At 36.4% G+C, this 144,179-nt stretch overlaps 1 protein-coding gene across 1 annotated transcript; it reads right to left on the reverse strand.

Annotated features, from left to right (window-relative positions):
• Positions 1–21,601: 21,601 nt before the first annotated feature.
• Positions 21,602–100,321, reverse strand: LOC120768755 (lachesin). Its single transcript, XM_040095527.1, has 9 exons — positions 100,207–100,321; positions 95,692–95,810; positions 81,308–81,493; positions 75,091–75,286; positions 65,597–65,728; positions 46,121–46,240; positions 45,704–45,877; positions 33,634–33,990; positions 21,602–21,864 (listed from the first exon to the last, which is right to left on the reverse strand). The coding sequence occupies exons 1-9, from the start codon at positions 100,319–100,321 to the stop codon at positions 21,602–21,604; spliced, it is 1,662 nt and encodes a 553-aa protein (XP_039951461.1).
• Between the last annotated feature and the right edge of the window lie 43,858 nt (positions 100,322–144,179).

Here is a 144,179-nt window from a genome sequence, read left to right on the forward strand (position 1 = left end):
CATAAAATAATTTTTTTTGTTATTTATTTGTTAAATAAAATGCATCTTAAAAAAATTGCACAAAAAATTGGTTTTATCTGACTGAAGTGTATATAGCCAATTAAAAATTAAATGGCTACAAAAATACTATTATTCAATAATTTAATTCAATATGTATTAACGATATGTCATATATGGAAAACATTAAATTATGTATTAAGAGTTTTAAAAACGAAAACATTTTGTCGCATTAGTCTCAATTGAATAGTGAATATAGTGATGCCACTTCTAAGGTTCACCACCTTATGAGAAAAATCATTTGAAATTCTTAAAAGTTCTCTAATGTTCTTATATACAGTTACAAGTTAACAAATAGAACCCAAAAGATTATGCAAACATCTGTTAATACGGCTTTATACTGGGTTATACCCAGTTAGCAAGACAACTGAAGCCAATTTGCATGCATACGCAAGCACACCTAAACATAAGCATACACACATAGTTATACATATATATATATATATATATATATATATATATATATATATAAATGCATATAAGAATATATACAGATACTCGTACATGTAGCACTTAGTCCTTAGTGCTGTTCTTGCCAGCTACACCTACGCACACGCACGCACTTAACAACGCATATCCGGTTAGCGCTCAATGCTCGTATAAGTATGCCCAAATGTGTGCGTATCTGAGAGCACCGCCTAGATGCTGCCGGTTATACGCAGAACATCGGCTGCTGTTATTATTGTCCATTGGCAAAATTTGCATGTGTAATTTGCGGCTGTTGTTTTGTTAATAATGCTCAAGTATAAAACAAAAAGCAGAAAAATATGAATAACGCCTGCTGCTTTGCACATACTACGTTTATGTGTGTGTATATATGTAAGTATGCGTATGTATACATGTATATATGTTCATGTACTTGAATACAATACATTGAATTGAATGCGTGCGGCACAGTGGTCGAATGGCGGCGAGGCATCAGGGCGTATACGCAATTTTGTTGCCAATTTGCTGTCGATTGTTTGCGGTTTTGTGTGCGTTTAATTGGCAATTACATGCATATTGCTGGCCGAAAATTCGAAATCAGATTTTCATACACCGTTTCGACTAGGCCGAAGTGGATGCGTAGGGCCAAAGCTTGGCATTTAATATTTACTTGGCAACTATTTACATACATTTGATGTGTACTTGTATATTTGTAACTACTGCCTGTGTATTTGTGTATGCGAAAAGCATCTTATTATTCGCATATAAATTATAAGTACAAGAGCACTATATTGCTTGAAGGCAGATTACAAATTATAACATAGTTGGCTGCCAAAAGAGTTGTATTATTGATAACTTAATAGCTATTGGGAAATATTTGAGCTTTTGGAAATATTTGTGGTAATTGAAAATTATGAAATTCTAATTTAAATAAATAGTAAATACCGTGATTTGATATAAATATATGTGGTTTGTTGTGCTTTGAAAAGAATTTTAAAATATCTCATCTGCGATATTTAAATGAGATATAAAGTGTATTTATGGGTGGAACACTTATTAACGGAAGAAACCTCATCATATTTCTATGTGGGAATCCCTGTTCAATCTCAATCCATTTCTGAAGCTGATAGTTATTGGAAAATGGGTAACTTATAACTAAATGAAGGAAAATCGATTGTAGATTTGGTGGGATTATCCGGGAGTCATTTACTATTAGCTGCTCAAATCATATGAATTCGGATCTATACTGTTAACAATTGGATTGCTTGAAGAAAGCAATTATCTGAAGTGGCCAGCGTTGGCCAATAAGAGCGAAATTGTATTCCATCATCGAAACGGCGGACCAGGGACATTGATAGTGACTCGCCGGAAGTTATGGGGTTCTCCGGCGACCTGATACCAAGTGATTACTATCTGTTCCTTTATATAGTGAATTATTTTGCTGGTTAAGACAAGCTTGTGAAAAATGACTGTTCCAATTTTGCCAATAAAAACGACATTGTTATGAGAGTAGTATTTTCTAATTATAATATTATATACAAAGCCCTCAATCTAACGTGAAAATAATAAGCGCTTTTTTACTAAGCCTATTATAATTTTTGGCAGTTATTTTATAAGAAATATATCTTAGAGAATAGTAATGAATTTAGTAGAATAGAGTAGGAGTGAAAGACAATAAAAAGATAGTATGCTGTCATCTTCTCCAGTAGAAAGTTGGGAAAGGCTACACTCTATAATAATGGAGCAAGTGTGAGTCCACAGATCCAATAAACTTTCTCTAAACAAATGCGTGCTTGGCATTCGAACATTTAGTTCTCCACGTGACATGCGACTACCTACAATGTATGTATATTATTTACAAAAAATTAATTTTGTCTTTGAATCTAAATGGGTCCATCTGTAGATATTTCTAAACATAGGTTCCCAGGTACTTATAGTCATAAAAAGTTATCAATACTTTTTGTCACATTTTAAAACAAAAACAGTAAACAAACGAATATTTAGACTGTGTTCGGACAAGGCAATTCTTGTTGTGGCAATTTGAAGTTTTTAGAGGAAGTACCGATTGATAAATGGTAGAGTACCGATGTACCTGCTCGACTGAACACTTTCTTCTCGTGTTTTTTTAATTTGAAATGCTTTTAATGGCAGGAATTCTGTTAAATATCAAATGGTTGCGTATAACTCGAATAATTCAAGATTATGGTAGTAACTGCTATTGAAGTTGCTGTGTGTGAACAAGGGTTGATCATAATGGGTCAAAGATTTAGAATAGAAACGGGTTAATAAATATATCGGGTGAATACAGAATAACCTTTCTTGGTCTTGTTTGCATTTCTCTTTATCTCTGTTTTGCTTTTTACTTCTTTTTAATTGATTTCGTTTAAGTTGTTGTTGTCAACTGAGCAATGCAGTTGAACAATTCTAAACAAAATTTCAATGCAGTGGAGTCCCTTAACTAGTCAGTACACCGTGAGTAAGTACAACAAAGCCGATGATCACTACGCTGCAATGGTAATATATGTAATATGATAGTTATGTGAAAAGTAATGTGAGCTGAACCGAATCCTTGGAATAATGGAAGTTACCATGGAATACGATGAGTCTACCTTGTCATGATTAAGTATTTGAGTGGCACAAATTATTCAGCAATCGTCGTGAAATCTTGGAAAACTTGCCTCTTGCGAGTTCGAAACCGAAAAAGCTTAAATTCCCGAAATCACTGAAGGCCATCCCAGCCGAGGTTAATAAGAAGTGCAAATATTGAATATTAAAAAATATAGAAAATAAACATATTTCGAATGAATTCATAAGAAAAAAGTGAAAACGTTGTCTGTGGGTCAGTAAAGGTGAAATTTGAACAGATAATGAAATTAATCATATTTGAACACAGCCTTACCTTAGGAGTGCTCGGAGGAAGCGTTCAGCAGCATTAGTTTTCACATTGACTAATGTTGTTGAATTGCTTCCGATTATCGAATTCTCCATGGAAAACTTTTAGTTTTGAATAAAATTCAAAACGATTTAAAAAAAATCGTTAAAGGAGTGTTGTTTTCAATGAGACAGTACATTTTTTAGAGTTGGTCTTTACGATAGTTGTTCTATGATTTATACCCAGTTTGGTTTTCCATTTCATAATACATACTCTGGAGCAACGTTTGCAAACCGTGCCCAAATCGGCCACCGCAGAGTGAATATTTGGTCATTATTTCTTCAAATCGGCCTCATTGATCATAATGTTTCAATCAATGAGGGACGCTGTGGAAACATCACTCATGACTCTTTTGTGCCAGAATTGGAAGATGTTGATGTAGGTGACCTTTGGTTTCAATAAGACGGCGCTACATGCCATGCAGACAATGAAACAATCTGTTTCGTTTTGAATAAAACTTTTTTTGAGCGCAAAGTCTGGCATCGTGGGTTTGTAGCGTAGTCTCCAAGATCGTGCGATTTAACACGCGCTGTACTATATGTTGGTGAGATTATGTGGAGGATATATTTCACGCAGATAAGCCCATCGTTGACGTCCTGAAAGAGAATATTTGACGCTGCTGACATTCGGTTGTAATTGCTGCAATAAGTGGTGGAAAATTTGAACTAACGACTACAGTTTATTCGACGGCGGCTACTTTTGGTCAAAATGCAAATCGAAATTTTAATTCTTTTTCCATAACTTTAGATTACATGCGTTTTAATCTTCATGAAAACCACATGTCTAAAAAATAGCCTTTCCTTTGCTGTACTGTTTGGCAGGTTTTTAGTATAATTTTGAAGAAAAAAATAATACGAGTGAAGTCGAAAATTTAGGAAAAACGAATCCAGTTTGTTTCATTACATTTTCATTCTAATAATCGACTTCAATATTTCTTTAATTTTTTTTTTAAATTCTCAAATAGTTATAAATACACCCACAGTATGTATAAAACCTGTTGGCATTGCTTGCATATAACGATTTTTAAGTACCGTTAACTTTATTTATTTATCTCTTTATTTCTTTTTTATTTGTTTTGTCATCTCTTTATATTATATTTATTATCTGTTATATAAAAAGTTTCAATAAATTTGAAGCGAATTATATTCAAATAAATACCACACGCAGCTAAAGCGATTACAAATTGATTAAAAAGAAATTGTAATCAAATGAATAACTATTAAGGGAGAGAATTGAAATTGCAGCCGGAGATTTAAGCCAAAATAAAATGTTTTGCTAGTGCAGATTAAGGCTGAAAAAATAATTTCAAAAACTGACACTAAAAATAAGCGTTTGCACTGTTATATGTTTTTGTTTGTGTTGTGTTTATTTTAGAATATGAATGGAAATTGTTTATAGCTTGTAGTATGTGTGTATATTTGCTTACCAATATACATACATATATGTATATGCTTATGTAGGTATGTACTATGTTTAATTTTCTTGCTGCTTAAATGCTGTTCTTACTTAAGTGCTATGTAAATGTTTGTGTATGTGTATGTACATATGTATCGGAAGACTTTATTTAATATAATGATTATAACACACATATGCATTTGATGATATTGCGTTACTTATATGAGTGTTTGTATGTATCTATATATGTATGCGATTTCAACTTAAATCTTAACATTAAATATTAACTTATGTTTATTTCGTATTGTACTTACATATGTGTATGTGTGTGTATATGTTTGCTCTTAACTGCTAATACGTATAATTCTTGTTATTTATGTAATTCCGTGATATTGTTTTTGTTGTTGTTTTTTCAAGTCAGTTCACCTGCAATTGAAACAATCATTATTTATCATCAATATTAATTATGCTTTAGTTATTAGCTTGAGTATTTCTCGATTGTATTGTTGGCTCCACAAAAACATATAAAAGCGCTGGTTAATTTAATTCAATTATATAACGCTCTAGATTTATATACATATATAGATGCATAATGAATTAGCTATTGTTTATATATCATTGCAAGCATTTTTTTTTCAATTTTGTTTCTTTTTCGATATTTATTTTTTTCCAAATCTGCGCTTATCAGCCACCACACTGCGGTCTAGCACATGGTGAGCGCTCACACACAAACACATGTTTGATTTATGCTTTTTTTCAGCAATTTTTTCTCGCTTTGTGCTCAGCGATCCATCTAAATGTGCGTGCATATGACATTGTCAGCTAATTAAAATCAGTTAATTAATTTAATTATATTTAATAATTTATATTATTCGCATGCGAAGTGCATCATTATATGCTTGGTTAATTTTTTTAGTGCCGATGTAATAATGCTTGGAATGTTTGTGGAAATTAAGCGAAATATGCTGGCTTAAACGCAGCAAACGTACGTATGGAATATATATCTACACACAAGCATTTCAAGTTGTTCGTCTGGAAAAAGAGCATTCGAGCTTTGCTGTGTTAATTATTAATATTTTTCAGAGAAATCTAGATTACATTGTGTAAATTCAAATGAGGGTGGTCCTTAAAAAGCAAAAAAACAACTAGTTTATTTTGTACCTATTTCTTTTCTATTGGTGATAAGAACTCGTACTAATCTCCCCAGTATCACCAATCGCAGCAATCCGGCCTAAGAAATGGCATTAAAGGAAAATTGTAACTAAGCCATAAATGTAGTCGTAAAAGTGACATTTCAAACAAAGAATCCTAGTGGGAACTGGGCAAGTGTCGCTACAAAACATTCTAGAACATGGGTACGGTACCCTTACTAAATGGGTTTTATTAATTTTTCACCTACAAAGTAATCCCTACCAGACGTAATACACCAACGATTTTTCCAGTTCTCGAAACACTGTTCATAAGCATTTTTTGGTATGGCCTTCAGCTCCTACAGCGAATTTTGTTTTATCTGATCTGATATCGACTGAAAACGGGTACCATTCCGATGATTGTTGACTTCTTTGCATGTCAAACTCATAAGCCCATGTCTCATCGGCAGTTATAATGCTCCTCATGAATGTGGGTACGGTGTTCTTTTTGAAACAAATTCAGCATTTTTGGGACGAGTGGAGTAAGAATTCGTTTCGTACTCAAAATATCCCTTGCCATATTTCTAACACCTGCTTGACGATTTTCATGCACCATATCCTTTGTTTTTTTAATATTTTCGTCAGTTGAAGAGGTCGAAGGTCGTCCAGAACGTAGCATGTCTTTAATGATCTGCAAAACAAACTGGTTTATATATCGCGCTCATATCTGGCATATCAATTAAGAACAGTATTACCAACTCAGCAAATTACATTTGAAATATAAATTTTCTGGGGAATTTAAGTACAATTTTCTCTCCGGATGTTTTTTCCGTCACAATGTACATATAACTTAGGTAAGAAGGCTGATCTAAAGATCCTGTAATTCAAACTTACTAATTAATAACGAGTCTTCTGTTAAATAAAAATTTTCCTAGTCGTTTAATTTCTATTCCCACCCGTTCGGTGGGACATCAGAAATTATGAGCTCCCAAATATGCGGTGCTTGATCTCGTAAACGTGGGATAATCAAGAAGAAAGTGCTGAGATTATTTCACTTCGCCTTATTCCATACAACCTCTGCAAGAGGCGACGGGCAAGGTTCTCAATCTTACAGCACGGATAGTCGATAGGACAATGACCTGTTAGAAGCTAGCCTTACTGACGGCAAAGAGCTAACTGAACCGCTAATGATCTATCCTGGGAAAAAAGGATCTTGCGACAGCACATGAGCTATTAACAGCTATCCATTTTTAAAACACAGGAGGAGAAGGGAGCTAGGGTAACCTTCCTTGCCAGCTTTTGAGCTTTAAAGTTGTCTGCGACTCCGCTGTGGCCTGGCATTCATAGCAATCTTATCTCAAAGTGACAACCAGGTTAAGCATTCCTTAACCAGCCTTGAATGCACGGTTAATGAGCCCAAAGCTAGTGTCGCCGCCCTGCTATCAGAGTGGATAATCACTTTTTTGAAGGAGGCTGCATATAGTTTGCTTTGACGACTCCATGATGCAAAATATCCGGTATAAAGTCAAAGCGTTAGGATTTCTGAATGTTCAAATATGTGTTAATTTATAAATCCTGATTCTCTAAGTCTGTTAGCAATTTTCGAAGCCATGCATCTTTCGGCGATATCTATGGGCACTATATGAAAAATAGGAATATGTGTCATGATTGGAATGGATTTTAGGGCACCGCACAAGCTGATGAGCGCCGCCCTATAAACAAAGGCTCTATATTACATAATGGATTTACTTTCGGTGAGGAACTTCACCTTTTCCCAATAGTTTCTTTGCAGTAGTAGAAGGCAATCGATGCTTTCTTCGCTCTGTCTTCGATATTATGAAGAAAGCTTCCTAGTTCCAGTTTTTCAATATTAATGCGAAGCAACTTCCGGCCGCCCAATTAGTTAATCCGCTGACATACATATCCTTGCGTCAATGAGTCCTACATCACCTGAATAGCCAATCTTCCGCCTAGCATTTTCCGCAAGTTTTTTCAACACTTAGTTGACGGACATGATCCAAAGAAAAGGAGAAAGAACTCCTCCTTGGAGGGTGCCTCTTTTTAAATTTTACCGAGCACAGTCGCTACCCCAATTCGTCACGATAACTCTATCGCGCGGAAAACTGAAAATAAAATTTTTGAGGTTTGATTCAAACCCACAACCGTCCAGAGCTGTTACAATTGCCTTCGGTAAGACGTTATTGAAAGCTTTTTCAAAACCTAGGAAGATCCCTACAGCGAAATACATATAAATTGGTATACAAAATGATAATGCTACGCGCAAATATTCCTTAACCCATTTCCCCGATTTTGGCCATACCATTACAAGTCTCAATATGAAAATGCACGAAATCGGATAACAAAAATAAATACTAAATTCTACCTCTTAATTTAAAAAATACAGCATCAATGAAGTTATCAAAAAACATTTCTAACAAGTAAGGAAGGGCTTAGTTCGGGTGCTATTGAAAATTTTATACTTTTGTAATTTGCGAGAATCAAAGCCACTTTGTAGACTTGTACTTTAAGGTGTAAAAGTGATCATGTACAGTAAAGTCAGCCGTATGTTCGAAAATCCTGATATTAGTTGTATAGGGGTTAGGTCATGTTTTCGCTTAAATTGATCTCTTTTAGACACAAAAGTAACAAAAAGTAGACAAAAACATGTTCTCTTATTTTCATTGGGATAACTCACATATTGGCCGATATTAGCGGTACAAAGTATATGGGGGCTAAGAGAAGTATTTGTCAGATTCAACCCATTTTTGACATACAGACATACTATTATAAGAGAAGGATTATCCCTTAATTTCAGTTATATATATCACACAGACATTTTCGATCAAACGTTAACAATAGGTACCGTTGTCTAAATATTCGGTACCTAAGGGCTTGAACAGTTTTTATTGGACTTAAACATTTTTTGGGATTACAACAAAAAGATGGGCGGTGCTACGCCCTTTCAATCCATTTTCATACTGTCGGTAGAGGTTCCAATTACATTAAAACAAGGTGCCCCTTGCTACTCCGATCCTCTCTACCAAATTAGAACTTTACATCTTCAAGGGAAAAAATATTATGCGAAGTTTTTGGTACCTAGAAGTAAAATTAACATTTTGCTTATGGTCGCTTTTGAAAGTAATAATCATATTTTCTTAGATAGTGTTTGAACGTCATAATAAAGATAATTTTTATGACTATCTGCATAATGAAATTTTAATCTACAGTACATCTCGGTTCCTACATGATCCTTACGTCATTTAAAGGAAAGAGCAAAGCAGATTGAAATAAGATTCAATTAGAGATACTTTTTTCAAAAGACTTGTTATGAGAGATCACGCATGTGTCGTGTCTAGTTGTATTTTATTTTTGTTCGTTATTTTTTTGCATTTCATCTTTTAAAGACTTATGCCTGAACAACGTTTACATCCTTCAACTTTATCACGAAAATTAACGAGATCTTAAATTGAAAGTGTACAAAATACAGCTTGTGCAAGAACTGAAGCCGCTCGACCTTTTCAACTGACATCGCTTCGCTCTACAGGCTCGTGAAAAGTTTCAAGAAGATCCGACGTTTTCGAACCAAATTTTGTTTAGCGATGAGGCCCATTTCTGGCCCAATGAGTATGTAATCAAACAAAATTTCGATGCAAATACATGAAAATATAATGGGTGGTCATAGCATATTGTTAAAAAAAAAAATAATTCGTGAGATCAAAAGAATTTCTATATAATCGAGTCTGGCACAAACATTGTAATAAAATTAATTTCAATTTAAATTAATAACCAGCAATTGTTTCAAGTTAATACCCAAATCCTTTAAAAGCCACAGTGATTAAAGTGTGCTGATACCGAAATAAATGAATAAATATATAAATATATAGTTGAATGAATGAGTGAATGAATGGAGCTTAATCAATTTTTGTGGATTTGCTGAAATTTTATTTTACGATGTACATTTAGTAAATTCGCGTACCACATATCCTTTCACAGGCCACACACATACACATGTCTTTATGTATATATCACTTTGTATAAATACATTTTGTGAGCGCGCACAAACAAGCAGATTAAGTTTCGCAGCTAGATATAAAAACCAACAACGCCAGCAACACTACTAGAGTGGCAACTGATGCGCACAAAAAGCCACTAAAGGATATCGAAGGACATGCGTGTATGCGCGTGAACAAATGCGACGCTTCAAAGCTATACAGATGTATACGCTGACAAACGGATTGCAGATTACCGCAGACACACTAAAAACAGATGCAAGCTTGCTTGTATGTATGTGTGTGTGTGTGTGTGTGAGCGCTTAAATGATTGTACAAATACAAATGTAAGAGGCGGGGGTGGGGGAGCTTGAGTATGTGTTGTGATTTCAAGCATATTTGCATGTTTGTTGTACGCTGAGGATGTTCGAGATAAGGACACAGCTGAACGGCGAAAGATAGTGTGGCGAAAGCTATTGGAATAGTTTATTACAGGAAATTTTTCAAGCTCATTTTTCAATTACCCGAAAAATAGTAAACAAACAGAAGATCGAGTACAAATGCGGGTAAGTGAAAACAGCAGGGAGAAAGCGGGAAACAAAGATTTGCTGTGAGCAAAGTGAGCAGCAGGAAGTGTGGAAGCTGCGCAATTCCAAGGCGAAAGCGAATGCGAATACGAACGCATACACGAGTATGAAATGCAATAATTTTTGGTTGACAAAAATAACAAACGAAAGAAATGGCAAAAATATAGAAAAAACATGAAAGAGAAATAACAAATATTTAAGGTATAAGCGTGAAATAAGGAAAATGAAAATTTGTATTTGAATAACAAGCTGGCCCTTACTGCAGTGGGGCAATATTTCAAATTAATTTATTATCCTCACTTCAATACTTTAATTGATTTTTATGAACCCTTCACAGGTATATTTCTCATAATATCCATACGTAATACAAATTTAAAACGCAACCAATTAACCGTTTGCATCTAAGGAAAGACGTTGTACAAGTCGAATTAAAGGTTACATAATAATTTTGATTCGCCAGTTTAATTTTTACTATATAGTAAATATGATGGAATCATGTGTAGAAGTTCACGCCAGTGAGGAAAGTTCTCTGATCGTCATTGACTTTGGAGTGGCCAGAAACGATATTTTACATCTGGCTCAAGCAGCTCACGACTTCCGATCTTTGACCAATTATCCTCTGGATAGCCTAAGAACATCCGTTTGAAGGTAAAAGGCTAAAGTTAGAAGGCGAAACATCTCCTCTGCAGGGTTGTGCGCTGGGTTAGGGACCCGCCACGTAAAAAAACGCACCCAATGAAAAAGAACAACAAGCCTCGGATGAGTGACCCCCCTTTTGATGACGACCATGACAAACGAATTAAGGACTGTGATTTGAGGGCATGCACCTGGAATGTCCAATCCCTTAATTGGGAAGGTGCCGCCGTCCTCATTAGAGTGAAGGCTGACATCACCGCCGTCCGGGAAATGCGATGGACGGGACAAGGGCTAAGACGAGTAGGTCCTTGTGGCATTTTCTATAGTGGCCATATAAAGGAGCGCAAGTTTGGTGTGGAAATCGTGGTGGGAGAGAGACTTCGTCGCCGCGTACTGTCATTCACCCCGGTGGATGAACGTCTAGCCACATTCCGCATAATAGCGAAGTCCTTCAACACACCGCTGATCTGCTCCCACGCCCCGACGGAAGAGAAGGATGATGTGACCAAAGATGCCTTCTATGATCGCTTGGGTGCACCTATGAGAGCTGACACCGCCACGATTTCAAAATCGTGCTTAGCGATTTTAACGCCAGGGTGGGCAAAGAAAGTATATATGGCACAACAGTCGGTAAATTCAGCCTCCACGAGGAAACATCCCCAAATGAGTTGAGGCTGATCGACTACGCTGAGGCCCGAAATATGGTTATCTGTAGTACTACATTCCAGCATAAGAAAATTCATCAAGCCATCTGACAGTATCCGGATCGAAAAACTACCAACTACCACTATCTTGTTGCAGCCGAGATTTGCACCCGCCTCTGTGTAGCAAAGAACGCAAGCCAACAAACACAAGGAAAGTTCGACGTCGAGAAGCTGCAATCACAACAGACAGCCGAACGATTTTCTTTTCAACTCGTCAACAACTCGGTATAAGGGAACTGTGGGACTCCTTACGTACAGCTGCAACCGAAGCCATTGGTTTTCGGAAAGTGCAAAAGAACAGCTGGTACGACGAGGAGTGCCGTGTCGCAGCGGAGAGAAAACAGACTGCCTACCTCGCAACGTTACGATCGACCACAACACGTGCGGGATGGGATAGATACCGAGAGTTGAAGAGGGAAGCGAGACACATTTGCAGACAGAAAACAAAAGAGGCCGAAATGCGTGAGTACGAAGAGCTTTACAAGCTGGCCGGCACGGGGTAATGCTCGAAAACTCTATGCATAGTATACTTATAGTATATAAGTTCTATCGAGCGTATTGTGTGAAAGATTAAAACCCACCGTCAGCGGTCTGATTGAACCTTATCAGTGTAGCTTTAGACCTGGAAAATCAACCACCGACCAGATATTCAACATGCGCCAAATTTTGGAAAATACCGGTGAAATGAGAATCGACACACACCACCTCTTCGTCGATTTCAAAGCTGCTTTCGTCAGCACGAAAAAGAGCTGCCTTTAAGCCGCGATGTCTGAATTTGGTATCCCCGTAAAACTAATAAGGCCATGTAAATTGACGTTGAGCAACACGAAAAGCTCCGTCAGGATCGGGAAGGACCTCCGGGAGCCGTTGGCCACCAAACGAGGTTTCAGACAAGGCGACTCCCTATCGTGCGACTTCTTCAACCTGCTCCTGGAGAAAATAATTCGAGCTGCAGAACTTAATCGAGCAGGTACAATCTTTTATAAGAGTGATCAGCTACTGGCGTATGACGATGATATTGATATTATCGGCCTCAAGACCCGCGCTCTTAGTTCTGCTTTCTCTAGACTGGACAAGGAAGCAAAATAAATGGGTCTGGTACTGAACAAGAGGATGACGAAATATCTCCTGTCATCTAACAAACAGTCGTCGCACTCCCGACTTGGCTCTCACGTTACTGTTGACAGCCATAACTTTGAAGTCGTAGATAATTTCGTCTATCTTGAAACCAGTGTAAACACCACCAACAACTTGGAAATCCAACGCAGGATTGCTCTTGCCAACAGGTGCTACTTCGGACTGAGTAGGCAATTGAGAAGAAAAGTCCTCTCTCGACAAACAAAAACCAAACTCTATAAGTCACTCATAATTCCCGTCCTGCTATATGCAGAGGCTTGGACGATGACAAGAATCGATAAGTCGAGGTTTCGAGTTTTCGAGAGAAAGGTTCTGCGAAATACATATTTATTCTTTGCGCGTTGGCCACGGCGAATATCGCATTCGATGGAACGATGAGCTGTATGGGATATATATGACGACATTGACATATAGTAGTTCTGCGAATTAAAAGACAGCGGCTAAGCTGGCTAGGTTATGTTGTCTGGAGGGACGAAAACACTCTAGCTCTGAAAGTATTCGACGCAGTACCCGCCGGGCGAAGCAAAGGAAGAGGAAGACCTCCACTCCGTTGGAAGGACCAGGTGAAGAAGGACCTGGCTTCGCTTGGAATATCCAATTGGCGCCACGTAGCGAAGAGAAGAAACGACTGGCGCGCTGTTGTTAACTCGGCTATAATCGCGTAAGCGGTGTCTACGCCAGTAAAGAAGAAGATATACTAAGTACTGGTGTGATATGAACAATGTGATCTGCCAAATTTTTTTAAGTAATCTATCAAATAACAAGTAAGGAAGCACAAAAGCCGAGTGCAGGCGAACATATTGTATTGTACAAAAATAATGTCCCTTAAATTCAATAGTGACTTCGCAGATTAAACTGTATATTCGGTAAAAATCAGCCAAATGCACTGAAGTCCACTTATTAGGTACCTGGGGGCTTGAAAAGTTATAGTTCGATGTCTACAACTTATGAACATAAAATTAAATATTTTGAGACCATTATTTTATTGTAAACCCTTCATTGATGTTTGATTTGAATGTGTAAAGGGAAAGAATCAGATAGAATGTTACAGTGTGTTATATGTATAAAGTAGGCGTGGCTGTCATCCGATTTTGAAGTCCTTGGGTTAACTTGCACACCAAAGTTCCTGTGGTATGGGATTCTATCAAAGGGTGGACGGCGTCACGCGCCATGTCCAGTTGTAATACCTGCTCCTCGTAGCCTATCTCTACCACTTTTCTTGTAAAATTTAATACTGCAGCGCTTATATTCAGTAAGCTTACGCACTTTAAATGTATGTTTATATTCTTATATATATCTTGACTAGTTTAAGGTGATACATACAACCGTTACGTGAAAAATATTATTATAACCTGTAGCAACTTATTACAAGAGTATAAAAATAGTTTTTCAAGAAAGAACTAGATTTTGATCGATCAGTTTATATGACTGTTATAATGTTGGCTTTTTGTTCGAAGCTCATTTTCGTACCGATAACTCAAACATACTGACACCTAAAACACAATAACTTCACTTCAAATCCTTTAAATGTCATGAAATTCTCACTGGACAATCGATAAAGACAGCATATTCTAGCGCACCATTCGACGCTAGATTCAAAAAGTTTTGTTTACTGTGGAACGCACCTTGTATACAAACAGGCAGCAACAGCATTTTATATATATGGGTCATTCCATCAATTGGCGACATGGTTTTGTACCCGTGGTTCTCCGATTTTGACGAAACTTTAGAATATCATAACATAGACCAAAATAAGAATATCTGTAAACTTCTTAGTGGTCAAAGTTGCTCCATTGTTTTTTGGCGCGCAATTCAAATTGAGATCAAACAAAAAAATTACTATTTCTTTTATTTTTTAACGACCTCAAAATTGAGTGAAAAAAATTTTGCAGTTATCCAATTTTATGTAAAAAAAATCTCAGCTTTCTGATAAAAATATTTTCAAAATCCAAAAAAATTTTAATAATCCAAAAAAAATGGAACTTTTTTCCAAAAATCTTGTTTTGTGCTTTTTCCCCTAATTTTTTTCTAAAATTGGACTTTTTCTTATTCGATTCCTTGTTCAATTTTACATAAGAGTCAGTGTTCAAAAATATGGGACTCTGTTCCCATGAACAGCAAAAAAAATTCAAAGTTGTCCGCAAAAAAAAAAAAAGTTCAGTTCTTCCATTTTTGGCAACAAAAAAGTTTATTAGCATTAGCATCTTGGTTGACATGTGGTTTCAACAAGATGGCGGCAAGATATACACTCTCTATGATAGGTCCAATTGGTTCGTTGAGGAACTGTATGTTAACGATCACTCATTGTGTATGCAGTAAAAAGATGCGATGCCAACTGATGTAGCGTGTTGTCAAAGGGTGCGTGTTTCTCTGCTGCCTGCTACAATTTAAATCAGTAAAATAAATAAATTTCTATGTAAATTGTCGCTATTTTAGTGTGAATTTAATAATTGTAGAATTACTGAATCTAAAAGTAAGAATTATTTAGAGGCGCCTGTTTATAGTTTTTTGTTTTGATTCTTTGACGGAAGAAGTGAATTTAGAAACGAATAACCATTTCGAATTGGGCCGTTCTTTTACTGATTCTATCGTAAAAGTAGTTTGATACTAAAAACTCATTCATATCGGGCATATCATAAGGACCACCATATGATAAGAATATTAAGGAAAAAAAAAAACAAATTTTTAAGCTTAATAATTACCTTCTGTTCATACTTTAGTCAAATTCGAGTTTCACATATATATCTTGAGACAATAGTATGTAGATGTAGCTACTTATATTTAAAAAAAATTGTATACGAGGTGTGTTCAAAAAGTATCGCGAATTTTGAATTTTCGCGGGTTACGTATATTCGATTTTCGAATTTTTTGTGCCGTTATGTTGGTACTCATGTCTCTCACTTATGCCGACAAGCTCGGCCATTTTGAATGTTCATTTAATTATTGACAGCTGCTTTGCTTGCACGTGTTTTGGATCGTCTTCGATTTTTACCTATTCAAAAAAACGGATCAAAGAACCTGTATCAAATTTTGAATTAAGTGCGCGGATGCATTCCGAATGTTGACTGGGGCATACGGAGAAGCTACCATGGACCGAAGCAACGTTTATCTGTGGTACGAAATGTTCTCAGAAGGCCGAGAAGATGTGAACGACGAAGAGCGTGCCGGACGCCCGAGCACTTCAACAACAGACGAAAAAATTAATGAAGTGGAGAAAATGGTATTCATATATACCCTTTAGAGAAGTTGCTGAGGACCTTAACATATCGACCTGCAAGTTATGCGCAATTTGCGCGAAGTAATCCGCTAGAAACGCCCGGATTTGTGGAACAACAAAAATTGGCTTTTGCACCACGATAATGCCCTTGCTCACAAATCGTTGCTTGTGCCCGACTTTTTGGCCAAAAACAACATACTAATGATGCCACAGCCACCGTATTTCCCAGATCTGGTCCCCTGTGACTTTTTCTTCTTCCCTAAACTGAAGAGGCCCATGAAAGGACGACGTTACGCTTCTCTTGACGAGATAAAGACGGCATCGAAGGAGGAGCTGAAGAAGATAAAAAAAAATTATTTTTTGAAGTGGTTCGAAGATTGGAAAAACCGTTGGCACAAGTGTATAATATCTCATGGGGATTACTTTGAAGGGGACAAAATAGATATTCATGAATAAATAAATAATTTTTGAAAAAACACAAAATTCGCGATACTTTTTGAACACACCTCGTATTATTTCTTTTAAATCTGCATGCAGATCTTTGACAAAGGTTTGCTTTCATACTAGAAATAGAAGTGTGGATATATGAATCATAATATTTTTGGAAATATGATCCTAGATCTTCTTCTTCTTGTTATTGTTGTATTTGCAAAAAACATTTCTAAAATTATTTGGAAGAATGTAGCTGAGTTGACAGTCCTTGGCTAGATAAAACCCGTCTGTCTTGAGAACGGTTAAATAATATCTGGTGATTATTATACATGGAAAATTCTCCTCAAGTTATGGTAGTAACCACAGAAATATATCTATGTCTAGTAAAAAAATCGCATGCTTTAACATAATTATACAAAATTCTCAAAACCATAAAATTTGACATTCGTATAAATGAAAAAGGTAATCTTCTTAATTCACATATTAATAGTACAATTTTGAGGCAACCCCAAAAAATGGTGAAAGATTTTTACACTCCTGTGGAGTTAAAGAAGAATATCTTTCTGTTTCAGAATTGCTTTGAGAAGTCTACTTCATCAAAAATATAAGTATTTGTAAACCAAAATTTCCTGAATGCATCGGAGGCCATCCCGACCGAGCCTTATAAGAAAGGAAAATTGCATTAATTAATGAAATACATTATTTGTATTGGCTCAGAAGCCAATCATCAAGGCGGTAATAAGTTATTATATTAAAATCATGAAAATCCGAATTTTGATCAGATCAGTATTGAAGATCTTATCGTGGGATCGTAGGTGATGGAGAAATATGCAATTACATATAATCAGAATTTTAAACACATATAACTAGTAGTTGCCGGAACTAAATCTGTGAAACCCCCAAAATATAAGAATCGGACGTACTATTGGAAAATGTATCACCAGGATAATAGTTTAGTACAGTTCACTTTAGAGCTCAACAGAGTTTTATTTACGTTTGAACTCCACGAAATAATTCTGTGAGGCTATCACTTGGTTTCACTAGTGTTTGTGTTTCATCTTCTAACATTTATATAGTTTTATAAACTTTTTTGATTATTCTTAAAAGAATTAAGCAAGCATAAACTGCAGCTATTGGCTCTAAACCTTTACGGCGCTCAATTCAATTTTTTCTATTTTTGTAAGATTTTTGAAAATCCTTCGCTTTAAAATGCCGATCATTTCTAAAAAAATACTTTAGTTCCCATTATACTCGGTAGTGGTCTATCAACAGATGATAGTTCTCGGCAGCAAGATCGTTAATATACTCAAACTGAAAATGCCCTTCTTATTTATATATAATGTAAGCTTAAATCTATGTATATGTATGCACTCTACTGTAAACGAAGATAATCAAACAGACATATAGACACGACGGACAAATGGAAGAATTTAAGCACGTCTGCTAAGATGCTCCATGCATTTTTATTTTATTCAAATATTTGCAAGTGCATGAGAAGAAGCGCTCTATTTACATTATGTATGTGAGGGGTTGTGTATGTTTATAGTAGATGCAGATATGGCGACAATATCTGTTGCCGTAAAATCGTGCAGCATCGTAATCGAGCGCTGATGTCTGCAAGGGCTTCTTGGAGCGCATTTGTTTTGACTTGGTGTGTTTTTTGCGATCTCGTATGTAAAATTGTGTACATTTTTGCTTAGTAAAATATTTGATTGCTGCGCGTAATTTTATTGCCATTTTTTTTTAGAAGGACTGAACTTTTTATACCCTGGAAAAGGGTATATTAAATTTGTCACGAAATTTGTAACACCCAGAAGCAAGCGTCGGAGACCATGTAAAGTATATATATAAATGATCAGTATGTTGAGTTGAGTCGATTTGGCCATCTCCATCTGTCTGTCTGTCCGTCTGTCCGTCCGTCTGTCTCTATATATACGAACTAGCCCCTCAGTTTTTAAGATATTGTTTTGAAATTTTGCGTCATTTTCTCTTCAGGAAGCTGCTCATTTGTCGGAACGGCCGATATCGGACCACTATAACAAGTTCTTATATGGAAACCGAAAGCTTTCCAGTGTTTGACAATAAATATTCACAAAAGGATTGGCAAAGTGTTGTTGCCGCAAATAATTACATTATTGAGGGCATATTTGGAGGGAAAAGTTTTCAGAAAAGTGGGCGATGGCATATAGCTTCCATACAAACTGGACACATAGTTACTAAAAGAAATACACCTGTGAAGGGTATATTAGCTTCGGTGCATCCGAAGTTAACGTTTTTTCTTGTTTTACGCAATTTTTGAAAATAAATCTAATATGTAATTGGGTAGTCGAAAAATTCTTTTCGTATTATGTCAATAGATGTCGTAGCAGTTTAATATATCCAGTGCTACCACCCACATTGTGTCATATTATATAGAGTTGAAAAGGTGAGATTTTAAGTTTCATTAAAATTAAAAGGAGAAGTTGAAAAAGGTTACAGCTGTTCAAAAACGAGTGAAAGTAATGAAGATATTCGCTATAGTTTGAAATTTTTGTATAAAAATCGAACCATTTCTGAGACGAATGGTAACAGCAGACGAAAAATGATCAAAAGCTCAACAACTGGACGCAAAGCTAGGATTGACGCCTCGAAAGTTATGCTGAGTGTTTGGTGGGAATGGAAAGGAAAGGGCTTCGTCTTCAATCAGAACAACGCTAGACCAGACACATCTTTGATGACTGGGCAAAAACTGGGAGGGCTTGTGTGGTAAGTTTTGATGCATCCACAATATAGTATAATATAGCCCTGACCTTGCACCATCGGACAACCATTTGTTTCGGTCAACGCAGAACTCCCTTAATGGAGTAAAGTTGGCTTCAAGAGAGGCCTGTGAAAATTACTTGTCGCAGTTTTTCGCAGAGAAACCAGAAAAGTTCTACATTGATGGAATAATGCCACTAATGAAAAAATTCCAAAAGTGATCGAACAAAATGAAACATATTTGGTTAATAAAAGTTCATTATAAATATAAAAAATAAGTTGAAGTTTGATTAGAAATATGAAAAGACTACCCAATATATACTTAGAGCTTCTTCTTCTTATTTACTGGCGTAGACACCGCTGACGCGGTTATAGCCGAGTTAACAACAGCGCGCCAGCCTTTTCTTCTTTTCGCTATTGGTGCCGGTTCGAGATACCAGTGCAGCTAGGTTCTTCTTCTGATCTTTCCATCTACGTGGATTCTTCCTTTTCCTGTACTTCTTTGGGGTATACTCCTACTAAGAGGTTAGCATTAGCTATTTGAAGAAAGATTATAAGAAGAGAGATGAGAATGAAGAAAAGCATGCCGTACGCCCCAGCACGTCAAGAAAAGATAAGAACTTGAATGAATTGAAGAAAATAGTATTGGCCAATCACTAAATTAGAAAAAGCCAATGGCTCATACGTTTAATAAATAATATTATCTGCAAGCTATGTGCAGTTTGTGCGAAGCAACCTTATAAAAGACCCGGATTTGTGGAAATCAAAACTGACTTTTGCACCATGATAACGCCCCTGCTTGTGCATCGATGTTTGTGCGCGAATATTTGGCAAAAAACGACACATTAATGGTGCACCAGCCACCGTATTCTCCTCACTTGACCCTCTGTGAAATTTTTGTTCCCAAAATTGAAGAGAATCATGAAAAGACAAAATTATTATTTTTAATTTCTTTAAGTATTAGAAAAAACGCTGATAGAACTTCAATATATGTATCTGTGGGTGAATGCTTTGAAGGAGACAGAATAGCTATTTATGAATTAATAAACAATTTCTTAAGACATTCAAAACTCGCGTTATTTTTTGAATAAGCCTCGAATATATAAGTGATTTGCATTACAAGCTGAGTCAATATTGGCAAGTTCGTCTATTTGTACAGGGATCGGATTTTGAGATATCGATCTGAAATTTTGCACATGTCCGTTTTTACTCAAGAAACAGCTGATTTGCCATAATCGTCGACTCGGGTACACTATAGCATATGTGTAGCTGCAATACAAATTGATGGATCAAAATCAAGATAAAGATCTGTATCGAGAAAAACAGGAGTAAAAGCAATTGCAGAGAGTCACTACCATACTAGACGTTTCGTGTCAGATTCAGTCTTCCATAGGTTTTTTCCATTATTCGATCTTATACACAGAAGATATCTGATATATTTATATGGGCTTGCGAATTCAAAAAACCCCCACCAAATAGGTTGACATACATTGACTTGGAATGGCAGTGCCGACCCACTTCAAAAAACATTATTTTTTTTTGAAATTGGAGTTCAGTATCCTTATACAAATTATTTTAATTGAAATAGGAAATCTATTGAACTTAATTATTTTTTGATTTGTATTACTATATGTGAATAAATTGATTAATTTGGACTAATCTGAATAAGAAGTATTTCCTTCAAAGAGAAAGAAGAGAAATTCAGGTACAAAGGACCACACCATCGCCCAATTGAAAATAGAATATGTATAATTATGCAATTTCTAAATGTATTAAGTTTCAATGTAGTAACTAGTAATTGGAAAGGGAAGTTGCTTGTTTGTTTCCCAAGGTGCTTTTGAGATTCACTTTGCAAAATACAAGTATCACTCATGCGCACTGTCGTCCATTCAAACGTACCATACAAATTAGCATGAAGAAGTAAACAAATAAATTAAATTTTAATACACATATACTTACATACATTTCGCTAATATAAGTCTGAATGTATGTATGTCTATTTATATACATTTGTTTGTATTAGATATGCCGCATACCGCACCTTCGGTACGAAGTAGCACTCGCGACGATGAATTCCCAACTCCAGCTTGCCACGAGCAACAACCGAATACCACACACTTTGAGCATGCGTTGTTGTTGTTGTCGCCACCGTTTTATTGTTCTTATTGTTATGCTCTTATTATCGTCGCTTGCTTGTTGCCGTCGTCGCTGTGCTTCGCTTCAGATATTCGCTCGCCATAGTGTCGTGGCTGTGAGCGTGGCGACGGACAACTCATTCGATATGAATTTGAACAAGGATAATGCGACGTAGAGGAGTGTAATCGTATTTGCCGCGTGCAGTAGTCGCTGTGCGTTAAAATGCATTTGTGGCGCTGCAGCATTCGCGAAGACCCACGGAGAGCGCGGTGAGGGTACGACGCCGGTCGACGATTTTTGCGTTTTCTCGTAGACACCAGCATTACGTGTCGGTAGTTGTGTGTGTACTGTAAGAAAAAAGGAAACAACAAATTGTAAGAAGAAGAAGTTATAGAAAAGTGATATTGGAGTGTTAGGAAGTTATGGTGCGTGTTTGTATATACTAGACCTTAGCTTGTATGTTTTTATGCATTGATATAAATTTTTTAAGTAAATAAAAGTCGCATCTGCCATTAGATGTTTTTAGGGGCACACAGTGTAAGCGAACGCCATTCTGGATAGTTGTATAACGAGATTAGAAAAAATAATTCTTAGACCAAAAAAATGAGAGCGTATGAGAAATATCTTCCATTAAAATTAGTAAATACTATGGCCGAAAATAAAGGACTTCTTTGGTCACTTCATTTTGTGGATCAGAGTTTATAGGTATGTTTTCAGCTCAACTAACATCTGGCTGAAATGCTGCCGAGTCGGCAGTCCTTGGCCGGATGAAAATTTGAGTGCGTTTCGTTTATATAGACCGGACTGTGTGAGAGTGTCAAGGATATTTTGTGTACTACATCGTTGTCTCTGTTTGGTTGTGGAGCTAGCTACATATATTTTATTTGTAGAGTTGACTTTCACGTTTTGTCTTGTCTTCTTGTCTAAATCTCATACTATTCATTATTTTTACGTTTATTTCAAAGCTTCATTGCTTCTTTTTGTACTGATTGGAATCAATGCATCAGGTTCCGCCAACCTGGAAAATCGCGGTTGCTCCAATGGAAGATACCAAGCAGACCCCAACCAAATTCGTGAATTCGTGATAAAATATCTTCATTATACTCAAATTTCTGTTCTGCGAGCGACTTTAAAAAATTTATTCAACAAAAAAAAAAAAACAGCTGGGAACCAATTCTAACGAATAATGCGGCTGGGCAGCAGCTTATAGATAAAATTCGACCGATTGGACCATGACAATGGCGGAGTTATAAATCGATGTGTTGTCTCCTTGAAAAACCACTTATTTTTTTGAAAAATTAACAATTTTCCTAGCAATCAGTCGTCGATTCATCCTAATAATTCGATCTCTACTATATCCCTATGTCTGTTTTGTTTTTCTCCAGGTTATATCTTGTGAATTTCAGAAAACGGCACTCATCATCTTTTCGGACAATAGGAAAGTTTTCATTTACTTAAAAAAAGTTCGCCCAGACTTCAATGATTGTTAGTTGAGTGAAAGTTTCGATTCTTAATTGGTTTTAGAACTAGTTCAGTTTACCAGTGGAGTCATGTTTCGTCGGTAATCACGAAACGACGCAGATCCTTTTTCAATTACACTTAAACAGCATCAAATACTGTTGCAAAGTAGTCCCACGGTTGCGGTTTATTATACGGATAGAGCAAAGATGGCGCTATTGATCAAACAGCTTTCTCATGCCCAATATTTAATACAGCATTTGATCCATTTAAGATGTCTAGAGTCTTAGCTATGAGCCTTTATACGTATGGATCGAAGTTAAGAGAGAAAGTAGATGGCGGAGTCTTTTGTCGGGAGCTCACCACCAAATCTAGTTCCAGATTACCAAACCATTGCACCGCCTTTCAAGTGGAGGTGGCTGCTATCAAGGTAGCGGTAGATGCACTGCTCTGAAGTGCGGCTTCGTTTAGAAAGGTATGCATTCACTATCGGAGCACAGCTCGCTGGCTCAAAACTAACTAAAGACTCCATGACTTCATAAAAAATAGCATCAAGCTTCTGCCATATTATAGTTACTTGTATGGGTGTGCGATAACGATCGGAAACTGTAAAGCTGTTCAGCTTGCACACTTTTCTCAATTCCATCTGATTGGAAGCGAGCCGGTTTTCCGCTGTCTTTTTGACATCGGACCTTGGACCTGCAGTGAGTTTAGCAAGCACTGGTCATCAACCGGAACTTGTTCGACTGCGAGATTCTTATTGCGCAGTATAAATAGCAAGAAGGCCTCTGAGTTACTGGCTCGCGGCTGTTATATGTAGGTGTTTTAACTGGAGATTTTCCAATAGGTTTACACGCGATGCGGCTAACTATTCTGTCTTATTGCCAAAGTTGTAATGAGGAAAGCGTGGTGGAATCTCCTCGTCACTTCCTCCTCTACTGCCCGCTCTTGCCATACTGAGATTGAAATATCTCGGTAGACGTACCTTTGGCGAACTCAACGAAGTGGAATGACATTAATCGTCTTAATAATCGATTGCGGATCAACCCCAACATAACCTAATCAGCTCAGTGCAAGTGCAATTTTCGATTTGACAATACGAGATCGGGGATTTCAGTCACTTTTTCGCTTTGGTGGCCATTTTCATGGAAACCAATTTTTGGTAACCACCATGGAAGGATCCTTTCCACAGCAAAAGTAGTGTGAGCATCCTACAAAATATTCATAAATAAGTTTTGTTACTATTTTTAATCGGCACACTGTATTCTACATAGTGTCACAATGCGCTTTTCAACCACCAAAAACAAAAAAGTCGAAGTAAGAAAGAATGGTGAGCGCAGTAAAAAAGTGAAATACGATTTTATCACATTATGTTGCGAAAATGTAGTTTTTGTGTAAATTTCTGCAAAAATATTTTGTATTGCAAAGCTTTCGCTGTTTATTGCACTTGCTTATTATTAATGTTCCGTTGTGTTGTTGTTGTGTTGTCGTTAGCCTTGTTTTTGGGCTTACGCTTTTACTAAATTCACTTAAAATTGTTGTTTTTGCGCATTCAGTGCTTTTTGTTCAGCATCCGCAGAGCGGAAAGTGTAGCCGTTTGAAGCAGTCAATTAAGGCGAAAGCGAAATCCGCCAAATGCTCGCTTGTAAGGTTACTACTGCAAGTGCAGCGTGCGTGTTTGTATGTTTGTTTATATGTCGCATGCGATTTTCTGCGAACAACTGCTGTTGCTGCAACATTGTTACACTTCTTTATTGTGCGCAGCAGCTGGGCGCCTCACTGCACGACTTTTTTACGATTTTGCTTTGACTTCGCGCTGCGAAGAGCTACAATTTCTTTTAAGTCGCTGGTCTTTCTCTGTTTTTCCGCTTGTGCTCTTTTGACAAATTCGCTTAACCAATACGGGTGCTACAATGTAATTAATTAAAACGATGAGCAACACTAAATCTCTGTTAAACCCGATTACTTCGCCGGTATGGCAGTCAAGTCTGCACACACACGCACACATTGAAGAAGTTACATATAATTAAGTGGTGTTTTTCAAGTATAATCGTAATTATAAAAGCACAAATACACTCATACTGTTGTCTACTGATTTTTCTTTAATTACTTTTACTCGAAGTGATTTCGCGTAATCAATACCATGAGATTCACCTTAGCACCTTACTGTCTTTGTGTGGGCTCTCAGCGAAAAAGCGAATTGTTTGTTCGATTCTTTTCCGTAAAAAAGCTTTTAGCGGCTCAAAAGCTTGCGTTTTAATAGAAAACGGAGAAAAAATTGTTGAAAAGAAACAAAATGAAAGAAAAAAATGTAAGAAGTAGGCGCAGATTAAGAGAAACATTTCTTTAAGAGAAAAGTATCAAGAGTATTACGGTGAGTAAATAGATATATAAGTGAAATATAAAGGTAAGCAAAGGATTAGAAAATAATTAAAGTCTTTCTTAGTAAAACAGATAATTGCAGCATTCTTGTAATTACTATATTACGGGACTAAACCTCAAAAGAAAAAAAAATAAATCAACTATTTTAAGTAATATCTGCAGTGCAATATACAACTGTGATCAAATTGAAAGGTGAATTTTTAATTTATAATTCGTGTGTTTTTCGAATCGGTAAATTTTTTTTCTGTAAGTTGGTAGTACTGTAAGTGATATCTATGCTAAATTTCACGTCATTCTCAAATATTCATTAGTATTTGAAATACGCGTCGTTAGAGCCTCACAACTAAAAGTGAATTCTTCGATTTTTCCTATGTCTGAATTTTTTGAACAAAGAATTGCGACAATGCACCATCTCATACTTCATTGGTTATTCGTGATCATTTCCCCACATTTTCAATTAATATCGTGCCGCAACCACCGCATTCGCCTGATTCACCTTCATGTAACTTCTGGCTATTCAGCAAATTCACATGACCATTCCGAGGACATCGTTTTGACTCAATTGAGGATATAAAAGCTGAATCACAGAAGGCTCTGATGGCCATCACGACAGAAGTTTTATCCAAGTGCTGTGATGACTGGAAAATTCGTTGGCGTAAGTGTATTGCACGGGAGGGGATTACTTTGAAGGAGATGAAATGAACAAAATTCACCTTTCAATTTGATCACAGTAGTATACCATGTGAATTCCACAAATAATTTAAGTTTGTTCATATAGTATTGGTTGGGCATCCAAATTAGACATGATGTATGAGAGATAGTAAGGCGAACATATGATCTCTACCATTCAATTTTCAACTTCACCTACATACGTACGGTACCTGCTGTTGGTTAGCGAACGAGTCTTTGGCGACCGAGTAAAAGTAGCATATCCTTATAAACTGCGTCGAGTAAATACGGTTGCGAAAACAAGGTAATTATTTGGCGAAGAGGCTTCGTGAGCTCGAAAAAGCAGTAAAAAAAAATAAATAAATATGACCAAATTCTTAAAAATTATGCTATGGAACACAAATGGCCTAGCTAAATACCAAAATGAGCTAGAAACAATACTCGTTTCCAAATAAATTGACGTTTGCTTAATATCTGAGACCCATTTTAGCAAGCAAACATGCCTTAAGTTCAGAAACTTTGAAATGTATCATGCAGTACATCCGAATAATTGTGCACGCGGAGGTGTCGCCATTATAACAAGAATCAACATAAAACACCAAGAAGAAAACCGCATATCTACAGAAGAATTTCAAGAAATAACGATAACGATAGATAGTGACAACTACATATCCCTTACAAGAGTTTACAGCCCCCCAAGACATCAAATAAAATGCGATTTGTATATAGAACTGATCAATAACCAGAAAAACCGTTTTATAATGGGTGGGGTTTATAATGCGAAACATACCCACTGGGGCTCGAGGCTTATAAACACAAAGGGCAGAGATTTATTAAAAGCTCTTCAAATGACTGGGTGCAGTATAATGTTTACTGTATCACCTACTTACTGGCCAACAGATCCACTTAAAACACCAGATCTTATTGACTTTTTCATTACCAAACATATCTTTTCTAATTATATGTGCATCGAAAGCGGTTTGGATATGACTTCTGGCCATTCACCAATATATTTAACACTACATGAAAATGTTGTTATTAAGGTATCACCACTTACGTTAACAAATAAAAGCACTGACTGGGAATACTTTAAGGAAATGCTATCCAATGCGTGCTGTTAATAATCACGCAAATATAAATTGTAATTCCGAGCTAGATAACGAAATCATGAATTTGACAAACACAATTCAACATGCAGCTTGGAGTAGTACACCAATAAAAGAAATATTATAAGTCATAAGTATACCATTTGGTCATAAGTATACCAAAAAAAATTAAGAAATGGAAGCAGAAAAAGGTTCTCGACCCGCAACTCAGCATAATCCCATAAGAAAAGTAGACCAGACATGGGTCAAAAGCGATATAGAGAAATCAAATGTTTTTCCGGAATACCTTGAAGGTATCTTTAAACCATATGACACATCCAATGCAGCAGAACTGGAACCTAATTTTTACGAGAATTACACCGAAATTTTGGTAATTACTAACGATTAGTTACGTGCAGAAATAAAAAAAACTGAAGTCTAAAAAATCACCTGGGTTTGACCTTATTACCAGCGAAATACTAAAACGGCTTCCTCAAAAAACGTTATAAATAAAATTACTGCTACAATGAACGCTACTATTAATATACAATGCGTATCTATTAATTGGAAAACTGCAGAGGTGATTATGTTCAATAAACCTGTTAAGCCAGCGCATTACATTACTTCGTATCGGTCCATATCTCTCCTGCCAATACCTTCAAAGGTTTTGGAAAAACTGCTTGCTGTGCGTCTTGACAACATAATTGAACAGCGGCATCTGATAACGGTGCATCAGTTTAGCCTTCGCAAAAATCACTCCAGTATTGACCAAGTACATAGAATAACTCGAGTCATTGAAAATGCCTTTGAAGAAAAAAAAGTTTGCTCGGCCGTTTTCCTCGACTTTTTTAAAGCATTTGATAAAGTTTGCCATGGTGGGCTCCTAAACAAAATTAAGATGCTTTACCAAAAAAATATTAGAATATTCCAAAATCATAGCTTTCGGACTACTTTTTCGAATTAAACATGGAGTTATCCACTCTGATTTAAAGGAGATAAAAACTGGTGTTCTTCAGGGTAGTGTGTTAGGAGCCATCCTTTACCTACTCTTTACATGCGGTTTTTCAAACGACGACAATTGTATTACAGCAACATTTGCGGATGATACTGCGCTTTTATCTATCGCAAAACACAAACTGCATCAATTGCAAGATTGCAAGAGCATTTTAATAAAATATTTGAATGGACAGCTAAAAGGCGAATAAAATTAAACGAAACTAAATCACTAAATATTGATGAATAATAACACTAGATATATGCATCTGTACTTAAACGGTGTGCAAATGCCATATCACAATATTGCGAAATACCTAGGCATGACCCTGGACACAAAACTTAGATGAACTGCACATGTTAAAAAGAAAAAAGAAGAATTAGAAATAAAATTCAGAAACATGTATTGGCCATTGGGTAGAAACTCTGCCCTATCCATATACTTGTATAATAAAATTCTTGTTTTCAAGCAGGTGTTCGGACCATTTTGGACTTATGGGATACAACTTTGGGGTTGCTCAAGCCCTAGCGCTGTTGTACAAATCCAGCGATTTCAAAACAAAGTTTTAAGATGCGCCGTCAATGCGCCTTGATATGTTCGCAGTCACGATCTTGAACGCGATCTCGGAATTGACTCTGTTGCCTCATCAATCTGCAAATATGCAAAGTCTTGTATGGAAAGACTTTCTGACCACGTAAACACTGAAGCGAGGGCTCGAAGTAAATGGGAAGAAAGGCTTAAGCAAAAAACCGTATCACCTTATACAGTAGCCAGACTCTGCAATTTGTACGTAGAACACTATTAATTATTTTGTTTTATACAAAGCAAAACAAATTGTTCGTTACTTTATTTTATGTTAACTAGTTACAATGGCAATAAAATAAAAGAAAAATGTTTGCTTTTGAATCCCAAAGCTTATGGGTTTTATCATCTCTAGAATTGAGACAAATTGATAAAACCTTTAAAAATGCGTATGGTCTAACGATAGAAGTTTTAAATTATCTAGTTTCTTCAGAAAACCTTATTTGACTTTTGCATCGATTGGAGAGAGTTTAAAGAAACTTTTTTTATTAACGGGTCAATAGATAATGTGTTTAGAATACAAATTAGAGATAAAACTCTGTTTAATGCCATTTAGAGACAAAAGTTTGTGCTTGGAGTTCTGCTAGTCAGAACAGCTCAACTGCAAGTGTCCTTTTCGTCGTTAGATAAGTTAAAAGGTTTAGCAATACTTGAGTAAAGAGCATAAAGCATTTGCAACAGATAGAGAACTAATTAAGAATAATTATTCCTACCGCCTTCAAAAGTTACTGAACGCTTTCTAACATAGCTTTCCTGAAGCTCAAAATTTCTTACAAAAATAATCAAAGTGCATACTTTGCTATTGTTTGTTGGAGCTCGATAGAACTTGGTAAATGCCTTGAGCAAGTTTTCAAGTATGGATATTCATCTTTTACATTATGACATACCATATCATGACCAGGAAACTATGCTCTCTGAGTATCTTTAAAGTACCTCACATATTGACGAATATACAATAAGGGTTATATGATTTCTTTTTAAAACAAAAAAAAAAAACACTGATTGCTTATTTAGTGTGAAGTATAATCGATACAATTAAGTTCTGAATATAACATCATTTAAATGGTGTCCATGACTTCTTATGGTGAAGTTTCGATGAACTCCATTTTCGAGTATTTTTAAACTAATTCTACTCGTGTCATTAGTACGTTCAATATTGACTTCTAATGCTTGAAGAAAGTCTGGTTTATTGCTAAAGACTAATGACTTCAAATAACCCTTCAAGAAATTGTTTAAGGAGTCAGTAGGGTAATCTTTTTTCAAAAATCAATTTCTTAATTTGCATTTTCTGTTCCCTTATACCCTTAGAATTAATGTAGAAACCCACTTTATCATTGGAAGGTTTCGAAAAAGGTCCAAAAGTAATAACTAGGGGTATGTCAATTTTTCAACGTTTATGTCCATTTTTGTATGCTTTTTCAGTACCTTTCAGACCGGACATGATGCCGGTCGAACTACTCAACCGATTGGCTTAATTTTTTTTTTTAAATCTTCACAAAACGCCTGGCTATTGTCCCTATATTTTTTTGAAATTTATTGACAATGTTTTGACAAAATTTATGTAAAAAAACATGGGAAAAAATTAAAAAAAAAAAGCGTTAATTACTTTTTTATTTAACATTTTTTCATGATTCTAGTAGGGACGATAACAATTCACGTACTTTTTAAGAATAAATTGAGTTTTTGTATTTCAGATGATCCAAACATGAGAAATCGTGTCCGCAGTAAAAAAAGAGCATCTCATTCAACCAGCCATTTCTCCGACAGATGTCATCAAAAAATTCCGAGAAAATTTGTTTATATAGTCCACGATATACCTCATGATATGCGAACAAAGTTCTATTGTAAATTAAAAATTTCTATGAAATGTCAAAAAAAACAGGTCAGATTACCCTACTGACTCGTTGTTAAATCAAAAATTCTTGGAGGCCACTAAATGTTATAATTTCTAGAAATAAAATGCATGTGCAGTGTGGCACGTAGCCTCGTCTTGTTGGAACTAGATGTTGTCAAGAACAACTTCTACCAATTGCGGTCATAAAATTTTTGTTATCATTGGTTTGAGACATTCTTGAGAACGTCTTGGAATCGACAAATTGCGTTCTTCAGTAACTCTTGCCTGAACGGCAGTAAAATTTTCTTTACTTCCACGTTGCATTGTCGTACTTGAATATTATGTAAAGGCTAGCGAGCAAAAGTTTGCAAGTTGGAGAACGATTATTAATCTAAATAATAATTAAAATGATGACGTCATTGAATTTCAATTTATTTACAGTAGAATTAAAGAATCAGTTTGAATCTAGTATTGCTATATATGGAAATATGTAGTTAGTCGATCTCCCCCATTTACACATTGTAAAATACGAACGTTTTCAAACTTCTGGAGACGGTGCTGAATGTATTTGTGCCGACCAAATTTGATTAATATAGGCAAATTCTATAAAATCTGATGAATCGGTTGTAAAGGAGATATATGATCTAGTTGACTGATCTGGCCGTTTCAGACAATGATCAATAGAATATTAGTGTATGCCTACTTATAAAATTTTATTCGGATATCTCAAAAACGTACAAACAAATTTTTATAATCACTATAAAACTTCGCCTTAAAATCGCAGGCTCGGAACTGGTTTTAGACCCATAGTCTCTTGGGCAAAGTATTTCAAAATGATCCATAAAATATTTTCCAAATACGCGTGTTTTTCGTTTTTTGGCTTCCTGTAAATCGATCCACTTTAATGTACAGTAGCGGACAGTGAAATCCGGACAACCTGTGGGTTTGTATTTAAAACACGATTGTAACCGAGAAATGTAATTTTCTGCCGAAAGGATTCTTTCACATAAATTTGTTCTTTGTACACGTTTTATAACAACTTTTAGTTTTTTTCAATAGTTTCAAAGTTTATTTCGTGCTCGTGCTTCGTCAAAGCTTAAATATGCCAAGATTAAACAAAAAATTTCCGAATTGCAAAAAAGTAATATTTTGATTTTGCGAAAAGAAAATCCTACTATGGCCTAGGGCAACTAACCCTAACAGAAGGAACCGTCAATGGGACTAAGTATCAGGAGATACCTGAGACAATACCTTTAATACCTTCAATGGAAAACCATTTTTCACGAGCGGATGTCCTTATTTTTCAGGATGACTCCGCGCTTTGCCATACTGCCAAAATAGTAAGTATCGATTTTTTTGTACAACTAGAGTTTATTACTACAATTTCAATTACAAATTTTATACTTGTCCTTTTTTCTTTTTTTAAGATGAAGAATTACATATGTATCAAAAATCGGGGTTGCGACTTTGGAGTGGCCAGGTAACAGTCCGGATCTCAATCCCATTGAGAACCTTTGGTATATAATGAAGGCTCAGGTATCACAGAAGACATACAATAATTTAGCATCATTGGATGAAATTCTCCAAGAAGCGTGGTATAACGATATTGGAGAAGGAACAATAAAAAACATGATAAATTCAATGCCCTAGCGAATAAAAGCCGTTATAAAAAGCAAAGGAGGTTTGACAAAATACTAAACAGAGTGTTTTTGTATATATTAATGTTTTCTTTAACTAAAACTATAGAATCATTTCTTTAATGGTACAATATCTAAAATATCTAAAAATAATAAAAAAAATAAAATTTTTATAAGTGCAATCCACAACATTGCCTTTTTTACGCTTAATACTAATGTACTAAATATATATTATTGTTTTAAAATAAAAAATTTAAACATTCCCTTAAAATAATAAGGAAAAACTATGATTTTTTAGTCGGACGGATTTCACTGTCCGCTGGTGTACATACAACTTGTTAGGGTCCTTCCTAATGTCATTCGTTGCAGCAAAGTTGTGGCATATTATAGGGTTTCGATTAAGAGCACCGTATAGGCATGTCAGTGATCCGATTTCGCTCATCTACAAACTTGTACTACCGGAGGACAACGCATCTTGTCAACCCGATCATCTGATCACATATATTTGTATAAATATATATCTTCTTCTTACAAAGGGACAAGATCTTTAATCATATTCTTAAGGTCCTTGGTGACATTTGGCAGCACAGCTTTACTTAATGTCATCGTTCATGCGCGTTCTGCGTCGAAACAGTTATTCACACAACTAACTGGTTTTTGAGTTGAGCACTCGAACACATTTGAAAATTGAAACTGACTGTTGGAAAATTAACTTCATGTGGGCGCTGAAGTGCATAAGAGGCAAAGATGCCGCACTCTTGCCACACTAATGTCACTTGACTGCTGTTGCCGCTGCTGTTGCTGCAATACCATGGGGATGTCAGACAACATCGTTGCGTTACTCGCATTGTGGTACATCACGACAAACAATAACTGTACTTGGTGAGCTTAGGTAGGGTTGCACCGGTGCCGTGTGTGCGTTACGTCAAAATGCCGAATGGACCGTATGAATGCAGCGCGCATTCAGTTAGAAAGTCAGTCACCAAAGCAATGGCGCGCGGCAGTGCAATACTGCAACGGTGCAACGAAGCATTCAGCCACCAAATTACGTCAATGACGTTGTCGAGTGGTGCATGCAACATCATACGCTTGCATACACCTACCATTCACTACACGAACTAAGAAGATTTACAGGCATCTTCGAGATTTCAAGTATGGAATGTTAAGCTTCACAACAGTGCGCCGAGTTCAAATACCCAAGCTGTTGTTAAAATGTGTGTAGTGTAGTTTCATAAAAGTCACACACACACACTCACCCAAAGCGCTACAAACCGATTGGTGTGCATTTTAGCAGTTCAACGCTTGACTTGACGCTCACTTCCCAGCTACGCTCTTGTTCACCGGGCCACTTACGAACGGCATGTGCCCGAGCGTCGGCACAATTCACCTCACCAAACACCGTAAGTACCTAATATATGTCTGTCTGTAAGATGGTATCCCGCAGTACAACAAATTTTCCTATTTTTTGAACTTACCTTCCGCTCCGTTTGTCAGGCCGCTATTCAAGCTGATGATGTTGCCGTTGCCATTACCATGGTTGTTGTTGTTGCTATTCGCATTACCGTTACCTAGGGCAACGATTGCAGCATCGCCCAGCGCTCCGTTGCTGCTGAGCGTGTTGGCACTGCCAAAGAAGGCACCGCCAGTGCCACTCAGACCGGTGTAGATGTCATTTTCCTGCATTTGATTTGTGACGTGATGGGTCTCCTTGGCGCGCACCACTTCGTTGAGTCCTTTGTTCTGATGGTTCGTTGGCGGTTTGCGGCGCGGCTTCGGCGTGGTGTAAACGTAAGGTGTTGGCGTTGTTGTCGGTTTGGGCGGTAAACGCAGTTCTGCAACAAATAGTGTAAATTAAAATTATTTCTTATTTTCCTTCTGCGGGCTACTTTGGTAATAATTTATTATATTTTTTACAGTTGTAAGCACAGTGAGTTAATTGCAGTCGAAATCATGTAGAAATTTGAAAATTTTAAAGCTAAAACGAGAAGAAATGTTAACTTCGGTGGCACCGAAGCTACAATACCCGGCAAAGGCCTCTCAGTGGTTTATATCCAATGAAAAATGTTTTGCTTCTTCTTTCTTGTCACGTTGTTTGATGTAAACAACCTTCGAGTCAATATTAAATAAGGAAAAATTATGTGTTCGAAATATCTTTATCTTGATTTTGACTGGTAGTTTGTACTGCAGCTATATGCTATAGTGGCCCAATGGTAACAATTGGTGTGAACGTTGTAGCGTTGCCTTTTACAAAAGGCTTTGCCAATTATTATCATCATTTTGGTCGGTCAGTTTGTATATCTGTGTTATAGTGATCAGTTATCGGCGCTTCCGACAAATGAACAGATTCTTAGGAAAAAAGGATGTGTGTGAAATTTCAGATCAATATCTCAATCTAAGAAAAACCAATATAACTCGTCATCCAAGTAGAGGTACCTTTTTCAATAGCGTTTTTTTGGGCAGATAACTTGTGAGTCGTGTCAAGCTGTCATGTTAATTTTGTTCAATGTTGTTTGGCATTTCATAGGATAAGTACTTAAACAACACTTACAAATCGCAGAAATTTATTACGAAAATTGTCGTTTGCGCACTTCGCTCAACTTATGTTCAACAATAATCGGAGATATTAAAATGAAAGCGTACAAAATACAGCTTGTGCAAACACTTAAACCCCTCTACCTTCCCAAGCGACATCGCGTCGCTCTATGGGCTTTTGAAAAGTTTTAAGAAGATTCGACGTTTTCAAACCAAATTTTGTTCAGCGAAAAGGACCATTTCTGGCTCAATGGGTAATTAAGCAAAACTGCGATATTTGGGGTTCGGAGCTACTTCGAAGCTTCAAGCTGCCATTCCAATGAACAAAAATATTGTTTCTAAAGGTTTAAAATATAATTAATAAGAATACAGTGAAGTATTTAATTCTTAGTTAGCGTCGTTAACAGACTAAGAACTTTAATTTGTGTCTGCATTTTGTAGTAAAGATTGGTGAATGCAACCTCCGTTACAGACAAAATGCCATGTTCAGGAAATCCGAACTTAATCCTAATGAGAATATTTCCACATGCACAAGTGAGTCCCAAGTAAGTACCATTAAAGAACTCGCTAAATCTGATAAAATTGCAAAGTTTTTTCCTATTGTATCCCAATTCCTTTAAATTGGAACCTTCGGAGCCGTGGAAGATACTCTATCTCAACTGGCTTGGGTTGGGTTAGATTTCTATGTAGGGCTGATACTTGCTAAAGTATGGTGGGGTTCCAAAGCATAAGACTTCAAAGTTGATTCCTAAAACTCCTAAATATGGACCACCATACGAAACGCTTTCGCGGATATTTCCTATGAATTTGTTAAGGCGGTTAATATTAATCCAAGAAACTTCGCCAGTTTCGCCAAAAGGGTGTCCACCGAGAGGTTTCGACTCAGTCTGACGAAAGCTGGACAGCTGATATGAAAGTGTCTACATGATTATATCTCGCCTTCTTCCATACAGTTTTAGCAAATTGCGTCGTCATTGGTAACGAGATGAACCTTGCTCAGAGCATGTAGATCAGAGGACCTCTTGACTTCCACTTTGGGCCATAAGGATTTCCAAGCCGCACAAATTTTGGTTGTTGACTATATATGTATATTCAACGCTAGAGCAGCGGGGCACCAATTCGTTGAAATTGCGGTAAGAGTGCCCTTCTTAGCAGGCGCAACAGATTTGCAATTTCCAGCTTCTGATATCAAAGTGAAAGCATAGTTCTTTGAAGTAAGCTGCATTTGGGCGTAGTACATCTACTTTATCTTGACGGCAGGCTAGGCATTCACAAAAGTAATGTTCTAACGTTTCGTTTCTGTATTATGCCTATATTGGTTAATCAAGCTTCTGTGGTGAGATCTCAGGGAAAAAAGCCTTATATTGACACTTGTCCCATTAGTAAATTTTCTTTTTCCTAAAAGTGGACGTTCTTGGAGGATGGAGTCATTTGTAGAAGTTCACGCAAGTGAGCAAAGTCCTCTGATCGCCATTCACTTGTGAGTGGCAAGTAACGATTCTCTAACATATGGCTCAAGCAGCTCACGACTTCGGGTCTTTTACCAATTATCCTCTGTTTGAAGACGAGCTAAAGTGAAAAGACGAAACATCCCCTCAACAGGGTTGTGGGCAGGGTTTGGGACCCGCCACGTAAAAAACAGTACCAATGAAAACTAAACGACAGCCTCAGATGAGAGACTCCCCTTTTCATTACGTCCACGGCAAACGAAATAAGGACTACGATTTGGGGGCATGCACTTGGAATGTTGGGAAGGTGCCGCTGCCCAGCTGGTTGATGTCCTCGTGCCACAATCCGCATCAAAGCGAAGTTCTTCAACACATCGTTGATCTGAGGCCACGCCCCGATGGAAGAAACGAACGATGTGACCAAACATGCCTTCTATGAGCGATTGGAGCGCAGCTATGAGAGCTGCCCTCGCCACGCTATCAAAATTTGATAGATATCATTGGCCTCAACACCCGCGCCGTTAGTTCTGCTTTCTCCAGACTGGACAAGGAAGCAAAGCAAATGAGTCTGGCAGTGAACGAGGGCAAAACGAAATATCTCCTGTCATAAAACAAACAGTCGTCGTACTCGCGACTTGGCTCTCATGTCACTGTGGGCAGTCATAGCTTTGAAGTTGTAGATGATTTCGTCTGTTTAGGAACTAATTTAAACACCACCAACTATGTCAGCCTGGAAATCCAACGCACGATAACTCTTGCCAACAGGTGCTACTTCGGACTGAGTAAGCAATTGATAAGTGAAGTCCCTTCTCGACGAACAAAAACCAAACTCTATAAGTCATTCATTATTCCCGTCCTGCAATACGGTGCAGAGGCTTGGACGGTGACAACAACTCATGAGTCGACGTTGCGAGTTTTCGAGAGAAAGGTTCTGCGAAAGATTTGTGGTCCTTTGCGTGTTGTCCTCGGCGAATATCGCATTCGATGGAACGATAATCTGAATGAGATATACGACGACATTGACATAGTTCAGCGAATTAAAAGACAGCAGCTTCGCTGGCTAGGTCATATTGTACGAAAACACTCCTGCTCTGAAAGTATTCAACCCAGTGCCCGCTTGGGGAATCAGAGGAAAAGAAAACCTCCGCTCCGTTGGATGGACCAGGAAGAGAAAGATTTCGCTTGAAATATCCAATTGGCGCCACGTATTGAAAAGAAGAAACGACTGGCGCGCTGGTTTTAACTCGGCTATAATACATACTCCACTTTCATGGTGCTGTTTAGTCATGAGCAGTTTATTAAAACCGAGCTTCTGGGCCCAAAAATTTGCCTATGTGTAATGTTTAATGGAACTGTCAGAGAAATTGTGGAATCGAACGTCGTTAGCGCAGGCTTTACCTTGGTTCAAAGGACGGTGCATTATAAGGAAAAGGTGCTTGCGTAAAGCATATAATAACATACCACAGCAGGCAGACTCTTTCCTTCAATATGAATTTCATCAATATTTCGTAGAATTATTCGGAAAACCCGCTTTACCGCAAACTATAATTTCGCATTTCAAGCCAGTTCGCCCAATTATTGGCAGACAGTTTTATTGCCTCGCAGCGTAGCTATGGTACATATGTAAGTACAATGGTAACCGTGAGCCGTGAGCTTGACTTCTATGGTTCTTATTTCTTCCTTCCTGCCTTTCGTGTTTGCCTCAGTGGTTGCGGTCGTTTTATTGCATTTCTGTGAGTCATGTGGTTTTTCGGCTTCAGTCATTTTGTGGAAATGTTATTTCCTGCGCGTTGGTGGCAGGTTAAAAAGCAATCGCACCGCAGCTTGGCACGACATGGCTCCCCGCTGCAGGTGATTGCAGTTGCATTGCTTGAAGCGAAATCACCGCAAGCCGAGGAAATTTTCACCGTCACCAGCATTCTATTATTATTATATGGAATAAGAAGATTATTTTTACGTGCACCCATATGTACATATTTGTGTGTGGATTAGTGTGCGTGGGTGTTTGCGCGCGATGGCGATGAATTGACGGAGAACGATTTGAGCAACTGACAAATGTGAAAATTTCCGGTTGAGCTGTTAAGAAGTTGTTGCTGCATACTTCAATGTGCACTCACAGTACACAGACGTACTAACACTCACATATACAGATGACAGTTTAAAGTTGGTTTAACTTAAAATCTAAGCGCTCCAAATTGAAATTGAATTAAATTTGAAAGATAAATGATTAAGGTGTGATAACACTTGGAAGAATTTTTGATATTACGTGCGTTCTAAAGTAAACAGGACTTAAACAAAAAACAGAGCAAATGGTTTTTTTCGGCAAAATCAATTTATTTTATTCAAAATAGTCTCCTTCTTTTTCAATACAGCTTTTTGCACGGTCCAAAAGCATGTCGAACTCGCCAGTATGCCGGCGCAAGCCTTTTGAATGGCCTCTACGCCTGCATAATGCCTTCCTTTCAATGACAAATGCATTTTTCCGAAAAGGAAAAAGTCGCACCGCGCCATATCAGGTGAATATGGGGAGTGTTAATGGTTAAAATGTGATTTTTTATCAAATAATCGGTCGCAAGCGTCAAATCGAATGTTGGATTCTGAGCAATTGTTGGTCGTCAATCAATTTGTACACACACCTTTCGTAAGCCCAAATGTTTGGTCAAAATGCGATAAATCGATGTTTTGGAGATGTTCAATTCCATTTCCATGAATTTCAATGATCATTTCGGCTGATTTTCGATGAATTCACGCACAGTTTCAATGGAATTTCCGGTGATCACGGATTTTGATTAGCCCACATGTTGATCGTCGCTTATGTGCTCACGACCATTTTGAAAACCTTAAAACCACTCTTGCACTCTGCTACGGGATAGGCAATCACCGCCATAAACTTATTTCATCAATTGAAACGTTTCGGTAAAAGTTTTACCAATTTTAAAACAAAATTTAATGTTGGCTCTTTGTTCGAAGCTCATTTCCGTACCGATAACACAAACATACTGACACTTAAAACGCAATAACTTCACTTCCAATCAATGAAATGTCATGAAATTTTCACTGGACAATCGATAAAGATAGCAATTTATAACGCACCAGTCGACATGGCGCCACCAGGGGGCGCTAGATTCAAAAAGTTTTGTTTACTTTGGAACGCACCTTGTAAATGTTAAAAATCTAGTAAAAACAATAAATTATTTTTCCAATGGATGGTTTTATAAACTGTAAATATGTATATATAATATAAGTGCGATCTGGTTACACTATATGGTGTTAGAAAGATAAGATCTTGTACTAGAAAAGATTCTCAAACAGTTTTGTGATTGCTTGATTCAGTGTTTTGAGACCATGCATCAAAAATGAATATTAGCAAATAAAAAGTACGCCATATTTCTCAGTTTCGCACCTTCGATAAAGGTGAAAATGAAAGCCAGTCATGTACATAAGTATTGTTTCGTTTGCTCAGGAGCTAAATATTATTCGAAAGCCGTTTAAAACCGTTGAAATGAAAGTGGAGACAAAAGGAAGCTCGATGTATGGGTGCCATATGAGTTAACGCGAAAATCTTCAGAAAAGTCGCTACATTTCGTGAACGGACCTTTTATGAAAAGTAATTTACGACAACGTCAAACAAACCCGTCGTGGTCGAATCGTGGCGTACCGGGACAAACGATCTTTCCAGTGATTATTGCCAAAGAGCAGAGCCACAACAAAATTCTCAAATTTCTTAGCAGCAGCTTCTGTGGATAGGACAAATAAGTATTGTTGGCAACATACAAGACTATCGACCGGTCAGTCATCAACTAAGACGCGTCAAATTGTACCACTTTGTACCGTTACAGGATTCCTGGGCGAAACAGATTCCTGGGCCTACCATTAGATAAGTTCGATGAAAAATTCACCTTAATAGAGACTTGTGAAAATCGACCGTCCCAGTTTTTGTCCAATGTGGACGAGAATTTCTAGAGATATGGCATTTTAATTTAATGGTACCTTCAAATTTGCAACAACTTATCGTACAAAAAGGTTCTTCGGATACTTCTAACTATGCTGAATTAAATCTTCAATTCGATGGAAAAATAATGATTTGTTTTAGTAGACCTTATATTTTAAAAATATGTCTCTGCACTCTAATACCGTCACTTTAGCTGTTCTCAATTTACATGAAAAAATGTAAGTTTGCTTTGTTTAATTCTTTCGTTTGTCATGATTTTGACAGAGCAGTACAGCGCAAGTTCTGAAATTCCGGAATAGAATACAGCAAAAACCTATAAAATGTTATCTTCCTCCAATTATTCAATTCATAAGAAGTGATCGTTTAATACTTTAGGATATCGCCCGATCCCTTCGTCTTTGAAAGCGTTAAGTGCAGCAATGGAGTTCAGTGAGAGCTCTAATACAACTGTGATGTACCTGTAGTAAATTGAGACCTGAATCTTTCGTGTAATGCTCTAGAAATTTTTTAGAGCTAAAAAGTTGAAGCCACCTTGTTATCTTTACCTTTCTTAATTTTAATAAACTACCGCTGCAAAAGTTTTATGTGCGAAACGCGTTTACACTCATCTAGAAGAACATTGTCTGTGGACAAAATCGAGGACTACATCTACTGTTACTTTATAGGCATCTCCTTAGACTTTTGTCTTACAAGGGCTCGAAAACGAAATTCATGCATTATAAAGTATCTAAATCTTCGCTGACCACCAGAAACTGTCCATATTATTATTGTTATTGAGAAATTTGCTGTTTCGCGGCTGCCACGCCTTTTTCGCGCCTATAATGTTATCAGGCATAGTAAAAAACTTGTGTGAGACAAAAAAACTTTAGAAAAATGGTTTTCTTCCTCTGAAGCTTTTCCCTCGTCACCTAACATTTTGTCATAGCTCATAAGTTTTCTGAGATAATTTAGAAAATAGTGGTTGAGATCAATGAAACTATCAAGGCTAAAGTTTACAATCTTCTATGTATTACATACATATGCAGTACCAAAAGCAACCCAAGAGGCTAAATTGAATATTAACTTGATAGGGAAATCTTCAACCAGAGAATTATATTAGGGATATGAGTTAGACCACATAATTTTTAGGAAATCTTGTCCACTTAATTTCTTAAAAAAAATAACACATTTTGACCAACATAAAACATTTAAAGTAAACTGGAAAGTCTGATAATATTATACAGGGTATATTGAGGGCAGAGAAAGGTCTGGTCTTGTTACATTAACCTCTGACATTTTTGTAAATAAATAACTCACACGTTGGCCAACATATTCGGCATAAGCTTGGTTAGAATAATAAAAATCTTTATGTGGGAGTTGGAGTTTTGCTAGGTATATGGGGGCTAAAAGATTTATTTATCTGATTTTTGACAAACAGACATATTGAATTCTCTCCATTTTTATTATATATTTCACACATTGTCCAACATATTCGGAAAAATTGCGGTAATAGCTACTGGGGTCCATATCATTTGTATCTGGGAGCATTAATATTTTTGGTATAATTTTGACATTTTTAATTACTGCTTGACTTGTGCCATTATGACCAAAAAATAGTAAGACTTTGATCATCATTTTAAAATTCTTAATTCTTTCTTCAAAATACAATATATGAATGTCGCCCTTGGGTCCAATACACTTGTGCCAACTTTGTTTTTGTTAAAGTAAATTTACAGAATATCCCTTAATACCCGTAGCAATTCACGTTAAATGTCTTGAATGAAATGTTTCATAATTTCCGTCTCTTTCTACGAATAGCTTCGCGCAAACATCCATAACACTTAAATAGTTTTCCTTGTTGACAGTTTAGCCGGTAGGAAAGAGTTCGGGGAATTTTTCGATAATCGAAAAAATTGTCAATACAACCTAGATTTTTGACTTGCTTTAACGTAGTGTTTTCGGCTTTGCCCGATATTCGGCCGACTGATCGTCTGTTTCCGGGTCATAAGCATAAATCCAAGACTCTTCGATAGTAATAATACGTTTCGTTCACATAATTGTATTCGAAAAGCATTGTTTCACAGACGCTGTTTTTCGAAAAAGTTGCGTGATTTTGGAATCAATCGTGCTTTCACTTTTCTGATCTTTCCGATATTCTACCGATGCCAGTAAGTCAGAGGACTGTTAATCGTCGATTCTCAAACATAAACACCTTTATTTTATTGACGTAAAGTTGTCTAAGATGGGAAGTGGGTGTGGTGTTTGTCCGATTTAGGTCTTATATAGAGATTTGGTGAAATTAGTCGAAGTGTGCCACGCTTCTCTTACAGTTTTGAACATGGCTTCTATAAAGCCCTCTTTTACTACATCGCGTGTAACGTTTAAAGTCTTTAACGTCTTACTTATCTTATTTTAGTAGTTAGTATTAACAAAACCGTTAAATGAAGAGTGGGCGGGGTTATGATTCGATTTACCTATTTTAAAACTGGCGTAAGAAGTGTACAAAATTACAGTTCTGCAAATTAGTCATGATAAATTATAGGTTTTCAATTATTATTTATGTTGCCAAGGAAGACGAGTAAACAATTTAATCAAAATAACTTAATTTTTACCAAGCCTGCATGGTCGGATAGGCAGTTACTCAGATTTCAACTCGCTTTGTCATCCGAATCCTTTAATTACATATATCTCTTTATCTGCCTCTAGCCGCTACCGTTTGTAAGTTGCCTTTTGGTCTCCGTCTATTATTTTATCAACTATTTGGACAACGATGAGATGTAATACCTCCACCATTTGCTACTTTATACCTGCTCGAATTAGTTTTCAGCAGTTTAAAAAATAGTTTTAAAGTTCTTTCGCAAAAACTAAAAGATCTGCCGCAGAGTCTTTCAAAAACTTGATTTTTAAAGTTCGCCCTAATTTACTTTTTCACTGCATATTTTGTGCGCAATTTCAAATTACTACATTAAATGCATATCCTTGAGCTAAGCTAGCAACTATTTAATGTACCGTTTGACATTGAGAACATCCGCTGCTAGAGAGCGGAGCAAATGCTGCACGAAATGGCGCATTTTGTCTGTCATAATGCAATAAATTCACGAATTGCAGTCAAAAGCTTTTATAATACTAACAATTCCACATTGCATTACCCACTTAAATCGTGGTGGAGAGAAAATAATTTTTCTTCAAAACACACGCACACACAAACACGCGCATACATACACATACTTGTACGTATGCAAGAGTCTACCTACAAAAATGCAAGCGATGAGCTGCGCTTAGAAGCCAGAACAATGCCAACAGTCCACGTTGGCCAAAGAGTAAAAGGCAAAGGAGCGCGGACACACACACAAACACGTAGTAGCTATGAATTCAATTTACAGTTCTGTCACCCGCATGGCGCATAGTGAATGGAGAGAAATGGCAATAAAATCGAATCGACGCACATTCATCCGTTTAAATGAAATTTTATTACAGCTAAAGAGACAACGGCGCTGTCGGTAAAACCGATTTTCGGTTGGAGAAGTCTTTTAAACCACTCTTTGGACGTGTTTGTGTGTGTGAGTACATATGTTGGCTGGTTTGCCGCTGTGTCGGTCCAATGCAGGGGTACGCAACTTGCATATGTGTGCAATTGGCTTTGTGATTTTGTTTGTTTTTGTTTGGCTTGGTTTAAACGTTGTTGTTTTTGTTTTCTATTTGCTGGCAATCGACAATCGACGAGTGAAATGAAAATCCCTAGGGCATTAGACACATTAAACTAATATACTATTTGAATATACATACATATGGCATGTGTGTGTAGCAATTTCTATTGTTTTCTAGCGGAAGATGAGGCTGAAGCTGAGGCTATACCAGCTGCCGGCTGGCAGCGGATATGGCTGTAGATCTATTGTCGAACGGCTGTCGAAGAAGAAACTTTTCACCAAATTGTGCCATACTTCATTGTGGATGTATTACATCCGTGCGACACACACATACACACACGTACACTTTATCTATCTATTTCGAGCGATAGGTGTATCTCGATCCGATGCTGATGCCGCTTGGAACAAAGGCCGCAGCGTTGAATGGATTGGACCGCTGAGCTGCATGGCTTACAGCCACACATAGCTGTCGCTCTGAGTGGTTTATCTATGAGTTGTAGTGAGAGCTGGGACAACACAATGACATAAACTCATTGGCTGGCTGCCGGTTCGTTTCATAGATATTGTTTCACCTCACCCCACACCCATCCTACATACATACATACATATATACACTTAGCACCGCATCACTGTTCACCATTCACTAAAATCCCCATTGATTTATCGCGCTCATATAATGGCAAAAGAAAGCATAAAAGATAGTAGGAGCACGCTTGGTGTGTTGTAGTTGGTCGGTTGGCTCATATGATACCCTTCATTATTGTGCCGCATACATGTTTGCATATAAATGAATATACATCGCATCGACACATATGCATTTGGGTATATTGGTAAAAAAAAGTGCCGGCAAAGCAATTGCAATGTATAACGATCCAATCCATCCATCTAAGCTCTCAAACTCACAACTTCCCACCTATGCGCGGAGCAGATGCTCGTGTTTAGGATTCCCGCAGGAAAAGAGATGCGCTAGGCATATGCCTTTCTCGTACAAATGCGTTCAAATTACACCCGTGGTGAGCCAGTTTGTGGTAGCCTAAGAGGAACCCGTGCAACCCGTATACGGTGCAACATTTCACATACTCCTAGGGACAGTTTAGAAAATGTCAATTAATTTTATGAAATCTCATTAATATGAGCTTTAATATGAAAATGGAATAAAATTTAAAAAGTTGATTTGGTTCCACAAAGTAACAGTTCTTAAATAGGTTGTGTAACTAGGTCTTGTGCTGGCTATGGACGTTAGATCATTCCGGTAAAGATTTTAATTAACAACCTAGAATCGGTCGTACTGCAGCTGAGAGAATTTGGCAGATATGATGCCTAGGAAGGGTGTATTCCATTTCACAGGCTGTTGTGGATGAGTTTGTTGAACTGCACAGAGCTTTAAGGTCCGCCATATGGCTCACAAGTCATAAAAGCGAATATGTATTATAATAGAAATAACTCTTCAGGTTTCGAGAATGAGGTTTCTCATCTTTAAACAGAATTCGGACGATTTTTTTTGTGGTAATTAAAGAATATTACATCTAGTCTGCTAGTCAGACGATTTGTGCCTCGATATTCAGTTCGGCACATAGTTCTTTGATAATGGACAGAATGAGTTGGATAATAGCGAATTACAAATATCGTATGACTTTCCCTTTGGAGATATTGGGTGAACGTAATCTCTCTCTCATCGTCCATTTCAATGTCGAAGATAGTGTGTCAGATGCTTTCTAGCTTATTAGGTTGACAGCTACGGATCTGTCAATCGAAAGCAGTTTAATATACCGAAGGAAGGGTTTACAGAGGAAAACAAATAGTAAGTTCTCTAAAATAAAAACAATAAAATTGTACCACTAAAAATGGAAAATTGTGCTGACTTAGCTTCTAAATTAAATTAAATATAACTAGAAAGGGACTTCTTTGTTTTCCCTGCTGGGATTGATGAGATGATTCAAACACTGCTTCAAATCTTAGTGATTTAAAAATGTACACACATACATACCTTGCAGCCGTATCCGCGCTTCGCTTTTGCCCAACGCATTGACGCTGGAACAAGTGTAGGCGCCAAAGTCGGCCTTTGTCAGATGACGTATTGTCAGGTTGAGATGCCACGTGTACAAGTTAATCATGGCCTCCGATATGTTGTACTTGTTGCTACTATGCAGTTTTAAGTTACCTATCCGAATGGTAGCATAAAACGATAAAACGAGAAAAAATGGGGGAGAGAAAATAGAACAAGAACAAGACATTGAGTTGCATGAGAAATGACAGGCAATTACATCAATTACATTGACTTTACTACAGTAATACAAGTAGATACGTTTTTATTGCAGAGAAGTCAGGACGCCATGAGCGTCGGACGAGCCGAGGCGAGACGTCACTGCCACAGTGCATTCAGTTTAAGTGCAATATACATTACCTTCGTTGCGATACCAGCCATTGAGCGGTTTCGGATACACTTCGACAATGCATTCAAGTGTGACTTCACGTTCAACGGGGGCGCCCAACAGCTGATTGACAGCCTTAATTGACGGTGGAACTGTGAAAAGTTAAAGGTTAGTTGATACAGTTAGTAAGAGTTATATGTTGAAATATAATATGGTAATATGGTGTGGTATTTATTGTATACAATGAATAAAGTGGAACTTATTACTTATAAATATTTGTAAACGTATATTGCTGTAGTTGTCGAAACAATTTATTGTACTTGAATTAAGTGTCTTTAGGTTAGAGATAACACTAGACGCACTGACAAAAAACATTAATTTCGGTTGCGTCGATGCTATAATATCCTTCGCAAATAAAAGGATGCTATAATATCCTTCACAAATAAAAAAGTTTTTATACAAGAACTTGACTTTCAGCATCAATAGCAGCTACCATACATGCTCTATTCGTTTAACGTCAGCGACTTTGACAAATAAGTAAGTTTTTGGGAAGGAAAGGTTGTGTGCAAAATTCCAGATCGATGTCTCTAAATCTTAGGGACTAGTTTGCGTATACATAAATAGACAGATGGATATGACTAAATCGACTCGTCTTATACCATGTTCAGGGTATAAGAATGGTGTAAAAGAGATAAAACATGGCGAAGGGACATTCTAATGCAGGTTTTCAACTCTTTTTAAGGTGCCTTTAAAAGTTCTTTGAATGTATGCAGAAAGTATCATTCAATGTACTTTAGATCATAGTATGTGAAACCAGAGAAGTTATATTGAACATGATAGGGTTATTTCAACTGTATATCGCACTAACAGTGTGGGTTTCTGCAATTCACATAGACCACATTCGTTTAACTCCAGAACGGGACTTAAAGTTGAAAACTGTAAGTTTGTTGATGAAGTTAGGAGTCTTCTCTATTTAAATCATGACTGGAAAGCCACGTGAAAGCTCAACATTTGATTGAAACTATGAATTCGTTACTACTTTGGAACCAGTAAACTCACTTTACACAGATGACTCTTTCGTTGAATATGTCCATAACCTTAATCTTCCCATTTAAACCTTTAGTCGTTTAAATACGGTCAAATGTTTGTGAACAATATGTCATTACGACCACAAGGCGAAGACCTAGCAAAAGTTCTTTAGGGTAGATAATTCAGAAATGCTTTAATTATTCTATTCATTACTGGCGATCTCGATATCATAGTTGAAGAGATTTCATGCATTTACGAGTATTTAAGTTGTATTACACTGATATCTAGGTCTGAGTCAAAATGCAGTTTCAGTGAGTTAAATTATGATTTCATATTCTCCCGGATAAACATACTAGATGGTCTCATGAAAAGTCAAACAATTTTCTCTGAAATATGGAATGTGCTCGAAGTTAAAAACTTATGCTCATATGGATGTTTGAAATATCGAACTTTTAAAAATTTTGAATCGCTATTGAAGCGTGAAAAACCAGGGTGCATATTAATTAACTGGAAAGTTAAGTACGGTTCGACCCTTTATAAAATTTCCAAAAAATGCATTTTTACATTTAATGAAGTAAATAAAGTAAAGTAAATGAAAAGGATCCGATTCTCCAACGATCCGAATGAATATATAAGCTTTTTATAATGAGACAGTCAATAAATATGCTAAAATATTGACACTTTTATAACTTGTACGTGACCTTAATTTAGGCATGCCTAACCCAAGAGCATGTTTTTTATCACCATCACTCTTGAAGTCAGCCATTTTGTTAACTCATTCGTCATTCGATTATCGTAGAGCAAACAGGCGACATAAACAAACTTCAGAGAACACGATTAAATGTCGCTTGTCGTATTGTCAATACGGTCACTTTAGCATACCGTTACAAATGGTATAACAGTGACCACAGGGATGATTTTTACTCATGACTTTAACACCAGTTCAGCTGACACTGAATACATTTATCGTTCAAATATACTTGTTTATTGGTATATATTTAGATACTTTTCTATTTTTATCTACTCTGTACGAATAAATGATGTTTTGTTATTATTTGGAATCTAAATAGCTTTCCATTTCCTCCCATCACCACCACTAAGTGTGTCTAACGATTTTACTGAAAAGAGTATTTGCCCTTTTTTATTGTTGTTTACCCATTTTTATTGAGTATTTGCTATTTTAACATCTGTCTCTGGCAAGGACACGTCTGACTTAACCTATCTGTCGCTGCAGCTGCTCTTTAGCCAGTTTGCGGCTGCTTGCCTCCCTCCACTCGTATAGGATAATTCTATGCTATAAATAAGGCGGATTAAAGCGCTTAGCCTCGCTGGCAGTCTTTTACAAAATCAACTGCAGGGATATACATAAGTATACAAGTATGTTGGATATATATGTTTGTATATTTTGTTTCCAGTATACTTGAGTGCAACGTTCGGTATTCGTTACAGTTTCACTTTTACTGTGGCAACTTTGTTGCCTATTTTTAATGTACCCCGATTAATTTGGTTGGCACAAACGGGTTGGCCGTACGAATTGTCTGTATTATGTTTACATCTTGCTTGGATTTTGTTCATTTAAGAGTTGACATGTGTGGGATTTGTATATACATATGTACATTTTAATATATGTAGATGGATCCAGAAACTGCAGACATTGACTTCAAAAGTGAAAACGTTAATAATGATTTGGATGAATGGGAAATAAATATATACAAACATATACCCCTAAACTCTTAATAGTAAACATCCATTCTTTATTCAGTTGCAATAACTTAAAAGTTTATATAGAAATTTAAGAAAATTACAATTATAATGCCATCTGATGAAGTTTGACATGGACTACCCAAGTAATACACAAATTTAATATGGCTTTCGATATTGGCTTCTGAGCCATTACAAACATACCATTCACTTGTTTTAAAGTCTCGGTTGGGATGACCTCAGTGCCTTAAACGAATTATTGTTTTTACGGTTTCGGTTAATTTTTGGAGCGTCATTCGCTGAAGTTTTGAACCGTTTTGACACCATATTCAAAAACCCAAGTCTCGTCATCAAGATGCTTTTAATGAATGTAGGGTAGTGTTACTACTTGAGAAAATTCTTGGGTACCAAATTGACTACCAAATCTGATCCAAAACTACCAAACTTATCATCGAAACATTGGATTTTTTTTCCTTCACATATGGAAAATAATATGCAATTAAAGCTTTAGGTTAATCTTAATTCTAAATACACTTGATTAAAAGCCAAAAACCAAAGTCTTATACCTACCAAGTACTGAAGACAAATGAAACAACCAATTTTAGTCCGATTGGATTAGGGTTCTCAGCTACGTTGTCCAAAATCTCTAGTACGACTTTCACTCTACGTCATTTCGCAAAAAACAATGTTATCGTCATTAACAGAGGTAGTGATAATTTAACGTTCTTCTCTGAATGCTTTTTGTCGCTCAAATACGTGTATTCGTGATAAAGAAGATTATCCAAAACAATTTAACGACTCCATAACCATTATTCTATTGGAAACACAAAATTTCAAGCAAACTCGTTAGTTTTCCCATGGTAAAAATGGCAGATTTCACCTTGTTTACAAACTGCAGCCGAGTACACAGCGATGGTCATATGGACTTCACAGGAAAATCCTAACTTTTCTTCGAAAAAGTTATCTAAGTTGACTATTGATTAGCAATGTGGAAAATTTCAGCAATTCAATCACAAATTATTTCAATTTACCTTATTATTATTTATTTTATTGAAGAAAACCCCAAACGAGCCAAACAAACCTAACAAAAATTTAAGTATAGTGGTAAGCTTTGCGTGGCCATGAGTGTAGCCGCCCAGTTAGTCCTTAATGAACAACTAACTGATCTCAATTTACTTTACAATAGAGTAATTAAGGAATTGCTCAGTTAGAATGTGAGGATACTTCTAACAGCATTATTTCATATGCCATTGTGCCGTCGTCCCGCTCGCTGTTGTTTAATATTCAGAAAAATACTTCAACATTTTATTTACAAAATTTATTATAAAAGATAAAGAGTTGTAGAAGTCGTTTTTCTTCGCTCTCTTTAATAAAAGTAGGACGTAGATGTCTTGTAAACTTCAGAATTTGCGTGGCTTGTAGTTCCTAAATTTTATATACTTAATATCGAAGATATTTTGTAAAAAATCACTTTTGTTCGAACCACCTCATGAAACTTGTAGGTAGGTAGATAAAGGGGGGCGGCAGAACATCCTTGGCCCCGGGCGCCCGAAGTTGTAGCTACGCCACTGATAGGACTGATTTTATTCCGCCACGAATGTACTTCGGTAGAGGGCGTTCCTAGCTAGCGAACGAGCGGCTGGTCAGTTGTCTTCGAGCCCCTGGAGAGTCAGGACAAACATTTTCGCGCGACGGGTTTCTGTGAGTGGTGCAAGCCGAAAATGCAGCTTTCATTAGAGCAGAAGTACGCCATTAAATTTTGTGTGAAGCTCGGTAAATCCGCGATAGAGACGTTTGATATGATCAAGCAGGCTTACCTAGATCCAGTCTTTTTTGGAGGGCCGGGAAGAGGTCACTGATGAAGACCGTAATGGCCATTGTATTTTTTGACATCAAACGCTCGCCTCACATCGCCTTTCTTGTGAACAGCTACCTAACCAAGGCCGGCTTCCAACGCTTCCGCTGCCGCTCTATAGTCCAGATGTGGCCCCCCGGATTATTTTTTGTTTTCTTACCAAAAAAAGGCCGATGAAAGGCAAACATTTTGAGGCAAAAAGGGGGATCCAAGCAGCATGCACCTCGGCTCTCAAGGCTATTCCGAATAATGCCTTCCGTGACGCCTTCACGGAACACAGCTTTGCGTCGAAGCAGGAGGAGCTTATTTTGGAAGTTTTTAAAGAATTGTACCGATTGGTACAATACATTTTTTTTATATCGACGCTGTCCTATTACTTTCCATACAAACCCTATAGTTTAGACGAGGTTAAAGACTCAATACCCAATTGCTTCATTTAACTTAAAAAATACCACTTATTTTACTGTCTGATTAATTGATTATAAATTGTTATGAAAATCTCATCCAAACCTGAGAATTGTGATCAATGTAATAAAAAAACTTTATGTCAGAAAAAAAGACAATTTTGTCTAGAAAGCTTAGAGAAACCAACATCTATTTCTAAGAAAACTGAATGACCCACCTAAAAGAGATAAGGTCTGTGTAATATTATGTGTGACTGTCTTGGAGAAATTTGATAGTTATATAATTGTGCCTAAGCATAGACAATGCGGTGTTGTGGCCTTGGTTGGAATGAAGAGCTATACCAACAAAGCTAGCTGGGTTATGCCCTACGAAAATATACAGTATTCGTTATTGTAGCTGTAGCGGCAAAAAATATTCTCCGAATAATTTTAATGAATGCAGCGAGCAACCGATCTGACTGTACAATGACAGGCTGTTAGCTTTTGACCGGGTCTCCTCTACTTGTAGTATTGGTATTATGTAAATAAGAGTTTGTAAAAGAGGTGCATTGGAAATGTTAGTTAGTAAATTAGTTGCTTATTGTTTAAAATCAGCTACTCAAAAGAAGAAATTATTTCAGTTACACAATTTAACCGATGCTCTCAAATTTAGTTTTTCTGATACTCTTTGTTTATACCTTTAAGTAATTTAACAAATATTTATTACTTTCCTGTCAGCAACAGGATTCCTGCCATATATCACTGTGCATAAAATATTATCCTTTCAGCAGATTTATGTTTACTGACAATCTAAATAAGACATATTGTGATATGTAGACATATGTATATATATCTGCTTTTGATTTAACAGTACCATCAGAGCAAAGCGACAAATGCAATTTTATGCAGGTAACAGTAAGTGCTCACATTGTACACGTCCATACATATCACTTTAAAGGAGAGACTGTTTCAAACAATTTCCGGTTGTCTCGAAAGCCAAAAGAGTATGTAAGTATTGTAACTACAATCATTGTTCTACTGATCGCTTACAGCCTCTAAAAAAATACGTTATCAAGGCGGCATGATTTTGATGAGTAAATCATCCCTAATTGTCCCTAATCTTCTTGGATTAAACAATTTCAATCCCTTAAAGTACAGCTAATGTTACATCACCTACCTACACATGCTAATATTATTGTCAGATCGAATATTACCAGGGATGGCCCAGACCCTTAAAATTGAAAGAACTTGTTTATTTTTGAAATAGGCTTTCTTTATATTTCAACCCAAATTATTGGCGACACATAGCAGAGTTTAGCCTGCTGTTGAATACTATCCTCGAATTGATAGCCTTTTATTAGGGTAATATGGAATCAATTATATATAATATATATTGAAACTTGCAAAGGTCAATGACGGAGATTATTTATATAGTGATATAATTTAATAGTTATTCAATATTCGAATTGGTGTCTAGGGCATGTTTTCATCCGTGCATGCTCAACTGTCTGTAGATTCTATTTGAGCATGCTTTTGAAGGTGGGGTCGCAGAGATAGATGAACCCTATAACGTTGCTTAGTTCCCTATTACTTAAAAGAAGAAGTTCGATCTACCCGCTATTGCCAGTGTACCAACACCTAAGGTGCTCCGAGTCTTTTGCTTCAAGCAGCAAAGTAACATTAGTCATGATATTTTGTTTGTTTGTCTGATTATACGTGAACGAGTTCCTTAATTTTTAGAGATATCGATCTGAAATTTTACGCACGTTCTTTTCTTCCTTTCTTTTTCATATGTTGGATTTGCTGATATTGGACTACTGTGGGATATAACAGAGTTGAAGAGGAAAGCGAGACGCATTTGCAGACAAAAAAGAGAGAGGCCGAAATGCGCCTTGACGAGCTGGCCGACAGGGGTAATGCTGGAAAATTCTACTAAAAAATGCGGCAACTAACACAAAGTTTCAAAATCGGAGCATCCTCCTGTAAAACCCAAGGAGGTGATTTAGTAACCGATGCCCAGAGCATACTAAAATTATGGAGGGAACACTTCTACAACCTGCTGAACGGCAGTGAATGCATAACGCCAGGAGAAGGCGAACCCGATTCCCCAATCGACGACGATGGAGCAGACGTTCCATTGCCCGACCATGAAGAAGTTCGAATAGCAGTTACCCGTCTGAAGAAACAATACGGCGGCGAAGAACTGATAATCAGCTTCTTTGTAAAATATGGTCGGATGATAGCATACCCAATGATTGGAATTTAAGTGTGCTCTGCCCAATCCACAAAAAGGGAGAGACATATAAGGTTTTATTGAGCGTATTGTGTGAAAGATTAAAGCCCACAGTCAACAAACTTATTGGACCTTATCAGTGCGGCTTTAGACTTGGAAATCAACAACCGACCAGATATTCACCACGCGCCAAATCTCGGAAAAGACCCGTGAGAAGACAATCGACACACACCACCTTTTCGTCGATTTCAAAGCTGCTTTTGACAGCACGAAAAGGATCTGTCTATATGCCGCGATGTCTGAATTTGGTATCCCCGCAAAACTAATACGCTCTAATACTTTGAGCAACGCCAAAAGCTTCGTCAGGATCGGGAAGGACCTCTCCGTGCCGTTCCATATCAAACGAGGTATCATCGGCCTCGACACTCGCGCCGTTAGTTCTGCTTTCTCCAGACTGGACATGGAAACGAAGCAAATGTAGCAGTGAACGAGGGCAAGGCGAAATATCTCCTGTCATCAAACAAACAGTCGTCGCACTCGATATTTAACGCTCACGTTACTGCTGACATTCATAACTTTGAAGTCAAAGATAATTTCGTCTATCTTGGAACCAGTGTAAACACTATCAACAATGTCTCCTTGGAAATCCAAGATTACTCTCGCCAACAGGTGCTACTACGGACTGAGTAGGCAATTGAGAAGTGAAGTTCTCTCTCGACGAACAAAAACCAAACTCTATAAGTCACTCATAATTCCCGTCCTGCTATATGGTGCAGAGGCTTGGACGATGACAACAACTGATACGTCGACGTTGCGAGTTTTCGAGAGAAAAGTTTTGCGAAAGATTTATGGTCCTTTGTGCGTTGGCCACGGCGAATAACGCATTCGATGGAACGATGATCTGTATGAGATATACGGGGACATTGACATAGTTCAGCTAATTAAAAGACACCGGCTACGCTTGGCTAGGTCATGTTGTCCCAATGGACGAAAACACTCCAGCTCTGAAAGTATACAACGCAGTACCCGCCGGGGGAAGCGGAAGAAGACGAAGACCTCCACTCCGTTAGAAGGACCAGGTAGAGAAGGACCTGGCTTCGCTTGGAATATCTAATGGGCCTCACGTAGCGAAAAGAAGAAACGACTGGCACGCTGTTGTTAACTCGGCTATAATCGCGTAAGCGGTGTCTACACCAGTAAAGAAGAAGAAGAGTCTCAAAATTTTAAACTACAAAGTAGCATTGCGGAAATATTTTCTCGCAGAGTATTTATTAAGAAAGTCTTCGACTCGAAGTTTTACAACACATACTTATATAACTACTCTTTGTCAGACATATGTTTGTATGTATTTATGCATATCAGTTGAAGGACAAACTGTTTGGTGACGTCCTTTACTGTCTCACTGGACAAGTGGGGACAAGCGTATGCTTTTAGCATTAAATTGTTGTATGTATTTATATGTGAATATTATATGATTATATTATATTAAATAAAAGATGCTCTGCTTTCATTCTGCATGTTCACCCAACAACTTGGTTTTCAACATTGTTCGCTTAATTTTTTTGCTAAAAACTTTTTGATGAGCATTTCGTTTGTTACTTTCTGGTATTTTTCGACGGATCTGCAGCAAGCTAGTAAAAATTTATATTTCAGCTGGCATTTCTGTGACTGCGCAGCAAATGAATTCAGATGAAAATGCTCCGGTTTGCTATGCAAATACTTATGGCCGTTTATGAAACCGGGGTGACACGTGCAACATGTGAATGAAATGTGGTAATCAATCCTTGCAGAATTCTGTGTTGCGCCGGAGTGAAATACTTTCTACCAAGTGGATAGACTAATGATAGAACAGATATAGGGATATTAACAATTATGTAGAAAATATCTTAGCTTATTTTTAGATTAGAAAATTTCAAGGACGTGTGTCAGTATGTTCTATATACCGATTTTTGTAGTGAAATATCTTTCAAGCGTATTTGTTAATCAAGACTGGAATTCTCTACTTGTTATAACAACTTAACTTAGAATATTAAAATATGATTTAACTTTGAAATGTTTAAAAGTGAGAGAAATGCACAGTAGATTTAAACCCACTTGAAACGAAGTATAAAATAATTTATCAAAAATGAAGTGAAAAATAAATTATGGGCAATCTGAGCTCTGAAAGAGGAAGGGGTATGCCCTTCAATTCTTAAGGGGTAAAAACGGTATAAGCGGTGAACTCCGGCAACACTACGAGTCTTATAGAAAACTGTTAAATGTTGTTAGCAATGAAAAGATTTAAAACTCTTTGTTAACACATTTTTCACGCAACCTAAAAATTTATGTGGAAAATTCAAATATTAAAGTTATTAGGCTTTTAGTTTTTAAATCGTACAAAATGTTTTTTTTTACGAAATTTAGAGTAAACGTATCTTCTTATGTCCCAAAGGAACTGTTTTAAATTAATAGTATTAAGTAGGTAATCTTATGTCGACTTTAAAACGAAGAAAAACCTTAATTTTTACTCAAAATATTTCGTGTTGAAATCTCAGGCTTCTTAAAAAAGTGGGGCATTATATTTGTTGAAAATCTTTCTTTCTGATGATTCTAAAAATGGGCCAAAGACCTCATTAAGTAGCTAGAAAACACGATTCAAAGCAGTTTTTTTATTTAGTCAACCTATGTTATTATTCGTAGCGGTATTTCAGACCTGAAGCCGAAGTTAGACCATAGGGAAAATGGAAAGGGTAAAGAGGTTTATTTGTCAATTATTATTTAAATTGTCAAAAGACGATAATTGCAGAAAAGGAACCTCAAACAAACTACAATTAAATATGCATATGGTAGAGAGTCTAAACCGACTTTACTGGCGGTGTACATAGAAAAGAACGTTCTTTAGGCTTTATGTTTTGAAGATTATCTCTTGGAAATGTTGGCCGCGGCTACGTCTCAGATGGTTTATCCGTTGAGTCCAATTTTCTTAGGTACGTTCGAGCATTTCGGCTGGTAACTGCCGAACGACACGCGTGATTTTTTGCTCCAAAGCCTCAATTGAAGCGGGATTGTCTGTGAAATCTTAAACTTTATATCTCCCCACAGGAATATCTGCCTACCGAAGTGTTCTTTCAATAAATCCACAAGGTTTAATTTCAGGCATCTAATAGTCGGTTATCATGGCGCGATAACGGCGGGCAGTGACATTCTCACCAGTGAGATGCGTGAGATGTGGAGCCATTCTGTTGAAACCGTGGCCAGATAATGTCCTTCAATTTCAGGCATCAAATAGTCGGTTATCATGGTGCGATAACGGTGGCCATTGCTGGTTACGTTTTCACTGACATCATTTTTGAAGAAATATGGACCGACGATTCCACCGGTCCAAAAACCACACCAAACCGTTCTTTTTTCTGGATGAAATAGCATATCTTGAATCTCTTTAGGTTGCTCTTCGTTCGAAATGCGACAAGTTTGCTTGTATACATACCCATTGAGCCAGAAATAGGCCTCTTCGCTCAACAAAATTTGACTCGAAAACATCGGATCTTCTTGGAACTTTTCAAGAGCACATAGAGCGACCCGATGCCACTTAGGAAGATCGAGCGGCTTTGGTTCTTGCACAGGATGTATTTTGTACGCTTTCAATTTAAAATCTCGACGTAAAATTTGCCTAGTCATTTTAATCGAGACTGTATCTACGGAAGTGTTTCCACTGACCTGGGCTGTTTTCTTCTGATAGTTGTCATTATCACATTTTTTCACACATATCCTCTTATGTGTGGTGATAAATTTTAATTTTTTAATTATTGATAATAGCGTTATATAAGTGCAGTTAATCCGTTTGCAGAGCTTCAAATATTTGCCTCGAATATCTTCAAAGTGTTTTATTAGTTAGCTAAACAAAATATGTAATCCCGTTCCGCCACTGCTGTATTACAGTTGGACACTGTTATAGATAACTGGTCACCCTTTACTTTGGGGCTCTGTATGCTTGAGGAATTTCGCCTAAAGTTGATCGAGAATAAAATGCCAACTTTACTAAATTTGTTAATATTTACATATACATACATATATCCGCAACTCTATTTACATAAATACACATATTTAATTTAAGTGGATGCATAATGCATAAATACCAAGTGAGTTACGTCCTAGCATTGGACACAAGTCCAAATGCATGTCACAATAGTGGCGAATGCAACTGATGCTTCCGTCTGACAAAAGTGCAAACAACATTGTTAGCCAACAATGTGAAGACAAAGGCAGAGACAACAATATGTAAAATGCACAATGTGTGGCCGGCGTGTTAATTCAGACTTTACATGCAGCCCATACTTTGAGTGTCCCCAGATACATATAGTAGTATATACATATCTATTATGAGCTAAATCTATGTATGTTCGTAAAATATAGGCCCTGCTCTTATTTACTAAGCTGAGCTCAGCACATTAACCCAGCAATGTGTCGAGTATGTGTAAATAAAAGGCCGGAAGGGGTATACATACATTTATATATCTACTTTATTTATTTGTATAACTACACAGGGGTCTGGAGACACATTATTTTTCAGATTGTTCTTTTTATTTTTACTCGAAGCTTACTTAGTTATTAGTTATTAAAACATATGAACTCTTTTAAATCTTTAGACGGGAAGACCATGCACTAAGGATGTAATCGATAAAAAATCTCTCTTATAAGATAATTCCTCACTCCAGGCATACTTAACTCGGAACATAATCGAAGTGATCACAGATGAGTATTAGACTAGAGAAGATTGAAAACCAAAATATATATTTGGAAAAACAATAAAAATCTGTCGAATAGCACATAACTGAACAGGAATTGATCTGAGTTATATATTTTGAGAATTTATTTAAAATAAAAGTGCCATAATTTTGTTTGATATGATGCTTCCAGTAACCTCCTCTAAAGCATTGGTACCTTATCAGCTGTTTCCAATGTTGACTGAATCTTACGCTTGTTTATTATAACCTATCACAGCAAACAAAGAATTTTCTGAGGTCTATTCCGTATATTTTTTACTTCCAAATCCACAATCTATTTCTATGTAATGTAATTGTATCGATTTGTGTCTGTTGTATGGATATGAATATACGACACTAAGAGCTATGGAATTAGTACCTCTGAAGTTACATGGTAACATACGAGGTGTGTTCAAAAAGTATCGCGAAAGTTTTGCTGACAGTTTTCTTCGATTCTTGCCACAGGGAAGAACGGTCAATAAGGAATATTACCTGCAAGTTATGCGCAATTTGCGCGAAGCAATCCGCCAGAAATTCCCGGATTTGTGGAAGAACGAAAATTGGCTTTTGCACCACAATAACGCCCCTGCTCACACATCGTTGCTTGTGCGCGACTTTTTGGCCAAAAACAATACACTAATGATGCCGCAGCCACCGTATTCCCCAGATCTGGCCCCCTGTGACTTTTTTTGTTCCCTAAACTGAAGAGGCCCATGAAAGGACGACGTTACGCTTCTCTTGACGAGATAAAGACGGCATCGAAGGAGATGCTGAAGAAGATAAAAAAATGATTTTTTGAAGTGCTTCGAAGATTGGAAAAACCGTTGGCACAAGTGTATAATATCTCATGGGGTTTACTTTGAAGGGGACAAAATAGATATTCATGAATAAATAAATAATTTTTGAAAACACACAAAATTCATGATATTTTTTGAACACACCTCGTAGCTTCCCGGATAATTAACTTTTAAGGGATGGAAGAAGGTAGTTTTTATTGCATACCCTCATAGTATTTGTTATAAAGAGTGATGCAAGTAGAGGTACTTTTTCCAACAGCCTTTTTTGACAGATCACGTTGTTATGATACTTTTTCTCAGTATTATTTGGCATTTCATCTTGGAAAGACTTACACCAGAACACCGTTTACAAATCGTTCAACTTAATTACAAAAATTCACGTACTGAAAAGAATGTATTTTGCGCACTTCACTCAACTTATGAGCAACATAATCTATCCACTGAGCATACTATTCGCAACACCACAACTCATATTGAGACCCAGCATTCATTATGTATTCGACCGAGTAGACCACGTCCCGCAGCAGTGAAGAAAATATACGTAGCAGCCGTAGTTGAGAGTGTAGGCGAAGAATATGTTCATCGCCGTTCGCAACAACACGGACTGACGTATACGGTTTGACGTATTTTACTTCAAGACCTTAAATTGAAAGGGTACAAAATACAGCTTGTACAAAAACTGAAGCCGCACGACCTTCCCAAATGACATCGCTTCGCCTTATACTCTCTTGAAAAGTTCCAAGAAGATCCGATGTTTTCGAGTCCAATTTTGTTAAGCGAAGAGGCTCATTTCTGGCTCAATGGGTATGTAAACAAGCAAAATTGCCGCATTTGGGACGAAGAGCAATCTGACGATATTATTTCAGAGCTTCCATTTCATACAGGAAAAAAAACGGTTTGGGTGGTTTGGGCATCGGTGGAATCATCGGTCCATATTTCTTCAAAAACGATTGCGGAGAAAACGTAACCGTTAATGGCGATCGTTATTGCGCGTTTTGGGTCGCTATGCAGACAATCCGGCTTCGATTCAGGTCTTGGAGAAAAACGTCTCTCGTGTCATTCGTCAGTTACCATTAAATTTGAAGTTTCTAATTTTTTTCTTTAAAAAAAGTAGGAAACCGCGTAATAGATCGCCCTTTATAATTTAGGAAATGCTACTGAAGTTGTATCAAGACCAGTAAGAACCAACATGTCTTTTTTTTAAATGTAAAAAATAATTGAATTGAAATCTCGTCAGTAATGATGAGGCAGTTAATACCCTTGAATTGAGTACCATTGTGGGATGCAAGTTGAACTATCAAACTTTTCAAATTCATCTTTGGATGTACCCTTACAGTATTGGGTTGAGTTTAAACGTGAGCTACCGAGATTTCTACTGATTCATGATGAACATTGAGGGGAATTGATTCAGAGTGACAGTTACGATTTTGGAACCCAGTTCGGAAATTTCGACAAACCAGCAAGAACAAGAACTCAATATTTTAATATTTTGTCGAGTTTTATAACAAGACCTCGCAATGTCCACTTAAAAAAGTGAAATCGTCGATATCGGGTCACTATAGGATAAAGTTACGCTTGATCGATCAAAATAAAGTCCTTGTTTCATAACTTTTTTTTATTATTTTTGTTTGAATAACAACATTACAATCACTGATTCAATTATTCAAATCGGACCGTTATAAAATAAATACCTTTTCATACCCTTTCATTTTATATGAAATATAGCTGTGAAGGTTACTACAGATTCGTTGTAGTTTTAATTAAGAGCTACTGTATAAACACCCTGTATATAATTATATCACAAATGTAGCATTAGGAGAGACCTACTGTGAAATGAAAGTACTTTTTGGAATAAACTTCATTTTCTACAGAGTCATCGAAGTTTAGAATTCGCACCAAATTGCTAACAGACAGAGTTTCCTCACCCACGCCACATATCCACACAACACAACCACGTTCTTTGGCTTGCCAGAGTATCAAACCAGCTGGACAGCAATCAAATATAAACTTTTGTGAAAGTAAAACGAAAATGTTTACCGAAATTCAGACTAAAACATATGCATACATATACCGTATATATATAAGTAAATATATAGTTGCGTACGCACGTACACACATACATAGAAAACCCCTTCGAATTTGCGTACTAAACTATTTTTGAAAACATTTCTAGATTTATTTGTCGGTCGAGGTCATTACCCGTTGGCTGCTGTGCAGAAAAGAAAAGCAGAAATGTGCTTTGTCCCAACCGCTTACATCCTGGATACTCGAAGGGAGCGTATGGGTGGGCATCAAGTAGAAAAAAACTTTGAGGCCAACATATAAATGGTTGATGTGGTCGGCGTGTGCATTCATACATAACAACGAGTATTTGTGTAGGTATTTGCGGGCTTATGCTAAAAATATACATATATACGCATACAAAAAAAAACTGTAATACCCCTATGCCTGTATGTGGGTGTGCAACCATAGACAAAACCGCAAAGTTGTTTTGTTAATTTTATGAATGCCCGAGTTAAAGCTGACTTTAAGCATCGCAACAATTTCAAACAAATTGTGCACTTGTGCTTTGTCGTCAAGTGATTGCTTGACAGGTGGGTGTATGTACAAATAATGTTAAAAGTTGAATTGTGCTAATTTTTATGTATATATTTATTTTAAGGACTACCTTTTGAAGTAATACTTTTTAGAAAGCGTTCTGTAAAAAAATGCAATTAATGTGGGAGAGAATTAAGGAAAATATTTTTAATGTATAAAACCATGCAATTTGAGCCATATCAATTCGTTTTGCAGAAAACACAAGTTTAATAAATAAACCCTTCAGTGATAAACGGACTCATCCTTAAAGTAAATTTCACGCAAACGATAAACAGGGAGAGAGAAAACCAGAGTCTAATGCCTCATACGCCAAATATTCTACATATTTGACGAAAATTTTCAATTTTGGGTAAGTCTAAAGGATGAAATTGTTAGCTTGGATATATTTTTATATAACATGACTAATTATCAGAAATCGGAATAAAATTTGAAAATGAGACAGGTCGAATGTAGTGTACAACTTATAGTACATACTAAGGGATTATTTACAATTAGACTTTTCGAAAAATTATTTTGTTTTCTTAACTTCTTACCATAGTGCGGAAGTTGGTGAAATCGGTTGGTAGCCCCAACCACTTCCTTTATAACGGTTTCGCTAAAAACTACTAAAAATGCTAAATGAATAAAAAAAGCGTAGGAGACTTTGAATTTTACAATCGTGATGCTTTCAGAGGGATGTGTAAGAGGGATGTGTAAGAGACGGTGTAGATTGGACAACGGGCGTGGCACTCCCCGCTTTTACATTATATCACATATCTCCTGATCTACTCAACTAATTTCAACACATTTCGGTACATAGACTAAAACAACGCTTACTTCCGTTAAGTTCCATCTGATTTTTATCAGTATACAAATCAAATACAAATCGGGATAAATCTTTGCACAAATAGTACCTTATGGGTATGATATCTTGTCTAAATATTGTCAAAATCGGACTAGAACTATTCAAACCCCCATATACTGATTATGTGTACCACAGTCCCGGTAAATCTGTGACATACTACATATATGTCTGCTATTAAATTCCTTTCCTGATAACGCTATGTCTGCATGTCATAAATGGGAAGAATCGGCCACCATATGTCGGGTTTTCCAATATTGATGATATGATTTCTAAGTGTCGTTTCGGCCATTTTTAAAATGTCATGGTCTGTAATTTTTTTTCATCCATTTCAACATGGAAAGATATGCGCAAGAATAAAGTTTAAAAATCATTCAATTTTATTATCAAAATAATCGATCTCCAATTGCAGTTTTTCTTGCCCTTTTGTCATTATAAAGGGTGGCGCAAAAGTCAGAATATGAGCAGAAGATGCTATAAATTTCGCAACTGACCTCTAATGTCAGTTCTGTTTTCACATTTGTGTAGTAAACACATGCGAAATATACGTAAATAAACAATGGTACGCTAGACTGCGTGCCACAACCGATATGCTGAAGGATGCATTTCCCGCGCGCCTGATCTCCCGTTTTGGCGATTTGCATTGGCCAGCAAGATCGCCTGATTCGACCGCTCCAGACTTTTTTTTGTGAGGCTTTTTGAAGTCGCGGGCTTACTTTCAGCTCTTAAAGACAATATCCGTCAAGAATGTGAGGACCTATCGCGGGATGTTCTGGCCAAAATGATAGAAAATGCCATAAAAAGGGCTCAAATGACAATCAACTGTGGCGGCGGTCGTTTACATGATATCAAATTCTCGACTTGATGTAAAAAATTTCAAAGACCAAATAAAAATAATCCACAAGCAGAATCAAAGTTTTTCATTTTTTAAAAAAGTTGTTCATTTTCCAAAAAACATCGGAAGGTAATTTTTGCGCCACCTGTTACAAGTACAATCCTAATAATTGTCCACCTGTGCTCACAATTCGTCTAATTGTTGAAAATTTTACGCTTACATTTTCTTTACCTAATATTCAAGTGTCTATAAGACAAAGAAACGGTCGAAGTAACCAAAATATTGTTGCTGAAGAAAGCAATTTGTCGATTCCAAGACATTCTCAAGAACTGGGACTGTCTCAAGGCATAACCTTGAGAAAGGATATGGGTTTGCATAAATATAAAATTGTTCTCACTCAAGAACTGAATCCTTTGGACCACCGTAAACATCGTCAATTTGTTGATTTTGACTCGGAACAACATAAGTTTGAAACGATTTTTTATGAAAATAATCTTCTCCGATGAGGCTCACTTTCATCTGAGTGGTGCGGTAAGAAAACGAAACTGTCGTTTCTGATTCTGTGCGAAAAAATTCACAAATTATTCATGAACAACCATTACCTTCACCTAAATTGTCAGTTTGATGTGGTGTTTGGTCTGGTGGAATCATTGGTCCGTACGTTACTGTCAATGGAGAGTAGTATAGATCAATGATATAGATGCCACACAGCGTGTACAATCCGGATTATTGGGACAAAAGTTTGATGATCCGCTTATTTAAAGAAAATGTGACATTGAATGGCCTCCAAGAAGTTATAATTTAACACCAATAGACTACTTCTTGAGCGGTAATTTGAAGTTATAGAAATTAAGCAATTAACTTAGAAGTCAAGCTTTAGACGTCAATACTGAACGTGCTATCAGTGACATACGACTTGATTTAATGGAAAAAGTATTCGAAAACTGTATTCATCGAGTTCATTCCTGCAAAAGAAGGAGTGGAGTCCATTTGAACGATTTTATATTCAGAACTTAATTGTATCGATTTTACTTTACATTAAGTAAAAAACATTTTAATTTCTTAAAAATCACTGAGTTTTTTTGAAAATAACTTTTTTTTGGAAAACCCTGTACTTATCACAAATATTTCGGTTTACTTTAAAGAGCACATATGTATGGGTTAATATCTGAGTGAAAATGATAGTGCGTGTTTTACTAATAGCGATGAACGAGTATTTGGAAATGGGTATACTAACCGCGATATTGGTTATATACCTATACTATGGGAATAATTGGGTTAATTTTTACTAAAACGTATATTTTATTCTTTACTGGAGTAGAAACCGCTTACGCGGTTAGAGCCGAGTTACCAATAACAGCGCGCCAGTCGTTTCTTCTTCGCAACGTGGCGCCAATTGGAAATTCCAAGCGAAGCCCGGTCCTTCTCCACCTGATCTTTCCAACGGAGTAGAGGTCTTCCTCTTCCTCTGCTTCCCCCGGCGGGTACTGTATCGAATACTTTCATAGCTGGAGTGTTTTCATCCATTCGGACGACATGACCTAGCCAGCGTAGCCGCTGTCTTTCATTTCGCTGAACTATGTCAATGTCGTCGTATATCTCATACAGCTCATCGTTCCATCTAATGCAATATTCGCCGTGGCCAACGCGCAAAGAACCATAAATCTTTCGCAGAACTTTTACCTCGAAAACTCGTAATGTCGACTCATCGGATGTTGTCATCGTCTACTAAAACGTATATATAGTAAGTGCATTAAAGTTTGATATGATGCTTAGGCCATATTTCGTCAGGAAATAATATACATTAAACCTAGCTTTTGACTGGTACTGAACCCTTGGTATTCGTCTAGCGTGTCTTCGCTTACGCTACGAACCACAGTAGCACCAGTTTATGAATTCTCTTCATATATTACAAAGCTAATGCGAAATCTTCAGTTCTCCGAGGAATTGTGAGTACATGAACTTATTGTTATGGTTTCGTTTAGTTTTTCTGAGCATGGTATAATGGAACTTCATGCTTTAGAAATCAAAACATGACTTTTTGTCCGCAAGCATTCTTAACTTAGCCTAACTTAGATACATATGTAAATATATACATATGTATGATGTAAACAGCTTGGCTTGAACTCTTGCCTATACAATTAACGAAAATTGCTTAAATAGTATATATAGTATATATAATAGGTCATGGCTTCACTGCCAATATCATTTCACCCTTAAGCCATTTTTAATGATGTTTTCTAAGTTTTACGATTCCCTTTCGTTCATAGATTTTGTTTATCATCTGTTTTCTTTGGCTTCCGATTGAGCACAGAAAAAAGCTGCGACGTGGCCTTCAAGTGGCAGATTTAATTGAAAACGAAACTCAATTTCAACTACAAATAAGTACGAAGACAAATGGGCATGTGTACTTAAACTAGGATAAATGCATTTCACTTACAATATAACTGTACAAATGTAATTACAATTGTATTTTTGTGATTTTGGTACTTACAATTGATATGCACGTCGAAGCGCTTACTCACGGACGGCGGTACACCATTCGAGGCAATACACAAATAACCGCCCATGTCGGTGCGATGCACATTCGTCAGCACGAGCCGCTCACCCTCCACCGTTTTGACCACTGCAATGAGAAAAAATCGTGCAATTGGTAAATAAAGAATGTTTATTTAGAATGGATGCCAGAAACTAAATTACAGCATGCATGTCGGAGACATTCTGATATGTGGTTCAAGTGCGGTGCTCTCTCTACAATGCCAAGCATTGAAGGGAGAGAGTGTAATGAAAAAGGGTAAATAAATTGAAAAAAGTGGCTCAATAAAGGGTGAACAAAGTGTGTGTGGTGACCTAATTAATTAACTTTTCGATTATGTCTATCACATTACGCTAACCTGACAATCAGTGGTTGAACATGCACTTGTATGTATGTCTGAACAGGGTGATCAGTATGGTGGTTATTTATTAGAAACTAATCAAATTAACTATCGATATGTCACTGGTCTATTAGAAATATTAGGAATACTGTTGGAATGAACTTTCTTTTGACAAGCTCACTTGGTTTCCGTGACTCGTCGTATGGGACTTTTCCTAAAAGGTCTTGTCAATAGCTTTTCAACGCTACTGTATTTCATAGACTCGTATGACATTTAATGTGCGACCTCTTCAAATAGACTGTGTATTTTGATAGGTTACTCCAGTGAATAATATTAAACCTCTGAGGCAACATCAGTTCACGTATTTAGTAGGGATTATGCTCGGTGAGGATAACTACGGAAAAGTGTTTGGAAGACCTTTTTGATATTCATTTTGTAGCCATTCAAGTCAGACATTACATCACGAGTATCTGGTAATAAGATTTGAAGCCACTGTATTCATGCTTGCTTTCATGGTATTATATTCGACCTTCGTAAAGTATTAGGGCTAAAACAAGAAAGTAACCTGGAAGAGAGCTCACCAAAAGGTTTTATATTTTCATCCTCTAGAAGCGTAGATTGTACCAAGAGCTCCAACAGTTTAGTGTCGCCAGAGATTTAAAAACTCATATTGAGGTCATAAAATGAACAATAGACACACTGAGAGTTCTCTTTTGGAAATATCCGCACATAGTAACGATTACAAATATAATAATACATTTCACAGAGTGATCGTAGGAATCACTACAGAACGTCAGTGGGCTTACTTTTTATTTGGTGTTGAAAGTGAATGAAAGATATTGGAGACAAATTTATCCATTACCATTGTCACACTTGCCATTAATTTAGGAAAACCTAATTTATTTTAATACTCTTCACAATGTTCAGTCTATCACTCCATATTGTACTATATTTCGCTGCCGAATTGTAATAAATCTAATCCATTTCTATGTTGACCTGTAATTCTTCTCTTGAAAGCTCAATAAGTTTTCAGTCTCTTCCAGTTATTATAAGTATCGCTTGAAGTATTGACCAGTGGTCTTTGTACATTACCGATGTGGGTCCAATCTCAAAAGTGACAAAAAGATCCTGAAGATTCCCACTGACAGGCAGGATGATAATAATTTAATCCAAGACAGCGGAAATACAACGGTCAAGTTATTTCTTTGCGATTATTTCCCGTACTGTTCGACGGGAAATCCACCACAAAGTGCTGATTGATTAAAATATACCAACATTTAGTGATTAGTTATAAGAAATGTAGCCTTCTGTTAAATCAATCCAGTCATTTATTAGTGCTAAATTGGAATTTCGTAAGCGACACAATGAACTAATTTTCGGCTGAAATCCATTCGTTTAATTCGTTTATCAGTGCTCAAACCGAGCCAGCAGACAGATGAGAAGAACCATCCTTACGTTGATGTATTGTTCATATAATATGGAACATTTACGATATTCCAGGAAAAATCCCGACGGCATGCATCGTGTTCTTACGGAAAAAACAGCATATTAATTTTGGAATAAACTGTATTTAAACGCGCTTGATTCTGTTCAGTATGTATAATCGATTCAGTAATTCCATTAACATGAAGTATTAGGAGCTTTTAGGATGACGAAGCAAGCTCAATGGTTTTGGAACGTATAAAAATATTATATAAGTAGCAGCTCTTTTGTCGAGATATATTGTTTTGGTAATCACCCACTAAAATGAAGTACTCTTGATTCCAGTATCCACGCCAATTAACAAAAAAACGAATCACTTAGATATACATAGGAAGGAAATTAAGACGAACGTTGGTAATATCGATTATTATGAATCTGTAGCGGTCAGCTCTTCAATATTCGCACTGCGCTCTCCCTGTCTATGAATTCGGTGGCTTCTGGATATCCACAAGTACTTTTTTTTAGGTTATAATATAGCCTTCGAGAGAAAAATGAGCACTGTCTAAGCTAAAGGAAATCTTTGCAAGTTTCGCGATGTTCCAAGGTTCAACCTGCAAAATGTTACTGAAATAGATGATTTGAAAGAGGTCGTGTGACTAGAATATCTTGATTTTCAGGAAGCTGTAAAGGACTGAGTCACCTTCGACTTTGTTTGGGTAAAATTTTTTTTCGAAAGTGTTTGCATGCAGATAGAATGCTGATTTGCCATCAAAATTTTTAGTGGAACCTGACAGTCATTGTCAAATTAGTGTATGCCAAAGAACTCAACCACTACATGGACCACCCTTTATGCGTAATTGAACATTTCTTTGCTCACGTACGTATGGTAGTAATATAATGTGACTTCTGTACTGTATCCTATATATATTGCAAGTATACAAAAACAAATATTCAAATATGTTTTAAAAGACTGCACAAGTTTCTTCCATCCCCTTGAACTTCATATAATTCATACAAAAAAAAGAATCGCATACAAATAATAAGACAGGAAGAAGAAAAAAAGGGAGTAGTGCTCATAGCAGCCATTAGTGTGGAGACACCGACTTTGCTAAACAGTCATTATGTGGCAAGCCAAACACTTGCGTTTGTGCACAAAAGACATACACCGCAATTCGTAACATACAAAAAACAATAACAACACCAACATGTCATCCGGAGTATGTGCACACAATGAACGTTCACAACACCTAATCGCTGGCCCCAACACATTAATGCTTAAGTGTTTGTGTGTGTGAGTACATCCAACCTTTTCAAAGCAGGCTAAGCACACTCAGGCAAAGTTGAAGTGTTTGAGTGGATTGTTGCCCCACCTTTGTCCCGCACAAGTTGCACTCTCGCGCTCAATTAGGGCGGCAACGGGTAAATGAGTATCGTTTTACTTACCATTTAATCGCAGCATACAAAAGATTCAGGGGAATACGGTAGCAATTTGTGTTTGGGTGGTGAGAGGAAACATTTGAGGATCTTAAAGTGGTGTCAGGGATTTACTAGATTGTTATTTTAACTATGTTATTAGTGATTTTCGTAGGGTAAAATGAAATAATAATGACACATATTCTACAATTTCATAAATTTACGGGAAAGCTTAAAGACTTTAAAAATCAAGCAAACTATAATACTTCCAATATACCATATATAGTACCAAATCTTTCAAACTCATTCTCATAAATCTCACGAGTATTTGTTTTTTTTTACCCCTTAACATTTATTCCGGCTATCATTAAACTTAATCAGAAACGATCTACATACCATAACTGTTCGAAACATATTTGATGGTAAGGAAACCTAGGTAGTTCCACCTTTTAGCACTTGGGCTTACATAAATCTACTGTCTGCAAAACTGTTTTATATTCATATCTCATGTGAGAAGAACTGAGCCAATGTTTAAAATTATATTTTAAGGGGCACTAGAGTAATAAAAGCATATAAATTTGACAATTTGTTCAGGGAGAGAGCTCCACGGTGTGGGTATTCTAGCGTGTAGCTTTAGCTTAAGTTTTTTGCGAAGTTGTAAAAGTGTGCTTTAAGCCAAAGCAAAAGTAATCCTCCTGTCAGAAGATGTTATAAATTTTGCAATTGACCTCAAATGTCAGTTCTGTTTTGACATTTGTGTCGTAAACACATGCAAAATACACGTAAATAAAGAATGGTACGTTACACTGCTCCAGGAAGCGAGTTAATGGTGACTACTTATTTGACCAATAATCCGTCGGTGACTTAGCCGCTCGTTTAGCCGCTCGCCTCGAAGAGACTGGCACAACACGAGATGCTGCCAGGCGTGGCAGTCCCCGAAGTTGCCATTCTGCAGAGAATATCACTGCTGTTGCCGAGAATGTCATGGAAGCGCCACGTTCCACGCAAATGGGTATCAGTCGACGGTGTTTTCATCGAAGTTTGGTACAAGATTTGAAGATGTTTCCGTACAAAGTCTAGACGGTGCATCAGCTGTTAGCTGCTGAACGCCAATCGCGTCTAACATACGCTCAAGCCATCCTTAATCACCACCAAGAGGAAGATGATTTTTCATCAAAAATAATCATGAGTGGTGAAGCCTATTTCCATCATAGCGGGTACGTAAATAAGCAAAATTTACGCTTCTGGGGTATTGAAAATCCGCATGTAACCTACGAAGGGCCATTACACCCGCTCAAAGTCACTGTATTGTGTGCTGTTTTCGCTGGAGGAGTCATCGGCCCTTTTTCTTCGAAGACGTCGCGGGCCAAACGGTTACTGCCACTGGTGAGCGCTACAGAGCAATGATCAACGAGTTCGTTTTGCCGCAACTTGATGAACTGGGATTGGAAAACATGTGGTTTCAACAGGACGGTGCAACGGCACATATTGCACGTGCCACAACCGGTATGCCGAAGGATGCATTTCCCGGGCGCCTAACCTCCCGTTTTGGCGATTTGAAGTCGCGGGTTTATGTCAACAAGGCTCAGACTCTTGCGGCTGTTAAAGATAATATACGTCAAGAATGTGAGGACGTATCGCCGGAAGTTCTGGCCAAAGTGATGAAAAATGCCATAAGAAGGGCTGAAATGACAATCAACTGTAGCGGCGGCCATTTACATGATATCATATTCTCGACTTGATGTAAAACAATTTAAAAGACTAAATAAAAATAATCCACAGCAGAATCAAAGTTTTTAATTTTTTAAAAAAATTACAGCCAAAAAACATCGGAAGGTTATTTTTTGAAAATACCTGAGATTCTAACCTCTTAAGTACTTTGTATTACGATTGCTAGCTTCACAAGACACCTGAAGAAACACTACTTCATTGCTTGCCCTACATATGTATATGTACATGTAAGGTTTTCAAAAAGCTGTTGAAAAATTTTTTGCTAAATATCGGCCTACCACAAAGGTTTCGGTGCGACATCAACATACCTTACTAAAAACTACTAAAATTAATTGTTTTGTAAAATTCGTTTATGCTATTGACATTTCGAATTTAGAAGAGCTGAATGTTTCTGAAGAAAATTAGTAATTATCTCAAAACTGAATTTCATTCTCAGAAAACAGAGTCTTCTTCTTTACTGACGTAGACACCGCTTACGCGATTATAGCCGAGTTAACAACAGCGAGGCTTGTTGTTCTCTTTCATTGGTACAGTTTTTTACGTGGCGGGTCCCAAACCCAGCGCACAACCCTGTGGAGGGGATAACAGAGTCAGTATGGCATAATCTCTTACCACTATGATTTTCTGAGTCTAACTGTTATATTTATATTTGAAACAAGCAACACCTGACTTGGTATTGCTCATATTTCTAATATAAATTGATGATACTAATGAGACCAGATGGTTCAGATTATTTGAGTGGGCAATAATATTTAAAACGGTAATAGGTTTATAGAAGTCGCCGACATTTCGAAATTTGTTAGTTTTCGTTAATCACAGGTTTGTTGGACAGATATTTGAGATTTGAGGAAACGTACTGTCTCTTTAGTTAACTGAAAATTCTTAGGTTAAAATGAGACTCCCAGTAAGCTATTGGCTATCAATAAAAATCGAAAATTTGTGTGTATCTACTTGAAGTTTATGTTGTTATGAGTTCATCACTTTGAAAAGTTTTAAAGGCTTACTTATTTAATATGTTTATTAATCCTTTATAAATCCTTTCCCACATTGTTCTGCTATAAATTAATGAATTTAGTAACGGTGGGTTTAAGTTCAGTGGAGAATTCAGAGGGGTAAATTTCGCCCTCCCAAAGGCTAAACGGCTTATTACTAATTTTACTACTCTGAACAAATTTTAAAGTAACAGAAATATATTCCAGAATTTAGCCTTTTTTTTAGAAACAAAATTAAAGACTGTCTCTATTTTTGAATATAATAATAATGCTAAGATACCACTAAAGTAACATATGTATGTAGTGTAGCAGCGTATGCAGAATAAATTGTTAATAAATCCAATCAGATCCGTAACTGAAATTGAAACAGATTCTGCATTCAGCTCCATCTGTAATATGTTCGATTGATACATTATCCTTGGTTTATCCTCCAAGTTTTCCAACATAGAAATGTTAGTAACTGGAAAAATAAGGAAATAGCAGGAAAAACAGTTACCCATCGTAGCCATGCGCAAATTTCAATTTATAATTGGTATTTTTTGCCTAAGTGATATTCCATCTCTTTCACTCAGCGTGATCGAAGCGATCGATCTGACAAAGACATCAAATATGATAGATACGTTGCTTGTAAAGTTCCGAAATCGAAGGCAAAACGCTAAGGAACATGATTGATCCATTTATTTAGACACAAAAAATGGCGGCAGAACTGAAAATTGACGAAGAAAACGCGAGAAAGCGCGAAAATTTCTGCGTGAAAAATTGTAAAGAGTACTACATACTTCTGCTGGATAAAATCGGCGAAGATTTAAATTACCTTTAATATTTACTCCTTATTGTCTGTTTTACCCAAGATTAGCGATTGCAGAGTAGGTATGTAGGATTCCTTTTATATTTCGGTATTTGAGAGTCAATGAAAATCGATTTATCGCTTTTCCAAACCTTCTCTATTAAGATTTATACACTTTTGCAAGCGTTTGAACTAATTATCGAGGCACAATTGCTACTTTGATTGAGGTATCTCCAAAACATGCCTTTTTGGAAGCATTAACCGCCTCTTCAAGTGTCGAAAAACGTTGACCTTTAAATCGATATTTCGAGTGCTCGAAAATGCAGTTGTTTCAATCAATGTGTAAGAGCTAGCTTTGTCGTGGTGACGAGTGATCCGTCTTCGGCGGTTATTATTCTTATTTTTTGAAAGACAACTGGCAAACAAATAGTTGTATACCACTCAGAATATAGTGCTCTGCGTTGTTCTAGTGGCATGGTTGCGACATGTCAAGTTTTTCGAAAAACAGGTAACTATTTGCTTGGAATTGCTTCGAAAATTTTTTTAGATTCGACTCATCATGAAACATCCATACAGTCGACAGCTGTTCACGTTCGGCCACAATTGCTCACCTTTCCTTTCACCATTTTATGGACGTGTTTCGAAGCAGCACTCTCGTATTTTGTTAACATTTCTTTCGACCAATCGACATCAGTCTTTTTATGAGCGGTTGACAAATTGTGTGCGATCCAACGTGAACCAATTTTTTTACAGTCAAATGTTCATACAGTATTGAATACATATATGGTATGCTAGTTCACTTATGCCTAAGTCGTCTCAACCTCACTATAAGTCACATGACGGCCTTGCAATGTAAGTTTGCGCACAGCATCAAAAGTTTCCGGAATAACAATTTATTATGAACGATCTTCCCGAAATTCGTCTTTGAGTGATCTACAACCTCGATTGAGTTCACCATACCATCGATAAAAACTGGCTCTTGATGTTGTTTCATCGCCCAAAATTGAATTTAGTTCATCTATTCTCTTTTGAAGAGCTAACCCTCGTCGAAAGTTTTAAAAAATAATCACTCGAAAATGTTCGAGATTTAGAACCGTCTTTTGGTCTTGAAGAATATTTTAAGTTACTGTAAACAACGTATGTCAAAACGTTCTGAGTATGCAAACCATCAAAAGTGTCGAATTTTTGGAAAAATACTTGTGAACTATAAATTGCAGCCCTAATGTTCCCAAATGCCGACATATGAAAGGCAACCTACATAGAGTGGTCGCTTAAAAAATCAACTAGGCTTTTTGGAGACCCCTTGTTATACCACCGAAGCTAAAGTCCTCTTATTCATATCTCCTACTAGAAATAACCCGTGTTTCTGATGAAATTCATGGCTACCAAAAATTTTATCTATGCAAACTCTGAGACGTCATCAAAAAACTCTCGTCCGGTAGTTACAATTATTATGTAAGGCCTTACATTCGCACATAACATGTTTTATAGTCTCCTCTTCATCTACCTCCTGACAGCTTCTGCTATAGTCGTTATTTGGTGTTTCTGCCAAACGCATATCTGCCAATTCTTGTCACGTTTTTTTGCTTGTTAGCAAGTCATGGATTGATTTCACCCAGACACAGGTACATTTATAACCTATTTGTCGATTAAATATTTGCAAGCAGCCAGAGGCATATACATTTCCGCTTTTTAGGAGTCTAATTGTAGTGTAGTGCCTGTTAGGGCTAGTTCATAATTACAAGGGATATCACTGGGCCCTGGAAGTCATTGCAGGTTTATCGTGAAATGAGGTGTTAGATCCGTTAGAGATCGAATCGTTCTTTGAATACCATTGACGAAGCCCTAAAAGACTTTAGTGATTTCAAAGCTGCTTGGCTATCTGTATAAAGCATATAAATACATATATACTATAAACATATCAGAACAATAAGACTTTATTTGGTAGATTTTATATATCAAAATGTCCTTCCGTCTACCAAAACACTGCAGTGTCTTCCAAGCGGAGATCACGGCTTTTAATGAAAGACACAACCTACATTCGATTATCTAGTTTGGATCCATGCGTAATAATGCTTATTATTTCGCCCTTGTCCACCTCGCCATTTTCTCTTTCTTTTCTGGATGATTATATTGGGGCCGAGTTTAAATTCAATTTTATAGGAGAAGTATGTTGGCAGTAAGTGTAAAAAGACGTTCTGTGCTAGACTTGGCGTTGTTCTGAAAGCTCCACTGATGGAAATACTAACTTCCCATTGTATGATTTCCATACGTCTTACCGCATAATCATTTTCCGTTATTGGCCACCGTACGAATATACCGTAAGTGATAATCGGCCTTACAACTGTTGTGTAGAGCCAATAGGCCATTTGGGCCACACCATGCTTAACCAAGTGTAAAGCGCTGAAGCTGCTTTCATTACCCTATAGTCTAAGTTTTGTTTCCCTACATATTTAAAATTAGTTTAGCGGGAGCATTCTATATTAGCGGTTGAAAGTCTATTAACATTTTATATGTGGATCGATATAAAATATGGATGTGGACTATTAAAGTGATCTCGAATGATAAATAATGACATACGTAATGCTTTTTTCATGTATTTATAATTTTCTCAATTCTTTAGGAAAAAGAACTACACAAGGTACATTCATACATATCTATTTATGTTTTTTATATAATGTGTTAAAACACATACAAATTTTAGCAACTCGGCAAAAATGTTTTTTTAACTACTTCCTTCAATTCTTATACTCATGCATAGTCTTACCTTGTTTCTCTCTTGTCTCCGTTCGTAGAACTATATCCTTAGCGCCCTCACGTCGCCATTGCACAGTCGGTTCAGGGACGCCTGTAGCACTACAGATGAGCACGATTGTGCCACCTTCATTGCAGATACCCTCTTCGAGATTTTGTTCCGGATGATTTAGAATATCCGGCGGCACTACAACATCCAAATAGCCAGACTGCAGTTGGTGGTGATGGTGGCAAGTGCAAGGATTGGTGCAAAATGTGAACGAATGTGGAATAAAAACACATACACATAAACACGTAAGTATACTAAGCATTACATGGTTGGTGCAGTTGAAGAATGAACATAAAAGAGATATGAATAATTGCAAAAATACAAAATAGAAAATAGTCATACGACAAATACTATTAATCACTTTAATGTTAAAGATAGGTTGGAGTTAAGTTACTAGCAGGTTTTTCTGGAAATTTTGAAATTGATAATTTCACATAGAATAACTACTAGAGCTCAGTTTGCCTCTCATAATGCATTGCAAGTTTCTCAAGTTATTCACGGCATGTCAATATGCGCATATATCCGAACCGACGAATCATAGGCTATCCACAGAAACTATATAATACGGTTGAAAGGTTTGCTTGAAAAATTGCTTTGAAAGACAGTCTGAAATTAGGCGTTAATCTTCCACTTAAAGACTGTTGGTTAAGTGGTGAAAACTCCGGTAATCATCCACCTGTATAAGGCATTGCAACTCACATACCAAAAGACCGAATCTTTTACTAGAAGCGGTGATATAGTATATCTGAAATCGAACACATCTTTTCGAGCAAAAAATATTACGTATTCTTATCGTGTCCGCGTTACAATAATCAAAGAGCGGAGGTAGAGGTATTCATTGAAGAGCCACTCACTCCAGAAAACATTGTTCTTCAATTACACTGGTAGACACAGTAAACAGTATTTTCGTATCACCCACAGATATTCTGTAACTTACGGCTTTAGATTTCACAATACATAAAATTTCATTATTATGCATCATCTCATATTTCCACATGATCAGGGATTTATTCGGTTTAGACCGGTTCTGCGTGCTTGTTTTGAAGTAAACAGCGTACTTTACGATCATTTTATTTTATAAAATTTTTCAATAGACTAACGGTGTCCGAATCGGTTACGTGTTCTACAAGTATATTTGGATAGAAAAACGTTTTTGAGTTCACATTTAAGATTTTTAGGTAGAATCTAAAGAACATGTTATATACTGCTATTTTTTGCCCTACGAATATTAAAGGTATTGGACCGAAATCTAAACATACGGTTAAGTACTGTAATTTACCATCAGCTTTAAGACCTGTCAAACAGTGTACAACTTCCTATTCCAAAAGCACCAGAACCTTGGAGTCTCGTTAAAGAACTAGAGCCACCTATCGACTGGTGTGTTAAAATTTAGTATCTTTATAGATTGTTTAGTGAGAATTTCATTTATTGGAAGTGAAGTTACTGCGTTTTAAGTGTCAGTATGTTTGTGTTATCGGTGCGAAAATGAACTTCGAACAAAGAGCCAACATTAAATTTTGTTTTAAAATTGGTAAAACTTTTACCGAAACGTTTCAATTGATGAAATAAGTTTATGGCGATGATTGCCAATCCCGTAGCAGAGTGCACGAGTGGTTTCAAGGTGTTCAAAGTGGTCGTGAGGATATACATAAACGACGATCAACATGTGGGCCAATCAAAATCCGTGATCACCGGAAATTCCATCGAAACTGTGCGTGAATTCATCAAAAATCAGCCGAAATCAATATTGAAATTCATGGAAATGGAATTGAACATCTCTGAAACATCGATTTATCGCATTTTGACCAAACATTTGGGCTTACGAAAGGTGTGTGCACAGTTTGTTCCGCACAAATTGACTGACGACCAAAAGTTACTCAGAATCCAACATTCGAAGAGCGATTATTTGTCCAAAAATCACATTTTAACTATTAACCACTCCTCGTATTCACCTGATATGGCACCGTGCGACTTCTTTCTCTTCGGAAAAATGCATTTGCCCATGAAAGGAAAGCATTATGTAGACGTAGAGGCCATTCAAAAGGCTTGCACCGGCATACTGGCAAGTTCGACATGCTTTTGGACCGTGAAAAAAGCTGTATTGAAGCAGAAGTAGACTGTATTGAATAAAATAAATTGGTTTTGCCGAAAAACCATTTTTTCTTTTTTTTTTAAGTCCTGTTGACTTTGGAAAGCACCTTGTATGTGGAGACCTAAATGTAATAGCTCTTTTTCTTGGAATGCAACTAGGATATACGAAATATTGTTGCTTCTTTTGCGAATGGGACAGCTGTGTGAAGACTGTCATTATGTACAGAAGCACGTACGTTAAGCACTTACTCCCCGACAAAAAAACGTTAGAAGTGAACCTCTAGTTGATCCCAAAAAGGTATTACTACCACCTTTGCATATTAAACTGGGTTTAATGAAAAATTTTGCCAATGCAATGGCTCAATGAAACTGATATACGAGCCTAGAGTGTCTCTAAAAGCGTTGTTAAAAATTTTCTTGGAAATGTTAAAGCTGACAATTACAAAGATCTTGTGACTGTACTACTTACCAAAAATCGGCATTTATTGAAAATCGGGCGTGGGCCCGCCCTCTAATAAGTTTAATGTACATATCTCTTAAAGTACAATATCCAAATTCGGCTGGTTAAAATATTATAGAAACTTCAACCGACAGTGGGAAAATGGATCATAACCCCGCTCACTCTCCATATAACGGTACAGTTCAAAACTACTAAAAGCGCAATAAATCAGTAATGAAATACGCCATATACATTAAATTTTACCCCCAAAATGATAAGATAGGTCTTTAGTTGAGCCGTGGTAAAAATTGATCGATGGGCGTGGCACCGCTACCTTTTTGGTGCAATCACATATTTCGGAACCCGACTAACCGATTTCGACTATATTCAGTACGTGCATTATTATCAAATTCCTATGTCACAGTGTGAAAGTCGGCGAAATTGGACTACAACCCCGCCTACTTCCCATATAACATGAATATAGATTCCACTAGATTCTTTCAATTTCCAATACAAAAATTAAGAAGTAATTAATATAAGGGGAAAAAATTTGTAATTCCTTTAAAGTATGCCACCTTATGACCATAAATTGTCCAGATCCAAATAAAGTCCGTAGTTACCGATGTCTGGACCCCAGTACCTATAGTTAACTTTTGACTGAAAATATCGGTCAATGTGTGGGATATGCAGTGGAAATTTAAACGGAATCCTTGCCGGATAATAGTAATTCTGTGTATCAAAAATGGGTTGAATCGGTCCCTGAGCCCCTATATACCTAATATAAAGGTTTTCGAACTTCCAGGTGTCATTAAACTGGATAAGTCAGCCAATCTTAGAGTTTTTTCAATGAAAATTGCCGATCATGTTTTAGTCATAACAGTATATCTTTGTGCCTAAACTAGATAGAATTGAACGAAAACTTGACCTAACCCCCATATAACTATTTCGAACATCCGGCTGACTTTACCCCATATGATTGGTGATTGTATCTGACGCACCTTAATAAAACTCAGGGAACATTTTTTAGTATGTTGCATGATAACAGTTAATCGATAAGGTCGGGTCGATACTATCCCAACTACCACATACTACATATAATAATTTTCGTTTTTCTAACAATCCTTATACTGAATATGTTTGCATAAGTTAGATTTAGTACATGTATATATGAAATTGTCAGCTTTTACATCTTAAGGTATTTCGCTGGCTTTTATTCTTGCAAGTTGCAATGATGTTAAACAACGCGACTACATACTAGTCTCAAAATGTTATTCTACTTGGGACACTTCTGTTACGTTCTGTAAATCGTGAGGGTGACAGAGTTTCGTTGTGTTACATATATAGCAGACATTTGAACTATTTTTATGCCCTGAACAGGATATATTAAGCTTGTAACACCCGGAAGGAAACGTAGGAGAAGATACAAAACTTATATATATATGTATATATAAATAATCAGCCTGATCAGTCGAGTCGATTTAGTCATAACCGTCTCTATGTCCCTCAGTTTTACAGATTTCATCTCCTTCTCCCCAAGAAGTTCCTCCTTTGTCGGATCCGCCGATATTACTGTAGTATATAACTTCCATACAAGCTGAAGGAACGGAATCTAGTGCATGTATGAAAAACTTTTGCATTTAACATATTGTCTTCTTTGGTATGTAGTATTGTCGAAGGAAATAATGGAATCGATGAAGGAATTGTTCACATCGGATTACTATGGCATATAGCTGCCATAAGAACTAAATGATCGAAATCAACTTCTTGTAAGAAACCGTTTGTGCTTGTGAAGGGTATTATGGCATCGAAGGACCCAAAGTTAACGCATTTTCTTTTTTGTAGACAAAGGTCAAAGTAATAATTTTCTTGCTTCACAGTAAAGTTATGCCCACATTTTATTCTCACACTCCCACAACTGCTTAGTGTTTTCTTTGAAAGCAAATTTATGATTACAAATTACTAATACGTTGATAATTTATTTCCGCATGAAATTTTCAATTATTATTTTATTACTCCACAAAAGCTGGGCAAAGGCAAATTTATGTATATGCGATAGTAAAAATTCATTTCAAATACATGCCAAACAAACATTTGGCCCCCATATCAATAGATAATTGAATTCTGCGTACACTCACAGGCAAATAACTACATGAATTGCACGGAAGTGTGCACATAAATGCACACATAGACATACAAGCATATTTGATTGGAATAATCTAAGGCATCGATGAGTGGCCGAGCGGCAGGCATGAGAAAAATATTCATGAGGTGGCCCCACATTATGGCTGCGTTATTATTATTGTACCATACTTTCGGGCGAGTGTGTGTGAAGAGGACAAGTGTATGGCGAATACAAGTGTATGTGGTTTGAAGAAGTTTATATATCGTATTGTGTCTCTGCTACACTTCAACCCTTTATCTACCCTTAGGCGTATGCTTTGAGCTATTAGATAACTCACATATGGCTTTAACGCCTGACATTCACATGCACATATATGATGCTTATGTGTTTGTAAGTGAGTACAAATTGATGCATATACGTTTATTTGCTGCATATGTGTATATATTTTATTTTATATGCATTGTATAGCAATGCATATGTGCGCTGATATGTGCACACCTTTTGATCATCTATAAGTACAAATGACCGCAAAATATTATCACTAACTGTATTATTATTTCAGTCAGCATGGCTTTAGCATGGCTTCCGAGACCGATTACTGAAGCATAAACGTAGAATTATGCGATAGGGCTGACCAGAAGCGACCTTCGCACTTGCATAGTTAAGCTCAAACATATCACACATGCATATGTACATATATAATATTTATCCATTTGTGTGTATGCAAGTGTGTGCCTGGTGATTCTTAGGGATTATTATAAACATATCATATTAATGTATATTTATGGATTAGTTGAGTATTCGTCGATAGCGACACATGCCATGCTTATGCTATTTTTTCCTTAGCACAAATATTGTTGCTCATACGCCATGGCGTCACTGAAAGCCCTCAAGGCTTTGGATAGAGTAACATCATTTGAACACCTAGCAATCGTTTAAGTGGGCATGAGCTACTTAGTGGCGCATATTGAAGCTTTACGTATAACAAATGGAAGAATGCTCATGGTATCTTCGTTGTAAAGAATGCTGTAAAGCTACCAAAGTTGGTTGGCGTGTGAATTGCGTTGAGATTGTTGCTATTGTTTATCAGCTACCAGCTAAGCTTAAATAACATTGGTTCGTGTAACGAAATGTTAAAGTTGAGTGGATAGAGCAAAGATGGCTTACACTTTAAATTACAGGTCACACCTCGAATTATGCGCACACATATACACATGCACACACATATATTTAACAAAAACGTGTTTGGGATTGCCAGCAGCTGAGCATATGCTCTACTACATACACACATACTCAGGTATGTGTGACTTAACGGCTTAAGTTACTCAACTCCCAAAGCGTAGCTACACGTTGTCTCAGCCGCTGACTTAGTTGTGTCCAGTTGGTTCTGCTGCATGCTGCAGCGTCCTGCCACCAACTAAGTCCTTCATTCCACACAAAGTAATACCTTTATTATCTACCCATTTACTTAGTTCACTACCGGTCAGTTTCATTTTGTTAAGGTTGAGGTTTTAGGTGAGTTTACTTACCAGACTCTTCATGGGATCTGTGTTCACCTGGCACATGTAGCTGCCTGAATCGTTGAGCTGCACGTGGGATATGTGAAGTTTCCAGGTGTTGTGCCCATTGTGTGTCACTGATAATCTGGGATTAAGTGACACCATATGGGTGTGAATGCCGAGTATTGCTTTCGAGTCGGACTTAATCCAAGCAACCTGAAAAGTATACATAAGTTGATAGAAAATACACACAATACATACATAATATATAAGCAAACAAATAAATATATATTAATGTCGGTGAGTATATACACACGCTCAAACTACGCTTAACTTATACAAAATGAAGGCAAAAGCAAACAGCAAGTGGTATACAAATGTGTGTAGCGCGACTGTTATTGCAGAAAAGGTTGCCCTCACACAAACATACACACACACACATACATATATGCTGAGGTGTGCTTGTGGGCGCATAAGTGCGTTTAGTAGTAGTCTGTTGCATAAATAAAAACAAAAGACCACGTAAGAGTGACCACAAATACACAATAAACGATAAAAGAATAGTCACGTATGCATGTGTGTGTTATTGGAAATCGTTAGGGTGGTGCTTACATATGCTGGCATGGTAAAATTATATGAAAATTTAAGTTATTTTTATTGTTTTCACAGGTTTCATTGTCAACGCTAGCTTAATATTGAGCTCGTACAGAATTTGTAAGGCTATACTCGTGCGATCTTCATAATTTGTTCAGAGGTTCTAGCGTTATCTTGGACAATAATTCATGCCAAATTTCGTGAAGACATTTTTTCATAAATTTAATTTTGGTCGGTTAGTAAAATTATCTAAACTTCCAGTAGTAGTTGGAGGTGCTACCGTCAAGACCACTTTGCAATGTACGAGTAGAGGTGCTATAGCTCAGACCTTGAAAGCGTTGAAAGCGTCACCACTAGGTAGAGCAAGCATTTCTACGCTCTCTAAAGAATTCCAAAAGTACTATGCCGGCGATAAAGACTAGACCGATGACAAACCCCAGTAAGTAGGCATGAAGCCAAAGCAAAATGCAAAGCTGCGGTCAAAATCCTCGAAAGATCAAATCAAGTCAAACCAAATGAAAGAAAAAGAGGAAAGGTTGCTTACGAAAAAATAGAGGAAATCTGAGCATAAAATGAGTTGCGGCCGTGGATCCGAGACTTGCAAATCGGATCGGGAAAGAAAACGCAGTAAAAAGAAAACTGTGTCCTGAAAGCAAAACAGAGGTACCGGCTAAATGACCCACAAAACGGAGGACGCTGTAGCCAAAACGTCAGACTCGATTGGAAGAAACGCTCAACGTCCTGGACTGCCAGCGAGATAGCCAGGATGTGTTTAATCGTGTCATTTATTGTAGAAATTAAACTTTTTCTTCATACAATTGGATAGAACCCGGTCAACTTTCGATGTAAGGACGACCCATAAACTATATCACGTACTCGATTATACTCGGGAACATGTTTTCATGCAAATTATAAAGGTAATTCAGACACAGATCGTCATAGAATACCCCCTTAAATTCTGGTAGAATTACGAAAGTCTTCATATGTTTTAGGTAAGAACTTGATTGGACCGAGAACTTAGTTCATAAAATATCGGTATTATTCAATAATTTAATACCCAATATTCTGCGTTGACCTCAAGTTGCTAAGATATCTAAGTTACCTTATGTGAAATATTGTCATCCGATTTTATCTAAATTTGGTATTAATGTAGAAGCACGAAAATATTCATATTAGGTGTTTGGGGGTAAAAATCAGTATTGACCCGACTATACATATCCGGCTTATCAATGGCAGAAGTCGATGCTTTCTGAATTTCGTTAAGATACCTTACAGTTTGACTATGATCGATTTTAGGCACAAAGATACACTGTTATTAGAAAGAGATTCACTCTGAACTCGAATAAAATATCTTATATTATATAATATATTGACCGATATATGCCTTACAAAACTAACCGCATATTTGAGAATCTTTGTATGAGGTACATGTACTTGCCCCGATTGTACCTACCCGTTCATGACGCAAGGGTTAATAAAAAAATATTCTTTTGAATTTTAAACTATTACACTACTGACCCTACAGATTGCTGATATTTTCAAACTCAGCCGTAAGCACCGGGGTATACATTTTCGGTTGGTGCGGCCTTGAAAGAGTTTAGTTCGACGTCGATAATTTCTAGACACGAGATACTAAGAGATACAAATTATTAGAATTTTGAATTGATTCCTTAGAAATGAAAACAAAAATATTTTTAATAGTGAAAACTATACAGGGTTTGTCCTGAAGGTGATAGGACTGATTTTCTTCTGCTGCGACTGTACTTCAGAGCATGCGCGCACTTATGGATTCCGTGGAGGGAATTCTTAGCTAACGAACGAGCGGCTGGTCTGTGAGTTGTGTAAGCCAAAAATGCAGCACTCGTTAGAGCAGAAGCACGCGATTAAATTCTGTGTGAAGCTCGGTAAATCTGGGACTTGGGCTGGGAAGAGGTCGTTGATGAAGAACGTGCTGGGAGACCTGCGACTTCGGCAAACACCGACAATGTGACTAGTGTGCGCAAAGTTTTGAACTCAGACTGTCGACTAAATATTCGCTTAATTGCCCAGATGTTAAATTTATAAAAAATTGTGGTTCATGCTATAGTAATGGAGCACTTGAACATGCGCAAGGTGTGCACGAAAATGATCCCAAAAGTGCTCACTGACGACCAGAAATTGCGGCGAGTGAAAGTGTGCTAGGAAAATTTGAAGATGTGTGAATGTGACCCCCAATTTTTGAATAACGTAATGACAGGTGACGAGTCATGGATCTTTGAGTATGATTCAGAGACAAATAGGCAATCTTCCTCTTCTTTTGAGACGACAGAGGGGATCCAAGCAGCATGCATCTCGGCTCTCAAGGCTATTCCGGAGAATACCGGCGTCAATTCAATGCTTGGAAATCGCGCTGGCAGCGCTGCATCGACACAGAAGGAACCTATTTTTAAATCGACTCAGTCCTATTACTTTCCGGACAAACACTGTACTTCAAAATCACTTTATTAATATTAGAAGTCTTATAAAATATCATTTGCTATTTGTCATTGCTTCTCAAAACACGGCAACAATTTTCGCCGAGCAATTGGCGGTGTACCAAGTGATGATAGATGAAGTGTACTCCTTTTCAGTTGGATTGAAATTTAAAAGTTAACTGAGATAAAGTAAACTAGTTATTTTAATAGTTAGTGCTAGATTTACTAGTTATTTACAAAGTTACAACGCGCTAAGTAATATTAGTAATGCTTAAAACGTACCAAAACACTTACACTTGATTGTATAAAGCCAAGAGAAATTCACACAGAGAATCTTACTGAAGAACAAGTCAAGATGTTATGGCTTATTACGTTAGAGAAGCGCATAAACATAGAAACTTACCACATTACAGCACATATGTAGCACTTATACTTAGTATTACTTATATGTATCCTTAAGGTAATTTAAGATAAACATATGTAAATATGCATGCTACGGGATGATATAATCAAATATGTTCATTTCGTTCAGTTATTATAGTTGTTGATATTTAGAGAGTGGTTTGGTACTAAGAAAAGACAAACATGTATCTAATTAGCTTCGAAGAGCTAGATTTTAATTTTCGGCCTAATAGGTCTTTGAAAGTATATCGCAATCTTTAGAAAGCGATTGAAGGATGATAAAAAATTATTTGGTGAACAAAAAATAGTTTTTTGAGTTTCTAACATATTACCAGTATATTTACAAAATTGAGAAAAAACGAAACGTTTCCTTATGAAGTTATTTTAAAAAATAATTATTTAATTTATAGATATAAATATATCTATTTAGATCTTATTTTCGTTAAAAATGCACTTGGTACGTTTTCTCTGTCATCCCACCAGCTTTGTATATATGCACATAAATACCTATTTATCTCTGCCACCATATATTCATTTGTTTGTGCACACGAAACATATTTATGCTGACATATAAATTAGACGAAGCATAGCCTGGAGTCGCATAAATAACTCCTTTAAATCAACAGCTTAAAAGAGCATAAGGATACATTCACTCCGAGAATTGTTCGTGTATAAGCATAAAGAGTTGAGGTGTTACACATTCTACATATATAATAGTATTGAAACTTAGAAAACCCGTTTTTTGGGATTTGGTTTACTTTTTATTGCTCTTTGGTGAGACAATTGCTATTTATTGGCTTTATACTCTTCATGAAATGCGTACTGTACACTAAGTCTTGCAGAGTATTTTAAGTGAAAATCAAAACTAGCTGGAACATATTTTTAAAAGTAATACTTTAGGTGAATCAGTTGGTCCCAAAACTAAACTAGTGCCGTTTTGGTAAAAAAAAATATATATATTTATACTAGTGGAACCGGCCACGAGTTGCTGTGGTATACATTTTATACTAATATTCATATAATAAGCTATTCAGTGCAGTGAAAATTTTATTTACGAAAAAAGACGAAACCGTTTTTGTCGGTATAAGAATCCAAGGGATTGTACTTGAGGTTTAATTTAGAATATGTTCATACAAATAAAGATCATTGGAAAAAATAACGAATTTAAGGCTGCCTTCTCAATGTCTGGTTACCAGCCTTTTTGTCCAGTTAATAGAGTTTTCCGCTTAATATATTGCATTTAGTAAACATCAACAATTTGTGCGACCGGCCAAAGTACATGGTTAATGGAGATATCCGCTTAATAGAGCGCCAATTTAATAAAGCTTTAACTGTATTTTTTATTTATGATTTTTTTTACTATCCTATCTTCTAAGTTGGCTCGAACTGGACACAGTGTGCCAAATTTTGCTAAAATCGGTTCAGTAGTTTAAGAGTCCATCGCGGACAAACAACGTGCCACAAAATTTTTATATATGAAGACATGTTTCAGTAAAAATTAAAAGGGCTGTGAGTACAGATTCGAAATTAATATTTATTTTAAAACTTATTCTAGTGAATATGAACAAATAACTAGAAGCACAACTGCGTGAAGTTAAACTCCAGGTGAATCATAACCTGAAGGGAAGTGAATTTATAATTGATCGGAAATGGCTAACTCGGCAGCATTCTCCAAATCTACATGCGAAGTTATGTGTCATAGCAATACAATAATAAAAATCTCAGAAGAGCTCATTCAAATTGTTACTCCTATTGAAAATTAATGTCAGTAATGGGTTTTGAAAAAAATTACAGATTTCGCTAAACAATATGCAATAGCAAACATTTAGTAACTAACTAAAAGCGTTTATACGAAGGCTGCTATTTATATTCTAGCCTAAGGCAACACTAAGTGTTGCCAGGTGCAATCTGACATTTCCATTGGAAAGTTTGACATTTTTTAGCATAACATCACTCAGAGCGTTTGAAAGAACAAAAAAGCTTTGTTTAAAATTACGAAGACAATATAACAACTCATTTAATTTGGAAAATATCATGACCTGAACCAAACAGGTAAGAAACCCTTATACCTGAGTGTAGCCGATTAAGTATTGAGCAGGAAAATATGTACTTACAATAATGATGGAAATTTGACAATTCGTCATGTTGTGTGTCGTAAACTTTTCTTCTTAAGAAGATTCATAGATTGTAAACCGACGACTATACGACTATTTATTAATAACAAAAGATTCTTAATATTGTGAGATATATGTATGTGCCGTTGAATCGCGAAAACTTCGAAAGCGATGAACGTTCGAAAGAATAAATATTTCGAAAGAATAAATATTATAGATTGGTATAATAAAATTCTTAACTTTGGTAGAAGTATGAATAGAGGTTAAAAAGAAACATATTATTTTGCATTGGTTATGTTTTTACAAACTCTTTTCTATTGAAACTAGAGTAATTTCAATACAAAAACTTTAGAAACTTGTCTGTTGTTTCCTCATATATTATACATTTTTGAACTTGCAGGAAGAAGACGGATTGGTTACATTACTTACAATCTCATTTCATTAAAAATAATGTTAAGTATGGAAATCGAAGACACGATAAATTATTCTTTAAAAAATATTTTTCGGTTTTTATAAAAATATGAGTAAGTTGTCTAAGTACTTTTCTCAGTTCTCTTTTATTTTAGTTGGTAAATCAGTAAATAAAATTGTCATGTCAGAAAATAGTGAAACATTTTTTTACCCTGAACAAGGTATAATAAGTTTGCCACGAAGTTTGTAACAGCTTAAAGGAAACGACGTTGACCCTATAATATGTATATCTATATAGATGAGCAAAATCAAGTGCTGAGTCGATTTAGCTATGTCCGTCTGTCTGTATACAGACAGCGGCATACTAGTCTCTCAGCGATTGAGATAGCGATCTGAAATTTTGTGCTCCTAATTATCTCATCCAAAGCTGATAAGCAAATAAAGTGCATGTGTGAAGAGCTTTTCAATACGATTTTTTATCTTCAAAAAATTTGGCATGGGTTAATGCCTGAAGCAATGGTGCAACCTCGCCTCCGAAAAAATTATTTAGAACGGATTGCTATAGCAAATAGGTGCCATACAAACTGAACGTTCGGAATCAAGAGCTTTTATGAAAAATGTTTCATTTGACGAGATATCTTCACAAATTTGGTTGGGTTATTTTTCAAGGCAATAAAGTAATTTCTCAGGAATGTTTTCAGATCGGATCAGTTTAGTATGTAATTGTTATACAAACAGAACGTTTGGAAACTAGTGCTTGTATGAAATCTTTGGTATTTGTGAGGTTCAAAATAAAGGAATTAAAAAAAAATTTAAAAATCAATAAGATTATGTTTGGTGCGAAATCAATGAGGAAATGAATATGTGCGCGTACATATGAAAAGCGGCTGAAGTATTTATATTATAATTTTTATATACATTTATTTCACCTATTAATATTTATATCAGTTCAAGCATATTATTCACAGTTACTGTTACTGCTCTCAGCCTCAGTGGTAATGGTTATGTGAATTAGTAGATGTATTCATTAGCAGATCCTTACATAACTGTAAGGGTACATAAAATGTCTGAGCATATTTACACACACAATTTAGACACATACTTACACACAGTATAATTGCACATGTGTGTCTATGCACATTAAAAGGTATTATTTTACATAAACACACACACATACTCTTATTCGTACAAGTCACGGTGAATATCCTTTTCATTCGATGTTCTGGTGCGTTAAATGATTAAATTTATAGTTTTATTTACAATAGTATTACGCAGCTGTCAGAAAGTGTTTTATAGGTCACTTTGCAACTATATATTGATCAAATCTTCTTACGCCGTATAAACAACTGCAGCAATAAAAAATAAATTTGTAATTCAAATTGATTTGTGCAGATGTGCTGTCTGTTTGTTTTCTCATCTTAAGCTGCAAGGACAATTAAGAAAACGGCATAAGCATTCAATTTAAGGCATTTATAAGCACAAAAGTCAACCACAACTAAGTTATATTTCATGTTTGCAAATAAAATCATTTGCTAGAAGCTGTTGACGAAGTCCCTTTAAATCATATATTCTTATAATTGCATTCACCACAAAATCCGTAGTTGAAAAATTATTGCTTTTAATTAAAGAAAAGCACTTTTTGAAGTATGCAATGCTACAAGTGAACGTATTAAAGTCCAGCTATAATTTCCGTTTACATAAATCACAAGCTGACGATGATGGTGTGAGGAGCTATTTGTATTTGAATGATTGCCTAAGCAGGCAGTATGCAGATTTAATTAATTGAAATTTAACAATAAATATTCAAGACTTAAATATTGTTTAAAACAAATTCATTGAAATATTTAATATGTATACGTAGTTTGAAAGTATGTATAATATCTACAAACCCTACAAATATGATTTGGGATTGATGATGTCTGACCAACATTTCAGACACAACCAAATGGGAGTAAAGGGTAAGCTTTATTGTGGTTTAATATGAACTCATACCCACTTCAAGATTTTATTTGAAAACTTTTCTGAGCCCTTTTGATGCTTTCAAATAAGAAATGCATCCAGGTTTAAGCTCTGTTTCGCCACTCCTAGTAAGAAATGGGTTTCAAAACAAAAAAACTTTAGTATCAGCATGATCTTCTTTTATTGAAAATCTTTACCGCCAGTGCTTTAGGGAGTGTACAATAGTACAACAGCATCTAATATGCAATACAAGCTTGCTGTAGCTTGGAGATTCTTCTTCAATATTAAAAAAAAAATAATAAAACCCGTTAACCTCTATTGTATTGAAACTGTAATACCTTTCCCAGTTGCATTTCTTATAGCAAGATTGGTCAGCGTACATGACAGCAATACGTATCCGATAGTGGTTCGATTTGAGCAAGTTTTTCGAAATTTGTATTATTGACTTGGACATTATGACAAATTTCGTAAGGAACTTTATTTTAATCGGTGATCGTAAAGAACTTGATTTTGTTTGGTCAGTTCGTATGGCAGCAGTATGGTGTAGGGGATAAATCAGTGGTTCCGATACATGAGCAGCTTCCTAAAGAGAAAAGGATTATGCAAATAGCTTATCGATATCTCAAAAACTGAGAGAGTAATCCGCATATATGATTATACGAGACAGACATATAGACGAGAAATCGCAGATCATTTATGTATTATGTATATCCAATCGATGACGATGGGGCAGACGTTCCATTGCCCGACCATGAAGAAGTTCGAATAGCAATTAACCGCCTGAAGAACAACAAAGCATCTGCGCCAACTACCGTGGTATAAGTCTTCTCAACATCGCGTATAAGGTTCTATAGAGCGTATTGTGTCAAAGATTAGAGCCCACCGTCAGCAAACTGATTGGACATTATCAGAGCGGCTTTAGACCTGGCAAATCAACAACCGTAATTTTCTCTTTAAGAAGCTGCTCATTTGTCGAAACTGCCGATATCGGACCACTATGTATAACTTATAGCTGCCATACAAACTGAACCATCGGAATCTAGTGCTGGTATGGAAAACTTTTGCATTTGACAAGATATATTCACGAAATTTGGTATTGATTATTTTATAAGGCAACAATGTAATCTCCGAAGAAATTGCTGGAATCGGTTAACTATAATATATAGCTGCCATAAAAACTGGATGATCGAAATCAAATGCTTGCATGGGAAACTTCCTAATTTTACGATATATCTTCACAAAATTTGGTATGAGTTATTGTTCATATAAGTAATGTAATATCGGAAGAAATTGTTCAGATCGGCTCACTATAGCATATAGGTGCCATACAAACCGAACGATCGGAATCAAAGGCTATTATGCGAAACTTTCCCATTTAACGTGGTATCTTCACGAAATTTGGCATGGATTACTGCTTAAGGTGATAATATAATCTCCGAAAAAATTTTACAGATCGGATTACTATAGCATATAGCTTCCATATAAACTGAACACATAATTACTAAACTAAATGCACCTGTGAAGGGTATATTAGCTTCGGTGCAGCCGAAGTTAACGCTTTTTCTTGTTATATCTGAAATTCATCTTAAGAATAGTGAAAGTGATTCCGAAGTAGTTATGTTTGTAGCGGAAACAAATTATGTAGCTGTTATCAAGAGTTTGCAGAGCCACAAAGTGGAATTCCACCACTTGTACCCATACGCTTGTAACATACTGTTGTTATTTAATATTTTTTACCCAGATGAGGCTATCAGTTTTTCAACTACAATACACCTCTTATAACTGCTTTGAGAACTCTTTCGTGAGTAGCGGTTTGTACGACCAAACAAGTATGATATGGTCATAAAAGGGAATAAACCTTTTTTGCCTCTATTGGTTTATTTCCCATGAACTAGCATATGCTCCGCAGGGTTTCGTACTTTCTTCGATCTTCGATAAGAAATAGCTCGAATTCCACATCACTTTTACTTTAGATTAATGTCTATTAGTTAATACGTATAAAATGTAGCTAAGATGAATTAAATTAAATTGTTTTTGATATAAAAAAGCCTATTAGTGATTATATTTGTTACACCCGTAAAAATATGATGAAGTAAAAGGTGTGCTTTTGGATAACTAACATAAGTAACCATATTACGAATTCACCCAATTTCGGTCTGCCAATCCATCTAATGCAAAGGAAATAACTGTTCTAGGTAGAAATAAAAAATAAGAGGAAAAATCTACATCCTTGCACGGTAGAGGACAAAAACTGCGATAGCTCGTGGGTTTTAGTTACAAGTGAGACTTCTGCATCATTGCCCATTGTGAAGCCTACCCCATAAAGCTTTAAATCCGTTTATATCAATTCGGTTGTAACAAGGAAGTTATGTTTGATATACCACTTAGAGCACTTGGGCCTTGCCTCTTTTGCCGAAAGTATGAAGCGGTTTTCAGATCTATGGTCAGACAGTACTTTTTTCGTTGTTGGTTTTTTTTTTTAACAAATGTTACTTTATTTATACTCAATAGGGTATGCTATTTCATAAAGAACCAATTTTCTTCGAAACAACATTTGCAAATCGTGTAAATTTATTACCAAGGTAATGGCTTGGATTGCACGACTCATCTCGCTCTGCGGCCAATATACGGTCGAAAGAATCGCTTAGCAGAGTTAATAATTCCACCAAACATGGATCGATTTCGCAGGTTTACTCTTGTGGATAATGTGCGGTTATTTGTAATTTTATTTAGCTAGGAGGCCTCTTAGACAACGACTACATGAGCTCTCGACTCTCAACAACAACTTGTGAACATCAGCTAATATGAATTAAAAGATTGCTCAAACTCGGTTCGATATTTCTCTCCGCGTAGTTCATATATCTGTCCTATTTTATTGAATATAGAAAAAATGAAAATCATGTTAACCGGATAAAGATCTTTTTTTTTACAAATGTATTTCTGGGAAAAATAAGAATTCATATTTTTGGACTACTATATAATAATTGTGCTTAAGCATTCCTATATAAATAATGTAATATTTATTTTATATTCGTTTGTGGTTTTGCGCGCAATAGAAGAGCAATACTTACGCCTCCTTTACACTACTCGCAAAGTTAAACGTATTTCTCAAAGCAAAACAATGTCGGAAGTAAAAAAGAAGAGACGGCAATATTGTGCGGAATACATTAAATTCGGATTCATTGAAAATCCCACATACCCATCCTCGCCTTTGTGTCTTCTATGTCTAAAACATTTTCGGATGAAGCCTTCAAGACTGCAAGATCATTTGAATAAAATGCATCCAGATAAGAAAGACAAGAATGTAGCATATTTTTAAGACCTAGAGAAGAAGCATAATACTCAGCCAAGTGTAGCAAAACTATTTTCGGCGGCTGCTAAGCAAGATGACGACGGACTTCGAGCTTCGTACAATATCTCTTTATTAATTGCTCAAAAAGGCAAACCACATAACATCGGAGAAGAGTTAATATTGCCAGCAATAAATGAAGTAATAACTACCGTGCTTCATAAACCAGCCGCAGATATTATCCGAAAAATTCCTTTGAGCATCTGTGCAAAGACGAATTGATGAAATGGCTAAAAACCTTGAAGAATCAGCTGAGGACAAGCCAATTCTCAATTCAGCTCGATGAGTCCACTTTAACAACTAATGAAGCATTGTTGTTGTCTTACGTGAGTTTTATTAAAGATGAGAAAATATGTGAAGAACTATTATTTGATAGAAATTTAGAGACCGATACAAAAGGCGAAACCATATTCAATATATTGGAAAAGTTTTGCGATGAGAAAGAGATTCCTTTGAAAAATATTATTTCAGTTGCTACGGATGGCGCTCCGGCTATGACAGGATGCCATAAAGGCTTCATAGCGTACTTAAAAAATAAAATTCCAGATGTCCTTGGTGTACATTGCGTTATTCATAGACAACATTAAGTTGCTAGAAACTAAAGTGAAAAACTACTTCAATCACTGCAATATGTCATCAAAGCAGTCAATAAAATCCGCAACAGCTCTTTGAATGATAGATTATTTCATCAGCTTTGTGTTACCAATGACGATTTCAACCGTTTGTTGTTTCATACTGAAATTCGTTGGCTATCAAGAGGCAATTGTCTAACTCGATTCACCAACCTGTTTGACTCTGTTATAGAGTTCTTAGAAACTAAAGATATAGAATTTCAAGACAAGCTCATAACATCAAGGAATGATATAGCTTACATGACAGACCTGTATAAACTGTTCAACGACATGAATCTCCAACTGCAATGCGATAAACTAAATTTAATTAAAACAAAAAACGTCGTTGCTGCTTTCGCAGCTAAACTGCTTCTACACAAAAAGAATCTGTTCAGACGTGAGTTTCACAATTTCCCGAATTTATCAGTATCATGCAGTAAGGACGAATTGTTTGTCTACTGCCAACATTTGGAAAACCTCCACATTGACTTCACCGAACGATACCAGGACATTTTGAACTTGGAGACTGGGTGTTGGATCCGTTTTCAAATGTCAGCACAGCAATGTCACCGCAGCTGGAAGAAGAACTTATAGAATTGATAACAAACGAGGAAATAAAAATCAAGTTCAAAAATGGTTACCAAGAATTTTGGCTACAAAAACCGATCTCGCAATTGTACCCTGGATTGTGGTCAATCGTTCAACGATTCTTGGTAGCATTTCCATCGTCATATTTGTGTGAACGTGGATTTAGTGCTGTGACAACACTGCTTACTAAAAATAGAAATCGTTTGCTTATTACCAAACGTGGCGTTTTGCGACTGTTCTTGAGTAAATTGGAACCTGATATTAACAAATTTATCAAACAACATCAGATTCATCCTTCACATTAGTTTTTATATATGGATCGATTATTTTAGTTTTATTTTAAATAAAATATTCTCTGTTTTAATACTATAAAGTTTCAATAATCATTCTTATTGGCAGGTGGAGCCCGTAAGAGTTAACTTTAGACCTAAACGCCGTTGTATGTTACCTACTGCGCTTAGGTTTCAAGTTGCTGGTTATAGTAAAAGTTTCGTTTTGAATTCTCCGTTAATATACATGTATAGGTCACAATAATTAATTTGAAGTAAGAGTGGTTTTTAAATAGGTGAAAAATGGGGGCGCTAAAAAATATTTATTCTCAAAGTGGGCGGTAGACAAAATAAGTTTGGGAACCACTGATCTACATCATGATACGTGTGGCTTTTCAAAATGATCTAATTGAGACAATGGGCTTCAAATAGTTAAGATTTTACACTGTAGAAATGATAATAAATCAGTAAGCCTTTTGGCAACTCTTGATGGTAAAACAGGTAAGAATAATAATCACTAATGTAGATATACTAAAGAAAGGTTGTTGAAGTGAATAAAACGTGGGTGTTCTATAATGTCATAACAGAAAGCATAATTCCACGGATCTAATTCAGAACCCTAAAATGAATGAAAATTTCGTAAATACTCAGCTAAATAGGTTAGTATAGGGTACCGCAGTCAGTGGTCATGTTTTTCTTTAGATACGAGGTTCAACATTTTTAATTCACCTATGCAAACTAATTGAGTTTCAAGACACATTTTTTTCATTTAAAAATTAACTCGAATACTTGAAATGCCTATAAAGACCTGACTTCAAATATTAGTGATTTTTATGCTCCAGTTATACTAGAATAAATGGCATATTCGTCATTTCTCACCATTCCATAATTGACTTATATACTTGACTATGCTAACACCGATGGGTCCAAATACATAAAAGAGTATGGAGAATTGAAGTATATTATTGTTTAAAGTTGAAAGTAAAACATTTTTTCGTAAAGATTTGAGGACTTTAACGGTAGAAATACATAGATCAACAGACTTAATGTACAGAACTACACTCATCAGCTAAAGGTAAAGCTGGAGAGGAAGAAAACACAGTTATTTCTTAGCATCTCTAATTCAATTTTCTTCCATTAAAACCGTTAAAGAATATTCCATAGAAACGTAGTATGTTCAGTCTCTTCATTTCATCAATACACTACAAATTCGTGCACAATACATACAAGTATATTTCATTAAGTATATGCAGCCATGGTACGTGAGCATCCAATATCTGCGACGACTACTATTGAACCCAAAAGACTACGCTAAGGTCAGTTGCGTTCACTTCTTCACTTACTGCTACAATCGCATACATAAATATCACCACCCACCGAACGGGAGTGGACGTGCTCTGCACTTGAGAGTGCAAAATAATTTATTGCAACGCTGGCCCCTCAGCAGGCACACATACCGACATGCAATACTCGCACTAACAACAAACATACATACATACCTATATAGTAATGTGCACTGACAGCAGATGCCCCACAATTTTGGTACATACATATATGTATGTATATATAATATATAAATGTATACTACACTCTTATCTGCTGGAGCCTCACACCGTCCGTTATACTTATAAAGCTTAGAATATATGGCCAATGCAGCTACTTACCCGATACTGGCCCAAGTTGTTGACCACGCACGTGAATGAGACATCGCGCCCTTGCGGCACTGAAAAGTTGGTCAATTGCGCCAAGAACTCCGGCTCCGGCTCATCTGGTTGATTATGGCCTGCAAATGGAAGTGACGACAGCCCGTTTGGTTAGTTGCTTGGTTGAATGGATTGTGAACGTGAGAATTATATGGAGCATTGTGTGTTAAATGCATTCAAATGTGTATATGTGTGAGTATGTATGTATATGTGTGTTTCGTGGTGTCAAGTGAAAATGGAGGGTTAAGTGCGCAAAGCACATGTGTGGCACAAATAAATTTGCTGGCAACAGTGGATGATAAACTACAACAACAATGGCTGCATAATTCTCATATCTAATGCACTTTGCAAGCGCTCAATTACGCTGCATTCAAGCGTTGAAGCTTTAAAGTGGAAATATTTCGCATTAAATGTCCTTGTTCGATTGGTGAGTGCACTTTGCTCATGCAATTTTTGTAGTTTTTGTGAAAATTGACTTATGTATACCTTTTTTACGCACTCTTACATGCGTCACAAGAAAATAGCGAAAAGGTAATCGGTTACTAGACAGACAGGTGAACGATCGATGAACTTACAGGTGGCGCAGCTGGCCGATTACTAGGAGATTTAGAATTGCTTGTGAATTAAAAAGATATACGAGATTCACACTCATATCTTAGATATCTCCTCATAACCATACATAACTATGTTTTTAATAAGACTCCTTATTTTTCGATCATCGTAGATAGATTTGGACGGGTCGGTTATACTTTATTTGTGAAAGTGATTACAAGCTCGCCTTAGTAAAAGCCTTTATACTTACTATCTGATACGTTTGAAACTTTAAATCAATGGATACTGCTCGTAATTGTGATATAGTGTTTACTGTGAAAAGAGCTAAAAGAGGTTGAATATTTCTGTTAATACTTGATCTCAGAAGCAAAAACGTTTCGGTACCTTTGTAAATTTCATATTCTATGGCGTAATTCAATTGGTTCAGTAGTTCTCAGCGTGTTCCGATGCTCTGAAACAAAGTTGTGCATATTTCTTCTTCAACAATGCCCTGTGCTAACGGCTTGCAATAAACCGAACACGTTTTGACAGTTCCTTCGCGTCAAGTTCTTTGATATAAACAACCTTCAAGTCGTATTAAAGTTACTTAATAAACACTTTTATGTTGATTTGGATAGTCGTTCCATCTGAGCATTATGTACGGCCACTGTAGCGTTGCCGGGGACAACAATTATTGCCGAATTTCTTGAACATATTTTGTCAAAAAAATATACCTTACAAGGGTTTAATTTTGATCTATCAGATTGTATGGAAGCGATATGCTATCACACGTGGCAGTTCCAACAAATAAGCATTTTCTTGGGGAGAAAAGATCGTGTGTAAAATTTCAGGCAGATATCTCAAAAACTTAAGGACTAGTTCGAGTACAGACCCATAGTCAGACGAATATGGCTAAATCGACTCGGCTCGTTACGCTAGATTTACGCTATAGAGCATCCAACGTTTCCTTGTGGGTGTTAAAAAATTTGTGGTAAACTTGATGTATCCTGTTCATGGTATAATCAAACTGATAAGGAAAAGATAAAAAAGTAACTTTACTATCGGATTTGAAGCCCAAGAGTTCAAAGTCGTTTCTTCAAGGCTAAAAGGTAAGACCCTTACTCGCTACTATAGATTTTGTTAATCGCTACTACTTTTTCTATAAAACCATAAAACCATTCTTTTCGCAAGGTCAAAGCCGGAGTATAGTTATGACCCCAAAGAGCATAACCAACGGCTTGTTTATTGAGTACTGCAAAAGCGAGGAAAACTTGCTTCTCTAGTGGATGGGGTTTTAGATCAAAATATAGACAAATTACATTGAAAAAATCAGTTGCAATAAAAAACTGCGACATATGGGAGGTAGGCGTAGTTGTAGTCCGAATTGGCCCATTTTCACGGTGAAATTTAAGAATATCAAGATAATATGATGCCTAAATTTGGTTGATATTGGTCGGGAAATTTTGAAGATATAAGAACTCATCTAAAGGACCCACCCTTAGACATTGTTACATCCATTGGAAAATTTCGACGCTAGCTTCTATGCGGCTATTCTGTATAATAGAATGTGAAACATAATGCTTTCGACGTATTTATTAGTGAGTTGTCGCACTTTTTGCTTTTTACAATTTTCACATTACCTCAGAACGTGCTGGTGGCATTAGTTCTCAGCAAGCTTGTTGAATACAGCATTAGTGACTTGTGATATTTATACATTAAACATATAAGGGAACGGGAACTGCCCACTTTTTAAGCTATTTGAAACCTTAGATGCCTTTCCATACTGCAATTTTTATTTTGCCGATTAATTATGATATTTTATAAATTAACGGCATTTTGTGGGCCAGCCCGATTCCTTCTATAGACGATACTAACTTTAAACATTTTTACTTAAGTTATCTCTAAGATTGAATTGTTTAGTATCATTTCATAAAAATCTATTTAATATGTTCACGAATTAATAGGAAAAACGGCAAAATATACTTGATTGAAGCCGCATTTTAATAGCATAACATAATTTTAATTACATTCCTGGTCAAATCAGAAACCCAAACTTTATGAATTGAATTATGCATTATATACCGTCACCTAAAATGCAAAATAACGTAACAGCATTTTCGAAAATTTACAGTGACGTGAATGAAACACGCAATAAAATGGAGCAAGATTGAAAAACATTTTTTAATATTGGTTAAAACTGGTTTATACCTGAGTACAGAATCTAAAAATGTTGGACATATGTATTATTATGTATATAATTTGAAGTAGTGAGTCGTAATCAATAAGATACTCAATTTCGAGTTTTTTGATGATACGTTATTTTGCATTTTAGGTGACGATATGTTCTATGAAGAGGCTATTGAGGCTATTGGGTACTATTTTACCGAAGTGAGTGTGAACGTTAAGCGGTTTAAAAATTTTTTATACCCTGAAGTTAAGTTTGCCAAGATGCATAAAACTCATAAGGAAAGGTTGATCCCTATAAAATATATGTATATGTATGTATCTATATTGGAACAAAAAAACAAGAAGAAATTGTAATTAAATGATATTTCAAAAGAATGTAATTTGCTAAGAGCGATCTGTCAACCATTTTGTTGCAGCAGCTGCATAAGTAGGGACTATGAATAAAAATATCGAACAAAGAATTTGTCTCAAATTTTATTTCCAATCAAATTTCGTGTGCGGAATCATTGCGAATGTTGAAAATAAAATTATAGTGATTCAAAAATATAAGCCAAAGAGTGGTACAAAGTTTACAAAGACTCGTTGAAGACATACCTCATTCTGGACGACCTTCGACCTCTTCAACTGATGAAAATATTGAAAAATATATGGTGCTTGAAAATTGTCAGGTTAGCGTCAGAGAGATGCCAAGAGAGCTCGACATCTCTCGCGAGTACGCTCGAATAATTTAGTGGATATTTTGGGTATGAAACGCATTCTTCCTCAACTCGTTCCGATAAAGCTGATTTTTTTTATTTTAAAGAGTTCGAATTCGGTGACAATCACAATAAAGTAAAAAAAAAAGTCAATTAATACCATCGATCAACCACCAAACTGAAATTGGCGCGCCGTGAAACCTGTTTTCAGACGATCGAAGAGTTAAAACAAACTTCGCTGAAGGAGCTGAAAGCCATCCCAAGAAGTGTTTATGAGAAAAAATCTGGTGGGGATTACTTTGAAGGCGACAAAATATGATGAATAATTAAATATTTCGCGTTTTATTTACAATTTCGGGGTACTTGCTTGTCACAATTATGTAATCAGCATGACGAGCTGTACCCTCTTTTTTTTGAGATATCAATCTGAAAATTTTATTCATCTTTTCTCTCCAAGATTTGTTGGATCCGTTGACATCGGACCACTATAGCGTTAGCTCCCATACAAGATGAACATAATTTGGCATGGATGATATTCTAAGGCAATTGTACAATCTTCGGAGAAACTGTTGAAATCGGATCAAGTTCGTGTAAAGAAATTATTTTATTTGTAAAGGGTATAACAGCTAATAAGCGATAAGCTGATACTATGTACTAATAAAAAAGCTATATAGGAAGTGATACGAGTACACTCGATAAATATTTCTCACTAGTTTCCTCACTGCTGCCGCTGGCCTATAGTATTTAATTCCATTTGCACACAATATTGAAAAAAAAATTTGCCTCAAATATTTGTCTACAATTTTCAAATGAAATTTTCCCAGCGTGTAAATATGTATCAAAACACGCTTATGTATATACAAAGGTATACATACCTATATGTATGTATGTAAGAACATGCATACTATATATAGTATATCGTATAGTAAATAGTGTGTGTGTAGTAAATGCTTGCATTTTCCATTTTGCGCGCGTAAGCATATAAAAGGCCACACATGGCGGCGATGGCGTTAACATTTTGTAATGAATGCATATGTGTGTATGTGTACTTTTTGACTCCTACCTTGTGCAAACACGAGCGTACCACTGCCGCTTCCGCTCCGGTAGCCGATTGTGATGAGTAGTAGAAAAACATTACACCACAAAGTGCCTACGCAGCAACATTTAAACTGACCCATGATGGTGACGTTGGTGGTGTTAGTGTTGGTGAGACGTTGCGTTTATGGCCAGCGAGTAGGAGCAATGCAATGAGCGTTAGTCAGATAGGCGAGGAGGCGCGCGAAAGTGAAAAAAGTAGCGCGTTTTATGCTAACTGTAATTGCACGCATATGTATGTGTGCGCATGTATGAGTGTGTGTGAGTATATGTGGAATACTAATGCCACTTCGCTGCTGCGCTGTGCAGTTGCTGCGGAATTTTGTTAAACTTTTTTATCTCCTCTTTCTTTATTTGTTTAGCTTTGCAGCTGTGGCGGTTGGTGCTGCATGCGGCGCCTGAATCCAGCGAGTTGCAGGTGTCCAAGCGTAAGCTCTTTCTATTTTTTTTGTACGCATTCGCAGACTTTGTTGTTGTTGTTAATATGTTGTTGTACGATTTTACTACTTTGCGTTTTGTTGTTGTTGTTGCTATTTTGTTGTACGTTTTTACTGCTTGGTTTGCCGTTGTTGTACGATTTTAGTTCTTTGTGTATGTTTGTTGCTGTTGTTGCATGCGCTTATGGTCGCTTTATTTGCATTTACTATTGCTACTTATACAGTATTATACTCTTTGTATGCCAGTTTTTTGTTTTTTTCTTGTTGTTGTTGTTTCTTTCGAATTCGCTACGTTTGCTTATGGTTGTTGTTGTTGTTCTTATTGTTCGTTTGCTTAGTCGCTTTCATAGCCGTTGTTGTTGTAGTAGTTGTTGGTATTGTTGTTGTTGTGCCGCTTTTTAAAACTGCTGGCTGTGCTGCTGCACATTAACTGCAGCAATCCAAACTTCTGCCATAAAAACCAAAATAAGTTCTGCAAAGATCTTCAAAAGAGAGAGAGAGAGAGAAAGAAGAGCATGAGCGAGAGTGAAGCAAACAAAACACTTACTTTTATAACGCTTTTACAGTTATTTTCACATTTTCCACATTTATTTGCTATATTTTAAATCTACTATTAATACTTTGCTGTAATTTCTTTTGCGGTTGTTGTTGGAAATAAAAAGTTTTAATTCTCTTTTTCATTCTTCATTTTTTAGTGTTTATTTTTTTCTGTTTTTGTTTTACTTTTTTCTCTTATTTTTTTTTATTTTACTTTAGTTTTTCGTTTTTTTTTTCAAATTAAGTTTCATTCCTGCTAAGCACCCACTTCCTCCATTATTGCTGCTAAAATGTTTCAATTGCGTTGCAGCTGTGTCGCTTGTCCACGTGGTTGTTGCATGCAACAGGAAGAGCATAAGGCTTTTACTTTGCAACTTCTTCCCCTACTCTTACCTCTGCGAACTTTTTACTTGGCCCACAATATTTTCCTTTTTAATACTCATATAATTTTCTAAAACATTTTTTTAAGCGCATAATTTACTTTTGCACACCGTGGCACTAGCCACGCAACAGGAAGTCAATTTATATAATTTTTATTTATTTATTTTTTTTTTAACTTTATTGTACTTTCTGTTTTATCTGAACACTTTGTGTGCGTTGGCTAGTAAAGATGCAAAAGCGGAAGCTGCAAATGAATACTGATTTGTGGGTTGGCTTGCGGTGCACTGCGTTGAACTCAATTTAGTTCGTATATGGTATAAATACGTACAGTTAATTATGTACATATATGTATATACATATGTTTGTATGTATGTATTTATATATATAATAATGATAATAATATTGCCCACCAACCTTTTACAAATATGTGGCCGAGCAGCTGGCGTAATTTGGGGCGTTCATCTTGATTTTAACTAAAAATTGCAGGCACTATAAGTTTTAGGTTCCCTCAGATTGGTTATTTGTACTGGCTGTGAGTAGCAGCCGAAAGCAGCGCCAACAATTTAAATATTTGAAAATTTAATTTTTGCATTTGTGTTTCGAACCGGTGACGGTTGTCCTAGTATTCTTACACTAACCAAAAATATTCCAGACTTATATATAAATACAGGCTTAAATGTGTTAATAAATGTGAAACACATCAGCTTAAGTCATTGCAAAGCTCTTTTAAGTGAAGGGTTGTCATCGCCAGCGGCTCACTATGGATGGCTTTTAGAATTAAAAAGCCCACCCATAATGTTTGTTACAGATTGGCCACATAATGAGTATTAAGCTAGTTTTATTTTTAGATTAAAAGAATGTCTTTGAAAAGTGCGGTTTGGTCTAATAATCGACAGAATAAATATTTAGTTTTTAAATAAGTCAGAAGCAAATGAAAAGCTTAGACAAAAGTCGGGCTTTTCGACGGCAGTGTTAATTCCAAATGCTTTTCCCTCAGATGAGAGGAAATTCTATTCAGTTTCTGAAGTGATATCCCTTTTACTTCATTTAGGTATTCAATTTTCATTTTTGGTCTGTAAGATTAACAATTCTCTGACAAGCGCTTCGTAGAAGAAGAGAAAGATCTTATAACAATTTCAAGCTGCAGCATTTAAATCTATTAATGCCTATTAATAGCTTTGCACGGTTCTCTAATAAAGTAGTGAGCTTTGTACCAGGGCAATTTAGCTAAAGTTAAACAATACTTAAACTGAGGGGTCATCCAGAGTAAGTAAGAACGTTAAAATATAATATTGTGAATGCAATTTCTGGTTAATAGACCTTATAATACTATTAAACAGAAATTGCATTCCAATATATTGCTTCCATAATCTTTATATCTGTTGTATAAGTATCGGGTTATGCTTTACGAGAATTGAAACTTGTTCGCATAAAAGAAAATTTCAGATAGTTTGTTGATTGCTAGACTCATTTAAAATAGACATCAGGAAAGCTAAAAAACTCGAATATGCAGCAGGGTTAGTGTTATGATCCTGATACTGAAACAAAGTGTACAGAAGTAATATGATATGCGGATGTGTTTTAAAGAAACGAAAGTTTTAAAAGAGGCAACATATTGAAGGAGGAACTTGTAATCGTTTCCACAATGAACGAATCGATCACCACTAGAGGATAGAATGTTCGCTGAAAAAATTGTCAAGCGATCCGAAGAGTGTTTCATGGCTTCCGTTTAATGTGCAACGATCAGTTCTGTCGAAATTTTGCATTTCTCTACTGTCTTCAGCATGTATTAGACTTTTAATTATACTTTTTACATCACAAGGAAGGGTTGGAAAGGGCTTCGGTTCGTGATCTACTATTTTTTTTATCATTTAAAGAAATATATATATTTCATTACCTTTGTATGTACGATATGTGAATTATATATGTACACATGCCTATCTTCACCCACATAAATCGCTTACCATTGGCAGAACAGTCCCTGAGTGTGGAACGAAAACCCTCCATCCAGCATACGCTAGCCCCGATTGCAGTCAGAAGACCGAATAAATAGACAAATGTACACCCAGTCAATCGGTCGAACGACTCCGTTGAATTGTTGGTTCGCAAGCAATCTGCTCTGTATCTGCGCAAAAAGCGGCTGACGCGAGATATGCGCATGCAACCGAATATCATACAAAGAAAATGCACAGAGCCAAATGTAGGCAAGCGAGCGAACGTCAGTGAACGGCGTGGAGGGAAATACCGTACAACGCTTCCACTGAACGACTGCATACACAAGATAAAGCCGTGCGCACACACTATATTACAAAGGCAAAATACGACGACGTGGGGAGTAGCGGGAGGAAGTCGAAAGAGGCAAAGAACAAAAAGGAAAGTACGGATAACTGTGAAGAGAACACCGCATGGAAGGATGGCAACACAACAAGCTCTGTAGAAATAAACGACAACAGTTCAAGTGTTGCGGATATGATTCGATTTCGCTGCAGTGGCAAAGGAAAAATGCAACAACAGCAACAAATACAATTTACGCCGCTACCGAGCGAGCGATTGGCTGGGCGACGGGTGTTTGGCTTGTTTGGCAGGCGGAAAAGCCTTATCGCTGCTATACGTTGGTAAATATTGCCGCATGTGCGTGTATGTGTACGTTTATTAGGGGGACTCAAAAAAAAAATAAACTATTGAATTTATGGGTTAAAATTACACTATTTATAGAGAAAATAAATTTTTAACTTGTTTGGTGTAAATAAGTGCTGCTCTCAACATTTTCTAATCCCCTTCGTCACACAAAGGGCCCATAGAACATTATGGGTTTCACTAGAGCCAAAGAACTAGTTGCGGTGACAGATCTCACCTCTTGACAATCCTCAGCAAAGATGCATCCGTGATTTGCTTTCTCCCAGTAAATAAAACCATCTCAGTTTTATTCCAGTGACCCAATTAGTTACGATGATGAGGTATCCTTGCGTCAACTCGCACCTTGGAGGAACAGGAACTCCCTTGACCCTAAGTTCGTCATCGCCCGAATAGGCAATCCCTCGGCAGTCACGATCCTTAAGTCTCTGACTCTGGAGACTTGAAAGGTTTGTTTGAATGTGGTTACCGGCTCATCCAGAATATCAGCATAGGCTGTGCAAGCTTTTTGCAGTGCTCCGAGATACGTCTCTAGAACATCTCAAGCGTAATTTTGCTGCTCATGGCCCACATTCATAAGATGCCCTGATCTCTAGAGTTGTATGGTCCACCAGAGAAGTCGATCTGTCGATCTCTTTAGTTGTTTTTAGTGGACAGGAGCTCTCTTTTGTACGTTTGTAAGAAGATTTTGACTTGTCGAGGGTAAGCAAACTGAATGCTGTAAGACTTTCTATACGAACATTTTTCGTTTAGACTGAATCCGATGAGATGACCAATAATCCGCCGGTTTGTGATCAGAGATGAAATTGTGTTTGAGATTAGGAATAGCTCTAGGACTTCTGCGTAAAAAATCTATTATACTTAAAAATACGATAACTAACGAGAATTACGAGAACTATTTACAATTAAGTTGTTTACTAACCGCATTATTGTAGAGTACGGCAGGTTGGTTCAGAGGTACATTGTCAGAAAACTCCTAACCTCTTTATCAATGGCATTTAGTTACTTTGGGATGAGACTATTATGGGTGCTGGAACACAGTAGAAGCTGTAAAGCGACGATATGGCAAGATAAGACAATAAAGCTTCGTTATTAGTGGAGTGGGAACGGGTTGATGCTTAAATCACCTAGAGGTGTGTTCAACTATTGGTGACGGCTGGGTTTCGCGGGTGCTCCATCGGTTCATGTCTGTCGTCACTTCCTTTTTGTCCCAAAATCGGTCGAAATCGTCATTGATATAAGGTTAATAATCATAGTGGACACCACCTGCAGAAGCTGTAAGGCGTAATAGAAACATCTCTACACTTCATTTGCGATTATCCCCCATTTTCGAAGTCAATACTTAAATACTTGTGAGATTTCACCTTCAGATATCCCACAGAGTTGGAGGGAATAGAAACTAAACGCCTTAGTAAAACTATATTGATCGCATAAAATCGGAGTTATGTTTTTATGACTTCACAAAGGACTGCATTTAGTAGTCTATGTGCGATCTCTGAAACAGTCAACTAGCCTAACATAAAAAAATCTTGCAGAGTATAAAATTTATAGAAAAGTGTATCTCAGAAGAATTTTTCTTCATTTAAAAATTCGTATATCTAAAAGACAATTTTTTTGGCTAACCCTAATTTATATGAATGTTTGTCTATAAAATGAACGAACGAACTCGTTGCAGTCACCGAATATTCACGATTGGTGAAAAAATTTTTTGATTGACATGCTTTTGATTTTCATAAGTGGTTTGAACACATAGCTTTCGTCTAAATGATTGTATAACTGTATGAGTGCATAAGTGCAGGCATCCATTGCTACAACATACATAAATATATCCATATTGGGATGTGCATACAAGCATTTAAAGTCATCGGTGCACACATATGTATGTGTGATCCTTTACGTGTATATATATTCCAGCATATGCCCACATTGACTAGCTGGCTAGATTGTCCGAAAATATTCGATAACAAATCCAAAACGCAAAAACAAGAAAGTAAAATTGATAACGTGTTTGTGTGTGTGTGGAAATAAAGTTGTCAATTCAATTACAAAGTCGAGATAGTCGCAATAACACACATCACTGTGCATAGCTTTGCAGTTCGGTTTGAAATTGAAATATTTTCAATGACTAGGAATTGACGCGTACCGAATAGTTACTCGTTCTACGCTATAAGTTCGTAAAAATGTGATAGATCATTGGGTAAGAATTGAGCCAGGAAGTTGTAAAATATTTTTTCAGTATAAAATATTATTTTTCTATTAATATGCTATGTTTCCTAAGCGATAAAATATTAGGTGAAAATTGTGAGCTGGTTTTGTTAGAGATATTTTCAAAATGATATTCTGCTTAGAAAGTTTCAGGTATTAGTGCAGTAATGGAATATTTGTTGAGATATGGCGAAAAGCTCATGTGGTGCATCAAGCCGCAAAATATATCTATACCTGGTAAAGACGAATGGCAGCAGATAAAGGAGGAGAATCTCAATAAAGCCATATGCGAGGAGTTCTGTCGAAAGCTAACAACAAAATCAGCTTGGGTATCCGGAAGCCCAGGCTACAAACTTTCCAAGACGACATGGCTGCTGACGAAGACAACACAGAAGAAGTCGACGTCGCCAGCCAGCTGCTAAGGGATCTTCTTATATGAGAGTAGCATCGATATCACCTTAATTCAGGAACCTTTGGTGAAACAATACACGATCAAATATATAATATTAAATATAAGTAACTACAACATTTTCTATAAACTAAACCAAGGGCATGTATTATCATAAAAAGGTACACACGCATTTCTTTGTTCTTACTACAGCACAGCAGATACCACAGTGGTAGAAGTGGAAGAAGAAGGAAGTAACTTCTTTCTGGTCTCTTCCTAGATGGCCCACGACGGGGATGCGCCACCAGAAAACAAAATATTCTAATAGGGTGTGACGCCAAGACACCATATGTACAAGTGGACACAAACACTAGAGATAAGTCGAAATGTATACAATATATACTATATATCAATTTAAGAATTTGTAATAGGAGCGGCAAGCCAACATTAATTTTCCCAAGATCGGTAAACTTTTTGGGTTGTGAGGAAGTCTTGGACCTGACGCTATCAACGAAAATAAGTAGCTTGATCGTTAATGAGTGGAGAGTGTCTGAGGAACCATCTATGTCGGATCATTCCTGGATACTCCTTAATATTCGCGAAAAATTCAACATTAAAATCCCAGAAGAACAACAGGGGTTAAATTTACTAAGATGAAGAGGTAGAAGAGTTAGAAAAAGTCTTATCCACCTCTTTCAATCAATCTACATCATTAATGGTTCGCCAAAAAGAGGAAATCGCTTCCTCGGTGTAACGTCGACCTTAGGAGACTACTTAAGAATAGCCTTTAATGAATGTTGTAGAATTACAATATGGTAACCTTCTTTGAAGCAAGACAAAAAAACACTAAGGAAAGCAAAAGCACACTCCTGTAAATTTTTCTGCACATCGATAGAATGCTGCAGGGAATCCGCCGGACTGAGTAAGAAATATATCAATATACCTTATTTAAAAACCAAAGACGGTACGTAAACCTTCCTTGCCGGAGAAATCTTAGAGGAACTAATTAAAACCTACTTCCCTGGCATTCAAAAAACCGTAATTGAGGTAAAACTTGTCAAAACAGAAGTCCAAACCGACCACATAGTAAGCAAGAAAAAATAATATGTAGTATACAAGTATGTTATAAACAACTTTTTGTCTATGTTATAAAAAACTTTTTGTCATTTAATGCAGCTGGTCCGGATGGGATTATTCCCATAATGATAAATCTAAAGGAATTAATGGTTCCTTGGCTGGAAAAAATATTTAAGGCCAGTATCCAACTATCATATATAATGAGAAGCTGGAAGAGAGTCAACGTGGCGTTCCTACCAAAACTGGGTATAAGAACACATGGCAAACGAAAGAGACTTCAGACCTATAAGCCTCTCCTCCTTCATGCTCAACGTTCTAGAAAATCTAATGGATGTACGCCAAAAATCAATACTAAAGGATACCTTATCGAATGCACACCATGCATAAATAAGGGGTCGGTCAACCGAAACTGTCCTACACGAAGTGATTAATGTAATTGAAAAGTCACTACATTACAAACAATATACAATTGCGGCTTTCAACAATATACAAATAATCCCCTGACACATAGTGGCATAGGCGGTATGGTGCGCAGAAGGACACGATCGATGCTGAACACAAGGATTATAGCATTAAATGGCTCAGCGACGCGCTATATAAGCAGATGCACTCCTCAAGGAGGTGTCCTTCCCCCTCTTTTATTCGTGGTGGCGCTGAACCGAATACTACTTCAACTCCATGAAAAAGTGAGATTAAGGAGATAGCTCTACGAAGGTTACTCCTTTGGACCGTGAATAATGGACTAGGTTTTAACTCAAGTAAAACAGAACTGATGCTTTTCATGAGTAAAACAAAAATATTCAGTCTGCCCACGCCAATAGTGCAACGATTTCTCTGTTGACCACGGCCAAATACCTAGGGGTAACTAAGTTGGAGATTAACTTTCAAAAACGAGTAAATAAAGCGTATGTGGCCTTAAATCAAATATACTCGTAAGACTTCTATGAACACATTGAGTTTAGGAGCCCCTCTAGATGCGAATGGAAAAGATATATAGTATAGTAGAAGAGAAGAATACTACCTCTCCCTTAGCCGATGGGTCCAAAATGGAGGAGTGGGGGCGGGAGTATACTCCAATTATCTTGAAACCTCTATTTCTATCCGCCTACAAAACTTAGCCAACATATTACAAGCGGAAATATTAGGTATAGAGAAGGCCTGTGAAGTTCTGCTGAATAACTGCGGAATGAAACAGAAAAGAACCGTCGACACCACAGATTAATTCAATTGTAGTCAACAACAACAGAAATGCATTACACTCACTGGCAGGTTAGCTCTTTTTGTCCATAATTTGGGTTCCCGCTCACAGGAACACTTTTGGCAACGAAAAGGCGGACGAGTTAGCAAAGCTAGAAGCTTATTTAAACCAGTCCGAAGCGGAGGCAGTACTATGCTTGCTAGAAACGATCAAATTGGGAGCTTTACATGTATTTTGAACAAAATAGTTTATTTAAAATATTGATTTGTGGTGTCAATGAAATGAGGCTTGTCATTTTAGATCGTGAAATATTTATCAATTTGTAGAATTAGATTTTTAATTTTAAAGAGAGATATCTGTTTATTTTGACTTTAGATCTATAAAAAGAAAAAGCAAGGCTTAGTGGTTTCATTTAGATCTAAAGTCAAAATAAACAGCTATCTCTCTTTAAAATCAATAAATTCAAAGGAAATCAATGAAGAAATAATAAAAAAAATTCACGAATCGTACCACCTCTAAATGAATAAACCCCCGAAAAAAACTTTCCATGCTGACTATAAGCAAATAAATATAAAGTATAGGCAGCACTAAAAAAGGACCACACAAAATAATATACTCATAAATAACATTCTTGCATATTTAGCTATAAAAATGGAACACAACAACAAGCTGTAAGATAACAAAACAAATATGGCCGAAATGTAACAGGAATAGAACAAAGAATCTGCTAAATAAGTCCAGAAATAGCACATATGAACTTACAGCCACTATCACGGGGTGCTGGCCTTTTGGCCACAAAATACTTGGAACTCATCAGGAACCAAACCTTGAATGGTTGTCCACAAAAAGCATAATGAACATAAGTGGTGAGCGCACCAAATTATTCGAGCGCAACAATGAAACGGAAAAGCAAGGCTTAGTCCTACGACAGTTCATCAAGATGCTGCATCCAACGCTAATTGAGTTCCTGGTGCCGGCGCTACTACATACCTACCTACCTATGACAGTAATAGCAGGTGAATTGTTGAGTTGTAGAAATTTATCTGTTCCTCTCGCTTCATGATATAAGGGAGAACAAGGCACATTTTTTACTGCATCACATTTGATTTACATAAGTCTATATTCGCATTATACAGTGGTAAATACGAGTTACTGTCAATAATAACAAAAATATGTATATATAAAAGTAATTTTCTTAAAACCTCTGAATAATTTTTAAACAGTTGTTGGAACTTTAAACGAAAAGTGGCAAGTTTTTTAAATCAACTCATTGAACTGCTTGTAATTAGGGTGCCACGGCGTATACGTAACTGTTTCATTCGATTGGTTTAAAAGCAATAAGTACTGGATACAAAATTCCCATTATTTTATGGCACTAGAAGATTGATGTAATAATTTGATTTATGCATTTTAGTTTTCATTACAAAAAAATAGTACTACAGTTGATTTATTCGTCCTTTTATGTGATAATAAGTATTTTACGATAAACCAAATAAAGTGTTGAGTATATTTAGGACAAACAGGTATCGACCATGAGTTTACTCAAAATTATGTTATATATCTATATTAACCGGTCACTTCACAATTAGGTTTTTTGAGTTTTAAGTTGAACTTAATTTGTCAAACTCACACAATTCTTTATTTCTTGGCTTGGAATTTTGAGAGTAATATTTTCAAACAATATTATCTATGTACCTTAGAAGAGAAAGTATCTTTCGCAGCAGTTAAAAATAGACTTTAAAATAGGTGAGCGACAATGCGCATTTCATTCTCATATTATTTTTAGAAGATCAAAATTAATCTAGATTTATGAAGTGTCGATGCATTACCAAAAAGTGAGGGCTTGAGTAGTAATTTTTAAAAAATAAACCCAAAAAGTAGTACACTCAATCAGAGGAAAGGTTATGGAAAACGTAATGAAAAATCTCTGAGCAATAATTATTATTTTGCATTCAAAATTATGATAGTATATTATAATGCTCCAAATAAACAAAAAAAAAATCTTAAGTAAAAAAAGTAATTGTGTTTTGAACTGAAAAACGCTGTGTATACAAGGGAATTCTTAAATTTTTTTTGTATATGTGTGAAAAAAATGGAAATAGCCATGATGATCAATACTTGCTTATAGACAAATTTATATCAATTATGTGACTATCTTTAAAGCTGCCTTTTTAGATATACATATGTACTTATATGATGATATTCGCAACGAAAATTACCTATCAAGGGATATTCATGTATGAAATTCATGCTATGACAAACAAGGGATTAAAGGTGGAAAGAGAAATAAAAACTGAGGCGATAGATGGAGCCTACTCAAAAGAAAGGGCTAGTAAAGAGTTGCGTAAGATGTAAATACAACAAAACAGGGCCATTTAGCTAAACCGTTAGCCATTGGTTTGGCCTAAGATATGTTTGTATACCTTTAATTATAAGTCCGCACAGTGCTTAAGAAAACGGGGAGTCAAAATCAATACAAATATTTCGTATAAGTGTCGTTCAAGTGCAGGAAGAGCAAATTATTTAATAAATAGTAATTATTATTAAAGATAAATACTTGTATGCATTAGAATCATAGCAAGACCTTTTTAAAAATGAATGTGAAGCTGCTTGGTAAAAAAAAGTTTCATTTCTTTACAAAACTCTTTCAATACTCACAAAGCAAGGCATAATTCTAATATAATCTTGTAATCTTTTTATTCGCTTAATGCCTTCCAATAACGCCACTCACATTGGTTACCTCTCCAGCCGCAAGCAAACCGGAAACATTACGAACTTTTGGCTGTGAAGAATGGTTATGTGTTTGACTTTTACATTTTCAATGGCACAGCAGCGTCGCAACAATCACACAATACACATATTTGCCCAATCACTGATCTCCCATCCGTCTATTTCGCATATTGAGTAGTTAAATTTGCTAGTTGAAAAGCAGAAATCTGTGAGCTGAAATTGTCAATGCTCTAGACATTGGCAGCCAATTGAGGTGCGATTATGAGTGCGATGTAGTATGCTCTACCATTTCCGTTGGAGATAAAGCGCAGCAGGTGCCTGCAACCGAATACATATACCATACATCCTTACGTATGTATATATGTACTCACACATTTGCTGCCTTGCTCCTAGAGTTTGAAGTTTTGAAGTTTTCATGCTGCTGCTTTGGTCCCTGAGTTGCACTGTGTGCTGGGACTCTTTATACATGTGTGCGCTGGCATATCCTCACGGTGACACCGAATTTGCACTTGGGTGCCAAGATAGCGCCTTGCAAATGAAATGGTGGCAACAGGGCTGCATATGAGTGAATATTTACGACTTTAGACATACATACACATACGTGGAGCATTGCGCTCACATTAGACTGTGACATTAGCACGACAGTTTTCTCGGCAATCGCATTGTTACCGTTTAACAGCGCTTTGCTTTGCTGCATTCGCTTTGAAAAGATGGCAATAAATTGATTTGTCGTTTGACAAGTTTGCACGTCGCCAACCGCAAGCAGCTGTGTGTGTACGAAAGGTAGAAGAGACGTATTTTCTAATATAGGTATTTGGAGGTGAGCGTGTGTGTTTCCTTGCATCTTCTCATATTAGTTCTTGTTTATTTCCTTGTGTGTGAGTGTGTGTGCATTTCAATTATACGCTTTCCACGTGCGATAAATCTGCTTGCAAAGCAGCGAATTTAAAGTTAATATTCAAACAGTTCGATCTTTTTAAACCTTGATAGAATCGTGAAATTATTTAGTATAAGAATTTAAATTTTATACTGTAAGTATCTTAATAAACAATCTCATTTCAAGATCTGTTTTCTACAGAAGACAATTCTGCACCGTACCGTACCGATTGCCCAGTTCTTTTTAAATTTGAACTTTATTTCTTTAACGTCGACACTTTTATGTTTAAAAAGTAAAAGTTTCAAATAATCTTCATAGACGATTATTTTATTGATATTTTATTATAATATACAATATACATGGATTAGAAGTGGATCAGGTATTTTTTTTTGGTGGAGATACGTAAATTTTACTAACAGGGTTTGTCCGGAAAGTAATAGGTCTGATTTTCTTTCGCCGCAACTGGACTTCGGAGCGACTGTATTCGGCAGAGGGCGTTCCTAGCTAACGAAAAAGCGGCTAGTCAGTTGTCTCCGAGCACCTGGAGAGTCAGAACAAACATTTTCACGCGACGTCTTTCTGTGGGTGGTGTAAGCCGAAATGCAGCGGTCGTTAGAGCAGAGGTACGCGATTCAATTCTGTGTGAAACTCGGTAAATCTGCAACAGAGACGTTTGATATGATCAGATAGGTTTACCCAGATGTTGCTTTAGCAAGAAATGGTTTGTTTAGGTTGCACCAGGCCTTTTCATAGGGCTAAGAAGATGTCGCTAATGAAGACCGTGCTGGAAGACCTGCGACTTCGACAAACACCGACAATGTGACTCACGTGCGCAAAGTTTTGAACTCATACCGTCGACTAAGTATTTGTTTAATTGTGGTTCACGACATTGTGACGGAGCACTTGAACATGCGGAAGGTCCGACAAAACATCGCAGCCGTTTGGAAGTTGCACCACGAGAACGCCCGGCTCACAACGCCTTTCTTGTGAACAGCTACCTGACCAAGGCCCGTACCCCACCCTTTCCGCAGCCGCCCTCCAGCCTTTTTTTTTGTTTCTTTGCTTGAAAAGACGAATGAAAGGCAAGCAAGTAAGGAAGAGCTAAGTTCGGGTGCAACTGAACATTTTATACTCTTATAACCTGCAAGAATTAAAGAAAGGGAAATACCTTAAGATGCGGAATGTCAACCAGAGGATCGGAATTTAAGGCATTTTATATCATACAATGACCGACAAATTCTGCATAAGATTTGTTAGAAAAACGAAAGTCTTTATATGTAGTATGTTATCGTTAAGGTACCTTACAAACAATTGTCAATCATATAGAGCTGCCGGATGTTCGAAAATCCTGGTAATGGTTATAAGGGGGCTAGTTCAAGAATTCGCTCAAATTTATCCAGTTGAGGAAAAAAGATACACTGTCATGGTTAAAGTACGCTATCGTAATTTCATTGAGATAATTTAACTATTGGCTGATAAATCCAGCATAAAGCCACATGGAAGTTCAAAAATCTGTATATTAGGTATGAGAGGGCACAGGAAAGTATTGGCCGGATTCGAACAATTTTTGGCACACCGACATACCATTGTCAGAGAAGGATTACCACTGAATTTCAATTATATACATATATATTACACATTGACCGATATTTCAATCAAAAGTACACTATAAACACTGGGGTCCACATATTCCGTACCTAGGGTCTTGAACAGTTTTGGTTGGATTTGGATAATCAATACTGCAAAATTTTATTTCGTTATATTAATTACTTCTTGATTTGTGAAAAGTGAAAGAATCAAGTGGAATTTTAAATTGTGTTATATAGGAAGTGAGCGTGGTTGTAGCCTGACTTTGCCTACTTTCACACTGTAACATAGGAATGTTAGAAAAACAACACGTACTAAATTAAGTTGATATCCATTCCAAGTTCTTTGTTTTGATTTTATTTCGCACATTTATACGACAGCTATGTATATTCTATAAGGGTGTCATATCGGTGGTTCGGTAAATGTTCGGTTGACTCAGCTAGGCTGCTGATCGGTCATAAATAACTTATAAGGTTTCCACTATCAAACTTTTTCTTGTAATATCTATTACTTTTCAATGCCCAGTACTAAGAATAATTAGTTTAAACAGTAGAATCTATTCCAGCTACGAAAATAATACTATTTTAAAGCAATTTTTTGAACTTGTATAGAGTGTTTTGAATTCCAGGTGATAGAAAATTATATAACAAATGGAATACTTCCGAAATGTGCTTAGTACCTTATAAAAAGCTCACCAATATAGTATAATTGTATATAATAGTATCCTAAGATGTCAAAGCGTTTATATGGAGAAAGTTGTACGGATATAATTGGCTTTATATTCATTTTTGATGAATGAGTTTTACGGCAACGTCAAACTACCTCCACCATAGCTTTTGCTAAGCAATTCCGTTGTGGAACATTTTTCCGTAAAAATTCTTTTAGCATAGTAGTTTCTACCTAGAAATGTTGTATATACATATGTATGTAGATATATGCAGAATAAAGTACCGCGGAATTTATTTTAAAACATTTTCAGTATTATATTGCAAAATATTTTTTCTAATTTTTTAATGAACTCATTTTTAATTATTGATGATTTTTTTTTGGATCACTCTTAATTTCAAACACATTTTGTCAGATCATTATTTATTATGCATTTTTGGTTGCGAGGGCGTATACGTAACACGGCTTCAGTTGATGCAATACAAGTGATTTAGTAACTTGCTTTGCGCGGATTTATTTCGTGAACCAGATTAGTTATTTATAACGATTAACCTCGTAATTACAAAACCAAAGGGTGTATAATTAACATTATAAACTCTACCAGCTGATCGGTTTCGGCTTTAAATTTGTACGATTATAAAATTATTAAGTTAAGACGCACAGCTCATTTAGAAAGGGAAGTTCAGTACAATATATCGCAAAATATTGAGTTAATTACCAAGCATTCTATTGAAACAGCCAACCAACAGCATGTGTATAGTGAACTAGTACAATTATTCAGCGATAAATTATTGATTGACATGGCGTATACGTTACTTTTATTAATGCTATAGTAATACGAGAAATTTCTTTACCTTTCAACAAATATGAAAATTTATCATACTTATTAAAATGGTATCAAACACACTACAGAAAATATGCAAAATTGATAGTAGTTAATGTAAGATCCAGTTCTTAGTTCCCAAAAGAAGTACTGTGCACATATAAATGAATGATATACAAATATTTCCTTTTAACTTTTATTATTTCCGGAACAAAATGGTAGAATGTTACATACACTTTACTACAAAAACAAGCAACAACAAAAAAAAACATTACAGCCATTCAAGAGGCCATTGTGAACACCCCAATATACTGAAAGTACATTACTTATGAACTTATGTATTCATTCAGTGACAGTAATCGCACGGATTACATTACATTAATTGCTAATATTTACACAGTTTAATTCACACCAATCATGAAGGCAAACAATTCAACAGCCACAACAACAATAACACACACATAAATACACACAAGCTTGTTAGCCATCGATTAATAAAGTATAGTATATAGTATATATATAGTATATATATATGCTCATCTGTACAATTGTATAAACAAATGCTTCCAGAGAAACTTGCACAACAACATTAACTGAACGCCACACGGCGCGCTCAAAGCGAAAAAAGATTAATGCGATACTTTGGCTATTTATTTCAGCTAATAAAGTAAACAAACAATGAATGCTAGTTGTGTAGAGCTCTTTGATGGCTGGCTATGAACTTGCAATCGAGACAGTTGCGCGAGGAGAAAACTTAATGGGTACCGAAGAAGTAAATAGAAGAGGAAATTATAGGCAAACAATCTTAATCAAGAGGAAAGTAAGCGGGATAAGACCATAGTTACTTAATTCGAAATAAGAGCAGAGAAAAAATGGAAATTAGCTCAATATGAAGAAACTAAATACAAGCGCATTATGTATGTAAGAAGTTTCTTATATGGTTGAAGAATTATTTTTATTTCTAAAAAGGGTGAAAGAAATTCAAAATTTTTATTACAAATCTTCCTTGCATCTTTTTTTAATGATTTTGGCAAATGGACCTCTGCATTCACATATGTGACAATTAAAAATAGTCAATTGCAGCTTTGTTAGGTGTTTCCTTGAATAATTTTTTCCAATTAGGGCATGTGTTATTTATCAAATCACCATTTTAAAAGTACGCTTAATTTGGATGGCAGTTTCAGTTGCTTAAATTAAGTTGTAGAAATTCTGTTCCAATTTTGTATGGACAATTACCAAAATTGGTCTAAAAAATGTTTGCTCTTTATATATTTTATGAATTTTTGACCACTTCTTGGTTCTATGGTACACTTTGCTGCAGTAAATAATTGCAACGTTCTTTTGGGCTTTGTTAAAAAATAATTTGTAATATTTTTCAAAGTTGCCAATATCAATCAATTAACTTGAACAACTGAGTGAGCGCACAGAAATCTTGTAAGTTTACCACAAAGGCAGAAATTATTTAAGTTTAACTTAACACAATTCTTTTAAAATATCAGGAGCGTTATGTTTTCCATTTATTATTGTTTCATTTTATGATTTCTGTAAAAAATTTGAAAAATGTTGCCAAACACAATGAATAGTACTTTCCTAAAATGATAACTCATGGTGGTTATCTGCATTTTGAAGTAGACTGACTGCTGTAGCCTTCAGCACAAGAGTTCTTACAAATTTTGCAGATAATTTTAAAATGTGCTAAACTACTAACTAAATTAAGAGTCGCGATTCAGAACTGTTTCGTAGCATAGCTGTCTCTTGTATGCTCTAAGCTTCTCAGCAGAGTTTAGGAGTCAAGCAACATTCGTTACTGTGGAAAATGGACATTTCGGACATTGACCCAGGACCCAGTCATCAAGAATTGTTGTGCTAGGTCTAGACCTGCTGAAATAAGCACCGAAGACTGCGAACTCTGTGGACGCCCAAAAGACTTTTTTACCAAAGGAAACTTCAAAAAAATCTACAAAATAATATTGGATGACCGTAAAGTGAAGTTGCTCGAGATCGCAGGCACTCTAAAGATGTCAACTGAACGTGTACATCATATCACTCATAAGTATTTGGGTGTGAGAAAGCTCTGTGTAAAGTGGGTAAAGTGCGAACTCACTTTTGACTAAAAGCAACGACGAGCTGGTGATTCGCATCAGTGTTTGCACATATAAGTATGTTCGTGTATAGTAAACTGTTGTTTTTGTGTCGATATAAGACAATGGATAAAACATGGCTCGATCGTTTCACTTCGAAGGTCAATCGACAGACATACGAGTGGACTGTACACGATGAAACCACTCCGAAGCGTCACAAGTCAAACAATGGCAAAAAGTCCATGAATTGAACTTTGTCTTGCTTTGAATCCTGTTCTCAGATTTTAAAAGAATGCTTGCTGGGAATAAATTTTTCGCAGAATGAACATCGCCGAAACGGAGGCCTATTTGAAAGCAAAGGGCAAATCGTAAAGCTTAGTACGCAGCTCTCAAGAAACGTAAAAACTTCATATAAAAAAACGCGTAAGAAACGGTCAAGAATCTTTCCTGCGATAAATTTACTTGAGCTAGTACGCAGTTCTCAAGAAATCTAGTACTAATTTTTGATACTTTTTTTCAGTAAAATGTGAATATGGCAAACCTGGTTTGCGAAGGAACATCAAATCAACAATTGGTTCTTGAAGGAAATTCGAAGTAATCGTCAAATTCATCCTAAATTAGTTGAAATCGTTATTATGAAGTATATTCCATTTTGAAATGTTGTATAAAACCTACCAATCATCAACACCATTTCTTAAATCTCAATGAAAATATTTATGTTACCATACACATACATACATACATATTGCACACAAAGTTTGTTTTCTTTGTTTATTCTCTCTTGCTCTTCTAATGTAGATCATTCATAATGCGTAACTAGCTGTCAAAATTACTTGAAAAATAATGTTTTTTTTTTCTTGAGCAATTACTTGAGAGCTGCGTTCCAACCTTAACGCGAAAATAACCCTTGAAAGGTACTATGTTGCTTAAAACAATACACGAATTTTTCCAAAAGAAAGTGTTCTGCTATCGTAGACGGGAGAGTTTTCAATTGACTTGATATTCCCCAAACAATTGAAGTTCTGTATAATGGTATATGTATGTGCTTTTCGAACTAATTTTTTTTTAGAGTCGGTGACAGAAATTTCTCCGAAGAAGCTAGAGAGATTGACTTGAAATTTGCAAACAGTTTTTTAGATACCAAAAAGAATTAGATGAAGATTCCTCAACGTCAGACAATTTTTTGCGAGATCCTCCTGTAGATCGGCTAGGCGGTTAAGGGAATTCCAGGTTTGTCAACATTAATTGTCGATAATCAGGGTATCATAATTTTGGTAAATATACTAAACACTACATTAAGATATAAAACTGTAATTTGATACAGAGGATCCCAATAGCAAAGGGGAAATTTTTTGAAAAATTGGGCGTGGCCACGCCCTCTAACAAGTTTAATTTGTATATCTGATAAACGATCTAAGCTACAACAACCAAATTTGCTGAGTACAAATCTTATGAAAACTTCTACCGACATCGGGACCCGACTGACCAATTTCGACAAAATTTGCTACGTAGCATTTTTTTCATATTCTTATGTCATGTTGTGAAAATGAGCGAAATAACCACGTCTACTTCCCATAGAGCACAATTTTAAAATCCACTTGATTCGTTCAGATTCCAGTACACAAATCAAGAAGAAATTGATATACCGGGATAAAACTTTGCACGAATAATGTCTTTAGTGGGTGTGATGTTATGATCAAAAATTGTTTAAGTCCAATAAAAACTGTATAAACCCCTAGGTATCGAATATTTAGACCAATGTGTGATATATATGTATAACTGAAACTGGAATAATGCTTCTCTTATAATGTTATATCTGTATGTCAAAAAAGGGTTGAATCAGACCAATACTTCCAATAGCCCCCATATACCTTCTTCTTCGTCTTAATTGGCGTAGACACCGCTTACGCGATTATAGCCGAGTTAACAACAGCGCGCCAGTCGTTTCTTCTTTTCGCTACGTGGCGCCAATTGGATATTCCAAGCGAAGCCAGGTCCTTCTCCACTTGGTCCTTCCAACGGAGTGGAGGTCTTCCTCTTCCTCTGCTTCCCCCGGCGGGTACTGTGTCGAATACTTTCAGAGCTAGAGTGTTTTCATCCATCCGGACAACATGACTTAGCCAGCGTAGCCGCTGTCTATTAATTCGCTGAATTATGTCAATGTCGTCGTATATCTCGTACAGCTCATCGTTCCATCGGATGCGATATTCGCCGTGGCCAATACGCAAAGGACCATAAATCTTTTGCAGAATTTTTCTCTCGTAAACTCGCTACGTCGACTCATCAGTTGTTGTTATCGTCCAAGCCTCTGCACCATATAGCAGAACGGGAATTATGAGTGACTTATAGAGTTTGGTTTTTGTTCGTCCAGAGAGGACTTTACTTTTCAATTGCCTACTCAGTCCGAAGAAGCACCTGTTGGCAAGAGCAATCGTGCGTTGGATTTCCAGGCTGACATTGTTGGTGGTATTAATACTGGTTCCTAAATAGACGAAATTATCTACAACTTCAAAGTTATGACTGTCAGCAGTGACGTGAGTGCCAAGTCGCGAGTGCGACGACTGTTTGTTTGATGACAGGAGATATTTCGTTTTGCCCTCGTTCACTGCCAGACCCATTTTCTGTGCTTCCTTGTCCAGCCTGGAGAAAGCAAAATTAATGGCGCGGGTGTTGAGGCCGATGATATCAATATCATCGGCATACGCCAGCAGCTGTACACTCTTATAGAAGATGGTACCTTCTCTATTTAGTTCTGCAGCTCGAACTATTTTCTCCAGAAGCAGGTTGAAGAAGTAACACGATAGGGAGTCGCCTTGTCTGAAACCTCGTTTGGTATCGAACGGCTCGGAGAGGTCCTTCCCGATCCTGACGGAGCTTTTGGTGTTGCTCAACGTCAGTTTAAACAGCCGTATTAGTTTTGCGGGGATACCAAATTCAGACATCGCGGCATAAAGTCAGCTCCTTTTCGAGCTGTCGAAAGCAGCTTTGAAATCGACGAAGAGGTGGTGTGTGTCGATTCTCCTTTCACGGGTCTCTTCCCAGATTTGGCGCATGGTGAATATCTGGTCGGTTATTGATTTTCCAGGTCTGAAGCCACACTGATAAGGTCCAATCAGTATGTTGACGGTGGGCTTTAATCTTTCACACAATACGCTCGATAGAACCTTATATGCGATGTTGAGGAGGATAATCCCACGGTAGTTGGCGCAGATTGTGGGGTCTCCTTCTTTATGGATTGGGCATAGCACACTTAAATTCCAATCGTTGGGCATGCTTTCGTCCGACCATATTTTACAAAGAAGCTGATGCATGCTCCTTATCAGTTCTTCGCCGCCGTGTTTGAATAGCTCGGCCGGCAATCCGTCGGCCCCTGCCGCTTTGTTGTTCTTCAGGCGAGCAATTGCAATTCGAACTTCTTCATGGTCGGGCAATGGAACGTCTGCTCCATTGTCATCGATTGGGGAATCGGGTTCGCCTTCTCCTGGCGTTGTGCGTTCATTGCCATTCAGCAGGCTGGAGAAGTGTTCCCTCCAGAATTTAAGTATTGTCTGGGCATCAGTGACTAGATCACCTTAGGGGGTACGACAAGAGTATGCTCCGGTCTTGAAACCTTCTGTAAGCCGCCCCTGTACCCCTGTCCTCCAGCTTATCAATATCTTCGTACTCACGCATTTCAGCCTCTTTCTTTTTCTGTCTGCAAATGCGTCTCGCTGCCCTTTTCAACTCTCGGTATCTATCCCATCCCGCCCGTGTTGTGGTAGATGGTAACGTTGCGGGGTAGTCTGTTTTTATTCCTCGTCGTACCAGCTGTTATTTTATATTTGCCGAAAACCAATGGTTTCGGTTGCAGCTGTACGTAAGGAGTTGAAATGCCGTCCCACAGTTCCCATATACCGAGTTGTTGACGAGTGCTCTCAGAGAGCAGGAGTGCAAGCCGAGTGGAAAATCGTTCGGCTGTCTGTTGTAATTGCAGCTTTTCGACGTCGAACCTTCCTTGTGTTTGTTGGCGTGCGTTTTTAGCTGCACAGAGGCGGGTGCGAATCTTGGCTGCAACAAGATAGTGGTCCGAGTCGATGTTAGGACCTCGGAGCGAACGCACATCTAAAACACTGGAGATACCTAATGTAAAGATTTTCGAACCTCCGGGTGACTTTGTACCGCATATATCGGCCAATATGTGAGTTATCTCAATGAAAATGAAAGAGCATGTTTTACTCATAACAGTGTATCCTTTTGCCGAAAATAGATAAAATTTGGCGAAAATTTGACCTAGCCCTCATATAACTAACATCAGGATTTTCGAACATCCGATACTTTACTCCATATATATAATATATGTATATTGGTAATTATATGTGAGGTACCTCAATGAAACCCAAGGGAAATTTTTTTATTGTATGCCATGATAATAGTATAGATGAAATCGGGTCGATATTACCCCAACTCGCATGTTCTACATATGCATAGTGATTTTCGTTTTTCTAAGAATCCTTATCTGTCTTCGGTGTATGAGTTATACATACATATATAGTATATGTATTTATAAAATTGCTTGTATTGCGATCCTCTGGTCCGCCGAGTTGCAGAAGTATAAATTGTTTGGTTGCACCCGAAGTTAGCCCTTCCTAATGTGTTATTTATTTATTTATTAAAGTGTCTTTGTAAAAAAATTACAAAGTAACAGCTCTGTTGATTCTAAAACGTCTGCAAGTATTCTCAAAATCAAACCCAAATTTTTAGCCTTATGATTCGAGAGTGAACGATACCTGTGATATGTTCCAGAGCAGTTGGATTTCATACCTCATTCTTATTGCAGATTTGTCTGCAAATGCCAATTAAAGTTTCTTCGAATCAAATATAAATTTTGAAGTTCCAACTTCGAATTTTCAATTTCATTTAAATGCATTTGTAGGTACAAATTTATTTTCACCCACATTCAGCACAACTACTTGCTGACCACTAGCTCCGTTTGTATGTCGCGCGCAATTTCACTAAATTTATATTATATCTCTGTGGCAACCATAACAGCCATCACGTAAAAGTATATATGAGCATAATAGCCGCCGTACAAATAGGTATTTATTATGCTTATGAATGTAAACTGTAAATTTTATGTGAAAACTTTCGGCATGTTTTTATAACTTTTCACCAGAAGGCAGTGGGAAAAAAAGCACAGACAACAACAGCATCTAGCATATATAAAAGCGAAAACTTTTCATGCGCCAAGCACTTATAACCACTCATCCATATAGTACCACATTTACACTGTGCAACACAGTTACATACGTACAAACAAATTACCAAATCATTTAAACAAAGGAAGTTTGCTGCAAAAAAACCAAAAAATACTGCAAAAAAGTAAAAAAAAATATGTAAAAAATCTGCCAGCAGGCGAGAATTCGGGAGAATTTTTCAGAAAAAAGAGAATTATAAACTTTTACATACTTTACAAAGCAACGCTTCCACATTTACAACTACACATACATACATATATGTATTTGGGGCAACAAGAGTGTTATGCAGTTTGACGTACAATTTATTGCCGGCCGCAATGTTGTGGAACCATGAATTGCCGTTGTTGGTGCGGTGTGCGGCCTTCGTCTTTGCGCGCATGCGAGCGTTCGCTACTTGTGGGCGGCGGCATCATTAAGCGCTAAAACAAACAAACATGTGTCAACAAATTGATGGCTATTAATGATTGCTAACAAATTTGACTACTCAAAAAAAATTTGGACTGTAAAAAAAAAATAAATAAATAAAAATTCAATATATTTGGAATTAATGCAGGAATTCAATTTACTGACACATGCCTAAAATTTAATATTGTAGGAGACTAAGCGCATGCTGAGTTAAATCTGAAGTTGATATACATAGACTTGGCTAACAGATGTTTAGAGCGCTTTAATATTTGGCAGATACGAATCGAATTTTTAGACAAACTGAGTATTAGAGGTACTTCTGAAATAATGGCTGCATTATTTCAGCACAGATTTGAACCCAGCAGAGAAATCAGAATTCTTTCTAATGTTAAGAAACAAAAAATTCATTCTATTAAGCGATTCTTCACAATTTGTCGTGAGCCTTCAAAATCAGGAAAACGAATTCTGCTACTTTTTGGATAAACAGATCTATTACAATATAAATTTTCAGTCCTTTTTATCCAGCTAGCCAGCCACCTTCTCCATTCATTCATCCAACACGACGCAGTCCTACAAGTGCTGCTTTTTGGTGTTTGATATTTTGTATTTTTATACTCTCGCAACAAAGTTTTGTTCACATAACGGTTGTTTGTAAGTCGTAAAACTAAAAGAGTCAGATATCGGGTTATATATACCAAAGTGATCAGGGTGACGAGTAGAGTTGAAATCCGGATGTCTGTCTGTCCGTCCGTACGTGTAAGCTGTAACTTGAGTAAAAATTGAGATATCATGATGAAACTTGGTACACATATTTCTTGGCTCCATAAGAAGATGGGCAAAATCGACCCACTGCCACGCCCACAAAATGGCGAAAACCGAAAACCTACAAAGTGTCATAACTATGCCATAAATAAAGATATTAAAGTGAAATTTGGCACAAAGGATCGCATTAGGGAGGGGCATATTGGAGGTAATTTTTTTTGGAAAAGTGAGCGTGGCCCCGCCCCCTACTAAGTTTTTTCTACATATCTCGGAAACTACTTTAGCTATGTCAACCAAACTCTATAGAGTCATTTCCTTCAGGAATTTCCATATACAGTTCAAAAAAGAAATCGGATAATAACCACGCCCACCTCCCACACCAAGGTTATGTTGAAAATCACTAAAAGTGCGTTAACCGACTAACAAAAAACGTAAGAAACACTAAATTTTACGGAAGAAATGGCAGAAGGAAGCTGCACCCAGGCTTTTTTTTAATTGAAAATAGGTATGGCGTCGCCCACTTATGGACCAAAAACCATATCTCAGGAACTACTTCGCCGATTTCAATGAAATTCGGTACATAATATTTTCTTAACACTCTGATGACATGTACGAAATATGGGTGAAATCGGTTTACAACCACGCCTTCTTCCAATATAACGCTATTTTGAATTCCATCTGAAGCCTTCTCTGTATAATACGAGTATATACATTAGGAACCAATGATGATAGCGGAATAAAACTCTACACAAATACGGTATTTGAAAAATATGTAAATGACGGATAATGAAATCTCGATTATCACTTTATCATGCGAGAGTATAAAATGTTCGGTGACACCCGAACTTAGCCCTTCCTTACTTGTTTTATCATTGAATTGCTTACGTCAAAATGTGCTGTCACTTTGGGCCTAAAGGGAGACCAATGATGCCATATCATTCAAATCCATACAAAACTGGTTTCTCTACTATAAGATAATTTCAATATCCAGATTTTTATTTTTAAAGTTGTTGTAGAAATTCCCAAACATTTTTATAAAATATTTTCAAGTTGACAGCTGCTGGTCAATGTATGTAGACATCACGTAGAAGAGGGTGTCATGGGAGCAGACCGCTATTAAAACCATACCAAGATTTGTGTTTAAAAAACGATTTATAGTGGTATATGCCTGCTGAGGAACGATAACTATAAAAGGAATGAGGACAGATCACAATACCGATACTTACTATGAACATTACAATTACTTTATGTTATTTCGTAGGTAAAAAATATTAACTTAATTATTATTATACAAAACATTGGGAGCAATAACTGCTGAGGCCTTCAAATCAGAACTTTGTAATGTTCTGTCTAAAGCCTAAATTATTCAATAGCACTCATGTCTACCAGAAATGTTTCGTAAAAATTTCACTCTATTAGCAATACTTTTGTTATAAGATCATCAGTGAGTTCGGCACATATACTTTGGGGTATTGGCTAGCTTTATTTTAACTCTTTTCTATTGTATTAATATAACCGATTTTTTTAGACGCATGGGTTTCAATGCGACAATACTGTTTTCAGAGTTAGTATTTTTGGCAGCTGTTTTTTGATTTTTACTCAGCTGGGCTTTTCTGGGCCTTGCAAAACGTGCAGTTTTATTATCAAAACAAGTAAGGAAAGGCTAAGTTTGGTGGCAAAACTTCATATTAACAAGTAAGGAAGGGCTAAGTTCGAGTGCAACCGAACATTTTATACTTTTGCAACTTGCAATAAACAAAGCCAGAGAAATACTTTAAAGTGTAAAACCAATCAAATAGAGCAAAGTCAGCTGGATGTTCGAAAATCTTAATATTAGTTATATAGGGGCTAGGCCAAGTTTGCGCTCAAATTTATCTATTTTAGGTACAAAAGATATACTGTTTATAAACAAAACTTTATGTTAAGTAAATAGGGTCTAAGGAAAGTATTGGTCCAGACAAACAATTTCGATTAAAATTCATATAAATATTCGTTACCTAGGGTTTTGAATAGTTTTTATTGGATTTAAACAAGTTTTGGTCATAAGATGTCACTTACTATAAAAGATTATTCGTGCAAAGTCTTTTTCCTGTATATATTTATTGCTTCTTGATTTGTGTACTGGAAGGTGACAGATTCAATAAGATTTTAAAATTGTGCTATATGGAAGATAGGCGTGGTTGTAGTCCGATTTCGTAAGAAGCATGCCACGTACCAAATTTTCAAATCACACCATAAATAAATATCTAAATACCCACAAATTGGAAGCGAAGGCCGATCCCCCGCCCCCATACCTCCTTAGCTGGAATGAAAAAAGGAAGTTTTAAAGAAAATGAAACTCTCTCATGCCATCTCTGTGGTAAAATGTAATGTATCTGTCGCGTTTAGTTATTGATTTATTGCGCTGTCGGTAGAAGTTCTTATAAGATTTGTACTTAACATTATGCAGCTTAAGTGGCTTATGAGATATGTACATTAAACTTGTTAGAGGGCGGCATCACCCCAATTTTTCCAAACAATTTTATCCATACTGCAATTCCTTATGCCAAATTATAGCTTTTTATCTTAATTAAGACCTTAGTTATGGCAATTTATATGTTTTCGGTTAATGGCGAATTGTGGGCGTGGCAGTGGTCAGATTACGCCCATCAACGAACTGGTAATTTTTTTTTTGTGCTAAGCACATACCAAGTTTTATCGAAATATATCAGTTTTTACTCAAGTTAGAGCTGGCGAGGACGAAAAGGCAGACAATCAACTGAATGTCAACTTTTCTCGTCATCCTGATCATTTATATATATTTAACCCTATATTTATCACGCTTAGTTTTCGGTGATACGTACAACCTTAGGTGAACAAAACTATGATACTCTGTAGCAACTGGTTGCATGAGTATAAAAATGTTGCGAAAGAATTCAATTTTCATTATTCGAGGAAATCGTGAATATAATGCAATCTAATTTGGTGTCATATTAAATTATATTGTAAGTCATAGACTCAAATATATTTTACTTCCCGAAAGCGAAAATTTTATTAAAATCATTCTCAAATATTATATATCTGACAGAATCTTATCCGTGCTACCTCACATAACCAACGAAACGAACAATTTAATGAAAGAAACTTTTGGCGAGCGCATTATCTCGAATCACGGGTATTTGGGGTTGTCTTCAAGATCGATGTGATAAGCCGAGATGATTGACGCCTTGAAAAAAAAATACTCGGGACCTCACGTTTGGAATTTAATCGGGTCAACCGTAGCAATCACTTGCCGGAATCACTTTTAAAGCATATCGACAAACATCTTCTTCTTCTTTATTGGCGTAGACACCGCTAACCCGAGCCGAGCTTACAACAGGGCTAAATTCATTTATTTTTTTTGCTGAATCTGAAAACCCACGTCAACGTGAAGCTTCATTTCATATACATATGTCAGATAATACAAGTGTATGTAAAGTGCCATATGTAAACAAAATCGTATGTAAATTTATTTTTCAGCAAAAAACGTATTGTGTTGCTAAAAATGAATAAAATCAGTAGCTATGTTATCCTAACATATACCTCATATAATAACTTCCGTACTTCCAATTAACATATCGGTTATTGGCGATTATATATCAACACAATTACAAGTACCTAGCATTTAGTGCTCTATGAAATATCCAGTTGGTACATACAATGTTCCTTTAGTCTTTCGCGAAGCAAGAAGAGTCGCATTTTTACAAGAAATTTTTATAAAATTTTTACATCTGCAAACGCATTTTTAAATTTTAATTTAATTTTAAATTGAAAGCTGCATCCGAAACCAGTCCTGCTTACTAGTTCTATTCGTTTTGCTTCTGTTACGTTTTGCTCCTGTTCCACGAAATAAGAGGGTTATGACTATACTTAACTGGTACTGCTTATATTGAACAATATTGACATATCAGACCCTCCACTTGTCTTTATAGTAGCGAGGTCACGTAGTATCTACCTAGCTTCCTATGCACTTCAGGGCAATAGAAAATATGTAGTTTTTATATTGAAACTCAAATAAGCCCCTTAGGCCGCCCACATATGTGTACTTACGTAATTACTATAACAAATATTCATTTAGTGATAATATTCATCCACAGTTTTGCACACATACACACATATACTATATATGTATATGTATAATTAAAACAACAATGCAGAATAATTAGATATCACTTAGTGATTTAAAATAATGAAATTAATGTTTTCCGCAAAATAATTACATGCAGAGCCAAAGCGGAAATGAGTTGTGGAGCAATTAAGTGAATAAGGATAAATGCAGCAGGAAGTGGGTGGTGAGAACGATAACACAACGCTTCTACGGATAATCGCCAACAAGTGCCCGCACACACGCAAGTTGCACAAACACGACGAGGCAACTCGACGGCAGATAATAAAACACACAACCAGCTCCACCATGAACTTTGTGGCCTTTCAAGTCGAATTTGGCGTTGGCATGCACCTTTGTTGAACTAAAAATTAAATAGACACAAATAACTGTGGCAACAACAACAGCAACTATAAACCAAGTAATATACCGTGTTCATGGCAACAGTAACGGTGTGAAATCAAGTAAATAAATACATATAAAAGTCAACATACAATGTATGCAGTCAACCAACAATGTAGCCGCAATTGGCCTTTGGGGATTTTCGCCACACTATGGTGCAACACAACTCGCTACCACATTCGACATTGTGTACGAACTCGTACATGTGGTGCACGTGATGTACGAGAGTATTGTGCATTAAGAATTCTCAGATTAGTGTGCTGGTAAACGATAATACATATCTAATAAAATATTTTTAAAACTTTGAAAGAACCCACTCTAATAAAGGGTTAGACTTAATTGTCAAGATGAAATAAAAGGCATACATAATATTTTAATGTTTTTTGTAAAATTAAGCTTTATTATAAAGATAAGAGTTGGCCATTATGTTTTATAAAATATTTCAGGCAAGTGACTGCTGCACCTGGATTGAATAAATTTCACAAGAAATGCCCATTTACGACACCTTTTACAGCAAATATGGCCGAGTTTCTGCAATAACGGGTGATTCCCCCTGGCTATCAAATGGTCGGTTTTGACTTACTGAGAATGATATACTATGTATGATTACCTCTATCCATAGCGCACACCAAACAGTCACTATTAACACACTGATGATGTAACCACGTCTAAACAATAGCTAGTGGATTATTATCCTAGCCTAGCAGATTATCTTATTTTCAGCCTTTAAAATATTAAAAGTATTGTTTACTTGATACTGGGTAATTTCGTGAGCCGCCGATATATTATATAATTTTTTAGTTGCGTCAACGATTTTTCGTTTCCCTACTTTTAATATTTAAACACTGAGAAGTTCTTTAACTCAAAGTCTTAAAGGGTTTCGTTCGAATTATATGAAACGTTTTTACGGTGCCTTCAATCTACATTCGATTTACCACTCGCTAATTGTTATAAAATCTAAAATCACTGTAAGCTATGAATCCTTTGCTACCAGAGCGGGATTCGTCACATATGATTTGTGAGTTCCCATTGAGGGAATATAAAGCTCACGCATATTTTCCGTCCTATTAGTTCCATAATCAACCCGAATGGAGTTTCTTTATATCTCAATAGAACAATTTCGCTGCGTTAAACATAGAGTATAGTTAAAAATTAAAAAGTTATGAAGAAACCATCCTTTTAATACCAAACTGAAAGTTCAATAACTAAATTTTTCTCTTCGTCGGAATTTAGCTTTTTTACCTCAGATCCCTCAGACTATTCATATAACATTTTTTACTGCTTGGGCACTGACCCGGACTAATATTTAGAAACATTTGCTCACCATTTCCACACATCAGTACAAGCAAACAATTTTGCGGGCTGAGGTGAAGAAAATGCTGCAGGCAAAGGCGAAGACGAATATGCAATAATAATGACTTTCGGTCAAGTTTATTTATATAATTCCTCACGAACTAACAGTACTCGTTTACCGCTTTTCATTTCATACAGTAACTCTTCCGCTCCGCTCGATTCTACACTGAACATACCTCAGACATTTTGCACAATGTTATTTACCAACTTGTACCCTTGAAGGCTATCTCTACACTGCTCGGTGGAAGACCGCACTGAGTAAAGAAGTGAAATAACAAGCACAAGGAGTAGATATCCGGGCTGCAGCATATCGGTTAGGAGAGAAAAAAAGCATCAACAGTCCATTTCATATAGGGACAGTGTTGCCTTGGCTTTCACTCAATGCAATTTTCGCTGAAAATTCTATGGAGTGCCTTGCTTTTGCTGTCGCTTTGCCATTGCCTCGTTTTGCCTCCCGCCACAAATGGAGTATTGTGCCAAGAAACCCGCATTAAATTGTGGCTATTGCCGAGTTAGTTTGATATTTCTTACCATTGTTGCTTTTGTTATTATTTTCTGTTGCATTTTATTTGTGTTTTTAAACTGAAAACATTTTTGTTGGGATTTTCTTTTTCGATTTTCGTTGCATTAGTCGGTTTCTACTCGCCTTTGGCCTTCAAGTTGTACCGCCATTGTGTTATATGCATGTTTGTGTCGGCAAATCCTTACTAAGAAGTAGCATACATATATATAGAAATACTCACATGCTTAAATATTTATATTTTTTATTGTAGCTAAATAAAAGTGAAAGTAGATTACTGTTATTGCAGTAGGGTACATTCTGAAGTCTATTCTTTTGGTATCAGCTTAGGATATAGGATTTTCATTTCAGTTAATTTCGAGTGGACTTAGTACGCTTCTACAATTTCTTATCTTAATGGAAAACTGATAATAAGTAGTTTTGAAGATAATATGATTTTCATCAGGACAATCTTCTAATGTTGTTGGCGAGATTAAGCAATGGGTAAAAAATTGTTATGTTTAGATGGAGTAGAATAATATTATGAAATCTCAAAATCGTTCATTCGGTTTTAAGTTCTGTATTGCGATACCGGAAAAATCGGTTTGGTTAACATGCAATTTGATAGTAGAAGTTTGATTATATACAAAATAATTTCCTGGATTTTGAGATCATTAAGCTCTGAAGTAGGTTTTGGTTTTTTACATATTTTAAATTTCTTAGGATTATCAACTGGATATTTATTACGTTAGGTATGTAGCTCGATTGCTCTCCATGGCTTTAAGCGTCATTAATTCCTATATAATGATGTTATAACTTTATTAGTTATTAGTGATAGTTGCTATTCTTCAATACTCTGTACTATTTTGTCTTCCAACTCATTATAGTGTATGCAAAAACTGAATACAATAGGAGCCGTCATCAAGTTACTATTTCTCTGCCCGCTAGCTTTGAGTAATGCTTTGTTGTCAAAAATGTTGTAAAGTTCTTATTTTGAAATCACTACAAGAAATTGTTGAGATACTTGATTAAAAATGGTATAACCGTTTTCTCCACTGTTACCTAGATTGACGGTAGTTGTCTGATACGGACAATTTGAGGTGGTAGATTTGTAAACCATTTGACAATATGACAGATACAATCAGTTGACTTGACTTGACGTTAGAGATTTGATAATCATTTAGCAATATGACAAAAGATATTTGATAACTATTAGCCAATTTGACATGAGATATTTAACAACCATTTTGCAATATGGTGTAGGAGGCTTGTACTCATTGTAAATTTGATCATTTGGCATGAACGATTTGATAGCTATTTGACAATATAACTGGAGGAGATTGAAACCCTTTTGACAATTTGACAAGAGAAATTTGACAACCATTTCATAATGTGACGTTACAGAATTGGCTATTGGACATGAAAGCATGGAGAATAATTTGGCAATATGATATGAGAGAATTGACATCAGCCAATTGACAGCCATTTATCAATCTGAATAATGCCTTCGGGAAGCCATCTAGTGTGTAAGATTTTAAGTTTAACTTGGAGTTGTTTTACTTATACTACAATTCATACATTTCAATCCAGTCTTTCTGTAATGCCAGCAAAACTATACCAGAATTTAAATAAAATTAATACTTTAACCAGCATTACCATTAACCAAGGATAACGTGAAAATTCTAAAAACAAACAGTCAGACATCCATTAAAAACATTATTTCAGTCGATCACAGAAATTTTTTTTAAGTCAGTCACTTTTCGACAGGCTGTTTAAAAAAAAAACTATTCCTGGCAAGAAAATTTTTCTTCTAAAAACATCAGTCCTTCGAGGTAGCTTAAAATGTCCTTCATTTAACCGTTACCATCTAGACACACACCACAAAAGGAGAAATATCTAGCGAAATTGCAACTGAATATCTGGTAAAGTTAAGCCAACAACTTCAAGTGAAAAAGTTCCACAAAAAAAACCGCATGCAATAAAAAATAAAAGTATTTTCCTGCTGACCAGATGATGAAGGCAAAAGAATAAACTTGAAATGGAAAAAAAACTAATTGTCTTACAAATGATTTAACCGCAAATCAGCCAGCTTTTATCTTGCTAAGTAAACAACACGAACGCCATTTTACCTTTTCACGGCTAAGCACAAATGCCTATCTTGCCACCGTGAGCGATTTTAATATTCGCAAAACTTTTAAGCTGCATGCTATGGGTTTGCACGATAGAAAAAGTTAAAATAAAAGCAAATAATTTTAAGTTACCGCATCCACACAGACTTTGATTCCATTTGCGGCTACGTCGGCTGCGACTGAGGTGTAAAGGGGCGTAAAGGACGCAAATCGGAAAATACGACTGTGCTACCGAACAACTAAAGCCACTAAAACTTTAAATGCAGTTTAAATGAATCATTTGTATGGCCGTTTGAAAGGTTCAAATGCTGTTATTCCCGCTCGCCATTTGTCTCTCCTGTTTCACGTCTGCGAACAGCTTGCTGTCCGTAGTTTTTGTTCACGCCGAGTTGGCGCGTCAGCCATTGTGTCCAGGCGGTCGGTTGGTAGCAGTACGATTTGTGCGCTGATGGCGCGTGGGCCAAATGTCTGACAATGCGCTTAAAATGCCATTTACTTGTGTCTTTCTTACAATTTTTTTGCTTGGCAGCGAGGCGCCTAAGAGCGCACTTGTGGCTTGAACCGCAACGGGTAGTCTTGAGTACAGCGTGCGGCCACACTGCTGGGACGCCTTTCTTACGTATTTCCTATTATTCACATTAGTATTGCATTAGTGTTGGTGACGCGTGCCATTGAGATTGCCGGCGCTGGTTCTTAGATTGCGCGTTGGCAACGTCCTTTGAAAGAAGTGTGCGGCGCCGTCGCCACGATGGACGCGCGCTATGGAAATCGCCACGACAAAAAGTGCGAATTCCGAGCGACTGACTGCTGGCACATTCGAATTGTCTTACATTAAATGAAAACAATTGCACAAGATGGCGTTTACTTATTGCGCAACAACACAATGCATATACAATGAGGTTGGTTATGGCGGTGCAGCTTTTCGGTGGCAACTAAGATAATGGCACCAAGTACCCATGCGAAGTGAAGGGTAGCGCCGCAACAACAATGACTTCTCAGCGTAATTAAATTTTATGCATTTTAATAATAAAAACAATTCCAACAAATTTCGCAACACTCAGCGTTGGCGCACGACATGCTCAGCCATAATGGGGGTAATATTCGTGGGGCAACAAGTGCACAATTGCAACATGCTACAATAGGAGCTATTTGTGAAAATATGCAACATGAAATGTGCAGCAATTTGCTGTGTGCTAAAGTGTTATGTTCTGGGGGGCTGAAGCATCCTTCGTTAATGGCATTGCTGCACTTGGTTTCGGGGAGTTCAGTGATTCAATTTGTTGGAAAAGCGAAACAAAAAGTTTGAACCGTATAAATTTTAGGTCACTGCATTTAAAAGACATGCCGCTGTCTGCCATTGGCTGAACTGTGGGTTCAAATCTCTATAGAACCAATTTCTATAATTGTAGAAAACTTTTACTGATCTCTTTGGGATTTCGAATCTATGTTATATATAACTGGAAAGTAAAAACTTTCAACAAAATGTTGCTTTTAGGATTAAGGAGGAAACTTGTAAGTTTTTGAGAAAAGCATTGATCCATTATTACACTAAGGACTAAAAAGTTATGTTTTCTTCTTCGATACAATATAAATTAAGTATAAGACAGCAATGTGTGCGCAGAGGTTTACTCTCTCATACAGCAGAGGCTTGAATTTTTAAACTGTCTTACGTTATAGAGCTCTATTTTTTATCCTTTCAATAATAGAAAGTACTTTTATGATATGAAAATGGAATCAATTACGGAATCTCTAAATATGTATGTTAGGCTGTCCACTATTTCCCAAGTTAACCGCTGAAGTTTCAGTTTTTGCCCAAAAAATTTAGTAAACGGCAAACAGCTCTTTATTTTTCTTTTTTATTTTGTCACATATTTTGTATGGAGCTTAAAAATGAAACTTCTCTCAGATTCATTTTAATATTCGCCTATTGTTAGGTCTTCCAAATACCAGGTATACCGATATGAAATTATCATTTTGACAATCTTTGTGGCAATTTGTGGATACCATGCCAAAAGAAGTGTTCGTATTTTGAAGCAAAACAAATCAGATACTCAATTTTCGACTTTTGTGTAGGAAGCAAAGTGCTGCTCAGATAATATTTGTCCCATCGATTAAAACAAATGGAAGAGCCTAGACTGGTAAATACGGTGGGTGGGCTAACAGCTCCCAGCCAAATACTTTGATTTTATCCTGACATTTTCAACACAATGAAAGTATATATTTGACAGATGTAATGCCAGACAAACAGAAAAAAAATATAAGGATCGCTCAATGCAAATGTTCCCTAGCAACACATTTGTTTCTTAACGATCACTTCATAACGATACATCTGGTGTGTAGCGAAGATTTTGACATGTGATTTCCTTTTTTAAATGATCGCTGGTGATAGTTCTAATTCTAAGTTGTTGTGTTTTTAAATAAATTCCTATTATCCAATGTCTTAGTAAAGGTTCCTATCTGAAGACCATTTATATAATTGAGAGTTCTATCCAATACCATTATTACTCCGATCCAATGTTTGATACCGAGGACCAAATTTGAAACTGACGCCACCTATATGATTAGCAGCATTATCGAAAAGAAACCTGCAGTGATCAAATCAAATAATAAGTATCTTTACTGGGTAAATAGTATTGAGCTAGCTATTACCTTTACGATTTCATTTTAAAAATAAAAGTCACCGCGAAAGCTTAAAAGCTCAGTCAATTGCAGGTTAGTAGTTGAGTGAGTAGTTGATATATAATATAATATTATGCATTAATAAAGGGTTGTTTTAAATAAACATAATGAAAGCTTACCCAATAAGAAAAACTTTAACTTCATTTTAAAAGAAGAATTTAATTAAAACGGTATAATGCTGGAATATAGGCTGGTTCCATCACGTATTAGACTGTTATGATGAGCGGAATCTCGCAAATGTCTTCAAATACTCTAATATTTTCAATGATTTTTGGTCTTTTTAATCGTAGAGATAGCTAGTCTTAAGTTGAATATAAAGAAGTCCTAGTAAGTATATATAAATGTGCCCGAATTCAAAATCGGACATAAAGTGTCGCCTTTAAGGGGTAATGTGGGTTTACGGGTTTCAAAAAATCAATTTTTTTATTTTCGGTTGGCAAGATTTTTCGAGATTAGCTGATTCTGTAAGGAGTTATCCTGCCAACTCGGACGCATCTCTTTTCTGAGGGGTCAGCGGAAATGGCGTTGCAATGTCCGAGTTAAAAACATTATTTCTAAAAATTTCAGAATTTCTTTACTAATAGTGTGTGTTTGTAAAAATAAAAAATTCTAATAAAATGTTTAATTTTTTATATGAGAAAAAACCATTGAAAAAAGCCTGTATTTTGCCCGAGGTACATGGGTTTCCCGCTTAAGTTTGTATAACATATATTTTTATACATATATAACATCTACAGTGTTTGAGAGAGAGCGCTACTATTATATTATGGAGAGAGATATTATGACCAAAAGATGAGGATGTTTAAGAAAGTAGAGAATTGTAGGATCTTCTTACTCAAAGTCAAAGTAAAAAGAAGCGTACAAAAATTGTGTCGTTTATTAGCGTAGTCGCTGTGCCGAGGAGAGACAACTCTCAACGTTTTTTCCTCACAATGTACACTATATAATTAAAAATTATGTTAGAGTTAGCGATGGCGTTCTTTAAAGAGCTTTTTCGATATTTTTAATGAGCTCAAAAGTGTTTAATTTCAAAGAAATTAAACAAAATCTGACATTAAATTCTTTAATTTGAATATTTTCAAGTATTGGAAATTACCTCGCTAAAATTTTACGTTTGCTATTAACAAAAGTCAGACTTATGATGATTGCCATTATTTTCTATTAAGCTTTTAGTTTTTACCGTTACTAGAATAAAACACTGTATTTCGCGGCATTGGGTGTGTTATGGCATTGGCATGCAACTAAATGGTGCACAATGCCGGAAAGTGTAAAATTCCAATGCCATGAGCATGAAAATTGCTAAAAGCAAGAATTTTCACAATGAGTACCATGTCTATGTATGTTGATATGTGTTTGATGTGTGTGTAAGTGCACTCTCGATGTGTGCATTTCACGGTTGCACATATTTTTCTTAATTTCTGATTTTTTCTTTATTATTTTCCAACAACAACGCAATGCATTTAAATATGTGTGCGCGTGTGTATGCGTTTTTTCCACACCCATACAATAATATACTTACAAACGCTTTCAAATCTACGGCACAAAGTTGAAATTAGTAGAGATTGAAATGGGAAAACTGATATTAGAAAAATAAAATTGCGAATGACCCTCACTAACCATCGTTTGTCGCACATTCACATTAATTTGGGTTACGAAGGGCATAAAAAGTATGGAAAGAAGATGTGAGTGTGGTACATAAATGAAAGTGGACAGGCTACGTATGTAGAGCTGGTATTTTTTACATTTGTGAGCAAAAGATTGCGAGAATTATTTTACAATAGACTAGAGAGAAGAGAAAATGAGAGGGCTTAGAATGTTATAGGCACATGAGCGTCATTTTCAATATCGCGAGCTGATTAATTAACGAAAACCTTATATATCAAATACAAAGAAGCATCTCTTAAGAGTCTGCTAAAAGTACTAAGAAGATTAAAATCGATATAATGCAGGGTGGGCCATATAAAATTTTAAATTTAAAAAGTCAATACAAAAACGGCTTGATATTTTTCGAAGGTCTAACATTTATTTAAAAGGTTGTTTTATGAAATTTATTTCTGGAAAAAAATTTCGGACAAGTGACCACCACGGCTGAGTTTACGGTAGCTTATCCGATCCACCCAATTTTGGAGTACTTTCTCGATGGTTTCAGGCCTTATGGCAGCTACAGCAGCTTAAATCTCGTGCTTTAGGTCTTGAATTGTTTCTGGATGGTTGGCGTAACATTTATCTTTAACAGCTACCCACAGAAAATAGTCCAACGGAGTTAAATCGCAGCTTCTGGGAGGCCAAAAGGATTGAGTGTAGCGTTTGCTGTATGGCACGTAGCGCCGTCCTGCTGGAACCAAATGTTGTCCACGTCTTCCTCTTCAATTTGCTTGAAGAAAAATTCGGTTAACATTGCACGATATCGCTCACCATTGATGGTTACGGCGGTTCCTTCTTCATTTTCGAAGAAAAATGGGCCGATGATTCCACCAGACCAAAATCCGCACAGTCGCAATATTTTCGGTTGAACGCGCTGGAAATGAACGTTGACGTTTTGGTTTATCCACCAACGAGCCTGTTTCACGCACACGCTTGTTGTACAAATTGAACTGATGGACGTTTTGTCTGTCCATTTTTTTGCCAAATTTCTCACAGTTTGGGTTGAAGACCCACCACTTTGGAAAAAAGTTTTCAATATTTCCCAGTTTTCTTCAAGTGAATAGCGACCCATTTCGTAAATTTTAGACTTTTTACTGAATATCTGTCACTTTCCGAATGGTATTTGAGGTTTCCAATGTCGAAATATAGATAATTCAAATATAAACCTTAAATGGCCCACCCGTTATTAATTTTGTTTACAAGTATTGAGAAGAAAATCCTGAAGTTAAGCTTAATTTTTTTTCTTTGCGTAACAGATTAGGGCTTCTAATATTTAATATTTTCTTGGAACTTTTTTATGATTTTTGAACAGTTGAAGATACGAGACCGTATCCACAATATTTTCCGTTATTAGTTCTAACTGAGTAAAATAATTTAATTGAGCCAAAAAAAGACCTCAATCAGATACGAGTAATTGTGGTATAGTATTTATTATTCTCTTTTAAAAAGAGGAAAAGCTTCATTGCTTTTAAGTAACAATTATTACTCACTAGAGCTTGGTAAAACTCTTGGCGGACAAATGACTCTTCAGTGAGGTCAGTGATAGAAGATACGCTTCATAATATTTCTTCCATACGGAGGAATGGAAGAAAACAAATAAAAACATATTTGCTTATATATTTTATAGCGTGTTCGATGTTTCCTTTTGGATGTTAGAAAAGAAAAATATAGAAGAAGGCGAAGAAAATAAATCAGATAATTAACTCATACACAATTCGGCTAAAGTTCAAACCAATCAATTCGAAAAATCTAGTTATAATATAACTCAAATCCAATTGATACTTATATAAGTCCCCAGTGTACTGATCTTTACTCAAATTCCTTTCAATACTAGTGATCTCATCTATTCAAAATCGTAGAGCTCAAACCATACTTTATCGCTTTATTTGAAAAAACTATATGTAGACATACCAGGTTGTTCAATAAGTTTTCTCGTTCGATAAGAGATTGCGTTGCTACAAGCCCAAAATTTGTTTGTTTTGTTGGTACACTCTTCATATGAACGTATGTAAAGTTTCATTTCAATCTGTCTATTCATTCTTTCTTTACAAGCCATTTATTGTCGCCGAATCACAGTACTTTTTTACAATGGAAAAAATTGAATATCGTGCAGTGATAAAATTCTTAATTTTGGAAGGTGTAGCACCAGAAGAAATTCATGAATGAATGTTAAAAGTGTATAATGATTGTTCACCTTCAATTCGAACAGCAGAAAGATGGGTTGCTGAATTTAAACGTGGTCGTAGAAGCCTTGAAGACGATCCACGTGAAAGACGTCCAAAAACCGCATCAACGCCAGAAATCATAGCTAAAATACAGGATATCGTTTTGGAAGATCGTCGATTGACTGGTAGAGATTTAGTAGAGGCTCTATACATCTCATTAGGCAGTGTGAGCTATATTTTAAGTGAAATTTTCGGAATTTAAAAAGCTGTGTGCAAAATAGGTGCCGCATTCGCTAACAATGGAATAAAAACACATTCGAATGCGACTTTCTCAGCAAATTTTGGAGCGTTTTAAAAGGGATAAAGTGGATTTTGTGCATAGATTCCTCACTAGGAATGAGACTTGGGCTTATAACCATGATCCTGAATCAAAACAAGAGACTTAGGAGTGGTGTGAACCTGGTTGTTCGGCTTCGAAACGAGTTCGTTTCCGGAAATCGGTCAGGAACGTGATGGCATCAGTTTTTTGAGATGCGAGAGGAATTTCGTTTGTGGATTACTTGCAAACTGTTAAAACAATTAATTCTGAACACTTTTGCACCCTTTTGGACCACCTGAAGGAAAAAAATCGTAAAAAAAATACCCGGTTTGCAGAAGAAAATATCCTTTTTCATCAAGACAATGCACCGTATCACAAGAGTATTTTGACAATGCCTAAAATCCATGAATTAGAGTTCGAATTGTTGGAGCATCTACCGTATTTACCAGATTTGGCCCCCAGGAACTTCCATTTGTTTCCAGAAGTCAAACAATTTATGCGTGGCAATCGTTTTTCATCAAATGAAGAGGTCATAACGGCTGTTGAAGAGTAGAGTTTAAATCCGGATGTCTGTCTGTCCGTCCGAGCAAGCTGTAAATTGAGTAAAAATTGAGATATCATGATGAAACTTGGTACACGTATTTCCTGACTCCATAAGAAGGTTAAGTTCGATGATGGGCAAAATCGGCCCATGCCACGCCCACAAAATGGCGAAAACCGAAAACCTATAAAGTGTCATAACTAAGCCATAAGATATTAAAGTCAATTTTGGCACAAAGGATCGCATTAGGGAGGGGCATATTTGGACGTAATTTTTTTGGAAAAGTGGGCGTGGCCCCGCCCCCTACTAAGTTTTTTCTACATATTTCGGAAACTACTATAGCTATGTCAACCAAACTCTATAGAGTCGTTTCCTTCAGGCATTTCCATATACAGTTCAAAAATGGAAGAAATCGGATAATAACCACGCCCACCTCCCATACAAAGGTTATGTTGAAAATCACTAAAAGTGCGTTAACCGACTAACAAAAAACGTCAGAAACACTAAATTTTACGGAAGGAATGGCAGAAGGAAGCTGCATCCACGCTTTTTTTAAAAATTGAAAATGGGCCAGGCGTCGCCCACTTATGGACCAAAAACCATACCTCAGGAACTACTCCACCTATTTCGATGAAATTCGGTATAAAATATTTTCTTAACACCTTGATAATATGTACGAAATATGGGTGAAATCGGTTCACAACCACGCCTTCTTCCAATATAACGCTAGTTTGAATTCCATATGATGCTTTCTCTGTATAATACGAGTATATACATTAGGAACCAATGATGATAGCGGAATAAAACTTTACACAAATACGGTATTTGAAAAATATGTAAATGACGGATAATGAAATCTCGATTACCACTTTATCATGCGAGAGTATAAAATGTTCGGTGACACCCGAACTTAGCCCTTCCTTACTTGTTTAAGATCTGTTTGGCTTTACCATTAAAGATACTGAGTTACTTCGTTATTAAACTAGTATGGGTACCAGAACACAGCAAATCGTAAGAAATTTCAAAGCTGATGCTCTGTCTTTCTGTGTACTACTACTTATTTGCTGGACCTCAGGTGTGTTTGGCAAGCTTTCTTCAAATATTGGCACTTAGTTGTAAGATTCTTGGGTCCTGAGGTAAGCCGCAAGGGATCTAGCGAATTTTATTCCTAACCGTAAAATTGAAAATCTTGTTTGGTGAAAGAGGGGGTAGAACATAAACACTTCTTCTCTGAGATTTCGCAATAACAGACAGTTTGGTGTACTTGTAGAGCGTTTTCCAATAAGAGTGATATGATTTCTTTTAAACAAAAACACACTAGTTCTTAAGGATAATCATTTTTTTTACTATAATTAATGTGAAGATGTTCTGAATATAACCCAATTTTCGAGTATTTTTCACAAAATAAAGCCTAATGTCATGAGCAGCACGTAGCTTGAAAATTCCTGCTTTATTGCTAAAGACCAATAACTTCAAATAACCCCACAAGAAGTAGTCTAATACTCGCAGTGTTAAGTCACAACTTCTTGGAGGACATTCAATGTCACAATTTTTTGAAATAATCGATTCCCCAAACTTGTCTCGTAATTATCCGGTTGTTGCACGTGCTGTGTGGGTTCTAGCCCCGTCTTGTCGGATACAGCTGTTGTTAAGATCAACTTATTCCAAATTGCGGTCAGATATCAGCGATCTATATCGCTCTCCGTTGGCTGTAACGGTGTCACCAGCTTCATTTCGAAAGAAGTACGGACCGATGATTTCACCAGACCAAAAATCACATAAAACTATCAATTTAGGTGAAGTTAATGATTATTCATGAATAAATTGTGGATGAACTGGACAGTTGTTTTTATTTACCACACCACTCAGATGAAAGTGAGTCTCAACGGAGAAGAAAAAAAAAATTATTTGTAAACTTTGTTATTGCGTATCTCTTTTCATAGTGAAATTGTAAACATTACTGTCCAAATTTGACCCGAACTGAAATATTGTTTCTTAAATTGCCCACTATTTCTGCGATTTTTACGATAAAAATAAATTGAGAAACGAGTTGCTAGAAATTTTTGGTTTCCAAAAGAATCACGGCTACGGAATCGTTAAAAATATCATAAAACAGACGTGTTTTGAGGAGTCTAATTTATCAGGAATACAAGTTTTGAGTGGCAAAAATCATTCGGTGAAGATCTTGAAGTTATCTAAAATTCACACGAGTCTTCTACTTGTATCTTAATGACGATAACATCGATTAAGGCAAGGGAACAATGCTTGAAATTTTTTGTCTTGGCATCAGAGAGATAGCAGAGAACTTAACATATTCTATAGATAGACTCAACATACTACATATTAATTAACGGTTTGGGTATGAAGCGTATCAATGCTAGACTTCTACCAAAATACCTGAATATTTTACAAAACGAAAACGAAGTCGAGTGGCGGTCACAAAAGGGATGCTTGACAATGTGTCTGAGGACCCCACATTCCTCAAACGCATAATTTCTGCTGACGAGACAAGGGTTTATGAATATGACTTCAAAATTTTCCAACACTTCAGAAGTTGGCAAAATGACCAAAGTTCACTGAGTCCCAACCAAGTCGAACTTACAGCACGTTTATTGAAAATTGGATTAAGTGTGGGTATGCTTGTGTTAACTTAGGATCATATATCAAGATTTGTATAAAAATACATGATATTGTTGCTTATTAGTCAGTCAAATATAAAGTGATCAGATGGTATATAATAAAATATATATAAATATATACATACATACACATAAAGTGCGATTTAATTCTTATAATCTTGTGCAATCATTAAAACTGTCGCTCAAAGCAATTGACATCAAGCCAACGGGGTTTTAAAAGGTTAATCAAAATAGGAGAAATCCTACAAGACCAATTTTTTTAACTCAATTTTTTTTAATTAACATTTATTTAATAAAAATCCATTTTTGCACACCACTTTCAATATGGTTGTATGATAATTCTTTCTATAACTGCACCTACATACACAAATGTAATAACTTATGAAATATTGTATGAAAAAAGCTTCACACAAATATAAATAGCGAAAGCTTAAAGAGTATTACTTGTATGGCAATCGTTGAATAAATAAATCCCACCGAATGCCGTGACCAGTAATTTATTTTAAGCAAAAAATGTGGCGGTTTTTTTCGAAATGAAATATTTCATAAAAATTAACTACATATGGCTTATCGTGTTACAATAATGCACGTATATACATATATACCGTATGTATGTATATAGTGAGTACCTTTTCGGCTTTTTCTACATTTGCGAGCCTACACAAATACATTCGAGTGCAAATATGTGCAGGCAAATGGAGATTTTCATGTATTTTAAAATATTAATATAACATATGGACTATCTCGCAGGATACGTCGGTGGCGTCCTGGTGTGGCCATACATCATTGCCAGCAGGAAGAAAAAAAAATAGTGAAACCGATGTTCGATTAAAGTGACACTGACAGCGGCAGTGGCGGTGGCTGTGATAGTGGTGATAGTAGTGGTAACATAGTTGTTGGCATGCGACCTCAACCACTATTAAATAAGCAAACGATGTGGTGTGTATGGCTCTGTGCGTGTGCAGTAACTTCAATTTATGCGTGTGGCCACAAAACCGAAAGCAACCAAAACACGAAAAAACTATAACTTCGGTTGCACCGAAGCTAAATACCCTTCACAGGTGCATTTCAATTAGTAACTATGTGTCCAGTTTGTATGGAAGCTATATGCTATTGTAATCCGTTCTGAACAATTTTTTGGAGAGAGTTTTCCATACAAGCCCTTGATTCCGATCTGAACAATTTCTTCGGAGATTACGTTGTTGCATTAGAAAATAATTTATACCAAATTTCGTGAATATAACTTTTCAAATGTGAAAGTTTTCCATACAAGAACTTGATTCCGATTGTTCAGTTTGTATAGCAGCTATATGTTATACTGGTCCGATATCGACAGTTCCGACAAATGAACAGCTTCTTGAAGAGAAAATGACGTTAGCAATATTTCACAACGATATCTTAAAAACTGAGGGACTAGTTCGTATAT

This window comes from Bactrocera tryoni, chromosome 2, assembly GCF_016617805.1.
Source record: "Bactrocera tryoni isolate S06 chromosome 2, CSIRO_BtryS06_freeze2, whole genome shotgun sequence".
Lineage (NCBI taxonomy): Eukaryota > Metazoa > Arthropoda > Insecta > Diptera > Tephritidae > Bactrocera > Bactrocera tryoni.

Bases quoted from the DNA above. Each gene is read 5' to 3' on its own strand.
- LOC120768755 (XM_040095527.1), bottom strand. From the start codon at position 100,321: ATGGGTCAGTTTAAATGTTGCTGCGTAGGCACTTTGTGGTGTAATGTT. The intron at 95,811-100,206 runs GTAGGAGTCAAA...TTCCATTTGCAG, and splicing joins TACGCTCGTGTTTGCACAAG to GCCATAATCAACCAGATGAG. The intron at 46,241-65,596 runs GTAAGTACCAAA...AACTTTTCACAG, and splicing joins CTTCGACGTGCATATCAATT to TTCCACCGTCAATTAAGGCT.